Here is a 126,642-nt window from a genome sequence, read left to right on the forward strand (position 1 = left end):
TGTGATTACTGATTTGATTTCATTACTAGTAATTGGCTTGTTCAGATTTTCTGTTTTTTCCCAGTTTTGGAAGATTGCATGTTTCTATTTTCTAGGTTGCCCAACTTGTTAACATAAAATTATACATCAGTCTCATAATCTTTTGTATTTTGTTGTGTTGGTTGTTACTTCTCCTCTCATTTCTGATTTTACTTATTTGTGTCCTATCCCTTTTTTTCTTGGTCTGGCTAAAGATTTATCAATTTTGTTTGTCTTTCCAAAGAGCCAACTCTTGGTTTCATTGACCTAGTTTTTTATTCTTTATTTCATTTATTTCTGCTCTGATCCTTATTATTTCCCTCCTTGGTTTGTTTATTTGAGATTTTTCTTGTTTCATGAGGTAGGCCTGTATCACTATAAGTTTCCCTTTTACAACTGTTTCTCTGTATCCCAAATACTTTGGACTTTTTGTAAGTTTTTAAATTAATTACTTTTTAAAAATGCTTATTTATTTATTTCTTTGAGAGAGAGAATGCACAAACAAGGGAGGGGCAGAGAGAGAGGGAGACACAGAATCAGAAGCAGGCTCCAAGCTCTGAGGTGGAGTTTGAACTCATGAACAACGCACAGATCATGACCTGAGCCGAAGTTGGACGCTTAACCTACTGACCCACCCAGGCACCCCTGGACTGTTTTTATTTTTATTTGTCTCCATGTATCTTTTGATTTCCTCTTAGATTTCTTTGACCCATCTCCTGTTTAATAGCATGTTGTTTAGCCTTCATGTGTGTTTTTTTTTCATACCACTGTGGGCAGAAAAGTTGCATAATATGATTTCATAATGTGATTTCAAAATATGATTTCAATATTCTTCAATTTATTGATATTTGTTTTGTGGCCTAATGTGTGACCTATGATGGGGAATGTTCTATGTGCACTTCAGAAGAATGTGTATTATGTTGTTTTTGATGGAATGTTCTGTCTATATCTGTTAATTCCATCAGTTATAATGTGTCATTCAAAGACACTGTTTCCTTATTGATTTTCTGCCTGTATCATCTATTCATTGATGTAAGTAGGGTGTTAAAGTCCCCTACTATTATTATATTAATGTCAATTTCTTCCTTTATAGGTCTGTTAATAATTGCTTTATGCTCCAATATTGGGCGCATATTTACACCTATTATATTCCATTGTTGGATTAATTCCTTTATCATTATGTAATGCCCTTCCTTTGTCTCTTGCTACAGTCTTTGTTTTGAAGTCTACTTTGTGTGATGTAAGTAGTGCTACCCTGGCGTGGTTTTGTTATTGTTTGTTTTGTTTTTTTTTCCTATTTCTGCTTCTATTTACTTGGTATATCTTTTTCCATCCTTTTACTTTCAGTTTGTATGTGTCTTTAGGTCTGAAGTAAGTCTCTTGTAGGCATAAATGGGTCTTGTGTTTTAATGTATTCTGCCACTTATATCTTTTGACTGAAGCATTTGGACCACTTACATTTAAAATAATTATTCATAGGTATGTATTTATTGACATATTGTTATTTTCTGTTTTTTCTTTCTTTTCTATAGTCTTTTCCTTTCTTCTTTGCTTTCCTCCGTTGTAATTGATAACTTTCTATAGTGTTTTGTTTGGCTTTCTTTCACTTTACCTTTTGTGTACCTACTATAGGTTTTGGGTTTGTGGTTACAATGAGGTTCATATATGGGATCCTAAGTATACAGCAGTCTATATTAAGTTGATGGTCATTTAAGTTTGAACTTATTCTAAAAGAACTTTTTCCTCCCTCCTCCACATTTTATGTATATATGTTTTCATATTTTGCATCTTTTTGTTCATAATTTTCTTTTAATTATGGCCTTTTCTTTTCCACTTGAAGAATTCCCTCTAACATCTTATAAGACTTATTTAGTGGTGATGAATTCCTCTAACCTTTGTTTGTGAAACTTATCTTTCTTTCAATTCTGAATAAGCTTCCAGGTAGAAGGTTGTAGGTTTTTTTCCTTTCAGCAATTTGAATATATCATGCCACTGCCTTCTGGTCTGTAAAATTTCTGCTGAAAAATAAGCTGATAGCCTTATGGAATTTCCCTGTCTCTACATTTTTGCCTCTCTCTTCATGCTCTAAAAATTCTTGCTTTACCTTTAACCTTTGCTATTTTAACTATTATGTTTTGTGGTGTGGACCTCCTAGGGCTCATCTTGTTTGGAACTCTTTGTGCTTCCTGAACTGGATATCTATTTCCTTCCCTAGGTTAGGGAAGTTTTCAGCCATTATTTCTTTCAAATAAGTTTTCTGCCCCTTTCTCTCTCTCTTTTTTCCTTCTGGGACCCCAAAATGTAAATGTTCAGTTGATGTTGTCCAAAAGCTCCCTTAACCTAATCTCAGTTTTTAGACTTTTTTCTTTTTGCTGTTCAGCTTTGGTGCTTTCCATTACCCTGTCTTCCAAATTGATGTTCCACTCTTCTGCATCCACTAATCTGTTGATTCCCTTTAGTGTATTTTTCAATTATTGTATTCTTCAACCCTGGTTCTTATATTCTTTTTATCTCTTTGTTGAAGTTCTCACGTTGTTCTTACATTCTTTTCCAATCTTGTGAGCATCTTTAAAATCATTATTTTAAACTCTGAGCAGGCATATTGTTTATCCTTGTTTCATTTAGTTTTCTGGGGGAGGGGGGTTTGGGGTGCCTGGATGGCTCAGTCAGTAAAGCTTTCGACTTGGGCTCAGGTCATGATGTCACGGCTTGTGAGTTCAAGCCCTGTGTCAGGCTCTGTGCTTGTGCTGACAGCTCAGAGCCTGGAGCCTGCTTCAGATTCTGTGTCCCCTCTTGCTCTGCTCCTCCCCTGCTCATGCTCTCTCTCTCTCTCAAGAATAAATAAAACATTTTTTTTTTTAATTTTCTGTGGGAGGTTATCTTGTTCTTTCATTTGGAGCATATTCTCCTGTCTCCCCATATTGCTTGACTGTGTTTGTTTCTATGAAACATAGCTATTTCTCCTAAACTTGAAGGAATGGTCTTGTGTATGGTCATCCCCTGTGCATATTGTATGCCTGGTAACTTTGGCTGGCTGGATAGAGCTGTGACTGGCATAGGGGTCCCTGCATACTCTGCTGGCACTGCCCTGGTGGGATGGCCAGAGCTTAAGTGGGCATGGACTGGGGCGATTCTGGGGCTCTCTGCATAGGGAGTGCTCTTGTAGGACAGCTAAAGCTAAGGTGGGCATGGGATGGGGCACTCTCTGGGTTCTCTGTGTAGAAGACAGTCTGGCAGGATAGCTGAAGTGGGTGCAGCCCAGGTTTTCCCAGGGTTCTCCACACACAGGGCATCCTGGCAGGTCAGTTGGAGCCAAGGCGAGGCCCAGGACAGGAAGTTCTTGGCACGTACCACAGGGGTATCCTAGTGGGTTAGCTGAAACTGAGGGGGGCATAGAATGGAGGGTCCTGGGGCACTCCATACTCTGGGGGGGGGGGACCCTGGGAATATAGCTGAAGCTGAAGTGGGTGCCAGCCAGAGTGTGCTCAGCACAAGAGGATGCCCAGGCAGAGTGACTGGAGCCAAGGCCAGTGCCAATCAGGTGTGTAAGGGACTACTTGGGTGGCTGAAGCAGAGGTGAGCAAGGAAGTCCCAAAGTACTGTGCCAGAGATGCCCTAGGAGGCCACTTGGAGTCAAAGTGGTAAGTCTCTAGAGAGTTCTGGGGTAGCTTGTGCCTGTTGCACCTTGGTCTAGCAGCCAGAGCCATAGTGAGCACTTACTAGGGGTGTCCCAGTGTGTATCCTGCTGGTACACACATTGGTGGGACACCTGGGGCTGGTACAGGCTAGGGACTAGGAGCACATGAGGGAGTAGGCCAGCTCTGGCACCTAGATATTGCTTCTCCTCCATCCTATCAAGGTGAAAGGAGAAGATGAATCATGGTGCTCACCAGCCCCTCTGACCTGGAGAGTTCCAGTAGCAACCCTGGTATCTGGCAGGATTCTAGGGCTAGTTCTAGGACTAGTTCTACTCTAGTTGCTCTTTTAAACCATTGTTTTTTTTTTTTTTCTGCCCCCCCCCCCCCCCCCCGGCAGAAAACCTGCTCATAGTCCCTCAGTACTGTCCCTCCCCACCGCAGTGTGTGCCTGGGGGTGGAGGTGGGGGGTGGGGGGGAAGTTAGGTTCCCTTCATTACCGTGTCTCTTGCCATTCTCTAGGTGGTCTATCTTTTGTTGTGCAGAAGCTGTTTAGTCAGCCCTCAGTTCTTCAGGAGGAATTGGTTTACATATAGGTATAGATACGGTATGTGGAAGAGGGGAGTTCAGGGTCTTCCTATATAGCTATCTTGTACCAGAGTCCCAATTATACTTTTTCATTGATAAGTAGGAGTTATTTATATAATCTGGAAAGAATCTGTCAGACATATTATTGAAAACTTTGGAGGTTGCCCTCTGAATCTCCTACTAGTATGTTTAGATGATAAAAGTTCCTAATGTCGCCCAATCTTCCTGTATGGCTAATGTTGTGTGTCCTGTTTACCAAATCATTACTTACCAAGGATAGGAAAATATTCCATCTTCTAAGAAGCTTTATTTTTCGTATTTATGATTTTTGTGCATGATGTGATCAAGCTTTTTCCCTCTTGGGATGCTCATATTGATTCCATACACTTACTGAAAAGATCATCTTTTCCTTCCTGTACTACATTGACAATTATCATAGAGCTATCTAGTTTGTGTTTGAGTCTACTTCTGAACACTATTCCATTTTCTATTTGTCTATCCTTGTGCTAATATCACTAATTACAGTAGCTCTGTAACAAGTTTTGATACCTAGTGGTGTAGTCTTCTAACTTCACTATTGTGCTTTAAGATGGTCTTTGCTATTTTTGGCTATTTCCATGTAAGTTGTTAACCCTCCCACCTTATGTCCTCACCAAAATATTAGGATTTTGGTCGATTGCACTGAATCTACATCAATTTAACAAGAATATCTAAAAACTAGTGTTCAAACCAACGTGTATTATTACTCTATTCAGAGTTCAGAAATTTCTCAGTAATTGTTTTTCTGTGTAGAGCTCTTGCACATCTTTAGTCTGAGACTAATTCCTAGGTAGCTGATAGTTTTTAAAATATTATGTATTTCATTAAATATCTTAGGTGTGGCTTATACATAGGATTACCTTACATTTTACATTGACCTTACCTCTAGTAACACCACCAAAAACACTAATTAGAAAGTTTTGTCTACTTAGAAAATCCAAAAGGATCTTCCATCCCATTGACTGTGAATTAATTTTATTTCTCCACTCAATCCTTATACTGTTTTCTTGTATTTGACTATAGATTTCCCTATCAGCAGTGCCTGACATGCAACCCACAAATTTTAATATTTTCATAACAAAAAAACCCCCCTGCAAACAGAGGAACTTGAAAGGGACAATGTAGGGAATAAAGGGATAGAGCAACATTAAAAAAAAAAAAAAAAGCTAATAGAAGGACTGGAAGATAAGGAAATCCTTTGGAAACAAAAGCAAAGAAGTTAAACAAGACGATGAACATAGGAGGTCCAATACCTAAATATGAGAAATTCCAGAAAAAGAGGACAGAGAATGAGGAAGAGGAAAGTATTAAAGCAGCCAAACAGTAAAGGACTTAAACTTTCCAGAATGAAAGGATGTGAATAATTAGCACAATGGATGGGAAAAAGAAAAAAAAAAAAGACAAATCTTATCACCAGGAAATTCAGGATTTTCTTTTGATTTCTGGAGTTTTATAAGATCTTCAATAAAAAAGACTTGTGGGGCACCTGGTTGGCTCAGTTAAGCACCTGCTTCTTGGTTTCAGATCAGGTCATGATCTCACAATTAGTGAGATGGAGCCCCTCATTGGGATTCTCTCTCTCCACCCCTCCCCTGCTCATACACTCTCAAAATAAATATACTTAAAAAAAAGGACTACTTGCTAATGGATTGCAAATTCAAAGACTGTTCATCAATAATTTTGAACAAAAGAGTGAGGCAAATTCTGAGGGAAAACTGTTTTCAACCTAGCATTCTAGACCTAGCCAAACTATCAATGAAGGAACAGACATTTTCTTGTGAGATTCCAAAACTTTCCCTCTCAAGTGCCTTTTCAGAGAAAACCCCTGGAAGATGGGCTCAGCAAAATAAGGGACGGCCACAAAAAAAAATCAAGGACACAGATGACTGAACATAAGAGGAGCAAAGAGAAGCCCCAGGAGGACTACTATGAACACATTTAGTAACCAATTCAGACTGGAAGAGATGGAAAAGGGCCCCAAAAGATGTATCTATAGGAGGAAAAGAAAGCAGTTAATAAAGAGGTTTTATAATCTTGGGGACGATGTGTTAATTTCAGGAAGAACAAAAATTACACAGGTAAGAAGATATAACATACTAGTTGGTTAATCAGTGAATAAAAGTCCTTGAACACTGAATATAAACTTAATAAAAAGATTATATTAAGTAAACTAGTAATTACTATAAGAGGATGAAAGGAGGATGTAAAGGTAGCTCAAGGGGGAGTTAGAAGTACAAAATCCCCATCTTCCATAACAGCAAGTTTAATGAATAAAGTCAAATATATAGCAGAATATAGCCTTTAAATATAGCCTTTAAATATCCTTTAATATACCTTTAAAATGATGAAGGTAAATACTAGAAGAAACTGCTAGAAGGTTTACGAACTATTGGCAGATAACTCACTTGTCAAACCTCTTTTTTTCAATGTCTAAAGAAATTTCAGCCACAAATTATCTAATTAATTGCATTTAGGGAAAAAAAAGCTTTTTGGAAAATTATTCTAAAAGACTTTTAGAAAAGTTGAGAAAACTGTAGACAAAAAAAAAAACAAGAACATATATTCAGCCACAACTGCAAGTGTCAACATTTACAACTCAACACAAATCTCAAACATAAACTATAAACTTTAACAATGTTCAGTTATACTTAAAATTTTATGAATCTTAAATAAATTTAATTGCAAAATTAACCACAGAATACAGTATATTTTTACTGCACATGACCAACAGTAAATAATTACAATACTCAAATCTTAGTATAATGAAGTGCACAATAATCCCCTACCTTAAACTTTATAAATGTACTTTTCCTTTTATCAAATACAAGGTTCACATGAGACTAACAAAAATTAATAGTCTATTCAAGTGTCAAAGGACAAGGCTAAGCAGTCAATTGACCTTATTTAAAATGTTTATGAACCAGAACAATTTTCTTTGAGTTTCCTAAGACAAAGACTAGTAAGGAATATTTAAAGACTGAATAGAATCCAGTGGCAACAAAATTAAGGAGTTTGGGGAAAAAAACACCAATTAATAATACAGTTTACCTGCCAGATTGTAGGTCTCCTGTGCACAACAAGATCAGTAGGAACAACTTTCAAACATTAATACTGAATTTAGTACAGTTTTTTTAAATGTTTGGTTGTTTTTGAGAGAGTGCATGAGGGAGACACAGAATCTGTAGCAGGCTCTAGGCTCTGAGCTGTCAGCACAGAGCCCGCTGCGGGGCTCGAACCCACAAACCGTGAGATCACGACCTGAGCCGAGGTCGGACACTTAACCAACTGAGTCACCCAGGAGCCCCTGATTTAGTACAATTTTATACTCTAATTATAGAATTTAAATTAGATGCCTGATAATGTTTTGAAACTTTTTTTTTTTTAAACATTGGGACTTTAAAAGATTCCAAACAAATACTGTAGTGTCTTGGAAAACATTAACTGCAGAAATGCCCACAAGTAGAAAGGATACCTGATGGTATGGGAATTGAAATGATATGGCAATGTGAAGAGTTAAAAGGAATGATACCGTAAAATATGAAAAGGATGAGATCATCTTTAACACCTGAAGTAAAAATAAAGGGTGAGCTCATTGCTTTATGTATAACTAGGAATTGCTACCTTCAAAATATCTTTTGAATGCTTATTTTTAGACTGCCCATGTTTAACAAATACTCTGCTAGGTGCTACGTGTACACTGATGAATAAAACAAGGTTCTCTGCAAAGAAAAAAAACCTTGGTCTAGGAAGGACCCATTAATTCTTACAAATTTAATTAAATATGGCTTTGGGAACTAAAGAAAATTTTTTCCAAAAAGTTAACTTTGTAGTTAAGAATGCTTATGTACACAGTCAGAATTTCAGAGGCTCATATATACTTAGAAACTCTAAACTGCTATTTCAGTCGATGATACTTTGTCTTATCAACTACCTGTATATCTTTCCCAAAGTGCACTCTCACAAGCAAAGTTTGTTAAAACAATGCAACATTTCATATATTCTCGCATACCTAGTCTTAGTAAAATATACAACAAACTGCAATTTTTTAATCTGGATATCAAAGACAACGTAAGCCAATCATATTATACATCTGAAATAAACGTCCTAAATTTTATAACATCATCAGTGTGTCAGCAAATACAGGGGCGATGGAACCGTGACTGAATACGCGAGGCTGTTGCAGTTAATCTTCATCATCTCTTTGAAACGGTACTACTTGAATTTCTTTGGCTATCCTTTCTGCTAATGTTTTACTATTTGCAGCAATTATTCTTCGTGACATCAAGTCAAATGGCTCACCTAAAATCAAACCAAATATGGAAAATGGTTATATCTCCTACAAGAATTCCTGTAAAACTAGTACAGCAATATGTACTATGGTCAATCATAGTATTTTAATACTTTCAGTTTCCTTTACTCTGTCACAGAACCATAATGTTTAAGCTCTGGCAATGCATAAATGAGTTTTAAGAGTATTTTAATAAGTACCAGGTTTTTTTTGAGGGGGTTGTGGTGTCTGTCATACCAGTTTGAAAAATCTTTATAGTTTTTAGTCTTTATTTAAATTCCAGTTAACATCAGTGTAATATTAGTTTCATCTATTCCTTCTTTTGTGTGTTCTTTTTCAATTCTTTTTATTTCTCTTACTACCTCTTTAATGTTTGGGAACCTATGTGAAATTTGCCTCCAAAGCATTTCATACCACTCTTCTTCCATTCCCTTCTTCGTTGCCTTTCTCCCAGATCACTGGTGAATACTTCTGGGCCTGGTTCACTGTTCACTGTAAAAAACTTCATCAGTTCAAAGCAAGCAGTCAGCCTCTCTAGGCCCAAGGCACAAAGTGATGGTGGAGACAGTTCACTGTCAACTACCACCATGATCACCATTCAAAGAGCTCTTGGTACAATCCTCAGATTCAGTGACCTTCTCTACTTTTCTGATAGCTTCTCAAGAGTTCCTGGTACCTTTAAAAAGGCTTAGCCATCTATCATTATTAGTCCCACATTACAATTGGCTTTTTATCCTCCTTGCCTGTCAAAATTTGATAGCCTGATTTCGCAGAAAATCACATGGCTTGTTTTTGTTTTGCCTTCAACAGGTGAAGTGTAGTATATGTTAAACATTAAAAGAAAAAAGCTGTAACTAAAAGAAAGTCCAACAGAGAGAAAAATGCTTCAGTGTCCTATCATTTTACCTGTCACGTCCATTAGCACTCCACCAGCTTCGGTAACAATGATGCCAGCTCCTGCCATATCCCAGCAGTGAATTCCCATTTCATAATATGCATCTGCAACGCCAGTTGCCACAAGGCACATATTAATAGCTGCTGTTCCAACACCTCGGATCCTACCAAATAACATTTAAAAATAAGATTGAAAAAAAAAACTTTCAAACAGGTTCCTCCTTTAGTTTAAGGGTTGATTGAGAGAATTTGAGTGAATATGGAGAATGTTAAAAAAAAATTATTTCATGATTTGTTTCATCATTTGTTACGGTGATCAGTGATTATGATGAGCTCAGATGATTAGCATTTTTTAGCAATAAAGTATTAAGGTATGCACACTGCCTTTTTAGACATAATGCTGTTGTACACTTAATATACCATGGTAAAATAAACACATAATTTATATGCACCGGAAAAAAACAAGAAATTCATCTGACTGGCCTTTTTGCTGTGGTCTAGGACCAAACCTGCAATATCTCTGAGATATGCCTGCATTTATAATGGGAAACCTTCTTTATAATGGTCTACCACTATCAAGTGATATAATTTATTATCACCAATGGGACAAAAAGGTATCAAGTACCTCTTCCTATGATGCACTGAGAGACAACATTGCTTATCTGGCATTCCTGACAAAAATGTAACTCTAATCTTTTGTTTTCTCAAAAAAAATTTTTTTTAATGTTTATTTATTCTTGAGCGAGAGAGAGAGAGAGAGAGAGCACACAAGTGGGGAAGGAGCAGAGAGTGTCAGCACAAAGCCCAATGCAGGGCCTGAACCCACAAACTATGAGATCATGACCTGAGCCAAAGTCAGACGATCAACTGAGCCACCCAGATGTCCCTATGTAACTTTCATCTTGAGAAAGCCAGACAAACCCAAATCAAGGGACATACTACAAAATAACTGGCTTACATTTTTCAAAAATAGCAAGATCATAAAAGACAAAGACTAAGCAATAGTTCCAGATTAAAGACAATTGATGAGAAATGACAATTAAGTGCAATGTTTGATCCTAGATTGGATCTATTTTTCAAAATTTGCGTAAGGCCACTATATTAGGTAATATATCGCCATTAATTTCCTGATTTTTATAACTGTAGTTATGTTAGGGAGTATCCCCCTTATTAAAGGAACACACACTGAAATGTTTAAGAAAAAGGGTTCATCATGTCTGCAAGTAATTTTCAAATGGTTTTTCCTCAAATTCCTTTTGTAATTGTTTAAGTTTCTGAATATAAGGCAATGCTATCTGTTCACAGAAAAGGAACTAACAGGAGTTGGGGGAGAGCTGGAAGATGGCACACTAGGAGGATCCTGAGCTCAGCCTTCCCGACAGACACACCAAGCCAACAGCTACATTTGTGCAACGAACTGAACAAGGACCCAGAGTCTGGCAGAACAGAGCTTAATCATAGAGCAGACCAAAAGGGTAAAAGGGGCAGACATGCAGTTGGGAACCAAAGCCCTCCGGTGAGACTAACCACAAACAAACAGGAAGGTCACCACAAGCATGGAGAAGTGAGATGATCAGGCTCCGTGCCATGTACCCTAGGCATTGTGGAAACACACCGGGAAGACAAGTCCCTGTAACATTTGGCCCTGAAGATGAGTGGGGCTTAACTTCACAAGCTTTTAAAATCGGTGGGGTTTAACCCCAGGTACTTTTAAAATGAGCAGGCTTAGTTCTGGAAGAGCTGGAGGACAATAGGAAACAGTCTCTACCCTAAAACAACCCAAAATAAGTAACCCATAATAAATATCGCAGCCTAGACACAACATAGAAGCAGTAGCTTGAAAAGTGCCTGTGGTATATGTGGAAAGATAGATTTATTTACTATCACAAAACATGTGGTGCAATGACACATCTTCAGGAAACTTCTCCAAGAACAAAAGTGAAGGCAGGCACCACTTCCCTTCATCTCCCCCAGCTTAAATAGCCAGATACATGTGGGAACTTGTGCATTCTCCTTCTATTTTGCTAGAACCACCTGCCCCACCCCCACATTCACCTGCAGACCCACCCCATACAACTCCTCCCACAACTCGACAGGCATTCCCCAAATGCAGCTCCTGCCCCACCACATCCTGCAAGCAGCCTGGGCAGGGACCAAGTGACTCTCCCTTGGATAGAGGGGTAGATAACCCCACACACCAGCACACCCACAGTTCCAGCAGCCAAACCTTTTAGCTGACCACCCAGGAAGGGTGCCCTGCACCTGGTGAGCCTACAGCTACAGCAGACAAGACTGGGTATAGACATCTAGTATGGCTGCTCACCCCTTCCGAAGAAAGCCTCTCAGGGAGCCCCACAGGGAGAGTGTTCTGCCCTCTGGTGGGCCCACAGCTAGGGCAGAGTAGGTGCAGACACCTCCCACATACAAGCATGCAGTGACCAAACCCAGCACGGTGTGCCCACAGCACACATAATAGGTTATTGCGGCCAACTGGACTAAAGGCAAACGTGACTCAGCCACAACAGTAGGGTGTGCACAGCCCCCAGAGAAGATATCCCAGGAGTGCCTGGTTCTGGTGACCAAGGGGCATTGTGCTACATGGCACCACAAACTTCCTTTCGCAAGGCCACTTCTCTCAAGAGCAGGAAACAGACCTTCCTCATACACAGAAATAAACACAGAGAGTTAGTCCCGTCTCCTCATTTTGTCTATGTTCCAAATGAAAGGACAAGGAAAAAAAAAATCACAGCAAAAAGGCTAAATGAAATGGAGATAAACAATATGCCTGATAAAGAATACAAAGTAATGGCCATAAAGATACTCACTGGACTTGGGAGAAAAAAAAAGTAGAAGATCCCTGAGATCTTTAACAGAGAAAAAATATAAAAACGACCAATCAGAGATGAAGAACTCAATCCATGCTAGAGGGAATCAACGACAGAATGGAGGATGCACAAGAACAGACTGGTGATCTGGAAGACAGGGAAATGGAAAGCATTTCATTTCCCTCAACGATTTCATCAGGCATAATAACATAAGTTCTCTGAAGGAGAAGCAAGAAGGGGCAGAAAACTTATTTGAATAAATTACAGCTGAAAACTTCCATAACCTGAAAGAAACAGACATCCATATACAGGAGGCAGAGACCCTCCAACAAGATGAACCCAAGGAAGTCCACACCTCCCTACATCATTTTTGCCATGTTATTTAAAAAAAATTTTTTTAAAGTTTATTTTTGAGAGAGGGAGAGAGGGAGAATGAGTGAGGGAGGGGGAGAGAGGGAGACCCAGAATCTGAAACAGGCTCTAGGCTCTGAGCTGTCAGCACAGAGGCTGATGCGGGGCTCGAACTCACAAGCTGGGAGATCATGACCTGAGCCAAAGTTGGACATTCAACCAACTGAGTCAACTAGGTGCCCCTTGCCATGTTAATTATTAAAAGAATTTTAAAAGCAAGAGCAAAAAACAGTTGCATACAAGGGGAACTCCATAAGGCTACTGGCTGACTTTTTGGCAGAAACTTGCAGGCCAGAAGGTAGTGTCATGATACAGTCAAAGTGCTTACAGGAAAGTATCCAGAATATTCTACCCAGCAACAGAACTGTTTGGAACAGGAGAGATAAAGAGTTTCCTAGACAAACAGAAGTTAAAGGAGTTTATCACCACCAAACTTGACTTACACAAAATGTTGAAGGGAATCCTGACTGGAAAGAAAAGGCCATAATAAGAAAATTATGAAAGAAAAAATTTCACAGATAAATGCAAACATATAACAAAGGCAGGTAAATCACTTATAAAACCAGTATGGAGGTAAAAAAAAAAAAAAACATGAAAGTAGTAAAATATACAAAATGAGTCAAGGGATACACATAAATAAAATGACATAAAATATGACATTCGTGGGGTGCATGGGTGGCTCAGTCAGTTAAGTGTCTGACTTGATTTCAGCTCAGGCCATGACCTCACGGTTCGGGAGTTCGAGCCCCACACTGGGCTCTACACTGAGAGTGTAGGGCCTGCTTAAGATTCTCTCTCTCTCTCTGCCCCTCCCCTGCTCATGCTCTTGCTCTCTCTCTCTCTCTCTCTCTCTCAAAATGAATAAACTTTAAAAAAAATATTCATATATATATATATATGACATATATATATATATGACATATATATATATATGACATTCATAAAACAAGGGTGGGGAAGTAAATATTTAGTGCTTTTAGAATATGTTTAAACTTAAGCAATCATCAACTTTATATAAACTTCTACACCCGTAAGATTTTATATAGGAACCTAATGGCAACCACAAATCAAAAACCTATAATAAATAAGAAAACACAAAAAAAGAGGAAGGAATCCAAGCATAATACTAAAGGCCATCAAACCACAAGAGAGAGCAAGAAAGGAATAGAGAAGAACCAGAAAATAAGGCACAAAAAAACGGCAATAATTACATACCTATGGATAGTTACTTTTAATATAAAAGGACTAAATGTTACAATCAAAAGATACAGGGTAAATGAACAGATTTAAAAAAAAAAAAAAAAAAGACCTATCCATTTGCCGCCTGTAAGAGGCTCACTTTAGACCACTTAAAGAATGGAAAAAGGTTCCATGCAAACAGAAGTGGAAAAAAAGCCTGAGCAGCAATATTTATATCCCACAAAACAGACTTTAAAACAAAGACTGTAACAAAAGACAAAGAAGGGCATCATATAATGATAAAGGGAAAAATTTAAAAACAGGGTTAATAATTGTAAATATCTATGCACCCATCATTGGAACATCCAAATATATAAAGCAATTACTAACAGACCTAAATGGAGAAATTGACAGTAATACAATAATGGTAGGGGCCTTTAACACAACACTGACATCAATGTATATGCCATCCAGACAGAAAGTTAACGGGAAACAGTATCCTGAATGGCACATTGGACCAGTGGACCTAACATATATACGAAACATTTCATCTGAAAACAGAACACACGTTGTTTTCAAGTGCACATAGAACATTCTCCAGGACATATTAGACCATAAAACAAATGTCTATAAATTCAAGATTGAAATACTATCAAGCATCTTTTCTGGCTACAACAGTATGAAACTAGAAATCAATTACAAGAAAAAACCTGCAAAGAATACAAATACACAGAGACTAAACAATATGCTACTAAACAATCAATAGGTCAACCAAGAAATCAAAGAGGAAGTAAAAATACATGGAGATAAATGAGAAATACAACTGTACAAAATCTTTGGGATGCAGCAAAAATGAATTTTAAGAGGGAAATTTATAGCAATACAGGTCTAACTCAAGAAACAAAAATCTCAAACACCTTACAAACCCTTAAATTAAGAAATCTAGACAAAGAATATGGCCCAAAGCTAATAGAAGGAAATATTAAGACTAGAGCAGAAATAAAACAGAGACTAAAAATAACCATGGAAAAGTTCAATGACACCAAACTGGTTCTCCACAAAGGCAAAACCGATAAACCTTTAGCCAGATTCATCAACAAAAACAAAGGACTCAATCAGAAATGAAGGTGGATAAACAACTTATAGCACAGAAATACAACGGATTATAAGAATATTATGAAAAATCATATGCCAACAAACTGGGCAACCTAGATGAATAAATTCTTAGAAACCTATAAACTTCCATACCTAAATGAGGAAGAAATAGAAAATTTGAACACACCAGTAACTAGCAACGAAATTGAATCAGTAATCAAACTCCCAACAAACTAAAGTCTAGAACCAGATGCAGTCACAGGTGAATTGTACCAAATATTTAAAGAAGAGTCAATACTAAAAGAAAATACACACACACACACACACAAATACATATTCTTCTCAAAGTATTCTAAAGAACAGAAGGAGGAAAGCTCCCAAATTCATTCTGTGAGGCCAGCATTACTCTGATACCAAAACTAGACAAAGACATTATAAAAGAAGAACACTATAGGCGATTATCACTGATGAACATGCGAAAATCCTCAATATATTAGCAAACCACATTCAACAATACATTAAAATGATCATTCACCATGACCAAGTGGGATTCATTCCAAGGATGCAAAGATGGTTTAATATTTGCAAATCAATCAATGTGATACAGCACATCCACAAAATGAAAGATAAAAATCACATGATCATCCCAACAGATGCAGAAAAAGCACGTGACAATTTTCAACATCTGTTCATGTTAAAAATCTTCAGCGAAATCGGTTTACAGGGAACATACCTCAACATAATAAAGGCCATATATGAAAAGCCCACAGATAACATCATACTGTGGTGAAATACTGATGCCCTGCTTTTCTTCTTAAAAAATTTAATGTTTATTTTTGAGAGAGAAAGGAAGACAGAGCATGAGCAGAGGAGGGGCAGAGAGAGAGAGGGAGACATAGAATCTAAAGCAGGCTCCAGGATCCGAGCTGTCAACACAGAGCCCGACACAGGGCTTGAATCCACAAGCCGTGAGATCCTAACCTGAGCCAAATTTGGATGCTTAACTGACTAAGCCATCCAGGCACCCCTGAGAAAGCTTTTCTTCTGAGCACAGGAACAAGACCACTTTTCTTGAACATGCTACTAGGAGTCCTAGCTGCAGCATTCACATAAAAGGAACTCTCGTGCATTTGAATTGGCACAGCTACTGTGGAAAACAGTATGGGAGGTCCTCAAAAAAATTAAAATAGAAATAGCATACAACCCAGCAATTGCACTACTGGATGCACTACCTAAAGAAAATGAAAATGCTAATTCAAAAAGATGTATGTACCCTTATGTTTACTGCAGCATTATTTACAATAGCCAAGATACGGATGCAACCCAAGGGTCTTTCAACAGATGAATGGATAAAGAAGATGGGAAATAGAATAGACAGACATAATGGAATATTATTCAGCCATAAAAAAGAATGAGACTTGACATTTGTGATAATATGCATGGACCTAGAAGGTATTACACAAAGCAAAATAAGCTAGAGAAAGACAAATACCATATGATTTCAATATATGTGGAATCTAAAAAACAAAACAAAACAAATGAACAAAAATAGATTCTTAGATATAGAGAATAAAATAATGGTTGCCAGAGGGGAGGTGGGTGGAGGGATGGCTGAAATAGATAAAAGGGATTAAGAAAACAGGTTTACAGTTATGAAATAACTCACGGAAATGAAAAGTACAGCATAGGGAACAAAATCAATAATTTTGTATATTGTTTGGTGACAAATGGTGACTACACTTACCATGGTGAGCACTAAGATACAGAATTGATGAATCATTATGTTGTACACCTGAAGCTAATCTATTACCATACGTTTATACTTCAATTAAAAAAACAGAAAAATTTTAAAAAGAAACAGGAATTTATGACTTTATTTTGTATCTAAAATATGAAAAAAATAACATTGTACCTCAGTACATCCTTTGTACCAAAGCAATTTAAAAATGATTAAAATTTGATGTCAAAGGTTTTACTGCCTTTGTCTTACTATATATCAAGTTTAAGAAAGAACTAGTAACAAATGTTAAACGGATGTTTGCTTTCCAAATACGTAAAACCAAATTAACTTTAGTGGCTTTTGTTAGTTTATATGAAGAATGGCATATTTTCTCCCTTGTCCCATGGTACATGTGATGGTCCATAGCTCATGTCCTAGAAAGCAAATACCAAGATCCTTCATGAATAACCCATTGGTATTCTATTCAGATAGAATTGTAGGCTGGAGGAACAATAGCGATACATACTGGTAATGCTTCTGTCCATTTCTAATAAATATAATGGGCTCTCAGGCAAGGAGTCTTATAGTCAGAAAGAACATTATTTGCCAGACAAATATTACCAAAGAGTACTCAATTACCAAATAATTAAGGCTATGGTCTACATTGTACAAATGTGTTCTGAATCCTATCTTAGTCTGATGCTTCTATAGAATTGTGATACTGAAGATAGTTCTTCTTAGAGATTTGAGTTTGTGCCACTGCTTAAAACTATAATCTTGAAAAAGTTTCCTTTTCATGTTTTACTCTTCTTGTCATCAAAATGGGGATACCAACTTATTTTGAACCACTGTTTTAATAGTCATAATAAACTGATGTAAAGCACCTGGGAGAGTGCCGAGCATATAAAAGGACCTCATAGACTATATTTAAGATGAAATTATTCCCTAAACCATGATGCCAGAAAACACAGCAGTAAACAAACAGTGCATTTCACCTAAGTAAGTCTCCCAAAATTAAAGGAAACAGACCCATAATGATTTAACTTTGCCTCATAAATGTCATTTCCTAATTAGGAACCTATTAGACTGTTCCTACTTGTTTAAGGCATGCATTCAAATTATGACTCCCTTTAGTTTCGTGTGTGTGTGTGTGTGTGTGTGTAACCCTTCTGAATTCACATTGAAAAACTCAAGAATCAGCAAAATACAAAAGATCACAGAAAAAAAAAAATCAATAAATTAGCATTTCTCCTTGGTAATATTTTCCTGGCATATTTCTTTATAATTTTAAGAAAATCCAAAACTAAAAGGTCACACTGTTTACTTTTGACTTCAATGGAAACATAAAAGGTTAAAGTTGTAGAGTGCTTGCAGCTCCTTTATGAATAACATAACCATTTTATTTTCCCACAGTTAAAGTCCTTGCTTTAAAACAGCACATCGTAGCTGCAAGCTTTTTAAAAATCCTACTGCTCTTCCCTCAAGGACATCATTCTGGGAGGTTTTATAGCTTTTTTTTCTAAGTAGGCTCCATGCCCAACATGGGGCTTGAACTCGCAACCCCAAGATCAAGAATCACATGCTCTACAGACTGAGCCAGCCAGGCACCCCTAGGTCCTATACCTTCTTTTTTCTTTTTATTTTTTAACATTTATTTTTGAGACAGAAAGAGACAGAGCATGAATGGGGAAGGGTCAGAGAGCAAGGGAGACACAGAATCTGAAACAGGCTCCAGGCTCTGAGCTATCAGCACAGAGCCCGACGTGGGGCTCGAACTCATGGACTGTGAGATCATGACCTGAGCCGAAGTTGGACGCTTAACTGACTGAGCCACCCAGGCGCCCTGGTCCTATACCTTCTTGACAAACTCTTCTCTTCTATTTTATTACTATATAGATCACAGATTTACAGCCTAGAATTATACTTTGTACAATGGCCAAACTATACATGGAATGTCTTGACTCCTAAAAAGAAAAGTCTAATGTTGAAGAAAGAGAAATGGTCTGGAAGTCAGGGTTCTAGTCACATCTCCATCTACCTTATACCACATCTACCTTATCTCACATCTCTCTGAACCTTAGTCAACTCACCTACAAATAAGTCTGCATTTTCAGATGTTCTTTGGTCAGTTCTCAGAATGATATTTTCAGAAGGAAAAAGGTACAAACAATTGATAGTGAAATAAAATACAAAAATCTGTGGTTATTATTAAGTCTTTTTTTTCATGATAACAACTACAATAAAGGTCAGAGAAATGGTACTTAACATAGACATTAACTACATTAAATTTAGGAATCTCAAAACTCTAGCTTCTCTTTTAAGGACAAATGTATATAACTGTAAAATTTGCTTTGAATTTCTTCATTTACAAAACTTCCATTAAAGAAGTACTCCGGTTTGGGGAATAATAGTGGCATTCTGATTTCTATTTCTTAATGTTTATTATTTATTTTTGACAGAGAGAGCATGAGCAGGGGAGGGGCAGAGACGGAGGGTGGGGGGGGAGGGAACAGAGGATCCAAAATGGACTCCGCACTGACAGCAACGAGCCTGCTGCGAGGTTCAAACCCACAAACTGTGGGATCATGACCCGAGCTGAAGTCAGACACTCAACCAACTGAGCCACTCAGGTGCTCCTGGCATTCTGATTTTAAAACCCCATATTATCTTTCCACAAAAAGCAAAATAAAAATCAACAAGGACAAATAAAACCCACAGGATCAATTCCTTCAGCAGTTCTAGGATCCAGAAAACACAAATTTTCAAACTACCTGTAAGTAAAGGGAAAAACAAACAAACAAAAAAATCCTAACAGAGCATCGAAAGCTTGTAGATGCTAAGTTGGGGAGAGGAGGCAGAAAAGACTGTCGCAAGAAGGGAACAGAGGACCCAGAAGGAACACAGACAAAACTCCCTTAAACAGGAAGTGAGACAACAAATACAAATATGTTGAACACATATAAGGATTTGGTAATTCATAGCCCTACTATGGAAGGAGCTGGAAAATATGCAGACCCTAACGTGGCAGCCCCAGGGAAGCTAACTACCCTAAGAAAGAAAAAGTGAGACAACAAATAACAAAAATTCTGAAAACAGGTAAGAATTTGGTAATTCATAGTCCTGCAAGATTATGTATGTAAAGACTTCTCTTTACAGAGAAGGCACTAGAAAAAAAGTAGAACCTAACCGCACAGCTTCAAGGAAGCTGTACTTCTTGGGGAGAGTCCAATAAGACTGGTTATTCCATGTATATGTGCAATGTAAAAACAAAACAAAATATGGAGCATTTGGGTAGCTCAGTTGGTTAAGCATCTGGCTTCGGCTCAGGGCATGATCTTGCAGTTCTTGAGTTCAAACCCGGCATCAGGCTCTGTGCTGAAAGCTCAGAGCCTAGAGCCAGCTTCAGATTCTGTGTCTCCCTCTCTCTGCCCCTCCCCTGTGCTTGCGTGCGCGTGCTCTCTCTCCTTCTAAAATAAACATTAAAACAAAACAAAACAACAACCAAGCTTAGATACAGAAAACAGATTGGTGGGTACCAGGGGTTGAGAGTGAACAAGATGGATAAAGGGGGTCCAAAGGTATAAATTTCCAGTTATAAGATAATTCATGGGGATATAATATATTACATGGTAACTACAGTTAATAATTCTGTATCCCATATTCAATGTGCTTCAACAGAAAAATATGCAGCCAAGAATTCTTTATCCAGCAAGACTGTCATTCAAAATAGAAGGAGAGATAAAAAGTTTCCCAAACAAAAATTAAAGGAGTTTGTGACCACTAAACCAGCCCTGCAAGAAATTTTAAGGGGGACTCTCTGAAGGGAGAAAAGATGAAAATATATATATATAAATAAATACCAAAAGCAACAAAGATTATAAAGGACCAGAGACCACCACCAGAAACTCCAACTCTACAAGCATCATAATGGCAATAAATTCATATCTTTCAGTACTCACTCTAAACGTCAATGGACTCAATGCTCCAATCAAAAGACATAGGGTAACAGAATGGATAAGAAAACAAGATCCATCTATATGCTGTTTACAAGAGACTCACTTTAGACCTAAAGACACCTTCAGATTGAAAATAAGGGGATGGAGAACCAGCTATCATGCTAATTCTCAACACAAGAAAGTCAGAGTAGCCATACTTATATTAGACAATCTAGCCTTTAAAGACTGTATCAAGAGATGCAGAAGGGCATTATATCATAATCAAGGGGTCTATCCACCAAGAAGACCTAACAATTGTAAACATTTATGTGCCAAATGTGGGAGCACCCAAATATATAAATCAATCACAAACATAAAGAGACTCATCGATAGTAATACCATAATAGTAGGAGACTTCAACACCCCACTCACAACAATGGACAGATCATCTAATCAAAAAATCAACAAGGAAACAATGGCTTTGAATGACACACTGGACCAGATGCACTTAACAGATATATTCAGAACAGTTCATCATAAAGCAGCAGAATATACAGTCTTCTCCAGTGCACATGGAACGTTCTCCAAAATAGACCACATATAGGGACACAAATCAGCCCTAAGTAAGTACAAAAAGATTGAGATCATACCGTGCATATTTTTGGACCACAATGCTATGAAACTCAAAATCAACCACAAGAAAAAATTTGGAAAGATAACAAATACTTGGAGACTCAAGAACATCCTACTAAAGAATGAATGGGCCAACCAAGAAGTTAAAGAGGAAATTAAAAAGTATATGGAAGCCAATGAAAATGATAAACACCACAACCCAAAACCTCTGGGACGCAGCAAAGGGGATCATAAGAGGAAAGTATATAGCAATCTAGGCCTCCCTAAAGAAGGAAGAAAGATCACAGATATACAACGTAACCTTATGCCTTAAGGAGCTGGAAAAAGAACAGCAAATAAAACCCAAAAACAGCAGAAGACAGGAAATAATAAAGATTAGAGCAGAAATTAATGCTATCAAAACAAACAAACAAAAAAACACCAAAAACCAGATCAATGAAACCAAAAGCTGGTTCTCTGAAAGAATTAACAAAATTGATAAACCACTAGCCAGTTTGATCAAGAAGAAAAAGGAAAGGACCCAAATAAATAAAATCAAGAATGAAAGAGGAGAGAGCACAGCCAACACAGCAGAAATAAAAATAATAAGAGAATATTATGAGCAATTATATGCCAATAAAATGGGTAATCTGGAAGAAATGGACAAATTCCTAGAAACAAATACACTACCAAAACTGAAACAGGAAGAAATAGAAAATTTGAACAGACCCATAACCAGTAAGGAAATCAAATTAGCAATCAAAAATCTGCCAAAAAACAAGAGTCCAGGGCCAGATGGCTTTCAGGGAAATTCTACCAAACATTTAAGAAGAGTTAACACCTATTCTCTTGAAGGTGTTCCAAAAAAATAGAAATGGAAGGAAAACTTCCAAACTCTTTCTATGAAGCCAGCATTACCTTGATTCCAAAACCAGAAACCCCACTAAAAAGGAGAACTATAGACCAATTTCCCTGACGAAATGGATGCAAAAACCCTCAACAAGATATTATTAGCCAACTGGATCCAACAATACATTAAAAACATTATTCACCACGACCCAGCGGGATTTATACCTGGGATGCAGGGCTGGTTCAATATCCGCAAAACAATCAATGTGATCCATCACATCAATACAAGAAAGGACAAGAACCATATGATGCTCTCAATAGATGCAGAGAAAGCATTTGACAAAATACAGCATCCTTTCTTGATAAAAACCCTCAAGAAGGTAGGGATAGAAGGAGCATACCTCAAGATCATAAAAGCCATATATGAACGACCCAATGCTAATATCATCCTCAATGGGGAAAAACTGAGAGCTTTTCCCTTAAGGTCAGGAACAAGACAGAGATGTCCACTCTCTCCACTGTTATTCAACATAGTATTACAAGTCTTAGCCTCTGCAGTCAGACAACACAAAGAAATAAAAAGCATCCAAATCAGCCAGGAGGAGGTCAAACTTTCACTCTTCACAGACAACATGATACTCTATATGGAAAACCCAAAAGATTCCACACAAAAAACTGCTAGAACTGATTCATGAATTCAGCAAAGTTGCAGGATATAAAATCAACGCACAGAAAATGGTTGCAATCCTATACACCAACAATGAAGCGACAGAAAGAGAAATCAAGGAATTGATCCCATTTACTGTTGCACCAAAAACCATAAAATACCTAGGAATAAATCTAACCAAAGAGGTGAAAAATCTATACACTGAAAACTACAGAAAGCTTATGAAAGAAATTGAAGAAGACACAAAAAATAGAAAAAGATTCCATGCTTCTGGATAGGAAGAACAAATATTGTTAACATGTCAACACTACCCAAAGCAATCTACATATTCAACGCAATCCCTATCAAAATAACACCAGCATTCTTCACAGAGCTAGAACAAATAATCCTAAAATTTGTATGGAACCAGAAAGGACCCCGAATAGCCAAAGCAATCTTGAAAAAGAAAACCAAAGCAGGAGGCATCACAATCCCAGACTTCAAGCTATACTACACAGCTGTAATCATCAAGACAGTATGGTACTGGCACAAGAACAGACACTCAGATCAATAGAACAGAATAGAGAACCCAGAAATGGACCCACAAACATGTGGCCAACTAATCTTTGACAAAGCAGGAAAGAATATCCAATGGAATAAAGACAGTCTCTTCAGCAAGTGGTGCTGGGAAACTGGACAGCGACATGCAGAAGACTAAACCTGGACCACTTTCTTACACCATACACAAAAATAAACTCAAAATGGATGAAAGACCTCAATGTAAGACAGGAAGCCATCAAAATCCTCAAGGAAAGCAGGCAAAAACTTCTTTGATCTTGGCTACAGCAACTTCTTACTTAACACATCTCCGGAGGCAAGGGAAACAAAAGCAAAAATGAAGTACTGGGACCTCATCAAGATAAAAAGCTTCTGCACAGCGAAGGAAACAAACAGCAAAACTAAAGGGCAACCAACAGAATGGGAGAAGATATTTGCAAATGACATATCAGATAAAGGGTTAGTATCTAAAATCTATAAAGAACTTATCAAACTCAACACCCAAAAAACAAATAATCCAGTGAAGAAATGTTCAGGGGACATGAATAGACACTTCTCCAAAGAGGACATCCAGATGGCCAACCGACGCATGGAAAAAATGCTCAACATCACTCATCAACAAGGAAGTACAAATCAAAACCACAATGAGATAACACCTCACACCTGTCAGAATGGCTCACATTAACAACTCAGGCAACAACAGATGTTGGTAAGGATGCAGAGAAAGAGGATCTCTTTTGCATTGCTGGTGGGAATGCAAGCTGGTGCAGCCACTCTGGAAAACAGTATGGAGGTTCCTTAAAAAATTAAAACTAGAACTACCCTATGACCCAGCAATTAATTTTACTACTAGGCATTTATCCAAGGGATACAGGTGTGCTGTTTTGAAGAGACACATGCACCCCCATGTTTATAGCAGCACTATCAACAATAGCCAAAGTATGGAAAGAGCCCAAATGTCCATCGATGGATGAATGGATAAAGAAGTGGTGTATATATATACAATGGAATATCACTCGGCAATCAAAAAGAATGAAATCTTGCCATTTGCAACTACATGGATGGAGCTGGAGGGTATCATAATAAGCAAAATTAGTCAGAGAAAGACAAAAATCATATGACTTCACTCATATGAGGACTTTAAGAGACAAAACAGATGAACATAAGGGAAGGGAAACAAAAATAATAAAAAAACAGGGAGGGGAACAAAACATGAGAGACTCTTAAATGCAGAGAACAAACTGAGGGTTGCTGGAGGGGTTGTGGGAGGGGGGATGGGCTAACTGGGTAAGGTGCATTAAGGAATCTACTCCTGAAATCATTGTTGCACTATATGCTAACTAATTTGGATGTAAATTTAAAAAAATAAAATAATAAAACAAGTTATTAAATGTAAAAAAAAATAATTCTGTATCCCATATTTCAAAGTTGCTAAGAAAGTAGATCTTAAAAGTTCTCACTACAAGAAGAAAAAAACTCTATTATGTGATGATAGATATTCACTAGACTTATTGTGGTGGTGATCATTTCACAATATATCCAAATATGAAATCATTATACTGTATACCTGAAATTAAAATAATGTTATATGTCTGGGGTGCCTGAGTGGTTCAGTCAGTTTAGCATCTGACTTCCTCGGCTCAGGTCATGATGTCCTGGTTCATGGGTTGCAGCCCTCCGTCCGGCTCTGTGCTGACAGCTCAGAGCCTGGGGCCTGCTTCTGATTCTGTGTCTCCCTCTCTCTCCGCCCCTCCCCCACTCATGCTCTGTCTCTCTCTCTCTCTCTCTCAAAAAAAAAAGAAAAGAAAAGAAAGGAATGTTATATGTCAATTATAGCTCAAGAAAAATTTTAAGAAAAGTGCCACCCCTTTTAGACTAGGAAGTGAAGGAAAAGAATGAGTGAAAAATTAAGGATCCTACAGAAATAAAAGTGAAACATAGGCCAACCCCCAACCCTCACCACAACTTAATAGATTATCATAAAAGAAACTGCACAGAAGGGCAGAACTGGGAATAAAAAGTTCTGAAATCAGGAACCCTGATCACAAAATGAACAGAAATAGAAAAAAAGGAGACCACATCCATACAGAACTACTATAAAATATCAGACATTTGCTAATGAAAGTGTTTGGTTTTGGTTTTTGGTTTTTTTTGCCTGATAAAGTCTCCCCCAAAAAGTCCACAATGAGACTGAAAAAAACTGAAAATGAAATCAATCCAACCTGAATTAAATACCCTCAAACAAATGTTTGTAAATACGGGGGTGGGGGAGGGAGTTAAATCAGAAATTCAAAAAAACTGCTGTAGAAATGGGGTGGGAAAAGGAAGAAATAAAAGATGCATAAACCTCAGAAAAGAAGGTGGGGGAGGGGGGAGACAAAATTGTACCATGAATGAAAAGTAGATTACAAGGTACCCTTAGGAGAACAGATGCCAATAAAAACCTAATGAAGGGCAATGAGGAAAAGCAATAAAGGAAAGAAGTAAAAAGGGTCAGAGAGAAAGTGGTTGAAAAAAATGACACAAAGCAGGTTGAACATTACTACTAGTGTCCTGAAGAAATGAAAACAGAACAGAAAATGAAAATGAGAACTGAATTAGTATTTAAAACTATAATTCAGGGGTGCCTGGGTGGCTCAGTCGGTTGGGCGACCGACTTCGGCTCAGGGCATGATCTCACAGTTTGTGAGTTCAAGCTCCGCGACAGGCTCTGTGCTGACAGCTCAGGGCCTGGAGCCTACTTCGGATTCTGTGTCTCCCCCCTCTCTCTAACCCTCCCCTGCTCACGCTCTGTGTCTTTCTCTCAATAATAAATAAACATAAAAAAATTTTAAAACTGTAATTCAAAGATTTTCCTGAATAAAAAAAGACATGCGTGTACATGTTAAAGGAGAAAACTGCCAGAATGAGCAATTCCAAGATCATTGTACAATTAGAAAGATTAAAAAACAAAAAAGCAAAACAAAACAAAAAGAGCCTCCAAGTAAAACATGAATTAAAAAGCCAAAAAAATTAGAATGGCATCAGATTTCTCAAAAGCAACATACAAAGCAAGGCAACAGTAAAATAGCATTTTCAAGAAATTTAGTCCATACTTTGTTTCTTAAGGATATTACATCCAGCCAAGCTGTTCAAGTTTCAAAGCCACAGAAGAAGAGTTTGGAACGTGCCAGAACTCATGGAACTTTATGCACATGTGCCCTTCCCAAGGAACCCATAAAGGATGAGCTTCATACAATCTTAAGGTGACCGGGAAAACTTTATAAGATGCCTGTAGCAGTCCTTTTGTTAAGTCCAACAAAAAACTAAGACTAAAGGGTAGAATTGAGACTAAACTGTCATATTAGCAAATGAACAGGCCCGTTTTGTTAAAAGAAAAAAAATTAAATTCATTATAAAACAAAACTCCATTCCAGGCTGTATTCAAGAGACACACTTGAAACAATGATTCAAAGGGCTACAAATAAAAGTGGACCAACATGTACCAAGCAAATGGCAATAATAGTTAGGAGGCAGAGTTTTCATTTTTGATGTCAAAGTAGACTAAGTCCAAAAGGATGAAACAAAACAAAGGATACTGTAAGTAAAGTTAAAATGATACAAGAAGGTTTAACAGTTATGTATAGGCATCAAATAATACAGCTTCCACCTTATATAAGATAAAAGCTCTAAGAGTTGTAGGAGTGCCTGGGTGGCTCAGTGGGTTACATGTCCAACTCCTGATTTCAGCTCAGGTCATCTCATGGTCGTGAGACAGAGCCCTGCATTGGACTCCCCCTGAGTGTGGAGCCTGCTTCTCTCCCTCCTTCTATTCTCTCTATTCTCTCCCTCCCTCCCTCCCTCTCTCTCACCCTCCTCTGCTTGTGTTCTCTCAAAATAAATCAATAAACATTAAAAAAAAAAAACTTTATGAGTTCCAAGGAGAAATACTGAGAAACACACTAATAACAGAAGAATTTAACATATCACTCAGTATGAGACAGGTGAAGTAGAAAAATAAACGTAATAAGGTCAATCTTTAGGGTATATATCAAACATTATACCCTGATAATGGAGCATATACTTTAACTCAGTGCATATGGAACTGTAACAAACAATTATAGAATGCACAAAGAAAACATTAGTAAGTTCCATAGCAGATTTGTTACAATGTAACAAAACTATTAAAATTAAAAAATGAAATTTAAAGAAACTTTCTTTGTAGAAATTTAGGAATAGAACTCTTAAGTGAAAGAGGAAATACAAACAAATTACCGATTTTATGAAAATAATTAGAATGAAAACCCTGCGTATCAGAAACTACGGAACCATTTAAAACAGAGGTAAGACAGAAATTCATAGCCTAGATATTTATATTAATAAAAGTAAAAGAATAAAAGCAAACTCTCTACTTAAAAAGGAACCAAGAAAGGCACAAGGATGAAAATAATAAGGCAGAGAGGAGAAAAACTATAGATCATATTAATAAATCATAATCCTGGTTCTTTGATAAAACAAACAAAAAAAAACAAAACAAAAACAAAAACAAAAAGAGGGGTGCCTGGGTGGCTCAATTGGTTAAGCGTCTGACTTTGGCTCAGGTCATGATCTCGCTGTTCGTGGGTTCGAGCCCCGCATCAGGCTCTATGCTGACAGCTCAGAGCCTGGAGCCTACTTCGGATTCTGTGTCTCCCTCTTTCTCTGCTCCTCCCTCGCTTACGCACTTGCGATTGCTCTCTCTCAAAAATAAACATTAAAAAAAAAAAAAGACAAGCCACGTAAGTACTTTAATCAAGATTTACAAAAACAAAGCACAAATATAAAAAAGAAGTGACAAGGGAAGACAACCATTGATACAGAGAAACCAGAAATAAATTATAAGAGTCTACCTTGTATCCATTCATGCGAATAATTTGAAAACTGAGAGGAAGTGGGTAATTTCTTAGGTTGCGGAAACACTCCAGATTAAAGGTGGCTAACCAGACATAATAACTAAATGTAATGCCTGACCCCAGACTGAATCTTATATTCGTTAAAAAAAAAAAAAAAAAAAAAAAAGGCTACAAAGGACATTATATCAAGTGACAAAATTAAATACAGATGGTACATCAGATAAAAAATAAATTTATAAAGTCAATAATTGTACTGTGATCATAGAAGAAAATATCTCTCATCAATCTCAAGAAATAAACTGAAGTATTTAGGGGTAAAGAGTCATGATGTAAGTAATTGACCCTAAATTAGTTTGGGGGAAAAAACTGCATGTATGCATGCGCGCGCGCACACACACACGCGCGTGCACACACACACACAGAGGGAATGAAAAAATAAAGCAAATAGGGTAAAATGTTAACAACAGGTGAATCTGAGTAAAGGGATTTTTTTTTTAATTATTTCAGCAAATTTTGTCACATATGAAATTGTTCTCAAATAAAAAGGTTTTTTAGTTACATTACAAAATTAGAATTATGGTACTGACCCCAAGCCTATTAATAAAAAAATTTAACTTCTAAAAGAAAATTCGAAGTGCCTGCGTGGCTCAGTAGGTTAAGCGCCTGACTTTGGCTCAGGTCATGATCTCACAGTTCATGAGTTTGAGCCCCAAGTCGGGCTCTGTGCTGACAGCTCAGAGCCTGGAGCCTGCTTCGGATTCTGTGTATCCCTCTCTCTGCCCCACCCCCACTTGCTCGCACGCACGCTTTCTCTCTCTCCCCAAAATGAATAAATGTTAAAAAAAAAAAAAAAAAGTTTAAGGAAAATTCATTCTTTAAGATGTTAAATTCTCTGGAACTTCAGGGAATAAATGAAAAGAGCTTACCCATGAATGGGAATACACAAAAGCCTTTCCAGATTAGAAAGAATAATTCTTACAGTCTCTGGTGTTCTAGAAGAGCCAAACTCTGTCACCAAGAGTGATTTGGTAATATCTGAAAGAGAATGTTTTAAATAATCACTAGAGTTTAATAAGAATTCTGATAAAAAATGTGATACTTATAATTTAGAACAAAATAGGACATTTTTATCCCTCTTCCTGGTTGTATCAAATTTCTAAGCCTTGAAGTATTTAAAATTCTGATCAATTTATTATCCTCAAAGTGGTTGTTTTATAATCATCAAAAGAATCTGCTTCTTAGATCATCCCCCAAAAGTGTAGAATATAACCAATTTGCTTGCATGCATGGTATCTTTCGTGGGAAACAAGCAAATACCTTAAATATTTAAAAAGTAAAACTTGGGGAAATTTAAATATAGATTTGAAATAAAACGAAAGTTAAGTGGTGGCTGACCTCCATTTACTAACTTGACAGCTTATCCAATGCTTTCTGTGCCCTCTTTGAAACAACATGACTGAAGCTCATGACACACGCAACCCTCTTGGCTAACAGGCTCCCTCGTGTACCCTACGCGTCATCTCCTCCCACCAGTGGAGACGGACGCTTACCAGCTTGTTCCGAATGTGTTTACTGTTGTTTCCTCTAATACCACATAAGCTAATTAAAAACTATATTACTTTGATTCTAAGATGCGCTTTTTTCACGTTAACATCTTGAAAAATCAGGACGCGTCTTCCAATCTTTGGGGTCTTCGAGTTCAATAAACTAAACTGAACTAAAAGTGAACTAAATGAACTAAAAATCTGCTCTCAAATTAAGTGTCTGAGGAGAAAGATTACGCAGGTGGAGGGGGATTCTGAAGCGTCTAAGTTCTTGCTGCACCTGAAAGAACCACAGGTGCACGCTGGGAAGTGCTGGACACGGTTTATGGAAAAAAGGGGACACTCCCGCCTAATGAGCCGTCACATGAAAGACAAAGCGCCAGTCGTCAAGGTCATGAAAAATGTGTATGTGTCATGTCATTTTTAATGATTCCCAACTGTAACAGACTTTTATTCTCCCACATTTATGGTCTGACAACTGGCCCCAGTGGCATCAGATCAGAGGACTTTGACAAAGAATTTGAGATGCAGTGGCTGAAACAATGAGCCGTGAACTCCATGGCGGCGGGGAGCCCTTCTTATTTATCTTCCTATCCCAGCACTTAGCAAGCTGCTGGGGCTGAAGGGGTGTTTCTGGACTATACTTGAGATCCTTGCTCCTACTACCACATTCAAAACTGCAGTGGAAATTAAGAAGTAATAGGAAAGTATACACAATTTATGAATCTGTTAACAACTGAGTGAACTCTACATGTTCACTCAAAAAATTCAAAACACATGTATGTAATATCAATCACATCAAAAATCAGAGGATAAACCTACCTTCTTGTTGTGAAACCTGTAGTTTTTGACCATTACAAAAGGCTCCCTTTCCTTTCCTGCCGGTATACATCTTATCCTCCAGGCAACTGTATACAACTCCAAATTCCATCTGCAGAAGGAAAAAAGTTTCCTTTACCAAACCTGAGTCTTTTCCATCATCAAATGAGTACTTTTTCTAAGGCAGTGACAATAAAAAAAAAAAAAAAAAATCAGGTATGCTAAGAATGTGTTCAAATAACTACTGTGGGATACTTAATGCTAATTTCCAGCTTAAACAGAGGAAAGAGGTCATCAGACTTGAATCCTTGACTCTTGTCCCATCTATTTCTCAATTTAAGAGCACCCGCCTTGACCTCCTGCCCTCCTGCCTCAGATAAAGACAAGTATTTCCTACTTTCTAAGGTGAGTACTTCCTTCCGTATTATGATTCCTACCCTCTCTCAAGCTTCTCTGAAAAACTCTTTCATCAACTGATTCTTCTTCTCTCAGATTTCCATGCTGGTGTACTTTCACACTCAATTTCTAGCTCCCTTGCACAACTTTCAAAGTGTTATCTTCTCCTTTTCTCTTCACCGCTAAAGGGCAGTCTATACTTTGCTTCTCCTGTTCTTCTAGTAAGAAAAATTACAATTTGGCTTCTGCCCTAAACATGCACTCTCCTCAAACTTCTTGCAAAGAAATTACCCATGAACGCCTATTGACCAAATGCCTTCCCTGAAGAACTGCAGCCTGCTGACAATTATCCACACTTCTTCATTACTTAATCCAGCACCTCCAGGTTTCTGGCAGTACTCTTAGTCCTACTTCACTCACTAATCTATCTTGGGGTCAGTTTTTTTAAGGACCTTGTTCTGTGTCCAACCCTTAAAAGTGATGTGGCTCAGGATTTGCTCATTCTTCCATTTCTTCCATTTCCCTTTTAGCTCTCTATATTCTTGTAAGTTCGTTCTTTCCAGTCTATAAATTCAACTACCACTTTTAATTTTGGCCTATGCCACTTATAACCCCATTATGAGAGGTAGGAAGCCAGGTTTGAGTCAGTCTTGCAGCAGCCTCAGCCCGAGGTCAAAAATCACTCATTACCTGATCACACCTCATTCCTTCCCCGTGTGTCTCCCTCTGCAAATTTTATCTTGAAAGTACTTCTTGATTTTGGCATTTCCTCAGCCATCCTCACTGCCCCATCTTAGTTCAGAATCACCCTTTGCACCCCTCTGGTATGATCTCTACATTGCTAGAATTATCTGTCACTCTGTACTTTAAAACCTCTATTGGTTTCCTACCCAATAATAAAACAAAACCCAAATGTTCTGGCACAGACAGGCCACAGTGCCTCACAACAAAATCACAACTAACTCACCTCATCGATTCTGCCCCTGCCACTTTCAGTTTCATTCACGATGAGCATCTTGTTCCCCACACACATCATGCTCTTCTCCAAGCTGTTCCGATTCAAATGCTTTCCTCCTTTTCTTATCTGGCAAACTCCTAAGTTGCTAAGACCAAACTCACATGACTGACTTCTAAGACCCCTTCTGTTACGAAGGCCTCCCCAAACCACTCTAGGCATAACTGGATATACCCTCTTCATGTTCTCACAGCCTTTTTTCATAGTCCCAGCACATATTTATCTGTTTACACATCTAACTTTTGCACGAAGTGTGAGCTAGTTCAGTGGCAGGGACAGCACACAGCCCAGGGCTGATTATATGCTCAAGGCTCCTTTAGCTTCTTTTGGATGTTCTCACTAATTAACACACCTTGTGCCTAAGATGCGTTTTTATTTTCACAGATTTCTTGACTCTCTTGTATACATGCTGGTCAAATTTATTATCACAAGCTCCTTGAAGAAGATGTTAGTACACATCACTGTTTGATCAAATAGCCAAACAAGGAAACGTAATAGCTAGAGATTATATTCTACTGGGTTTTAGATGTAGCAAGTAACTGAGTTCCTGAACACACTCGGCATTTTCCAACCATGCTTTGGCCACTACCACTTTCTGGTCTTTCAAAGTCTCCCTTCACTGACACCTAGTAAGGCATTCCTAGCTCCAATCCTAACACTTCTGTTAAGCATTTAGATCACAACACCTCTCACATCTGACTCTATCACAATAGATCATGGTGATTAAACACTGAATTGTATTTCAGTTACTTGCGAGGTTTTTTTCAATTCTTGCTTCTCAGAAGACATTAAATTTTTATTCTTACTGGAAAAGGTATCATGCCAACTTTAAGAGTTCTGTAGTGTATTTTGAAATAATGCAGCTATGTAAATTGAATGTAGAGACAAACCTAAATTTATTACAAAGACACATTTACTCTTTCTCAGAAAATGAGAGCAAGGCATTTTACCAATCATACATTTAAACAGCATACCTTTTTATTTACAGTAAAGCCAATTGAAACAGCTACAAAAGGAAACCTTAAAAAAAACACATACACATATACATATTTATCAAGATAAGTATTACTTTCAATAAACATGTTCTTTCATAACATAATTGACTACATACTTTTTCATATAGTCTCATCCCTCCTCCCCCAGAACAGTGTGAATAGTATGTAATCTTTGTGTAAATAGTGAGGGGAGAGGTGTATACATACATACATATACATACATACAGGATGCTTCTATAGGCATGAAACATCTCTGAAAGAATTCCCAAGAATGTGGCAACAGTGGCCACCTCCAGAAACTGGTCCTGAGAAACTGGGGTCAGAAGTGGGAAGGACACCTTGCACTGCCTGCCATTTTAGATCTCTGGAATGTCATATGTCATGAATATAGTAACTATATAAAATAATTTTTCCAAAAATAAAAACAAATTCAAAAAAATTTTAATTGACCACGGTTAAAAAAAGTCTTTTTTGGTCATTTCTCCCACAGAGGACCTATAAACATAGGTATTAAATTGTACAGAATAAACTATCTTTAACACCAAATCTGGAGCTTCACTTCTGAAAAGTAAACTGTTAACCACAGTTATTGCTGTGGCTGCATGAGGGTTCTGAACACATAGGTTGTAATTTCTACTCCAGAATCAAGACGAAGAAAATATGAAAAAATGTGTTCAACTATTGAAAATAAAAAGTTTAAGGAATATTTGAGTTTTCACTGTAACAAAAATGGGATCGTAGCATATACCCTCTGTATTATAGTCTTCTATAGGTTATACCACAACATCTTTCCATGTTAACACTCCACATACAGATTTGAAATCTTAGCTTTACAGACTTTAACAATTCTGAATTAGTAAACATATGTATACCTACATGGCAACTTCAAATATAACATCTATGTAAGTCCACCAAACTAGACTACCCATTTTAACGGTCACTGGCAATACCCTCGGGCTCTCTTTCAGTGCTACTATACAGAGTTGCAGACTTACTTTGTGCCAGGCACTACACTAAGTTCAAAGTACTACTCACTGAATCTCAAGAACAAACAGTTCTATGAGGCAGGTTCCATTAATATGTCCATTTTATACATTAAACAACAACTGAAACTTAGGAAGATTAAATAGCTTGCCCAAGGTCACAAAGCCTATAAAAGAGCAAATGGGGGCACCTGGGTGGCTTAGTCAGTTAAGCATCCAACTCTTGATTTCAGCACAGGTCATGATCTCACAGTTTGTGGGATGGAGCTCTGCATTGGGCTCCATGCTGTCAGCTTGAGATTCTCTCCTTCCTCTCTCTCTGCCCCTCCCCCTGCTCATGCGTATACATGCACACACTCTCTCAAAATAAATAAACTTAAAAAAAAGGCATCTGGATTCAAACCCAAGGCTGTTGATCATGCAACCCATGCTCAATAGTTTTCTCTCCTGGATTGAACCCACTCTATATAGACAACATTTTATATGAACCCCACCCCCCCCATACTGATCCCACTAGCTCCTTAATCTCAAAGCAGCAATGTTACTTGCTTACATTTTACATGGCTCCAATAGTGAGAAAAAGAATGGTGAACAGGGCACTTCACTGCACAAGTCCATGACATGAATATTTTGTCACCTCTTCCATATCTGATGAAAATTCTGCATAATACATTTCACTCTACAAATTATACAATTCTCTAAAGCATCGAGGTCTGTGAACAGAATATTCTAAAGGTCCATTCAGTTAGTATACAAACGGTAATTACAGTATTAACATTTTAAAAACATACCTATGGACAAAATTAGTTGTTCCATCAATAGGGTCAATGATCCATGTAGGGCTGTCGGTTAAGACACTTTTTTCCCCAGCTGCCACAGATTCCTCACCAATGAAACTAAAACCAAGAATGAAAAATTCAAAATCTTTATACTGCTTTCAACAATTTTCAAACTTTTACATTTCCTTATATTCAGAGACGACTAGACTACATAACAAAAGTCCATGTACCACTTTTCTATTGTTGTTCCTTCTTCCTTCAGACCGGTAAAATGAGAAAACTTTATTTCTCCTGGAACAAAGTCATGTGAAAAGTAAAATTCAAAATTCTCAGATGGAATACCAGGAAAAACAAAGGTACACACATGTGTACGCACACACATTTCTCGCAGATGAGGACTTATTAAGGAAATGTGGTTTTAAAAATAAATCCACAAGTTCTCTTACGCTCTTCTAAGAGGAGAACCTAACCACCCCTCGCCCTGAGTGTGAATTTGAATTGAGTGACTCCCTTCTAACCAACGGAACAAAGCAGCAGTTATAATATGCAACTCTGAAGATTCATTCACCAAATGGTACTGTGGTTTCTATCTTATTTATTTTCTCCCTCTCTCGCCTTCCCTCTCTTGCTCCAGGGCAGGGGAGGCAGCCACCATGTTATAAGGTGCGCTATGGAGAGGCCCACAGGGCAAGGAACTAAGGAAAGCTGCTAGTAGACAACCCATGAGGAACTGAAGTCACCAACAATCACATAAGGAAACTTATCCTTTGGCCCTAGGTGAGTCTTGAAATGCCAGCAGCCCTGACCGACAGTTTCACTCTAACTTTATGAGACCCTGACCAGAAGCATGCAGCCAAGCTACTCCCATATTACCGACTCTAGCAAACTCAGATAATAAATGCTTGTCTAGAGCCCCAAAGTTTTTAGGGTAATTAATGCAGCAATAGGTAACATAGAGATCATTAAATAAGTCAATGAGAAAGCAAATTACCCACCAAAATTACTGTGTCTGCATGCCTTCCTTAAGCATGCTATGTAATAAATCCCAGGTGAATTTTGTAAATGGTGTCTGAGTTCATTGGCTTTTTTTTCCCTTTATTGATTATTTTATTTCCTTTATTCAATACTGAACTGTCCTATAATTATGGTTTTCTTTTATCCCTTTTCCACTTAGCTGTAAAACCTTTTTTATTGAGAGGAAGTATATTTAGCCACAGCTTAAAACATTTTTTCTTCTCAATGGCTAAAATACCAGGAATAGTCAATGGCATGAACAAGAAGGAGAGAATGACAATGTTAAAACTTTAAAGTGGTGGGGCGTCTGGGTGACTCATTCGGTTAAGCGTCCAACTTTGGCTTGGGCCATGATCTCACAGTTCATGAGTTTGAGCCCTGTGTCGGGCTCTGTGCTGACAGCTCAGAGCCTGGAGCCTTCTTCGGATTCTGTGTCTCCCTTGCTCTCTGCCCCTCCCCTGCTCACGCTCACTTGCGCACTCTCTTCCTCAAAAATAAAAAATTTTAAAGTGATGATGATGTTTCTACAATATGTCTGTGTGTAAGAGAGCCCTGATTTTGGTATTTTTCTCTCAAAATTGTTAGAGTTACCACCACTCTACAATGTAAAAAAGTTTGCAATATAGAGAATAAAACTCAACTTCTAAATCGTGCCTATGGCAGACATTTGTGACCTTAGCTTCCCAGCATCCAAACACTACTCCTACTATGTAGGAATCCAAATATCCCATTTGCTACTTCCTGGCAGCTTGAGTTTGGGCAAACAACCTGAGTTCAGCAAGATGTTCCTTCCCAGGATTTGTAATCTTAAGATAATGAGGCAAAGACATCCAAAGCTATAGCAGAGTCAACAATGAGGCTACTGGTGGCATGTGAAGCAATGGCTCCTGTGGCATCTCAGCTCTGTCTTCCTTCCTGGTTTCTGCCTAAGCCCTGATCTCAGGGTTTCTGAGCCACCCACCACCCTCCAAATAAATTGCTTTGCAGCTTAAGTCAACTAAAGTCAATTTCTATGTCTAGATTCAAAATTTTTGTCTAGTACATGGACTCTAACTACATTTTAATTTATCACGTGAGACTAAAATAAAAAAATACCTGTGAGATGGATACTTTTCCTTTATGGAAGAGAGAAGCATTTTTTCAATTTTTTGGTCAGTAGCTGTTACCAAATCAGCTGGAGAACTTTTGACCATGACATTCATTTCATTTTTTATAGCTTCACGAACCACCTGAAAAGATTTTTTTTGATAAGCAAATAGAAAATGCATGTCATTTTAAATTAAACTAAAAGGTGAAATATAGAAATGGTTTAAAACATTCAATCTAGTCTTAAATGATGTTCTTAAAAATGTCTTACCACAATGTACACAAAATAAACCTTTAGTGGTTAGGACCTAGGTAGAAAGTCATAAAATCATACATCCTATTTTAGAGTCACAATTGTCATCACAAAAAGTTTAGTGACATAAAATCAGAGTATTGACTCCGTTTAAAATGTTTAGTAAAATGAAAACAAGTGCAGATCAAGATACATGTTTTATTTCACACAACAACCACATGCTGTCCACATCCGACACACAACGGCCAACAAGATTTCCGTTCATACCTCTCCAGCCTGTCTTGCTAGGGTTACTGCATAGTCCATGCATTCCTGCCAAGGATCAGCCATCTTCTGAGCAGATTTAACAGGAGTCAGGACAAAGCAGTTAAAAATCCCTAAGTCTTAATTACAGAATAGTTAGTTCACAAAAACAACTCAGTTAGCAAAATACTTTCATTTTGGATTTGCCTTCTTCCGTATCTTAGAGTTCAATATTTCTCAAGATTCACTCGAGGTCCATTAAGAAATATTCTTAACCTCAATCTCTTACATTGTAGAATCATTTACATAACAAAAAAATACTCCATAAAAGTGTTTCCTAAAGTGCCCACAACATCACATTAAAAAAAAAAAACAAAAAAAAAAAAAAACAGGGGCACCTGGATGGCTCAGTCGGTTAGGCGTCCGACTTGGGCTCAGGTCTGATCTCATGGTTTGTGAGTTCGAGCCCCACATCGCGCTCTATGCTGACGGCTCAGAGCCTGGAGCCTGCTTTGGATTCTATGTCTCCCTCTGTCTCTGACCTTTCCCCACTGTGTGTCTCTCTCTCAAAAAAAAAAAACAAAAAAACAAAAAAAAACAAACAAACAAAAAAAAAACCCCAAAAAACATTAAAAATTAAAAAAAAAAAAACAATCAGGGGCACCTGGGTGGCTCAGCTGGTTGGGGGGCTCAGTCAGTTGAGTGTCCTGATTTCAGCTCAGGTCTTGATACTAGGATCATGCAATTAAGGCCCATGTCAGGCTCTGCACTGAGCGTGGAGCCTGCTTAAGATTCTCTCTCTCCCTCTCTGTCTCTCCCTCCCTCTCTCTCTCTCTCTCTCTCTCTCTCTCCCCCCCTCCCTCCCTCCCCTCCTCCTTCCCTTTACTCCTCTCCCTTGCTTGAGCTCTCTCTAAAAATAAAACTTAAAAAGCAAATTAAAAAACAACATTGGTTTGGGGGATGGAGAAAGAAGCACATTAAGTATTTTAAAAGATAGGTGCATGCTTGAGTGGAGAATAAAGTGAAAAAAGAACACTGGGAATACTGAAATTAGAGAAGCTTTGAAAGGAAGGCACAGAAGGTACATGTACTAATGAACGTCAGGCAGTTTGGGGTTTTACATATGAGGTTTTTTAATGAGGTTGTACAGATGAAGAACTTTAAGCTCAGAGATGATAATTTGTCCAAGGTTATATGGACAGATGACACAGAAGTTGAACTCAATTCTGATTTTAAAGTCCTCTGATCTTTCTATTACAAAATCTGTGGGAAGAAAATTCTGGGACTAAAAAAATAATGAAGAAATTTATTTCCCAGAAAAAGCCAACATATTTTTGTCTTCTGTCTAGTTTTCTACTGACTTCTCAAAAGAATACCAAAATAACTCACCACTGGCTTGACCACACTCTAAAATCGGTACCTGGGACAGTGAAGCTTTTCAAGGGGTCAGACTCAGAAAAATGTGTCATCATTTATAAAGCAACTCCAATTGTATCACCTTTATAATTGAGAATAACTGACACAGAGTTTCACCTGAAAGACTACTCACAATTCCCTACCATGGCATTCACAGTGTAGGAAAGAGAAGAAAGGGCAAAGGGCATATACAGTGAGCGGTTTCTGCTTGTAGTCGCTTTTTCTTCCTAAGAACTTTTTTTAATATAAAAGGGAAGCCACTTTTTGAGTTACACAAGTAACTGCTTAGAGTGTCTCAAGAACTGTTTTCAAACTTTTTCCCCCCCATTCTTACTCCTATTCCGCTCTTCCAGGCTTAACAGATCTAGATGTTCTCACAATGCATCTGCTTCCTTGTCAGAAACTACTCAAGCCACTCATATCTCTACCTTCTAACAGCATGGCTATAACTCCCACCAATCCTTTAATGCCCATTTCAAAAGCTACCCTTCCTTCTACGGATTCTCTATTCAGAATTCATTATTTAATCATTTGATAGCTACTTGCTGAATACCTATTATATGCTGTGTCATGGTGAGGAAAAACAGGCCCAGTTCATACTTACTCGCTAGCGGGCAGACATATATTTTTTTAAGTCCATTTATTTATTTAAAGAGAGAGAGAGAGAAAGAGCGCACGAGCAGGGGAGAGGCAGAGAGAGAAAGAAAGAGAATCCCAAGCAGGCTCCGCAATGTCAGCACAGAACCCGATGTGAGGCTCAAACCCATGAACCAGGTGATCATGACCTGAGCCACCCAGGTGCCCTTAAGTGTTATTAAAACCAAAACCAAACAAACAAACAAAACACCAGAAAAAAAAATAAAGGCTAAGGAGGAGAAATGCAATGAGAAGCATGGAACAGGAAAGCTTTAACCTGGCTTTCGGTATCAGATAAGGTTGCCCTGATGACTGATTAAACCAAGATCTAAAGGACAAATGAACAGGTATTAACTAATTGGGCTAGACTATGGGATGTAAGTGAAAAGTAAGTAAAAGGCTTAAATGTGACAGCCCAGAGCTCAAAGAAAGGCAGGAGAAATGAGATTGGGGTGATAGTAGGGATCATCCCAATCAGAGCCTTAGAGGTAACATTTGATTTGAGAGCCCTGAAGAATCATTTCACCTTGGCTACTGATGATAACAGATTGGAGGGTGGAGGTTAGAGTGGAGAGTGGATGCTAGGCAGACTGGATTGGAGATTTAGAATTAGAATGCAGTAGTCCAGAGAAGACCTGACAGTTGGCTTGAACTTGGGAGAATGGAGGGAGAGATATAGAGAGAGAAGTTGAGATAATCAAGAGATATTTGCTTTGAGAGGTAAAGTTGGGGACATTTAGCAATAATTTGGATATAGGTTAGGAAGAAGAGGAAGAGTTCAATGATGCCCAGATTTTCCACTTTAACAACTGAATGGATAATAGCGACATCTTTTGAAACAGAGAATAACAGAAAAGAGTCAATTTGGGAATTTGGGTAGGAGGTAGGGAGAACAAAAGTTTAATTAGTAGAGGGGGAGAGACTTTATGAAACCAAAAGGAGACATCACTGGGCAGTTGAACGTATGGATCCTGAACTCATAGAAGAGGTGTGGCCTACAGACATAAATACTATAGAAGTCACCTGAGTAGGCAACAACCGAGTCCTGAATCTCAATGACATTCCTTAGGAAAGAACATGCAGGGAGAAGCTGGGAAGATGCCTTGGCCCGGAAGAGCTCATAAAACTTGGTGTATCACACTTAGGGTACTCAGGAATATCTTCCATAGGTTTTGATTATTTGTGTTAAGTGCCTTATATTCCTAACCACTTTGAGCAGACTTCTCGACCGAAGAGAGAAGTATTTCATTCACTTTCATTTTCCTAAAGACAAACACACCTGAAACATTTTCAACTGTTTCTGTGGTCACAGCCTTCCTGACAGTGGGAACACAGCCACCTTCCTGTCACCAGTTCCTAGCAGCACGACTGCACAGGACAGGATCAGGGGGTTACACTGGGACTGCATGACCCTGGGAATATGCCAGGTCTCTGAGCTGCCTCGGAATCAGTAAAATTTAAAAGAACTTACTCGACATAAGCCGCCGCAAAGGTGCAGAGAGAGCCCGCGAGCGAAATCGTTACACGCTGTGGGGTCACTCCGCGGCGGGGGTTAAGGACAACACTGCAGAGATAAAGCGGCCCCAGCTGCGGCCTCTGTCCCTAGGCGCCAAACCCTGCACGACTGACCGCGCCCACCCACTCCCGCCCGCGGAGGGCCGCTCCGCAGCACCCAGGCTCGAAGCTCCGGCCAAGACCGCCTGAGAGCCGGTATGGGGTAGAAGGAACGCAGGACCTACCTTAAGTTGGAAGAGGTCAGACTCTATCACTAGACTACCGGCAGGATCCGTGGCTGTGTTCTTCCTGTGAGTGAAAAAATGTTCCGGACAGGAAGTCCCACCCCTGCGGCCCCGCCCACATAGGCGTGACTCCGTCTGGGACAGATCCGCCCTGATTGTGACGTTTGAGGCTCTAGCCCTGTCCTGACCGCTGGATCCAGAACTGCTTAGGCATTGGAGATTTGGCCTCTTTTTATTTTTTGTTCTAACCTCCTTTCTGCAGCCTGTGCTGTCTTCAGGAATTCAGGAAAACTTGAGAAATTAGGTTTCTGGTTCTTCGTTGACAGTTATGATAATCTTGCCAACTACATAGCAACTAGTGTTGATTTGTAACCAAATGAAATTTTCCAGGCATTTGCAGAAAATGTCACCAGAGTCCTGTTTATACCTCCTTTAAATGAGCATGGTCTCACTGATTTGGCAAAGCTGCTAAAAGTCAGTGTAAGCAACGTTAAGTCAGAAGATCAAATCTTACTTCTTATTCAAATAACACTTCAGGTTACCTACCTCAAACGAGCAGGAAGTCCAATCTTTTTCTAGGGGCCTCAGATGCTACTTCACGATTGTTCAAGTCAGTGTTGCTTCAGTGACTGTTGGTCTTCCAAACACCTAAAATTGGATAATCTTTTAGCGCGCATATCTGGTTTTGGCAGTGCTGGAAACTGGTCCCCCACACAATCCAAAAGATTTTTGTCCAGTGCTCTGAGTAGTTCAGATGGCTGCAGAGACCTCAGTACCTGGTACATTGCTCTCGGCTTCCCCAAAGGAACAGTTTTGAAACCTACAGCCCTATCTGCAGCCATTTTTCCAAGTCCCAAATCATCTGGCTATTCCATGGTGGTTGGGGGTCAGGCAGGTTCCAGTATCAGCAACATAATATGTCAGGACAAAATCTGCTTCTGATGTGCCTGCCAGGTCACCATTCCAGACTTCCCTAAATGCGAGTTCCCTCTTCAGGGTCTCTGATATCCTTTCCTACCAGCTGACTTCCATCCATGAGAGTCCTAATTCTACTAAACCTCAAAATGGAAAAGAGGTGAGACTCAATGCCCCTGATACTTTCCCAGACACCTGACTATACAAGGAGGGGGTTTGGGGAATGGCCTTTGCCCAGCCACAAGGTGCCAAGGTCACCCATGGGCAGGAGTAATAGTGCCCAATTACCCTATATTTGAAAAAAGAGGGACCAACTTGGTGATTCTTTTCCGAGCAATCTTGGGTATCTTGTTAACTCTACTTAAGTCTCTGGAGCTGACTTCTTTTTTTTTTTTTTTTTTTTTTTTAATTTTTTTTATTTTTGGGACAGAGAGAGACAGAGCATGAACGGGGGAGGGGCAGAGAGAGAGGGAGACACAGAATCGGAAACAGGCTCCAGGCTCCGAGCCATCAGCCCAGAGCCTGACGCGGGGCTCGAACTCATGGACCGCGAGATCATGACCTGGCTGAAGTCGGACGCTTAACTGACTGCGCCACCCAGGCGCCCGGAGCTGACTTCTTTTAAATAGCAACTCCTTTTACTGGGGGGAAAAATCAGATTCCACATACCAAGACTTTATTAGTTAATTATTTAGTGGACTTTGATTTTAAAATGATAAAGATTTACATACAGTGTACAGGTTCTCAGGGATGCAGTCTCCAGGATCTCTAACAAGCTTTTGTGTTTTGACATAACAGGTTGGAATTGCAGATAGAATTTTTATTCTTGGAACAATGTATCATAGAATCACCCCTTCCTGAGGGTTGGAAAGAAACTTTATAAAAAAAGCATCTTACCCCTCTATCTCTGGATCTTTTTGTCTAACCAATCAAGGCTATATAAAATGGTCTGAATCCAAGCAGTCAGACAGCATGCTCTATGCCCTTCATTTTTTTAAAAAAAAAGGTAACTTGAATAACTTCATCCCCATCCATATTAGATAAATTTTACCATGTAAAAATCTGTCTTCCAGGATACATCTGTAAGAGAAAATATATTCCAAATTCCATCCGTGTACATTCAGCTGCTTTTAAGGTTAAAGATCATTCAAGTATGTACAGAGTAATAATAATAGAGTCTACTATGGGCTAAGCATTGTTCTGAGGACCTTTGACTAATATTAACTCACTTAACCTTCACAACAATATCATTGTAGTGTCATTATCCCCACTTTGCACATGAATTTAGGCCTAGAGAGATTAAGTAACTTGACCAATGTCACCGAACTGGTGACAGAACTGGAACTGCAGACCCAGGCATTGTCTGGTTCCACAGTATATGATCTTGACATTTATAGATATTGCTCATTAATTAATTCAATGTTTAATGAGATCTCTATTCAAGGCATTGAGGTAAACATGGTAGGGAATTCAAAGAATAGCATTTGTCCCTGCTCTCAAGAAGCTCTTATTTTTGTTTTTGCCTTAACAGCATCTATGAGTGGTTAATTCCCACCAACCTGAATCTTCTTCACATTACCCCATCACCTTGCCTATGATGTTAGGTCCTAGAGTTTTAGGCCAGAACCACAGACTTAAGGAATTGAGCAAGACTTAAACCTCATTTGAATATGTTCATTTTATAGATTTGAAAAATGAAATGCAGAGAAGTGTCTTATTCGAGGTCACAATGCAATGATAAAGATTAATGACAAAGTCTAACTAGAAAGGCAATTTCTTGTCTCCCAATCAGTAACGTGTGTGCATAAAAATGTATGTAAGTTAAATTTATATAAGCTTAATTATAAACTTCCTAAGCAGAGATTTCTGTTTAAAGGGGTCAATAGTAAAATATTCCATGTAGGCAATTATCATTTTATAAAGTGAATAAATAACCATCTATCACTATGCCACACCAGGTCTTTTATAAATCTTGGTATTCATATACTGGGTTTGGTGAAATTAGAAAAAAAGAATTTGGGTTGTCGTATTAGCTGCCAAACTAAATAAAATTTCCCTAATACTATGGGTATGACAGTGAATATCACAGAGGAAAATGTTCAAAGTTTTAGGCTCCATACAGAGATACCAGATTAACATTTCAAACCAACAGCTATCTCAGGGTCAAAGTTTAAACCAGGATAAAAAAGCAGCAGCTAACACTGAACATGTACCATGTGCTGGTACTACTCTAAGTACATACGATCTCATTTAATTCTGTGAAATAAAATTTCCGAACATGAGAGATCCCATTTGGAAGCTCCATTTTCCTTTCTAACTAGTGAATTCGTGAACTGGGTCCAAAGTGGCAACTGTGTTATAGGTAGTTGCTAAAAAGAACTGGCATTAGGACCATAAAACTGTTGGTTTGAACTTCATGAAGACAGATTAGTTAACTAAAACATAGTAAGATTAGTTGCATTTGATAGCACCAATAAAAGTCAGAATAATCGAAAGCAGCTCAACTGGTGGGGACCAATTAAGTTTTGGGTTTTTTTCTCTTTATCAAAATCACATAAGCAACCCAATTCTTTCTCAGAATAAACTGTTGCTTTGCCCACATGAGTGGGACACTTTTCTGGTTGCTAACAGAATCTGTGTTCTCTGAATTGCAACTGTGAGACTCCAAAGAAAAGACCTTTATTCTTTCTTTAGTTTTGCCTCTTTTTCTTAGTTGACAATTCTCACAAAATTCGACAGAGTTCACATTACCACCTCCATTTTTTTAGGTGACGATACTGGACTATAGAAAGATTAACTTGCCTACTCCAGGGCTAGGAAATGTGAGGAGCAGGATTACAGAAATATTTCTCAATATGATGCCTGCATGATCTTTGGAGAGGAGTACAAATGAACTAGATGCTAAAAACTGCCACTGAAAATTGAGAAGTGTTATAAAACAAGCACACTATTCATTTGGGGCCTAGTCTGTACTTCAGCCCTTTATTTGAATAAGCATGCAGGAAATGTGCTAGACATGGGGAGTATCAAAATGAATACTGCTTACACTATCATGTTGTTTATATGTTGTGTTTGTAATTCTCATGTTCAAGAATTTACAGCAAAACAGAGTATGACAGGAATATAAACAGCTGTAAAACAAGACAAGTTGGCTAAATATGAAATATAAACAATTGTGAGGAAAATTTAGAGAAAATGTCACTTACAGGTTGCTAAGTGGGATTAGCAGAAGCTTCATGGAGAGGGTGACATTGGAGCCGGGTCTGTAGGAATAGTCAAAATCGAGGTAAAGAGGAGGTAGGCCTCCTTGTAGGTTGTAGGAATAGCATGAACACAGGCATATTCATGAGATACCAAGTCATCCAGTTTGAATGGAGCAAGGTTGTGTAAGAAGTGGGAGTGGAGATAAAACTGGAAAGAGAGAGTGAAGTCAGGGAGTATAATAAACACCTCACTAAGAAATACAAACTTTATTCAAAAGGCAAAGAAGCTTGTAGCAGGGAAGATACATGATCAAAGTTAGATTTTAAAATTAACCTGATAGCGATTGGAAAGTGGACAGAAGGACCAAAAGCGAGTTAAAGGTTTAGGGAAGCAACAACATAGGGCAGAACAAAAGTGATATTACTGGGAATGAAGAGATTGGTGAAAAGATATTATAGGAAACTTTTTGTAGGAAATAATTTGACTAAAAAGGAAAGAATGAAGGAAGAAAGGAGAAGAGGAAGAGATGACCCTGTGTTTTAGGGTAAATGGTAATGTCTTGAGTGGGAGATGTGCAAGACCAGGTAAGTACAGTTATGACAGCAGAGGTGCTACATTTAAGACGTACTGATTCTGATGAGCCAATGAGAGACCCAGATAGGAATTTACATATTCATTCACTGTGTGAGCATTTACTGTCCGCCTATTCTATGGAGATCCCTTCCCTAAATACTTGGGATAGATCACAATCACTACAGAAGGAATATTTTCTTATTGCTCATCCCCGTTTAAGAGACAATAAAGTGTCCTATTCAAATCCAGTTCTCTAAAACATTTCCAAACCAACATGTTTGAAAAATGGGCACCTTCCTCTGAATTTCTGTACATTAATGGTCTGTAGTGAACTGAAAACAGGCATCATTTTTTGATATTCTTTGAATCTCCCACAGTACCTCATTCAGAGTGGGAATTCAGTAATGCAGTTTGGCCAGGGGATTTCTTTTTCCTTTTATCTTCTATGATAAGAATACATCTTTTCTTAGCTTTGTAAAGCAGAAAGATCAGTAACATTTCACATCCAGAATACATGGCCACTATAAAAGGAGCCACAGAAGCTAAGTCGGCCTTGGACTGTGAAAAAGAATTGAATAATGGCAGAGCTAAGAAACTGGTATCCCACTTTCAATAGCAACAACTTTACAAACAAGAACAGGCCGCACAAAAATTTTAACAAAGTTGTACCCAAATAACAAACCCAAAGCAGGAACTAAGACATCCCATGAAAGCTCCTCTAGGTTATTTCTAGAAACATTCTGAAAGTCAAATAAATCCCTACAAACATTAAAATAAAACTCAGGTCTAATTATTCCCTCCAGGAAGTTTGCTTCTTCAGGTATGCTACACTTGAGGACTATTCCAACTGATGTTGGAATGATGAAAAGGAGTATGGATACAATTTTAGAAACAGCAACATGAAATGTACGTGATGTAACCCTAACAGCCTACTATATATATAAGAATTGGCAAGTATCATTATCAGGGCCAATAATGTTGAAGTTATCAAAATGGCAAAAAATGAGATCTCCATCTAGAAGCAGAACAAAGAAATAGACCCCACTCCTCCTGGGCATGTGTAGGTCATTACAAATCCAAAGCCTATGTTGTGCCTCTTATAACACCAAATTCTGTGTCCAAAGAAATCCATAAAATGGCCTAAGAAAAAAATTGTGTAACTGCCCCAATTTGCCAAGAATTACTGGCAAAAGAGTCTTTCATACTGTTTGAAACATCTGCAATTCAATATTGCAACCAAAAGCACGTGGATAGAATAAGCACTAGGGTATTTCAATCAATACGCATTAATGCCTTGAAGACCATCTTTGCTTTGTTTAGGCACTTTGACTTTAACATTACCTCTTGAATGAGTGTTTCTTGCCTACCTTCAGAATCCCATAGTTGAATGTTCAAATTTGTGTCTCCATCTTCACCTGTCATAAGGTTTTTGTCACAGTCACCACTTGAAGCAGTTTAAGATCATCTAATTGCAAAAAGAGATGGCTGGAGTCTGGCCGCTTAGCTCCTAACTTGATCTTCTGATGACCATTTCTTCATTCTTTGTGAAAAATAGTTTTTCAGTCTTTGCTCTATTCAGAACACTGAGAAAGGACTTCCTTGCCTTTCCCAGAGTCATAAACCACAAAAGCAGGACGAAGGCAGGGAAATAACAAGTTTGCTAATCATTCTGAAAGTTTAAATAAATCATATATGCAGCAAAACCGTTTTTTAAAAAAGCTACAGAACATTCTTTTCAAGTGATAGAACTTAGGTAACAATTGTTTTGCTGGATCAAAGTCCAGTAGCAGCATGACTATCAAGCTTTTCAAAATACAAAGGTATCTAGTGAGGGGCGCCTGGGTGGCTCAGTTGGTTAAGTGTATGACTTCAGCTCAGGTCATGAGCTCACGGTTTGTGGGTTTAAGCCCCACATTGGGCTCCTTGCTGACAGCTCAGAACCTGGAGCCTGCTTCAGATTGTCTCCCTCTCTCTGCCCCTCCCCTGCTCATGCTGTTTCTCAGAAATGAATAAACATTAAAAAAAAATTTAAACAAAGGTAAAAACAAAAAAAAACAAAGGTATCTAGTGAGTAACACAACCTGTTGAACTTGTAGTTATGAAAATGTAAAAGCCACAGCTTTAACAGATTGGATTTATCAAGCCGAAATCTAATCTCTTTCTTCCAGGCTTACTCAACTAAAAACCCTAAAAAGAAAGCTTGAGAAGGCTGTCTGATTTCAGGGTAGTTTAGAAATGAGAAGCTAGAGAGACTTTCTCTCTTCCCCACAGTCTTGTTCTCTTTAGGGGACTACTCATGCTGGAACCCCTGGTCCCTAGAGTCTGAGGATGCTGGTACCTGTGTCTCTTCCAGACTGGTCTGCTCCACTATCTGGGACCTGACCTAACTTACCACCAGTATCACTATTGACACAAGTCCCTCCATGCTGCTTTGTCTCTTCTCTAATCAAGGATAGGACCTCTTCTTCATTTTCCCCCTCAATCTCTACCAGCCTTACTTCCCCTTTTCTCAGCACTCATTGCTATTTTTCCTGGTATATTTAGCTTTAGTTCAATTTATGAGGCATGTGTTGATCACCTACTATGTGTAAGTAATTATAACAGATGCTAAGATATTTAGTCTGTGTTAAAACTTTCTGGTATTTGGGAATATATTTAAGGATTATTTCTACTTCTGGTCCTGTAGTTTCTGATAAAAGGGCCACTGGAACATAGCTATATTTACTGTCTGCTTACTCAATTGGCACCTGCTACAGAGTTTTGTATTATAGTTATAAGAATGTATATATCTCATCATATTCACCGCCACAATTATAATCAAATTCTTGTTTGTTAAAGTAGTTATTTGAGTGCCTACCAAACAAATGTGTCAGTAGTTGACAGAAGTCAGAAGTTATCTCCATTCCTTGCATGAAAGATGAAGAGAGAAAATGAATATTCTGAGTTTATTCCTTTATTTAATTATACCTAAAACCACTATATGTGTCCATGATAATTAAAATAGAAAAGGGACAAAGCCTTCCCCAACAAGGGACAAAAACAAATAGAAATTATTTCTATTCCTTCCATATGGTAGTACTTTGTTGAGTACTGATGGAATATATCAGTCAGACACATCACTTTAAATATATCTTTTTAAGTTTATTTTTGAGAGCGAGAGAGTGAGCGCGAGCAAGCATGAGCAGGGGAGGGGCAGAGAGAGAGGGAGACACAGAATCTGAAGCGGGCTCCAGGCTCTGGGCTGTCAGCACAGAGCCCAACATGGGGCTCGAATTCATGAATGGTGAGATGGTGACCTGAGCCAAAGTCGGACACTTAACTGACTGAGCCACGTAGGCGCCCCAATCAGACGCATCATTTTAAAAATAGTTATTTTTGGCATGTATTTTGCATTGATATAAAGACACTGTAATGAAGTTGTGCTACCTCACCTTTCCTCTCATTTGTAATACATTTACATAAATAAAGGTGAATCCTATTGCAAGAGGATCTTTATCAGAGAGATATGCCCCAAAGCAGTTAGGGGACACCAAGAAAACCATTTCCTCTTCCTAAGCCTGAGATTCCTCATCCAAAAACTTGGAGACCATCTCATTCACTCTTATAAGTTTCTATGATTCATGTACACACATCAAGTTACACATATTGACATACAGTTAAGGCTATACTTCCTGGCCTCATGATGCTAGGCTTAGCCATGTTACGTGTATCTTCTAAAAGTCAGCTCTTTCTTCCTCTGTCGTAAAAGTAGCAATATCCAAAATGCAGTCATTCCTTCCTTCAGCTTAGATCCTAGAGTAACGGTGATATGCAGGAGAGTCACAACCAATCAACAGCTGACATTAAAATAAATGAAATACACCTTTTTTGTCGTTACTAACCATAACCTAATAAAAGCTAAATACAAAAATTTGCTAATAATTGAATGTCAGTTCATAGCTTAAAACACAAAAACTCAAATTCAATTTAACTGAAGATTGATAATGGAAATGACAAAATGGAAATAAATTAAAAGGGAACTTTTAGGAATAAACATATGTGATATGTGTAGTAAAAGAAATGGACTTAACAGAGAATTTTCCTCATCATTTCTGGCTTGAATCCTTACATGACTAATCCAAATAGGAATCAACATTTTTTAAAAACTGTTCTTCATCATTAAGATATTCCAAGATAATATTTCCACCATTATACAAAGGGCAATCCTCCTTAGCGATCCAGGTTTCCAAAGTATGATCCAAGGGTAAGACTTCTCCTGAAGTAACGTGACATAACCTTAATTTCTGTTAAGGGAAATAAATCATACTGTAATAAACAAACATGCTGGTAAAAGAGTATCCTAAAACTTTTATGAAAAAATTATGACCAGTTGTTACCTTAGCTGTTAATTTATTATTGTCATTTTTAAGACTGCTTAAAGAAGCCGCAAAGTCTATGGCTTTTCCGATGCTCCATCGGTGGCAAAAGAACATTGGTTTGCTCTTCTCTTTGCTCCCCTTAGGTAAGAAAACCTGAAGGTAAACTCTTTCTTTCTGTAAAAATAAAAAGTTAAAATATAGATTATGTATATGACACAGGCATCTCTTTTTGTCTCATGACCTCTCTTCCTGTCTTCTCCTGGTTGGAGGACTACCCTCTAATGATACAACTTTTACTGGGAATACCAATCATAGTACCCATGAATCCACCTAAATGCATGGGCATAGGACTGAAGACCCTAGCTAGGGCGGTCTGTGCAAACGGAAGCATGTAATGTAAAACAGGCCAATCAAAGGCTTTTCCTGAGATTTTTTAAAAAAAATTTTAATGTTTATTTTTGAGAGACAGAGACAGAGCATGAGTAGGGAAGGGGCAGGCTCCAGGCTATGAGCTGTCAGCATAGAGCCCGATGTGGGGCTCAAACTCACAAACCGTGAGATCATGACCTGAGCTGAAGTCAGATGCTTAACCGACTGAGCCACCCAGGCACCCCTCCTGGGATTTTTTTATGTTCAAAAGCTAGAAGGAGGGAAGAGCAATCTGGTTGTTTGGTTTTTGTTTTTTTTTTTTTTAAGTCTTATTGAATTAAACCTGAAGTTACCTATCTATCCCCCTCCAAACCCTCTTAGCTGTTCCTGAACTGATGTGGAAAAGTTTCCTCAAATGGGAAAGGACTCCAATACAGAGAGAAAAGTCAAGGAAACAGATGGACTCTTTTCAAGAGGATGAGTCCTGGAATCCAGTCATCCCTTGAGATCAGATCAATGCATCACTCCCCATTATAGGATTAAAAAAAATTGTTTTCATTAAGTTATTGTTATCAAATTTCTGTCACTTGCAATTTAAAGTTTCCTGATACATAGTAACATTTCACCTGAAAGACCTTACTACATATTTAGTTGCAGCAGGGCTCTTAAGAACAAAAGGTCCAAACAATCAGTCAATAAAATAAGTACCATAACAAAACAGAACGATTCAGAGATTTGGAGACGGTTCCTCTAGTATTTTATGCCCTATATGCTTCCTTACATTGTATTTTCTTGCTAAGTTAACAAATGCAGGAGGAAAAATAAAGAGGAGCAAAGGTGTTTGGCCCCTGATCTTCCCCTATTCCTAACAATTGCTTTAACAAAGTGTAGCTTTACAGACCAATTCCTGCTACAATAAATATTTTGTTACAATTGGATTATCTCTTAATTATAGGGAAAATATCACAATTATGGTAAGAAATAATAGATTCAACACGATTTCCATCTAAACACAAAGGAATTTAGATTTGTTGAAAACCAGTGAAATGTGTCCTAACAGGTAACAAGTATTAAAAGAAAAAAATTATCAGAAATTCAAGCCTTGGGCCAATTCTATAACTTAATAGTTCCTGCTCCAAAGCAAGGTAACAAGAGCATAAATACAAAAGGAAAGAATGTAAAAGTTACAGCCTCACTGAAAGGAAGGAAGGTGGGCAGGAAGGCGCAAGCAAAATATGCTTGAGGATCAAAAACATAACAAATGCAAACAAGTGATAGGTAGGCTGAGCCACAGACTTTCAAGGTTCCAGAAGACAAAGTAGGAGCCAAGAGTTCAGCTTGTGGGTTAATGGGAAACCAGTGCTGCATGGAGGCGAAGTACCTGGCTCTGGCTCACTGCTTGGAAGGAGAAGCTAGTGAGGACTTGTGCTCCAGGAAAGAAAGTTGAAGAAGGTGCTGCTGAATGCTGACTACTGCTTACAGAAAGTAATATTTAGAAAGGCAGAGAAGCACGGATAAAACCTCTTGACAGCAAACAAAGCCAGCATCTTCCAAGTCAGTAAATGGATCCAAAATAATCTGAAAATCTCTGGAGGGCAAAAGCCCAAACTGCCAATCTGAAACCTGGATTGGAATGGAAGTCCTGAGTAAGGCCAGTGGAAGAAAATGCAAAATTGCTCCAAAGGAAGAGGTGAGTGACAACAGTGAGATACAGTTAAGAACCTCCTACTCAAGATGAACGTGCAGAATCTACAAATGGAAATTCAAAAGTTAACCTTACTATGGGCAGATGAGCTAACTGAATTCAAAAAGACATTATAAAAAGTTATTTTTATTTTTTTTATTTTTAAAAAGTTTATTTATTTGGTGGGGAGAGGGGCAGAGGAAGAGGGAGAGAGAGAAACCCAAACAGGCTATCAGCACAGAGCCCAAAGTGGGGCTTGATCTCACAACTATGAGATCAGGACCCGAGCCAAAATCAAGAGTTGGACGCTTAACCAACAGCCACCCAGGCACCCCTAAAAGTTTTTTAAATTATGAAATATCCATAAAAATGGAACAAGAAGGTATGAAACAAAAACAAATGAAGTAAGACAAGCTATGAAGATCCAATGAGAAATATAAAAATGTTTAAGTACAGTTTCTGAAATAAACTCAAACAGGAGAAATTTTGATAATCTTCAATAAAAAGGCTTAATTGACCTGAAGATGGATTTGAGGAAGTCCTCTAGAATGCCGCACAAATAGATACAAAGATAGAAATTATACATCCCAAAAATAGGTCTAACAAGATTTCAGAAGGAAGCAATCTTCAGAGAAAATGACTGTAATTTTCCAAAAGTGAAGAAATAAGTGGAATTAAAGATGTACCTCCAGGCCCAAGCTGGGTAATTAAAATAAATCCAGATGTAGAAACATTGCACTGAAATTGGAAAATACCAAACTCTTAAAAGCTACTAGAGAAAGACTGATTACTCATAAAGCAATAAGATTGACAGATGTTTCCCCAATAATAGACAACAGGGAACAATGAATAGTATATTAAGAGAGTTGAGAGAGTCTCTTAATGGACAATCCAGCTCAAGTGAGGGCAAAATAAGGGCGCTTTCAGACAAAAAAAGACTCAAAGAGTTCACCAATGAAGACTCTTAATGAAAGAACTACCAGTAGTTTAGCCAAAACAAAAGTGAGTCCTAAGGAAAGGAGAAATTCAAAAAAATATGTTGGCCAATTTAAATAGCTATAGTACTGACTTAAAAATCATGTGTGAACAAGGATGATGGGATAGGACATATTCAACTTGAGAAAGCATGTCAAACTCCTGTCTCATTCAAGAGGATACAATACCAAGTAACTTTAAATTCTGAGAGACAAATTGGTATTTAGTTATATATGTTAAAAATTAAAATTGTTAGCACATGTCTATTATCACATTATAAAACATTACAATGGAGACTCTAGATAATACAGTACAAAAAAGGGAACCAGCTAGTATAATTATTAAAAAAATTAAAACTACCCTTATGTTAATGGGGTGTGATTGTTCACCTGGAAATTGAAGGCAAAGAAAAGCATTTGGTAATGTGACTGAACATCTTTTTTCTCTATATTAGAAGTACCTAGATATAGAGGTTGGGGGAAACATTATGTTCACAACAAAACAAAACCCAGGAGATAATTAGGGATGAAAAGGAATAAGACTTAAATGAAAAACATAAAATGTTACAGAAGTCACTAAAACACGATTTTAATAAATGAAAAGGCATACAAGGTTATTAGACAGGAAGACAATGTTCTATAGCACAAACCCAAAGTGAATCCTTCAGGAATGATACTCAGTCAGGACTTGCTAATAGTCAGAACTTGTTGGGAGACTGAATTTTACTTTAACTTTACAGAAATCCCTAGATAATGTATTGAGGTTTTCCATCAGTTACTTATACCTAGTGAGCAGGGAGAGGCCAGAATCTCCACGATAAAGAGGAAGGTATCAAAAGGGTAAAAATCCTCTTGAGAATAGCCAAGGGGGCTTCTCATAAATGGCCAAATCTTTACCTCCTGTCGGCACCATTATTCACAGCTTACATCCTTGTGGGAACTGGGGGACACGGAAAGCCACATTTCTAAAGACCATACTGTGTTCTCATGCTATTTATAATGATTTCTCTCAGTTTCTCCATTTCTCCTTTAAAGAGCCTATGATCTTTAACGTTACTTGCTGGAGTCTGTCACTTAAAACCTTGTCCCATTAGGATAACCATAAAAATCCTAGGTTTGTTTTTTTTTTTTTTAAAGTATAATTAATACACAAGGTTATATTAGTTTTGGTGTAAAGCAGTCATTTAACAAGTTTATACAATTATGCTATGCTCACAAGTATAGCTACCATCTGTCCCTATACAATGCTATTACAATGTCATTGACTATATTCCTAATGCTATGTCTCTTATTCCCATGACTTCTTCATTCCGTAACTAAAAGCCTGTATGTCCCACTCCCCTTCACCTGATTTGCCCATCCCCCCATCTCAGAGAAAGTTTTAGTTTAAATAGAATAAGCATGAATAAATATGAAGAAAAAAACTGCTAAGAAAAAAATATAGGTGAACTTACATTATCATATATTAGAACATTCTATAGAGTTATTGCATCAAATCAATTTGGTACTGACCTGGGAGTAAAAAAAAATATGAGTGGAATAGAATAGGAAATCCAAAAATAGATCCAGTAAAAATAAATCTTAAACTTGTCATGAATTGGAATACCAACTATCATCTTCAAAAGGAAAAATGATTTAATAATTGGTGATGGCAAAGCTAGCTAAAAAACTGGAAGAAAATAAGATTGGGTCCTCAGCTCCTATTACATGCTACAAACAAATTCCAGATGGATTAAAGACAAATGCAAAATGCCAAAAAATAAAAATCCTAAAGAAACCAAAGTGGGGGGTGCGGGGAAGCAGAAAAAGGCACACCTTAGAAAAAATTAAAACACATGTCAACAAGATACATAAGTGAAATCAATATATTTGATATATTTTGAAAACATACCTATAATCAATCTGATTTGGAAAAAGAATATCTATTATATTCCAAGAGTTTCCATAAGAAGTTGTCCAAACAAAATAAAAAGACAGGAGTATGGGTTAACAGGCAACCAAAAAGAAAAATGATCAAAGGGTGATTGAAAGAACAACTACACATGGCTAACAAACATAATAAAAGATGCTCAAACTGAACATGCGAATTAAAGCAATTAGAAGGTATCTTTTTATAGCCATTAGACTGGAACACATTAAAACATATAACAGCTACTAGAAACCATGGGAGGAGGGGAAGCGCACCTCATATCTGGCCACAAGAGGCAGTATATTAAACTGGGTAAGATGGCAGGTTTATCACCCGAGTGATCTTAAATAACTTCAAATCATTCATGTGTGAAATGAGGATATATAATATACCAGGAGGTTGTATTAAGGGAGGTAAAAAAAATTTAAAGCCAAAAATCAATGGCTGGCATAGTGTAATCAGTCAATAAAGGCTATTATAACTATTGCCAGTAGAAATGTAAATTGTTGCAACTTCTTTATAAAGCAGCTTAGCAACATCTATGAAGATTTAAAATACACGTATCCTTTGACCCAACAAACACACTCCTGGGAATTTATCTCACAAAAAGAAGAAACCAGACCAAGACTACTTAGCACAGTAGACAAAACTGGAAACAAAGTGAATGTTCATCAATAGGAAAATGGCAAAGTAAGAATCTACAGACCTGTACATCCACACTATGGAATATTTATCTAGTTTTTAAAGAATGAGTTAGAGCTATACCAGCTCCCTTGAGAAAATTTCTGCTGGGCATTAATAAGGATATATACAGGTAATAATCTACCTAAAACCTGCTTTATTTTCACTTACAGCTATAATCACTATTTGACATGGCAGTATGTATTTAACAGTTAACTCACCACATTGGAATATAAATTCCATGTTGGCAAGGACTTCTATTTACTCTTGTATACCCAGGGCCTGATACATAGTAGGGGCTCAAAAAAAAAGTATTGACTAAATGAGATGATGCCATTTTTATAAAATAATGACCAAAAAACATTCTTTATGCGCTTGCATACATATACAAGTAAACATCCATTTATGTAAATTATACACAGGTATACACACACATATATGTATGCATCCATGTATATGTATAAATATATATGTGTATAAAGACACACATTAATGCAAGGGGAAAAGTTATAGCTACAGACATGTGTCATGCTCCATGATGAACTATTAAGTGCATCACGAATCTGTTTTCTGAGGCCAGCCTACTTGGTTTCGATTTGTAATTCACCACTTACTAGCTATGCTTAACCATTTTGTGCCTGAGTTTTCTTACCTGTTAGGGAGAGATAACAGTTCCTATCTCATAAGCATGTTGTGAGGATTAAATGTGTTAGAAGAGGGCCTAGAACAAAGTAAGTGCTATACAAGTTTTTACTATTATGCCTAAGGAATAAAATAATTGCAAAACAATTTGAGCAATATTATTGGATACTTTAGGGCAGCCCTTCTCAACCTTGTCACTATTGACATTTGGGAATGTCAGAAAACTTTTATTGTGGGCACTGTCCTATGTATAGTTAATCTCTGGCCTATGCCCGCTAGATTTCATAGCATCCCCATGCCCAGTTGTGATCAAAATCACCTTCAGTTGAAAACAACTGCTTTAGTGGGAGGGACATGGACACAGGAGCGTGTGTTTGGTTTTTCTCCTTACAGATCTGTTAAAAGTTACACTTGTAAAGGCATGTACTACATTTGCAATTTTAAAACCAACAAATGAAGTTTTCAAAAAAAAAAAAAAGGAAAATATTAAGAACAATCACTAACAAAAGAAGACTGTAATCAATGGTTTCTAAACCAGCAGAATAAAAGGGAATATAGAAAATGCAATCAACATGAAGGATGTGAGGAGAGAGAAATAAATCAAGGAAAAGGATAAGCAGAAAGCTTAAGATGGAAGAAGTATGTTCAAATGTATCAGTGATCACAATAAATACAAATGGATTCAACTCACCTATAAAAGAGATATTATCAACCTGGATTAAAAAAAGAAAGTCCAGCTATATGCTGCTTACAAAAGACACCCTAAAACAAAACACAGAAAAGTTGAATATAAAAGGGATTTTAAAAGGACGTAACAGTTAAGCATTCACTAAAAGAAAGCTAGTGAAACAGTATTATAATTCACAATAGGATTTAAGGTAAAATTCATAAAGATACAACGATGAAAAAATTTCATGTACCTGATAATATTATTTAGAAAAAACATTAGAATTACAAGAAAGAAATCTGACAAAATCAGTTGTAGCAGGAGATTTTAACACCCTCAGTCTCAGAAACCAATAGATCAAGCAGACCAAAAATTAGTACGCACACACGTACACAGACATGCATATCAATACATACAAATGGGAGGGGTGGCAGGAGAAAGACTGCAAATGACAAAGCAAAATGAGCAAAATGTAAGTAACTGGTACATTTGGATAAAGGATGTGGAAAAAATCATTGTACTACTTTTGTAACTTCTGTGTTTAAAACTGTATCAAGTTACCAAATAAAAAACCCACACTCAAACAAGTAGGTTGAAAATAAATTCACTGTCAAGGTCAGAAGATGGAAAAAGATCAGAAAATCCAACATAAAAGGAAATATAAAAATCAGAATTTAGTGACATTGAAAGCAGAAAACCAGTAGAAAGGTCAATCAAACCAAGATATGCTTCTTACAACTAAAATATAAACACACACACACACACACACACACACACACACACACACACACCTCTAACAAGACTGTTCAAGGAGAAAATAAAGTACAAATGAAACATATTAACAATGAAATGGAATGACTACTAAAGACACAATAGAGATCTTGGAACATAAGAGAAAAACTTGAACAATCAACTGGAAAATCTACATCAGGTAGTAAGTTTTAAGACCAATTAATGTTTACCAAAATTTCAGAAGAAGTGACTATCCAAATAAACCAAGAACTATTTAACACATTGAACCATATTCAAGATTCTCCCCTCAAAAATGGCAACAGATTCAAACGTTGTAACACCCTTTACCAACCCTTCAGGAACAAATAATCCCCATCCTCTACAAAGATTTCAAAGAATAGAAGAGAGAAAGCTACTCAACAAATTTTATGTGCATAGTCTCGCTACTAATAGCGCAAACAATAATATATTAGCTAATCAATTTAGCAGTGCCTTTTAAAAGAATTATATACCAGAGTCAAGTAGTTTGTTTTGGAAGATGTGGGTGATTTTACAGAAAAATAGATTAATGTAATTGAAAACATTCATAAGGAAAGAAAAGATACCTGATCATCCTACTAGAGGTAGAAAAAAAACTTACAGTAAGAATTTATACATATTCATGATATAAAGTCCTAGCAAACTAGGAACAGAAAGAAGTACTGCTCACCTGATAAAGGCTTCTACTGAAAATTTACAGCAAATGTAGTATTTACTGATGAAACTTTAAAATCATTTGCATTAAAGTCAGAGAAATGATGAAGAATCCTACTATCACTCACATTATTCAAGATGTTCTGGAGATCTCAGCCAATACACTAAGACAATAATAATGAGAAAGAGAAAAGAAAATTTGGCAAACACACACACACACACACACACACACACACAACCACAAAACTGTCATTTGCAGAAGATAAGGCTACACAGAAAACATCCCAGAAAATCTAACTATGGGTACTCCTAGGAAGATTATTTGCTGGATGGAAGAACAACATACAACAAACAACGAGCAATAATCAGTCATGAAAGTAAATTTTTTTAAAGTTATTTACAATGGGGGCGCCATTTAAGTTATTTACAATGGGTGGCTCAGTCGGTTAAGCGTCTGACTTCAGGTCATGATCTCAAAGTTCGTGAGTTTGAGCCTGGCATCGGCTCTGTGCTGACAGCTCAGCGCCTGGAGCCTGCTTCAGATTCTGTGTTTCCCTCTCCCTCTGCCCCTCCTGCACTCGCATGCTGTCTCTCTCAAAAATAAACATTTAGAAAAAAAATTTTTTAAGTTATTTACAATGGCAGCAAAAACAATTAGCAGACTAAGATATATAAATATATATGTAATATATATATATGCATTATAAAATGTTAAAGATCAAAAAAAAGACCTAAAGAAAAGTTGGAAAGATCAATCATAGACATAGATGGGAAGAATCAAAATTCTAAAGATGTCAACTGTCTCTAGTTTAAAATTTAGCATTAATTCCTATCAAAATTGCAATTTCAAAGAACGGGTCAAAGTGGTCGTAGGTTTTTGGTTTTGTTTTTTTTTTTTTTTTTTTTTTTTTTTACAAATGAATAAATTGCCAAGAATAGATGTGACTGAAAGAATAACATGGACAGACTTGTCCTTATTATAAAGCTATGATAATTAAGACAGTTTGATATTAATGCAAAGACAAACAGACCAAAGGAACTGAACTGAGATCCCTAAATTAGTCTTACATGTCTAGAACAATATGGTGTATGACAAAGGTATCATTATAAGGAGGAACTCATGATCTTATGACAACAGGAAATCCCTACTGGGGGAAAAATATCTCTATTTACAACTAAATTCGAAATGGAACAAAGAGTTAATTTTTTTTTTTTTTAATTTTTTTTTTTCAACGTTTTTTTATTTTTGGGACAGAGAGAGACAGAGCATGAACGGGGGAGGGACAGAGAGAGAGGGAGACACAGAATCAGAAACGTGCTCCAGGCTCTGAGCCATCAGCCCAGAGCCTGACGCGGGGCTCGAACTCACGGACCGCGAGATCGTGACCTGGCTGAAGTCGGATGCTTAACTGACTGCGCCACCCAGGCGCCCCGAGTTAATTTTTTTTTAACTTCTGAAAGAAAATATAAGAAAATCTCATTTCCAAACATACAAATTAAGGAAAACGATAAATTTGAGTACATTAACATTCTAAAGTCTGAACTACTAAAGAGATTAAAAGCAAAGTGAAAACAAGCCATAGACTGAGAAGATATGTGACATCCATTTACTCAAGAAAGCATCAGAATTCAGAATATATGAACAATCCTATAATTTTTAGCAGTACCAAAAAAAAAAACCCAACAGAAAAATTGTGCAAAGGATATGAATAATTTACACAGGTAAAATGGCCAATAAGTCAATGCAAAGTAGCTGAACCTTATTAGTCACAAAGGAAATTCAACTTTAAACTTCAGTAAATTTAGAAACAAGAAACACCAACTCTCAGACACTGTAGGAATGAGATAAATCAGTACAACAACTGACAACAGTCTAATAAAGCTGAAGATAAGCAAACTCCATGACCCAGCTTGTCTATTTCTAGGTATATTCCCTAAAGTAGCATTTTTCAATCTGATGGTCTCAATCCTTTAGGGGTTATAAAATCAACAGTCTTTAAAATAAAACAGAATAAAAAAACATCAGAGTATATAACACATAAGGCTAGTATGTAACATATAAGGCTACGTATTACTGATAATGTGTTAAGCTATGTATATAGGTATGTAGTATGTATGTACACAAGTACCTACTGGAATGTTCTATAAAATATAATGGATATTATGGAGTTTTAAAGGGACCACCCTAGAAAATCATTCCCACATATACACAAGGATGTTCACTGTTGTAACAGTTTATAATAGCAAAACATCTGAATCTTCATTAGGAAAATGGATAATTTGTGGCATATTCATACTATGGAATAATGTATACCTACTAAAATGAATGAACTAAATGTATCAGCATGGACAAATGTTAAAAATATGATGCCAAGTGAAAAAAAGAGTTGATCTGGTTCACTGTAACTTCTCAAAGTGAAAAAGTCAAAATTATTATCTACGCAGATATATACCATATACCAGTAACAATACATTTCAAGTTCAGATAAGTTGTTATTTGTTGGGTGGGAGGAGTCAAAAGGGGGCTATATTTGAAACATTTTTGTTTTTCAAAATCTGAGACCAACCTGTGGTAATGACTTATCTCCATCAGCATGCATCTTTAATTTCATCAGCGCTACCTTTGCAGCCGTTTCACTGTTTTTTGCACCTTTCCTTCGTTTACTTGCTGTCCCTCCTGTCTTAGAATCTAAGAAATAAGTATAAGCATATAAGCACATAGAATTTTTACATTAAAAATTTCCAGAGTTCTATTATTTGTTATAGTTTTGAAATATACACAAATAACACATAATAGTTATACAGAACCACATTTTTTTTGTTGGTATCATACATGACTATTATAAAAATATCATCAAGGTTGATCTAAGCAATCTCTACATGAAAAAACTCACTGTTATGTGCTTTCCTTTCCAATTTAAGCCTATTTAATCCAAAACAAATCACTAACATTCCTACAGAAAATTTTTTTTTATTGTTTATTTATTTTTGAGAGAGAGAGAGCATGAGTTGGGGAGGAGCAGAGCAGAGAGGGAGAGAGAGAGAGAGAGAGGGAGACACAGAATCTGAAGCAGACTCCAGGCTCTGAGCTGTCCGCACAGAGCCCGATGTAGGGATTGAACTCAGGAACTGTGAGATCGTGACCTGAGCTGAAGTCGGACACTTAACCGACTGAGCCACCCAGGTACCCCTGCAGAAAACTTTTAAGATTTGGTCATAGATTTTAATAAAGGTACTACCCTTAATACAGAATGAAAATTCTGAACATGTTGGCAGAGAGACTGGTTTAAGCAACAGATACATTCTTCCCAGCACCTCAGATTATCAGCAGCATTCACAGAACAGCTGATGAGACTTAATGATTAGTCTTTAGAGAAAGCAAACCACTGCGCTGGCCTTATGAATACCATTTCCAGCCATGATACTTGACCAGCTGATCTAAGTGGCCCAGTAAAAGAGAATATCGGGTAAGTACTTCCATAGAATTTCCAATCTTTCATTGGTCAGCATTCTAAGAAATATGGGCACATAAATGCCATCAAAATCTATACCAGGTTGCAACCATTGGGGCCATTAAAAACACCTTCCAGGGGTGCCTGGGTGGCTCCATTGGTTAAGCATCCAACTTTGGCTCAGGTCATGATCTCACAATTCATGAGTTCAAGCCCCATGTTGGACTCTGTGCTGACAGCTCAGAGCCCGGAGGCTGCTTCAGATTCTGGCTGTCTGTCGGTCTCTCTCTCTCTCTCTCTCTCTCTCTGCCTCTCCCCTGCTCACTCTCTTTCTCTCAAAAATTAACATTAAAAAAAAAAAACCCACCTTCCTTAAGTGGCAAGCTGACATAAGAAGCAGGACTCCATAACTAACAGATATACAGCAGTAAGGAAACAACCAAACTTTCTAGATACTTGCCAATAATGTCTTTAACAAGTTTCTGAGTGGCAGCCATACGAGGCTTAGGAATTTCCAGTCTTTCACATTCATGATCCGACTGATGACGGTGCCTATGAGCAACAGAAGAGTGACACTAGTTCACGTATTTGCAAGACTTAAACAGATACATAGAATTTGAATGGTCTGAGTGATCACCTCAGGCAAAAATTCTTCTCACAGTAAGGACATTTAACTGGCACAAGCTCTCTTTCAGCACAGTCCCTGAATGAGCATGGGTAAGATGTGGGCTTATCCGACTTCAGTCTCTCATTGATTATGGTCACCTGAAAATGGAAAAAGGAGGAAATGGCATTATAGAGTTCATATATAACACAAATCAACATCTATTTTGGAAGGCAACATATGTAACATTTTTGCTTAAACTTGTTAGAGCAACTTACATTCTCTCACCTAACAGATTATAATAAATGTTTGTGTGATAAATGATTACTGTGCTGACTGTTCTACATTTTCATAACTTTCTTACTATGGTGTATTTATCTTCTAAGTCAAGTTAAAATGACTATTCAGTTACTCTTCATAATTTTAGAGTTCTACTCTGTACCAGTCCTAAACAAAGATGCCCCCATAATAATATGCTTAGGTGACCATCTCATCAACCCTCAAAGAGCAAGTCATAACTACTTTCTATGCTGACTTTAGTTTAATACGTATATATATGAAAGAACACTTAAAATTATGTTTATGATACAGAAGATTAAAGACAGTTTCTGTAATGATACATTCTCTATTCTGCATGTATTATTGTATTACCAGCAAATATTACATCAGAAGAAGAGATGTTACAAGATTAAAAAATATATATATCCAGGTCAGGATAGTTTGAGTTTTAAATAACCATGTTTCTAGAGTTGAATGAACTTTTGCAGGCTCCGTGATGTCAACCCAGAGCCTCATGTAGAGCTGGATCTCATCAACCCTCTGATCAGGAGGTGAGCCAAAATCAAGAGTCAGACAGACGCTCAATCACCTGAGCCACCCGGGTGCCCCAAGATAATTTCTTAAAATCTACAACCAAAGGGCATTCGTCTATATAAATGGTAGTTATACCTTGTTGGAATTAATTTTAATATTTATTTTGACAGGAAGAGAGAGCACACAAGCACAAGAGGGGAAACGGAGGGAAGGGGGGGAGAGGGAGGGAAGAGGAAGGGGGAGGAGGAGGGGGGAGGGGGAAAGGACCAGCAGCAGCAGCAGCAGCAGCAGCAGCAGGGGACATGCAGAGGGAGAGAAAGAGAGAAAATCCCAAGCAGGGTCCTCCATGCTGTTAGGAGGAGATCATGAGATCATGACCTGAGCTGAAATCCAATCAGACACTTAACTGACTGAGCCACCTAGGTGCCCCTTGGGGTTAACTTCTTAACTACTTTTCCAAATTTGTTCTAATGGTCCACTGGTAAAACGATTTTCAATTCATTATTTAATTAATGAGATCTAATTGACATTGCACAAGAGACGTTCATAGAAATCAAATATTGTAAGAAAAAGGAAAGTACAAGGATTTACAAGCTGCATAAGAAACATTAATATGTTTACTATGACTATTTCTCTCCAACTAATCCTGCATAATACCAATATGCTAATTTTTATTTTCATCACATAAATCACCTCAACCTCAAAGGACCAGATTTGAACAGAAGTTCATTTAACTCGAATTTTCTATAATTGAGAGAACAGATATAAAAATCCTCAGTAAAGTGCTTGGTAATTGCTGGTCAGGAATAAATACTAACTGAAAAGTGTGGGTCAAATGCTTCTTTCTAAATGGAGTGAGCTCAGTTTAACTTTCTGCCTTTCTCGGACCAAAGGAGGTGGAGCCACTTATTATGAGTTGGAGAAAATTACATTTGGCATGCTGGGCTCAGCTTTCTCTTCAAGGCCTAACCTGGTGAAGCACTGTGTGATTGGTGGGAAAATCTGCCTAATTCTGAATCTCCTTTGCACCCTAGTAGGCTCTACACTAAGCTTCATTCAGTTTATCCTTTATGAGTAATAAAGAGGATACTTTGGCTTCTATTTAACAGCCCTTATTAATGTCTCAATTTGGTCAGAATTGGTGTGGGGATTTTTATCGGACTACAAGTTTGTTCTTGGTGATCTAAGGCCAATCGAGTCAGAACAATCTGCAACCACACAATCCTAACACCAGGATCCAGGGAAAATGAACAAAACAGTGAAGGTGAACTGGAAGGAGTATATGATGAGGCTGTTAATTCCACTGTATATTTATAAATATAGAGCCTAAAGCTGTAAGTGGGCTAAGTAAACATAACGGAAATATACGAGAATTCTAACGATTTGTCATTACTAAGGAGACCAATTTTTCTTTAAAACGAACTATGAAAAATAACAAAATGAAGTAAGAGCCTCTTTACATCATCAGTTTAGCATGCCAAATTTTAATCTGTGGTACACTGACTGGTTTTAAACTGAATCAAACTCAAAATCAAAGTACATAAACAGAAACAGGTTTTATTAAGAGAACTATTAACATACCTCACGACAGCTGTGTGACTCCCTGCTTCTGTGTTCAAGGCTTAAATAATTAAAAAAAAAAAAGTGTTTATTTAAATACAAACAATCAAATATAACTACAGTTAATTGGAGATATTTTAGTGGCTAGTATCCTTAAGATTAGTTACATGACATTAAAACTCTGCATATAATAAGCTGAAATGGCAAAAGGTAGAGTATCTAGAGTCTCAAAACCCAACTGTTGAATGTACACAAATACGATTCACCACTCTAACATACCTTTGAGTGCTCCAAGGTGTGTGCAAATAAAAGGAGTTAAAAGATTCTTTGTATTTCTCAAAGACCATCACAAATAAAATGTCAAAGAAGTGCTCTTGTTCTAAAGGACTTAAAAATATGCATTACTTTTATTTAATCCTAATAAATCTTTGAGTGATCTTCTGAAAATAATTCTTTCAGTGTTCTATTTAATCAATGAAATGCCTAAAATATCAAAGTTTAATTACAAAGAAAACACATTTTCCAAAAATCTTTGGTTAGGTTCCAGGTTTTACTTTGCATGTGATATGTGTACGAAGAACATGTGATAGCCAACTTAAGAGATGTATAGGTTGGGCTCTTCATTTGATTAACTAAGATGAAGAGTAGTAACAATACCTGGATTTTTTTTTCTACCGTATTCTTTGAATTGTGGATATGTTCTCCCCTTACGATTAAGACACAAATACAACTTTTACACACACAAAAAAAATCACACACATAAATCCATTTCTGAAAGTTTGAAGTTTAGCCACATATATCCACAAGTAATCAGAGCCTATGCCTAATCTTTTTTCTAATTATGAATATAAAATATCAATGGCTAAAGAACTATTTTAAATCATTCTGCTTTTCAGAAATAAATGTCTTATTACAAACACTAAAATTATTCCCAAATGCTGCATAAAGATTTAACTTACCAAAATACTCCTGAACAACCATCACAAACAAATGGGAGAAAATCTAAAATTGAGGGAAAATGTTATAATGTTATATGCACTGGTCAGTATCCAATTTTGATTTAGTTTCCTTAAAAAGATTTTTAGAAGTACTGAACTACATCTATTGGAGAACTTTCCTTTTTGACCAATATCCTAGTGTAACAAGTAGCTAAACAAAAGCTATCAAAACCTCAAGCACGGAGAGTAACTGGATTATCAGAAGATAAATGTTACTTGTAGTGTGCTAAATCAGAAAAAAAGTTCTGGGTTGTTATGGTTGACCAGATTTACTATGTGTTATTTCTGAGTACCTTATACTGCAGAAGTCCTGCATTTGAAGTGAAAATCCTGGGTTTCGATTATGATTCCACAGTTTATTAATCTAGCAACACTACAAACTGTTTAACAGTAGAGCTTTGTGGGAGGGGGTGGAAAGAAGAAGGCAGAGTAGGAGGATTCTGAGCTCACCTCCTCCCATCAGCAAACCAAGATAACAGCTACATCTGAAAACCACCTGAAGACAGCTAGAACAGACCTTCCACACTTAATCCTACCGAGAGAGGCCACACTAGAAGTGTAGGAGGGGTGCAGACAGTTAGGAACCAAACCTGTGTAAGACTTCCCATCAATGGAAGAGACACCACAAAACACGGAAAAGCTAGAGGATCAGAGCCCATACCGTGCACCCCAGTCACTGGGAACAGGAAGTCCCAGAACATCTGCCTTTGAAAACCAGGGAGGCTAAACTTGGCAAATTTCTAAAATCAGTGGGGCTTAACTCCAGGTACTTCAAAAATCTCCAAGAGCTGGAGGCAATAGTAAATTGAGTCCTGACCCTTAAAGAGCCAACATGATAAATAACTGCTGGAAACTAGCACAGAAGCAGCAGTTTGAAAAACACCTGGGGTATTCATGAAAGCAATTCATTTACTAATCTCAGAGTGTGCACTAGAGAGACAGGGATCTCCAGCAGACCTCTCCAAGAACAAAAGTGCTAGGAGGCACCATTTCTCTTCTCCTCTCCCAGGCCAGATAGCTGTACGCTTGGAGAAACGAGCACTAACTACCGACCACCTTGCCAGCACCCTGTGTCTGCCCATGTATTCACCTACGTTTCCACCACATCCAACCCGCTCACTTCAACAGACTCCCTCCAGAGTGGCTCCTCTCCTGTCACACTACAAGCAGTCCCAGCAGGGACCAGTGTCACTCCAAAGCGACTCCTGCCCTGCGGAGAGATGGAGATAATCCCACACACCAGTCTGCCCAAAGTTCCAGCAACTTTTAGCAGGCCACGCAGCAGGGAAAGCCCTGCTGTTCAGTGGGATCACAGAGGCTGATGGCAGACACCTAGTCTGATTGCTGGCCCACTCACCTACAGGCCCACCAGGGTCTCTCAACAATATAGGAACCAAATTCCACCCAGTAGCAGGCAAAGTAGGTCTTGCAGCCAACAGGGATGAAGGCAAAGGAGGCTCAGGCACAACAGTGTGCACACAGCCCATCCAGAAGACATCCCTGGAACAGATGGTTCTAGCAACCAGAGGGTACTGTGCTACAAGGCACCACAGGACCTCTTCTACAGAAGTACACTAACTTTCACCACCAAGACACATAGCAGATCTCCCAAATACAAACACGGAGAGTTACACAGTATGCAGAGGCAGGAATAGGTCCCAAATGAAAGAACAGGGCAAAGTCACAGAAAAGAGCTTAAAGAAACTGAGATAAGCACTATGCCCGAAAAAGCAAGTATAAGTCACAAAGATACTCAATGGACTTGAGAAAAGAATGGATGAAATCAGTGAGAACTTCAACACATAGACAGAAAATGTAAAACAGAACCAGTCAGAGATGAAGAATTCAATAACTGAAATAAACACACTAGAGAGAACAAGAGATTAGGAAAGGCAGAGGAACAGATCAGCAATCTAGAAGACAGGATAATGAAAAGCAACCAAGCTGGAGAAAAAGAAAAAACAATAAATGAGAATAGGATAAGGGAACTCAGCAACATCATCAAGCGTACTAAAAAGCACGTGATAGGGGCACCTGGGTGGCGCAGTCGGTTAAGCGTCCGACTTCAGCCAGGTCACGATCTCGCGGTCCGTGAGTTCGAGCCCCGCGTCGGGCTCTGGGCTGATGGCTCAGAGCCTGGAGCCTGTTTCCGATTCTGTGTCTCCCTCTCTCTCTGCCCCTCCCCCGTTCATGCTCTGTCTCTCTCTGTCCCAAAAATAAATAAACGTTGAAAAAAAAAAAATTTAAAAAAAAAAAAAGCACGTGATAGGGAGCCCAGAAGAAGAGAGAGAAGGGGGCAGAAAAATTACTTGAAGAAATAATAACAAACATACCCAAATCTGAGGAAGGAAACAGCCATCCATATCTAAGAAGTGAAGACAACCTATAACAAGATGTACTCAAGAAGGTTCATACCAATTATAATTAACATGGCAAAAAGACAATTTTAAAAGCAGCAAGAAAAAAAAAAAAAAAAAAAACCAGGCATATATATAAGGAAAACTCCATAAGGCTACCAGCAAAAACTTTTTAGGCCAGAAGGTAGTGGCATGATATATTCAAAGTACTAAAAGGAAAAAACCTGCAAACAAAAATACTCTACCCATCAAGGTTATCACTCGGTATAGAAGGAGAGATAAAGTTTCCCAGATAAGCGAAAGTTAAAGGAGTTCATCACCGCTAAACCAGCCCTACACAAGACGTTGAAGGGAATTCTGAGTGGAAAGAAAACACCTTAAGTAGAAGAAACTTACGAAAGGAAAATATTCCACAGGTAAAAGCAAACATATAATAAAGGTAGTAGATAAATCACTTATAAAACTAGCATGAAAATTAAAAGGCAGTAATTAAGGATATCCACAAAAATGAGTCCTAAAATTAGGTAAAACATGATATATACATAAAACATAGGTGGGGGGTGGAGAGTAAAAATTTAGTGCTTTTTAAAATGTTCAAGTTTAAGTAACCATCACATTAATATAAACTGCTGTATGCATAAGATGTTATATATGAACCTCACAGTAACCATAAATCAAAAACCTGTAAGACATACACAAATAATAAAGAGAAAGAAATCCAAGCATAACACTAAAGAAAGCCATCAGACCACAAGAGAAGAGAAAAAGGAACATGAGCACTACAAAAACAACCATGAAACAAGTAACAAAATGGCAATAACTACATACTTGTCAATAATTACTTTAAATGTAAATGGACTAAATGCTCCAATCAAAAGACATAGGGCAACTGAATGGATTAAAAAACGAGACCCATCTATATGCTACCTATAAGGGACTTACTTCAGACCTAAAGACACACAAACAGACTGAAAGTAAAGGGCTGAAAAAACCTAACATGCAAATGGAAGCCAAAAAAAGGCCAAGGCAACAAACACTGTAACAAGAGACAAAGCCTACTACATGAAGACAAAAAGTAACAATCCAACATGAAGATATAACAATTGTAAATATCTATGTACCCAACATAGAAGAACTCAAATACATAAAGCAATTACTAACAGACATAAAGGGAGAAACTGACAGCAATATAAAAATAGTGGGTACTTTAACAATCCACTTGCATCAATGGATAAATCATCCAAACAGAAAATCAATATGGAAACAGTGATTTTGAATGAAACATTAGACCAAATGGACCTAACAGACATATACAGGACATTCCATCCAAAAACAGAATACATTCTCTAAGACCACATATTAGGCCACAAAACTAGTCTTAATAAATTTAGGAAGACTGTCCAACTAGGATGGTATGAAATGAGAAATCCATTACAAGAAAAAGTCTGGAAAGACCGTAAATACTTGGAGGCTCAACAACATGCTATCAAATAATGAATCAACAGAGGAAATCAAAAATACATGAAGATAAATGAAAATGAAAACACAATGGTCTAAAATCTTACATGGTCAAATAACCTACAAAATAGGAGGCAAGAATATGCAATGGAAAAAGAGTCTCTTCAATAAATGGTGTTTGGAAAACTGAACATGTAAAAGAATGAAACTGAACAAATTTCTTACACCATACACAAAAATAAACTCAAAATGGATTAAAGACTTACATGTGAGACCTGAAAACATAAAACTCCTAGAAAACTTAGGTAAGGGTAACAAAAACAAACTTGGGACTACAGCTAATAAAAAGCTTTTGTGCACTGAAGGAAAACATTAACAAAAAGGCAATCTACTGAATGGGAGAAGATATTTGCAAATGATCTGACAAGGGGTGAATATCTCAAATATAAAAAAATAATAAATAAATAAATAACTTATACAGCTCAAAAACCAAAAAAAACCCACAAATAACTCCATTAAAAAAAAAATGAGCAGAGGACCTGAATATACCTTTTTCCAAAGAAGATATAGAAATGGCCAATAGAACTATGAAAAGATGTTTAAATCACTAATCCTCAAGAAAATGCAAATCAAAAGCACAATGAAATATCACCTTACACCTATCAGAACGGCTAAAATCAAACACACAAGAAATAAGTGTCTGCAAAGATGTGGAGAAAAGAGACCCTCATACACTGTTGGTAAGAATGTAAATTGGTTCAGTCACTGTGAAAAACAGTATGGAGGTTCCTGAAAAAGTTAAAAATAGAAATACCATATGATCCAATAATCTCACTACTCATTATTGACCCAAAGAAAATAAAAACAGTAATTCAAAAAGTTCTATGCATCCCTGTGTTTACTGCAGCAGTATTTACAATAGCCAAGATACGGAAGCAGCCCAAGTGTCCATCAATAGAGGAATGGATAAAGAGGTGGTATGTACACATACTATGGAATATTACTCAGCCGTAAAGAATGAGATCTTGCCATTTGTGACAACATAAATGAACCAGAAGAGTATCATAAATGAAATACCATATGATTTCACTTGTACGTGGAACCTAAAAAACAAAACAGAGAAACCAAAAACCTGACAACTACATAAAACAAACTGCTGGTTGCCAGAGGACAGGTGGGTGAGGAGATGGGCAAAATAGATAAAGGGGATTAAGAGGTACAAACTTCCAGGTATAAAGTAAGTCACAGAAATGAAAGGTACAGCATAGTGAATATAATCAATATTATAACAACATTGTATGGTGACAATGGTGACTACATTTATCATGGTAAGCACTGAGTAATACATATGGAATTGCTGAATCTATTACACACCTGAAACTAATAACATTGTATGTTAACTATGCCAATTAAAAAGTTATAGGGAAATAAAATGAACCATTTGTATTACTCAGTAAAATATTTTAAAAAAATAGGGCTTTGGATATATATTTGATATAGAATATAGTACTCTGTGTGTGTGTGTGTGTGTGTATGCACACAAAACCAAAGCTCTATTATCAGGTAGTATAGACATAAATAGATATTAGGTACAGGCATATCATGTCTTCTGTATGTACATGTTTATATGTGTGTACATATTTCTATACTGTATGTCACACGTACTTCACAGGTTAATTGCAAAAACCAAATGAGATAGATGTAAAAGATATGAATAGGAAGTAACTAATTAGTAATAACTGCAACAATTAACTTGTTTTGAATACACTGAACTCAGAAAAATCCTGTGGTGACTATGGGGAAATGTGTTCAAAGATACTTCAGAAATCCAATAGATAAATTGATACTGCCATATTTAGTCCTGAATTGTTTTTCCTTTCTGTTGAGGAACAACTAAGCTAGGAAATGAATTTTTGAAAAGCACACAAAAGTATCCACTCTCACTAGATACAATCACTCTCCAAATTATTGACTGTTTAAACTATTTTGACCTCATATTACAGTATACAGCCAAGTGAAGCTGCAAATGTCCAATCACATCACTTTTACAAAGTGAAGACAAAAGGCACCACACTTTACAGAAAGACTACAATTGCCCTGCAAAAGATCTCATCCTACAGGATACCTTATCCAAAACAGAAAGAAGAGATCCTATTATAATCCACAAGGATCCCTGGATAATTCAGTTTGTGGAACAAGAGACTGAACAAAGCTCTTCTTCTTATACCTCAGAAGTAGCCTAAGTGAATTGACACCACTGTTCTGAAGTACGACACTGTGAGCATGTTTCAGGCCAAGGAAGTATGTATTCATTTGTCAACAAGAAACTGAACCATAAAATACTGTTCAACTTTTATGCCTCTTTTAAATTGGAGAAATTGTACATGCTTGCACTTTTGGTGATGAACTAAAAATTAAATGCAAACCAAGAGGACCCAGAAGGAAGAGTTAAGATGAAGGTAATTTCCTGACACCATCCCTCTATCCAACAAAAGCTAAACAAAATTTAGGATACTCACATAATACCCTCTAAAAACCCCTCTCTGCTAGTCCAAAAGAGCTACACCCTGGTCTCATTTCATATATATTTATACTTTAAGAGCTATCAGAAGTTGGTATATACCATGGATTTGGTAATCAGGTATACAAGACATAAACATAATTTACAGTCAAAACCCAATTGGCTAAGGTTCTCTGTGAAAGATGTGCAAGGAAATAGGTTTCCTGAACGGCTGGCCATGACAGCTAGTGGTAAAAGATACACACAGAGTGCTGTAGGTAACAAGAACCTACCAGGGATTGTGCCCTTTTGCCCACTGACCACAACAGGTATCACGAATCAGTTGTTAACATTCCCATGAAATCTGGGCTAAATGTCAAGAGTACTCCATTCACCAGGTACCTACTACCAATAACCGAGGCTGCAGTGAGAGATGAAACCTGTTTGCCACCCAGGCAAACAGTGGCCAACAGTCATAGCACACATTTGGGAGTGAAACTTGGGTACCAAAGACTGAGCATTCTATACCGCTGTAATGCTTTGGGAACTTGCCTGCTCCAGATGCAGGCCATCCTAAGGCCTGTGCCATACTACCACTGACTATTACATTGGACTGTGTGTATATCACATCGTCTCTCAGTTCAGCATAGAGAGAACATCACCTTATTAATGCTCCAAACTGCAGATTATTCTGAAAGCTTTTCTATGGAAAAGATCGTGTTGTATACCCTCCTATGCAGTTCCAGCACCAAAACTGATGCTCAATAAATGTTGAGTCAGTGATATTCAAAGAATGACATAACTGAGTGAGCATGGTGATCATCCTAGTAGAAACCCGAGGAGGAGAGTCTGATCAAAGCTAAGGGCGTTCTCACTAGAAGCTGCGAAGACCAGGTTTAAAACGGATCTCGCTCAACTCCTTCATCTGACAGATGAGGAACAGATAAATAGTTTGGGAAAGAGAGGGGTCTTGCCCAAGGCCGCAGTGGCAGGACCAGAGGGGAACACAGGTCTCCACACTCCCAGACCTAAGTGTCAGAAAGGACTGGGAGCGACGCAACTTCTTGGCAAAGCGCACTCGAAACCCAAAATGAACACTGCAAGCCATGTTTCCAGAAATTGCATAGTTCCCTTCCAAAGAGACCGCCAGACTGCCAAAGGCTCAGGGGCAACAAAAATACCAACACATCTCACTGCCGACCCAGGAGGGACGTACCCGCCCTGCCTCCTCAGACTCGACCCCGGCCCACGACCTCCCCTCACCCACCGCCACTACCCGTGGAGGCTCAGCAGGGTACACATCTACCACGCCTAGAGTTAAGGACAGCTAGATCACCTCGCTGCCGGCAATGCTCCACCTGGCAGTGCTGTCCTATGTCCAATTCCGCCATAGCACAGCGCCGCAAGAGGCGGGGCTACGACTCACGCGCAGCGCCTGCTGGGAGGGTGGCGGACCTCGGGGCGGAGCCTGCAGGTGGGTTGGTGCATTCACCGGAAGCAGTCACCCTGTTGTGAGTGCCTGGAGTGACCAGTGTGTATGCACTCCAGGCGCCTAGGGAGGCGGCGCAAAGAGAGAGGAGTTGGTCTGTTTGTCTTTTTCCTAGGCAGACGTCTTCGAGCCCAGTCCTTATGGATATGCCCAATTGCTTTTCTAAAATATTGCATGCTGAAATTCCCTCTGTGCAGCAACTCAAATCGGGGCCGACCTCACAAGGACTGTCTTTTTAAAATTAATGTAACTCTGGAAACCAGCACTGTGGCAGGCACAAGTATTTGCAGTAATCAAGAGAAGGACGACACTGGTTATCCAATTCCGCATGCGTTCTACACCAGTGGATATAAAGTAAATGCCTCTTGCAAGGGAGTCATGAGGCTTTTTAAAGTTTTTTTCCCCCAATCTTTTTTTTTTTTTTTAAGTCTGTAGCTCTTGAGGTCCCAAGTGTGTAATAAACTGCACTGAGTCGCTCAGTTTAGAGAGTCCCATCTCCCAACTCCCTGAAGTAAGCTTGTGATTCCATTGGGGAAAAGGGGAGTTTCAGACTTGATGAGCCACTTTAAAAGGTACCAAGGAAGTAGAGGTTCTTCTAGGTGGGGTACAAATGGATACCATTCCACTGAGGTGACATCAGACACGACTCAGAGTAGGATGAGTGACAATCAAAAATGTACTCATGACAGGAACTAGAAAAGTATTCAATGCTTCGTATATAACTGGGTATATCCAAATCAATATTCATTAAGGATGGGGGAAGGGTGAGATTGGGAAACAATTATCATTACTTCAAGATTTGCTCTTGAATAAATCTGTTTAAGATCTCCATCTCAGATTTGCTTGTGTCTCTGGAAAAACTTCAGATTTTACAGCTGGAAGCAACCTAAGACATCAGTTATCCCAGTGTCTTTGTTTGTTTAAGATGGGGAAATGGATTTATAGCATTTAAGTGATTTGCCCAGGGGCGCCTAGGTGGCTCAGTTGATTAAGCATCCAACTCTGGATTTTTGCTCAAGGCATGATCTCAAGGTTTGTGGGATGGAGGCCTGAGTCAGGGTCTGGGCTGACAGCATGGCATCTGCATGGGATGCTCTTTCTCCACCCCTCCCCCTCTCTTTCTCTCTCTCTCCCCCCATTCCCCCACTCATGTGGCCTCTCTCCCAATATAAATAGCCATTTAAAAATAAATGAATGATTTGCCCAAATTAGTGGAAAAGCCAGGACTAAAATTCAAGTATCAATGACTTCTGGTATTCTTGAATCTAAGAATCAGCAACTTAACTTGATTTTGTATGTTTCTTTTAGCTGCTTGGGTCAATCAATAGCAGGTTTTCTAGAATTTTACTAGTGTTTAGAATGTTCTAGATAGGTGGCAAATATTTTATCAGTCAAACCAAAAAATTAAAATATTCTTACTTTTTCAGCTCACTTCCTCTGGAATTGTAGGGAGCATTAGATGATTAGACTAATCAAGATTGCAGTTGCTAGCTTTTTCATCTCTGTTCTCCTTTGTGGATTTCTCCTCTAGGTGCTACTTCAATATGTCAGTTTCCCTTAATTTTGTGTGTAGTCCATTTATCAGTTTACATCCTCATACAAGTGAGATTCTCCTGGTTCAAAATGACTCCCATAACCATATTCTCTATTCTGAGAACTTTTTCCCCAAGCTGAAAGTCTCTATTTCGATCTGTTGGCATATTCACTTGGTGTCATCTGTCATATAAAACTTGAGCCAAAATGGGATGCTTTCTTACCATATCATTCCCTCTCTAACAAAGGCAGTCTATCACATTAGAAACCTTGAGTTGGCTCTTTACCACTCCTTTCTTATTTCTCCCATGGAAGTCACCATTAAGCTCTATCAATTGTGCCTCAGAAGTGTTGCAAACCTGTACTCTTCAATTTCTCAGGTTGCTTCCTCTCAAATGACCCCCTTCCTTACCTAAGATACTCCAATGATTCTCCATTATTCACAAGATTTATTAACTTAATGAGGAATCTCCAGCCTCAGCAATAACTACTTCCCCTCAAGCGCCCCACTCTCCAATAATTTCCTAAATACATCTTCTGTCTCTTTCATAGGCTCATACTTTTACACATGCCTTTCCTTTTCCCTTGAATTTTCTCTATGCCAGGGTTTTCCAAACTTTGAAAATAAGAATCAGGTGGGGTGCTTGTTAGTAAACACCGTTGTCCATATCCCTCCCTGGGTCTAATTTGGAAGGTCTGGAATGGGTCCTGGGAAGCTAGATCTTTAACAAGTCCTCTCACATTCATTCTTGTTGGATCAGTTTAAAACACAGGTTTCTCTTTTACTCCACCTTCAGAATATTATTCGGTTATCCTTTCGACTGAGAAAGCTGAGTACATAGGCAAAATTCAGTCCTCCAGGATATCAGGCACATGCTGTGGTAGCAGCCACTACATACTCTCCTTACTAGCACTAACCAGGCAGTATTATAATTTACCTGATCCAAAAAACACTTTCAGTGGCTTCCAGTAGCTACAAAATAAAATCTGCACCCAAGTCAATTTAACAAACCCATTCTAGATTTGATACAACATTGAGTACGACACAATCTCTGACCTCAAGGAGCTCACAAAGTCTAGGAAGGAATATCCCAACCTCCCTTTCTTGTTATCGCTCAAAGACCTTTCTACAGGCTGTGCTTGCTGTAGCCTCAGACCCTTTCCAGGTGTTGTTCCTTTTACTAGGAATGCTCCTTACCCTCCACCTGGTTTCTGCTTTTTCTTTAGCAGTCACCTCAAATATCTTTTCCTTAGGAAACTCTTCTTTGTTCTCCCGACTAGGACAAGTCCTGCTGTTATTACATTCACTTTGTATCTTCTTCAGAGCATTTTTCCCAGACTTGATTTTGTATTTGTATGATTATTTGATTAATGTTGGTCTCCCCCTCCAAGCTGTAAGCTCCGTGAGGACAGGGGCCTGATTTTGTGGTTATATAGACATTCACTGTAGAATTCTGGTTAATCTGTCTTCATGTCTATGCACTCGTCTATAGATTTGTTATATCTCCGAAGAAATTTATCTTACATATTCTGTATCAAGTCTTTGAACACTAGAAGTTCAAACGTTAACAGTTATAACAACTAAACTCTCTGATTACTTTATTACATACCAGGCACTTAAATGGATCATTTTATCTTCACAAAAACACTTTTAAGATGGGGTGCCTGTGTGGCTCAGTTAGTTAAGCTTAAGTGCCTGACTCTGGATTTCAGCTCAGGTCATGATCTCTCACCATTCGTAGCCCCATGTTGGGCTCCCAGCTGACAGGACAGAGCCTCTTGGGATTCCCTCTCTCTGCCCTTCTTCCATGCATGCACACGCTCTTTCTCTCTCAAAATAAATAAACATTAAAAAAAATGCTTTAAGATCAATATTATTGCTCTCCTTTCATCGAATGGCCTAGAAGAATAATTCAACTCCTACCTCCTTGTCCCCAGTATCAGAAACTGCTCTCCCTCTTCATCGCCTGACTTAATTGTACTTACCACCTGTCTTCCTGGCGAACCTCATGAAGTAATCTCTTCGTCTGGAATTCCTTCTCCTTTCCCCAAATTTACCTAGCCATCTCCTCCTCATCTTTCAGCTCTCAAAAAAAGGCTTTTAGGACCTTTTCCCTGGTTTCCTATTGTTACTGTGACAAATTACCACTCATTTAGTAGCTTTAAACAACACAAAATTTTTTACCTTACTGTACTGGAGGTCAGAAGTCATAAAGCCCATGTGTTGGCATGGCTGTGTTCCTTCTGAAGGTTCAAAGGGAGAATCCAACTCCTTGTGTTTTTCACCTTCTAAAGACTACCTGTGTTCCTTGGCTCATGACAACCCCTTCCTCCGTCTTCAAGGACAGCAAAATGGCATCCTCAGATATCTCTTTTCCTGTCCTTCCACCAATCACCTTCTCTTGCTCTGACCCATCTGCCTTCCTCTTTTAAGAAGGCTTGTGGGTACATTGAGCCCACCTGATATTTCAGGATACTCTCCCTATCTCAAGAGCCTTAACTCAATCACACCTGTAAAATCCCTTTTGCCATATAAAGAAACAGTTCCAGGTTTCAGGGATTAGAATGTGGACAATTTGGGGGGATCATTATATTAACTACTCCAATATATGTTCTCATACTTCCCAGAACTGACACATGGTAAGGCCTCAAAAAATACCTATCTACTGAATCAGGGAATGAACAAATAAACATTGACAGACAGCCCCTCCAAGAGCATTCTTAATCTTAATCAGCATTAATAAAAATGGAATCTTCACAATAAGGAACATCAACATAATAGCTTGTTTCACTCTGCTTGACAGGTCAAAAAACACCTGGAATATTGTGCTCGGTTCTATACTTCAAGTGTGGAAGAGGTAGATTGGGGCAGGTTTAAAGGAAGGCAACAGGATGGTGGAGAATGAGAAACAGTATTATGTAAAAGAGCACTTATAACATTTGGGGCTTAATCAGCAGAATTGAAGAAAGGTGTGAAGTGAAGACCCCCCCCCCTTCAAGACCTACCATCACACCACTATTATGGCAGCCAGTGTGCACGTGTGTGGGTACAATGCATGTGTGCATTTTGGAAAGCAAGCCTTTTTAGCAACAGTTTGTTCCAGAAGGAGACTTTGTAACATTTTCATAAATAATTACTCTTTAGGAGGTAATTTAGTTGTCCTCATAAGCATACATAAAATTATTTTGAAATGACTTAAATTTTGTTTGGCACAAATTGGATACTCACATGTTATTAATTCACTGTATGTTTGTTTGTTTGTATATTCATGAAGCTTTATTTTCCTCCAAAACAAGTCCAAACTTCCAAGCCTGGCCCACCAGCAGGTCCCTTCAGGTCCCTTCAGACCCAGATGGGGAAGCATTTCTCTTTCTTTCTTTCTTTCTTTCTTTCTTTCTTTCTTTCTTTCTTTCTTTCTTTCTTTCTTTCTTTCTTTCTTTCTTTCTTTTTAATGTTTATTTTTGAAAGAGAGAGAAAGAGATGGATAGAGACAGAGGGAGAAAGACAGAGGGAGAGCATGAGAGCACAAGGGGCAGAGAGAGAAGGAGATACAGACTCTGAAGTAGGCTCCAGGCTCTGAGCAGTCAGCACAGAGCCTGACACAGGGCTTGAACTCACGAACTGTGAGATCATGACCTGAGCTGAAGTTGGACACTTAACAGACTGAGCCACCCAGGTGCCCTGGGAATCATTTCTTAATAGACACCCGTACCTCTCAGGCAGAGCTGGAAGGGAAGGGCCCCTCTATGTTGGCTTGCAGGGTGCTAACTATAAGATTTTTTTTTAAGTGTAATAGCAGCTACTATTAACTTTACTCCTTGAAATTCCCACCAACAAAAAAGGAAACAAATATTTTAAAATATGAATTAGTTTCTAGAGTATATTTTTAAAATATGAGAAGTGGTTACCTCCTTCTCAGACGCTAGATGCAACATCTGTCCAAAGTTTTTCCGTTGCCCTGATTAATATGGGCAGAAATTTTTTTGCATACTGGTCTCAGAGATTTGAAGCTTCAAAGTATACTTTCTCTTCTGTATCAGAATGATGATGACACAGATTAGTGCATGTAGAGAATGTGCTTCCCAATAGTTTCATATTTTATACCAGTGTTTGAATATTTTATCACTTATATTTCTTCATTCATTTATTCAGCAAATAATGATATAGAGCCTTTGATGTGCCAGGATCTGTTCTAGGAACTGGGAATACACTGGTAAACAAAACAAATAAAGATCCCTGCCCTCATGGGGAGCATTCTAGTGGGGAGAGGCGTGGAAAATAAACAGAATAACAAAATCAAAACAGCATATGATAGACAGTGGTAAGTGCTATGGAGAAAAGTAAAGCTGGGAAAGTGGATAGGAGTCCTGTAGGAGTAGGAGGGTGAGGATAGGAGTCCTGTAGGAGTAGGAGAGGCCTGCAATTTTAAATCGGGTGGATTGAGTAGGGGAGACTTAAATGGAGAGCTACAGAACGTGAAGGAGTGAACACCAATGTCTGGGCAGGTTTCTGGGCAGAAGAGCAGTGCCCAGGCTCTGAAGGGAGAGTGCGCCTGGTTAAAGTCCAGCCAGAGGGAGGAGGCCAGTGTGGCTGGAGGCCAGTGGAGGAGGATATGTGGACAGGGAGGTACTGGTGATGTGACGGTGGGGGTAGGTAGCACTCCCTGTAGGGACTTAAAGACATTTGCGAAGGGCTTGGCTTTTTACTGAAGGGAGATGGGAAGTCAGTTTGGGGTGGGGAAGTCTGACCCAGGCTCACTCTGGCTGCAATGTAGGGAAATAGCAGCAAGGTCAAGATGATCACAGGGAGGTGAGTTAGAAGTCTGTGATAGATAGCTGAGAGGTGAGAGTGGCTCGGAGCAGTGTTGGTGGTGGCGGGTGACCGGGTTTTTGTAGGAGTTAGAGCACATGGGGCTTGCAGATGGATTGCATGGAGGTGAGAGAAAGGGAGGTGTGAAGGATGACCAGGGTTTTTGATCTGAACAAACGGAAGGCTATAGGTATTGTTAATTAAGAAGAGAAGGAAACCATTTGTGTGTTCCTCGATGAAGCACAAAATCTCTTGTGATTGCACTCAGGTATAACCAAATTCTGGAGATAAAGGGAGGTGTAAGAATCACCTTTGGGTAGATTATGTAATAAGGGTGATCTTGAGGCAGAGGGCTGCGTCTCATTTTATATTCATTAAGTGGTTGGTATCGAAAACATTCTATAGCCAAATCTGATAACCCTTAGATTCTTTAACTTCTTTCTGATCAGGGATAGACAGAGATATGGGAAAACATGGGTAAAGAGCTATGCAGGCAAAACTCAACCACAGGCACCATATATCTTCATTATGAATTAGGGGAATAAAAGTTATTTTTGCAAAATTATTATTTTTTCATAAGGGCTAGTTTTGTACTCATTATTGTGATTATTATGTCCAATGAATATTTGGTTCTAAGAAACAAAAAGAACTGCTGATGAAAAGAATGTGTACATGCTTGTTGGGCTGCCTAATAAATAACTATTTGATGATGATTCTGCAGTATGTTTAAAGGGTAATTCTTCTTCTGTTGCTTTAGAGAATTCATTTGGCATTCTAAAAATGGATGTAATTTCAAGCAGTGGCCAAAATGTATCAATTAGCCTGACATGTAGGTCTTTTTAACAGATCTATAAATTTCCAATTTCCTTTGCCATCTTAACCATGGTAAATCATCCTGAACAAGATCATTCTTTTGAACAACAGCCTCCTTATTAACTGAGATCAATTGAGATTAGAAAATGAAAAATACACTAGATGCTGAGAACTCTTTATGAAACCACATTTGTAGGGTGAGGATTGAATGAAGATAAATGGGTTATTTTCAGCTCCCACATCATTGATTTAAAAATTTATTCTCTATATCCCACTGCTGGATTAAACACTAATATATATTTGGACGGTTTACTTGCTTGCAAGAATTATCTTTTCCCCATTGAGGTTCTGTATTAATGGAAGGGAATGCTTTTTAATTTCAGTGTATCTTGCTTTGCATACCACATACATTTCTACACATTAAATTGCATAAAATTGATTTTTTTAATTGAATGATAAATTAATGACTAAGTCCTTTGTTTTAATTTCTGATTGATTTTCGTTTGCTCTTTGCATAAAATACAAGATGCTTAGCACATCATGTGGACCCTTAAGTGATCTGCTTTCTGCCTACCTTTAAAGGTAATCCCCAGCTACCCTGGTCTTCTTTCAAATCCTACTATTTTACATTCAAGATTTTTGCACATATTGTCTAAAATTTTAGTTCTTTAACACTGCCTGCTTTATTTTTCCTGCGTAACACAAATAGTACATTACTTACTTACTCAATTGCCTATCTTCCCCTAACTAGAAAGTAGGCTGCAAAAAATACATGGATTTTCATCTTTCTTTCTTCACTGCTGAATCTCTAGCATCTAGAATTGTGTTGGGTATATAGTATGCACTCAGAAAAAGATGATGAATGAATGAATGATTCCTTATCCTGGTATACCAATTTCCCTTCTCTAAACCTAGGTAACTTGTATTCATCATCCTAATTCCAGCTTAAATATCACCTTTTCAGGCTACCTTTTTTTGACCCTCCTAAGACAAGATCAGCTTTCTCTATTATTTGTTCTTACAATTCTCTATATTTCTAAGTTCTCCATAGAACTTCCTAGGATTTTAGCTTATAAACTCTACTTTTTGTGAGATAATTTGCTTAACTCCTGTCTTCTCCCCTAAACTGTAAAATATCTCCTTTTCTTGTTTTTTAAAAAAAATTTAAATGTTTATTTATTTTTGAGAGAGAGGGAGAGAGACAGCACGTGCACGTGAGTGGGTGAGGGGCACACAGAGAGAGGGAGACACAGAATCCAAAGCAGGCTCCCGGCTCTGAGCTGTCGGCACAGAGCCGGACATGGGGAGAACCCACGAACCATGAGATGTTGACCTGAGCCAAAGTTGGACACTTAACCAACTGAGCCACCAAGTGTGCTTCTATCTTGTTCTTAATGGTCTCTCCGACATCTAGCATAATGCCTGGGACAAAGGGATGCTCTATAAATATCTGTTAAATGAAACATGGATGGAAGAATGATTAAGCAATACCTCATTATAACTTTCAGTCCTCTGTTCCACTTGTTGAATGCTCTCCCAACAAAAACTAGTTGTTAGTGAACCACAAAGGAATGTTTTGCTATACCGGAACAGATCTTATTTAAATATACCCCTCAATGAATTCATTAATGCTTGTAGGATCCCTTAAAGTTAATGCATCATACCAGCCTCTTCACCCCCCACTTTATTTAATTAAATAAATATTTAATGTGTTTCTCCTCTAGACCAAATCATACAGAGGGAAAGAAGGTCATGTAAATAATGCGAAGACCATAAGCTTTAAAATATAAAGCTCTCGTACCCTCTAACTGCCTGTGTGAGCTTGGCAAAGTTACCAGTTAAGCTTTTGGTTCTCTATCTGTCAAATAGAAATAGCAATACGTATTTTGTGTGGTTTATGTAGTGGTTATTAATGATGCATGTAGTATGCATGTCACATAGTAGGTGCTCAAAAGATAGCAGTTGTTACTACTATCACTAGAAGGTAAGCTCCTAGAGGGCAGATTACACTTGCATTTCTAGTATCTTACATACCGAATACTCTTAATAAAGATTGGTTAAACTGACCAACAATGGGAACTGTGGCAGAATATATGCTCCTTCTCAACTCTCATCGGGCTTAGAGTCTAAGCAAGAAAGTAAGTTCCAAGACATATTCATGAAATATTTACATAATAATGAAATATAATACTTCCTATAGCTTATAGTTCATATGAAATTATAGTAACATATGTGTTACAACCATAAGTGCTTTGCATGGCCAGGCAGGAAAAGATAAGGGGTGGCTGGCTGGAGTTACTGGAAAATGATATGTTCACATGTTGGTGTGTGTGAGATCTGTACGAGTGAGCCTCCTGTGAAAATGTATTTCTTTGTCAAAATTTGATGCTGGCTACACCAATGTTGGATAAAATGGATTAACCTGCCGCTTCTGTGTTACTATAATGGCGGGCAAAATTGGGTTATTGATCCTGGGTATCAAGGTGTCTTTGTTATAGTAATGGATGCTTTTTTTCCCCTGCTTTAACAATCAGTGGTTAGCTAACATCACAAATAGGTTCTGATGATGTTGGGTAATGTGTCTCAAATAGGGGTGTATTACATGGGAGTATATACTAGCTCTTAAAAACTAGAGGGGCGCCTGGGTGGCTCAGTCGGTTAAGCAGCCGACTTCGGCTCAGGTCATGATCTCGCGGCCCGTGAGTTCGAGCCCCGCGTCGGGCTCTGTGCTGACAGCTCAGAGCCTGGAGCCTGTTTCGGATTCTGTGTCTCCCTCTCTCTGCCCCTCCCCCGTTCATGCTCTGTCTCTCTCTGTCTCAAAAATAAATAAACGTTAAAAAAAATTAAAAAAAAAAAACTAGAACAGAGACTCCATTCCATATTCCACTTCTTTGCAGCATGCTCAGCACAGGTGTTCAATTGTATGGCATCATCCATAATCAATACCTACTGCTGTCCTTTCATCTCACCACTCTCTGCTTATAGCTCTAATGAATGGGACTGAGATCGGTGAGCATGAACAGAAGAGCGTTTCTTTTCTCTAGGACCCTCTCTCCTTTTTGTTACTTGGGTGTCTTCATAAAGATGTTTGACTTAGATCCAAACACAATGGAACTCCATTAAAGGTTTTGATATGCCAGCATCCACACTGAAAGCTTCAGATGCCTGATTACAGAATTGAATGAAACAAACACACTGTGTCCTGACCTTAGATAGGAAAAGAGATGAATACCACCTTTCAGCCACTTCAAGCCATGTGAGGATGATCCAGAACCGACCCATGCCAACCGGCATCCAGGCACATATCAACCTGGCCAGAGTCTACATCTGCAGGGGAAAGCCCAGTCAGCCTCGTGGCTTCTAGAAGAAGCCGCTTGGCCACACACCTGCCTCCGAGTGGCAGAAAAACGTCCTGGAAGCCCGTGCCTCTGCACCCTCACACCCACACGGTATACACTTGGACGAACACATCTGAATAGTCAGAGATCTGAATACAGAAACACTGTGCTCACAGCAGTCACAAACAAAAACACATGCGTGGAATAAAGTACTTTTCAAAAATCTGGGTCGGTAAAGCGCTCTTATCACACACTTCGAGGCCCCGCGGGAGTCCCCTGGAAAAGGGCTTTTCTCGGAGCCATTCACAAACGAGGCAGTCCTTCCCCCCGAGGTGTGTCCTCAGCGTGGATCAAACGGCAACTTTGTTGCAGTCTGGGCAATCTTTTCAACTCTTTGCTCTGCTCTTCCTTAACTCCCAGACGGCCGGGCGGCGCCGGACCGGACAGCCACGTCCTACTCCAGTGGCCTCCCCGCCCTAACCGCGCGGAGGGGCGGGGCCCAGCCGGCTGCCAGGAAATGCCCAGGAGTGTGTGTCACCTGCCCCCGACGGCTTGTTGACTCCTTGGGAGCGCTGCCTTTCAGTTTCTGGGCCCCCGAGACCAGAGGACGATCTCGCTCACCTGTTCCCCGGGCGCGGCCCCGGGCGCTCCCGAGACTCTCCCGGGACCCCTCGCCCCTCAGATCCACAGCCATGAGCAAGTTGGGCAAATTCTTTAAAGGGGGAGGCTCTTCTAAGAGCCGAGCTGCTCCCAGCCCCCAGGAGGCCCTGGCCCGACTTCGGGAGACAGAGGAGATGCTGAGCAAGAAACAAGAGTACCTGGAAAATCGAATCCAGAGAGAACTCGCCCTGGCCAAGAAGCACGGCACGCAGAATAAGCGAGGTAGGCTTGGGATCTGGCCGCAGACGTGAGCTGTCCCCCTTCTGTCCCCAGCCCTTTCCTTGGGGGGAAATCTGCCCACAGCACCTGTATCCCAGGAGGCCAGATTTGCTCCCACAGCCTTTCTAGGAACTGGTATTGACCCCCCCAGGGCCAAAACTGGAGTGAGCTGAGCCAGGCATAATCCTAGATAGCAAAATGTTAGATAGTTCCAATCAAGATGAACAGTATTTTAATGCAATATTTTAAAAGTTCAGAATTAATGCAAAAACCTCATGATGAACAAAATATCAAAAATTTTAAATAAAGACAATTGGTATTGTTGATTTCTTTTTCTTTTTGCCTCTGGCTCTTATGTCGTCCTATAAAGCACTTTTTTATTTAACATTCTTTTTTTAGAAATGTAATGTTTTGTCCACCATGAATTTTTTGTATTGATTTTGATTTTTAAAAACATTGCATTAAAATATTATTTATCTTGATTACTAACTTTTGGTACCCTTTAAATTTTACTCCTGTTCTGACTTACCCTAGTCCAGCCCTGCAGACTTCAAATATCAGGTTTTCTGCTGTGTGTTTATAAATATCAAATCATACATTTTAAGTTGCATGGAAATCTCTAGTGGAGTATTTTCTGGTATGTTCTGGTTTACCTGGCTCCTCAGCCATTGAAAAGTTTAGTTGGCTGCTGTGCAGTTGAGACATTACTTTAAAAAAAAAAAAAGCAGGGAATTAAATATTATATTTCTTATTACTGGTTTTTACCACACAAGGGACTTTGAACCAGTAATGATTCTTGGTGCTCCTGTCACACCTTGAACCCTTGTTATTGTCCAGAGTTAATTGGTTTCTTCAGTGTACTGCTCTCTTTATAGAGAATAGACCTAAACAGCACATATATAAAAGCCCAGGGAGAAGCTGAAGTGATTTGGTGTGGTAACACTAGAAATGGAAGTGGTCTTGTAATGGCCACCTCAGAAACAGAAGCGGTAATACAGAACTGTGTCCACCACCTAACCCTGAACTTGTATCCGCAAGTCAGGCTTCTTTAGTCATAACAAAGCCTTGGGAAGATTTACTTAGCCCTGAATGATGCTGCCATTGTTTAATGCAGGAAAGGAATAATGTCTTCTGGAGTTGACCTTGAAAAACTCTGCTGCTTCCCATAAAAATGTGCCTGATACATTTGTGTCCACTTATTACCAACGATAAAACGGCCAAGTTTCATTTTTCTCTGCTACTGCATATAACTTTCGTCTACATTATAGCCTGTTTTAGAGTTAAATGCTGGTTTCTATTTTTACTTTATGTCTGAAAATACTTTGGGAAGCTATTAAATGGCAATTTCTAAAGAGAATACCATGCCATTATGGCTTGCTAAAAAGTCATTGGTAGTTCTGTTTCTCTGCTCTTCCTCTTCAGTTTGATGTGCACTCTGAAATTTGCATAACGTCTGTCAAGGGATGTCTTTCTGTCTGTCATCCTTTTGGGTCTGTATATCGCTTTATCTACAGTGGTTGCTCAGTAAATACTGGTTTAAAAAATCTTAAAAATCGAACATCTGTTCTTAAGAAGTGGTGAAAATGTAGGTTTTGCTTTCAGAAGATAAAAAATGTAAGATAATATAGGTTTTATTGATTTTTTTTCAGAAATGGTCTCCAATTGGTAATGCACTAAAGTGCGTTACAGGTTGACTATATAAAGACCCACCCCCAAAATTAAAGACAACATTAATTAAGAGCATCAATCTAACTTTCTTAAATCAGAAAAGTTACAGATGCAAGTATTATGTGCAAATAATCAATTGGGGTTTGAAAATTCACTTATTCTTTGTCATTTATCCTTGGAAACTTCACTGGTGTTAGCCCACACCTGATTTTATAGTGATTCTGAGAGTAGAAACAGGGGAGTTAGCATGAGTTCTTCTGTACTCTAAACTATGGAAAGAATTCACGGGCCTCTGCATCAGAAACCCTGTCAATATCAGCATCTTCCTAATAAACCAGATAGCTTCATATACACAATAGTTTGTTTTCCATTAGCTACCAAGAAATATTTTCACACACATAGTGTAATCAGGCCCAATATAATTAGTACAAAATGGACCTTGTGCTATACAAGGCTGTATATAATACAGGGCCGTATATTGTGGTATAAGAGCTGTAGTTTACATTATAACCTGAGTGATATAATGTATGTGCAGTAAAGTTTTACTTCTAGACATGGCTGGTCAGCTAGCATTGTATCAGAAAGAACCACACTCCTAGCGACTACAAATTCTTCAGTAATCTATTTCTCTACAACAGAAGCTTTGCCAGCATTCTGATGTCAAAAGTGGGTTTTATGGGTAAAATGAATAACTTTTAAATTAGCGCAATGAATGTTAGAAATGAGATCTCATTGGGGAAATTATAGATATCCTAAATATGTGGATTGAATAAAATAGTTTGAGACACTTCCTTGCTTCCCATTGTAAGAACAGGTGATAAGAATCTACTAGAGATATAACTAACTTAGAATGCTACCTGAGGCTTGATCTCAGATCAGTGCCATGTCAAGTCCTTGGATCATGTGTTGGGGCGCCTGGGTGGCTCAGTCGGTTAAGCGTCCGGCTTCGGCTCAGGTCATGATCTCACAGTCCGTGGGTTCCAGCCCCGCGTCGGGCTCTGTGCTGACAGCTCAGAGCCTGGAGCCTGCTTCACATTCTGTGTCTCCCTCTCTCTCTGCCCCTCCCCTGCTCATGCTCTGCCTCTCTCTGTCTCAAAAATAAAAATAAATAAATAAATAAAAAACATAAAAAAAAAAAAGTCCTTGGATCACGTGTATTTCTGCCTGAGCGCACCTCCCACAGGGCACAGCACCTTACTAGGGGATGTTACTGCCTTCAGGGAGCCTTTCATACAAGGTATATTGGAGGCCCTGAAGAGACATACACTTGGGACTTCATTGAACTCATGGAATCCTGAGTTTTTGCCTGCTTGCGGTGTACGTTTGTTTATGCAGCATTTAGTCTGAAACTTGCTCTCACTGTATCTTATGCCAAGGTTGTGCAGGCATAGCTAATTCTTCTCACCTCAAACTTCTTTGGTAGTTACCATAATCTACCAAAAAGAACCTGAATGTGCACCACCAAGTTGTTTTCGCAACACCCATGATATTCAAGGCCCTGTTGATCTTTAAGATTAACACTTGGAGCAAGATTTATAATTTGGTTGAAATTTTAGGTCTGAGGGGTGCTTGGGTGGCTCAGATGGTTAAGCATCCAACCCTTTATTTCGACTCAGGTCATGCTCTCACAGTTTGTGAGTTTGAGCCCCACATCAGGCTCTGTGCTATGTCAGTACAGAGCCTGCTTGGAATCCTTTCTACCTCTCTCTCTGCCCCTATCCCTCTCATTCTCTCTCTCCCCCCACCCCTCTCTCAAAATAAATAAATAAACTTAAAAAAATAAAAATAAAAATAAATTTTAGGAGGTCTGAGATTACTTGATGTAGCTTATGTAGATTACCCCTGCTTCATAGCTGGTAATCTCCTTTACGGAAAAGCAAACTTTTTACATACCACTAACTTTTATTCTTTTTTATTTTCTTTCTTTAAAGTTTATTTATGTATTTTGAGAGAGAGAGAGAGAGAGAGAGCGCGTGAGAGCTTGAGCAGGGGAGGGGCAGAGCGAGAGGGAGAGAGAGAATCCCAAGCAGTCTCCATGCTATCAGCACAGAGCCCCACTTAGGGCTGGATCCCACCAACCAAAAGATCAAGAGTTGTACGCTCACCCAGCTGAGACACCCAGGTGCCTCAGTTTTTCTGTTTTGAGCCCTATCATCTGGAGCAGTTTTTATTTATTTATTTTTATGAAATTTATTGTCAGATTGGTTTCCGTACAAAACCCAGTGCTCAACCCCAAAGATGCCCTCTTCAGTGCCCATCACCTACCCTCCCCTCCCTCCCACCCCCCATCAACCCTCAGTTTGTTCTCAGTTTTTAAGAGTCTCTTTTGCTTTGGCTTTCTCCCACTCTAACCTCTTTTTTTTTTTTTTTTTTTTTCTTTTTTCTTTTTCTTTTTTCCTTCCCCTCCCCCATGGGTTTCTGTTAAGTTTCTCAGGATCCGCATAAGAGTGAACACATATGGTATCTGTCTTTCTCTGTATGGCTTATTTCACTTAGCATCACACTCTCCAGTTGGAGCAGTTTTTAATGTTAAGTCACCCTGATGACCAGGTCCCACACCCATAGATTCTGATATAATTGAATAGAGTGGGGCTCAGTCATCAATATTTTTAAAAGTGCCTGGCTTAAGGATGAGTAACTTAAATCTATAGTAATGTTAATGAGTTAGAAATACAAGGTCCTTTCGTCTTGAATGCTTCCTGTTTTCACATGATGGCATCTATGACACTGATAGTATTTGTGTGCCTCACTGGGATAACCAGGGGCTAACAGCTTGGGGACTCTTGACGCCCCAGGCTATGGCCTCTGTAGCTGAAGGAATCCGTATCTCAGCATACTGCAACCGCCTTCCTGCCACACTGGTCTGGTGGAACACTTTAGGGGTCGATATTCTTTTTTTTTTTTTTTTTTTAACGTTTATTTATTTTTTTTATTTTGGGAGGTACAGAGAGAGAGAATCCCAAGCAGGCTCTGTGCTGTCAGCATAGAGCCTGATGCAGGGCTCCATCCCATGAGGGGTCACTACTCTAACCTCCCTTATGAGGTCTCTTAGAAAATAATATTCCTAAGAGATGGCCATAGTTATAATGTGCTTAAATGTAAGGTCATGATCCAGTTTTTACACATTTGATAGAGAGTAACTTAGTGTCTTAGTTAGGAGTTCGGCTTCAAAGCAGACAAACCTGGGTTTGATTCCTAGCTCTGCCTTGCCACTTAGACACTGTGTGACCTTACACCATTTACGAGGCCTGTCTATCGATGGCAAGGATAAGATTGATGTTCACGGTTGTGAGGATAAATGACATTATTGTGTAAAGTCCTTAATTCAATGCTCTATAAGTATCAGTCATTGTGATAACAGTAGCATTTTTTTTTTTAAGCTGAAATTGGCTTCCTGCTAAGTTCTACTTACTGCCTCAAATTTTGTCTTCTGGAATAACTTCGAATAAATCTACTCCATCTGCCATGTGAAGACCTTTCATGTATTTGAGGACATTAGCCATTTCTCTGTGTCTCCTGTTCCTCAACTTCACCTTCCTCAGTCACTTCCTCAGTCACCCCTTACTGGGCTGAGGTTTGCTAACCAGGGCCGGGTCTACGGTGACCTTGAGAGTGAGTGCCCCCTTAAATTTGTACCCTAAGTGCCTCTCATTCCTCTCCCCCCAGCCTGGCTCTGTTGCTCACCTTGTCCCAAGCTGAGCAGGAACTTCAAATATATAATTATGTGGAGAGATACGGATCCAGTCTAGGATTATCCCCAGGCCTCAGGCTGTGGGAAGTGGGCAGATAGAGATGAAAGGTGGAGACTAGGAAGGAGCAAATTTGGCCACAATCCCTCCTCAGTATCATTACACATGATTCCAGGGAAACTTGGCTCTGAGGCCATTCTACCTCTTCATCGGGTATCTGTTTGGTGAATGAGACCCTAGGGCAGAGAGTCTTTTATTTGAGTGAGCCAGCGCACTTTGAAGCCTGTACTGTTTTTTGCCAAGGATGAATTTGCTTCCAGAGTCATGACTGAGACTTGGTCTTCCTTGGAGTTGGGGTGCATGCACGATCCCACTGGTTTGGCCCAGTGTATGAACCTCCTGGGGCTCTTGAGTTTGCTTTTTATTATATAGTTGTCATGGAGCTGAATTCTGCAATCTCAGACACGAGGGACCAGAAGGACTTCTGTATGAAAAGAATCACATCTGCGTCAGCTGTGTGTCAGCTTTTTTTGCCAAAGTAGTGAGGGCAAGAGCATGCATGGCTCACGTAATACGAGACTGATACAGAATGCAGGGCCCTGATGGATGGGAGCTCCCTTGGGAGATATTACTTACCTTGTGACCTCCTTTCTTAAGAGAGTTTCTTAAAATGTGGCCCTCAGATCAACTATGTGAGGATTCTTTGAGGATGTTTGTTAAAATGTAGACTCACAAGGACCCCCTCAAAATTCACATTTAGTACGTCGAGTGTAGTGTCCAGAAAGCTGAACTTTGAACAGATAACTCAATGATTCTGATGCCGACTACAGCTTGGGAACATAGGACGTGTTTATTGTTCGATGAGCTGCTAAGCTGGAAGCCTCTATTCTCTACTCTGTTTTCTTCCCTCACCATTCCTCCTGTTTCTTCCTTCCTCCTCCATCACTGTGAGACCCAGACGAGAAATTTCTCCCCACCTCCCTCCTGTTGACTGCTGAAGAAACATTTCCAAAGCTTTGACAGATCCTCGCCATCTGAATTCGTTTTCTTTAGGGAAGTGCATACTACTCCATAATCCTTTTGAAGGGTCTCAGAGTTCTCTAATATTCAAATTACAACCAAGCATCATCATAAAGTGTTCTGCATTCCTCTGATTATTTGATATTTTGTACCATACCCTGTGTATTCTGGCACCAGAGAAAAGAAAGAGTTTTATTCCTGGGGCATTCAGCACCCACATGGGGGTCAGGTCTTCTTCTCCAGTCACTGCTCTTCTCTCTTCTGGCAAACATAGATCAATGGAAATGTGACCCTTCCTCCATTTTCACCCCCAGTTTCTCTCCCACCTCAGGAGCTCCTCCTGGGCTTTCATTCCATGGTGGAGGAAACTAAAACATCTGAACCAGCCCTGGGAACCTATTCACTGAAGCTGTGGTGTTAAAACTTCTCACTTTCGTACTACCTGCCTTCCCCCCTCTGAGCCCTGGCAGGGATCCTAGTGGACCTACACCCTTATTCACACACTTAGGTACTGAGTGGCAGAATGCCCTGGGCTTTTTATCTCCTTTGTTCTGTTAATACTGCCTCAGTTTGCATATGCTTTTTCACAGGTAGATCAGTTGCTTCTCCCCAGTGGATTCGGAGTTAAAAGTCCTAGCCAGATTTACCCTTTCCCCATTTAAATCAATGTGTTAAGCTTGCATTCAGTATTTTACATTTATTTGTTACATATCATCTTATTTTCAATTAAGTCTTAAAATTCTAATTTTATTGTCTTATATGTGAGCTATTTCTTTTAGTTGAACTGGTTGCAAATTTGATCAGTAGGCTTTTTTTTTTTTTTTTCCTCCCTGACAAAGACTTTGTTAAAATATATTGAATAAGACAGAACCCAAGGACAGAGCCCCATGGCATGTCTCTAAAGATTTCATTCCAGGATACCTCTGCATTACAGTAACAATGTTTCATCTAAGATTGGGCTAAGGCATGATTACCAATTTGACAGATCAACGCTCAATGAATTCGGTTATTTATCTAGCTATAAATATACCTGATCTACATTTTTAGCCCATATCATCTTTTTTCTCCATTTTTTTCTCTTTCTCCTAAGAATGCTTCACTATACCTTGTGGGTTCTATTCCCAAAACCAAACTATATGCATATACCCTGCTTCACAAATGCCCATTTATGAACTGATAGCTTCATCAGATTTACCTGGAGAGCTTTTTAAAATGCCACATCAGGAGATTCTGTTTCAAGAAATCTGGGATAAGTTTAGGATTGTGATATTCAAGGCTTTCTGGTTGATTTTGATGTGCATAATGTTAGAAGGCTAGTGGGTGGTCTATGGTTTTTCCTTGAGTCAGCATCTAGTCACCCAAAGAAAACAAGCCAATTGAGATTACTTTGGTATTTTTCATCTTTGGGAGCTCATATTGGCTTCTAGTTATCATTGTCTTCTTTCCTAATCTCTCAGAAACTGGAGTGTAGGGTGTTTCTCTTCTAGAATCATTCTTTCAAGGATCCATGGCACAGATGTTGACAGTTTGGTGATGTCAACATCACCAGTTTGAAGCTACTTCTCGTAGGGTAATTGGTACCATTTCTTGTGTTATGTAACGACATCTATTTTTCCCCCTTTGTGAACTTGGAGCAGCATTATATATTATGGAATAGTCATTTTTATTATTATTCTCCAGGCACAGAGCCTGTTTGGATTCTCTCTCTCTCTCTCTCTCTCTCTCTCTCGTTCTGCCCTTCCCCCACTGTCAGGTATGCATTCTCTCTCTCTCAAAATAAATAACTAAATAAATAATATTAAAAATAATAAAATAAATAAAAACTTAAAAAAATAAAATTGAATGTTAGCCATCTGGCTTAAATGAAATAAAATTTATACTTTTATGTTTGTCTTTCATATAAATTTAGAGGAATATAATTATGCAACCAAATACTGAACACTTTTGATATTTCATTCTCTATTTAAACATGAATTTCTGTTGAATCTCTTTGATTATTTCATGTAGTGCGATATGCTACATATCTGTTACAGGTGTGTCTTATTTGCTTTAGCAGTTACATTGTTCAAAAGGCCTTTCTCAGTGAGCAGTGCTAATTCCATGACCAATTTCTTTTAATTTGAAGGTCTTTTGTTTTTAAAATTTTTAAGTGTTTATTCGTTTTTGAGAGAGAGAAAGAGACAGAGTGTGAGCAGGGGAGGGGCAGAGAGAGGCAGACACAGAATCCGAAGCAGGCTCCAGGCTCTGAGCTGTCAGCAGGGGGCTTGAACTAACAAACCACGAGATCGTGACCTGAGTCGAAGGCAGCTGCTTAACTGACTGAGCCACCCAGGCGTGCCCACCACGACCATTTGTTGCCATATATTTAGTACATGTAAGTGAAAGTGAATATAGCCTTGGAGTTCGAACAAAGATATTATCCTAATTAAAATTTATACTTTGCTCACCGCAGCAAGAAAAAATGCTATTATTATGTTAAACCAATTTATACATATTAAAGATCACATATGTAAGAGCCTTTGGTTTATCTTTTTGTAAGCAATTTGAAAAATTGTATTTATGTAAACTATCTTCCTTTGTTGAGCATCGTTCTCCCACTTACACTTGAAAAGTTAAAGAATAGTGCAGCTCATCACAATTGCAAGGTAAACCTATTCATAAAGAATTTCAAATAGAAATAGTGATCTTAAGGATAGGAGCTATATGTTTTTCAAGATGTGTTGATCTTAGGATCCCAAGGGAATAATCATAGAATCCTAGACAGTGAGAGCTGAAAGGCACTATACAGATATAGTTTGTTGGTCCTCAGGAGCACCTGCAAATCACGGACACAGTAGTAGGAAATACTGGCACATCATGTGAGCAAGGAATATGCTACAAGTAAACTATGTTATACATATACATACACACATATTCATACACAAATACATACATGTAAATATAAACACCTGTGCACACATGTACACATGTATATACAGATATATGCACATCTGTATACATATATACATATATACACATGCAATATAGAATTTCATCTATCGGTACATGTGCTTATCCTGTAGAATTAATCATAATCAGCTATTTCTGAGTTTTTCTGTTTAATATTTGCTGGTTTCCTATTCATACTGTTTTCCCTACATTCTAGGCAATAGCAAGCTCATAGAGGTTACCAGTGTGTGAGGTTACTAATAATACTAGTGGCAGGTAGAAAACTCATCCACTCAATTAGTTATATATTCTGCCTGGTCAAACAGTAACTGGGTTTTTACAAGGAATATCAAGTACATTTTAATTACTACATTGGTATGTTGTTCCAATAGCAGGTTAATTCGACTTGCTTGGCAGTTGACCTCTGAAGCAATTAATTATAAGAAATAAGAATTTCAGTGGATATTCAAAATGAGTCTTCTGCAAGCATTTCTTCCTTTTTTTGGCAACTCAAGGCTGATAGCACTTTTTGGACATGACCTTTCACTCTCAGATTTAAGAATCTCTTGTGTAACGTCCTGGCGGTAAGAACAGCTTCATCTAAAAGCTGTGAGCTTTTTAGAAAGAGGAGAGTAGCATCATTTCTGTTGGAAAATAACTTTAATATCCTTTGCCCATTTCCTATCTTTCTGGAGATGGAAGAGGGCACTAATTATCCACTTTCTAATCTTTTATACTTTATAATATTAATCACCATTTCTCTTTTTTTTTTTTATATATAAAATTCATTCCAACATTACTGGCTTGCTTACAGCAGTATCCCACTTCCAAGTGTCCTTTCGTCAGCTTATGTCCTGATGACATTTACTATTGGTGAGACCTCTGAAAATATGGAGGTTGCTTATAAGACCCAGCCAATGTGGCAAGCCGGTGTGATTTGCTCTATTTTGGGGTTTATAGATTCTGGCTTCTAATATATCTCTGCCAGAAACTTCACATGGTTTAGTAGGAGATTTGCATCAGGAAGAAGGTTGGGGGCTAGGAGGAATCCTTTGTGTGACACTTTATCATTCATGTGCCTTTCTGACTAGTGTGGGTGATTATAAGTGTAGACTGTTACCCTGGCTTCATCTGCATCGCCTCCTTTCTGATGTCTGACCTCACCCTCCAGGGAGAGTGTGTACATTTCTCTGCGCATCCACTGTACCTTGTACATGTCTCTTGTCATTCTCCCTCTATGTCTCCTCTGCTACTTGAAATGTAACTTACACATGTTAGTATCTGTGGTCACAATTTCTGTAAGATAGTGGGTGTTTAATAAATGCTTGTTCACTGATGAATAGCTGTTTGAATGCCCACTTCATATCTGCTCTGAGATTATAGCCTCATTTCTTTTCCCTGCAGTGTGGTAGATCTACAGTATATACTTGTGGAGCGGCTGAAATGAGTGGACAAAGAATATTTTTTTTAAACTGAAGAAGGCCAGGGAAATTCATAATGGGGCGGTACTGGCCAAACGAACCTTGGAATTTTCTAGTATTCTCCCAGCTACTTTCTATCTAACTTGTGACTTTGAACAGAAACATTTTGCTTTTATTCCGTTTGTACTTATCAGGATGCTTATTCAGACTGTGTTTTTCAAGAACTAAAACAAGGTGACATAAATAGAAAGTATTATTTAATTAATGAAATGATTTGTATGTAAGAACAGGGCTTACTTTGGGGCGCCTGGGTGGCGCAGTCGGTTAAGCGTCCGACTTCAGCCAGGTCACGATCTCGCGGTCCGTGAGTTCGAGCCCCGCGTCGGGCTCTGGGCTGATGGCTCAGAGCCTGGAGCCTGTTTCCGATTCTGTGTCTCCCTCTCTCTCTGCCCCTCCCCCGTTCATGCTCTGTCTCTCTCTGTCCCAAAAATAAATAAACGTTAAAAAAAAAAAAAAAAAAAGAACAGGGCTTACTTTAAAGTTTCTCAAATAAAACAACATGATTATGATACTTCCTAGTTAAAAGCAAAAGAGGACATGACCAATTATGTGTGACATGTATCTTTTTTTTCTTTCCAAGATTTTATTTACATTCAAGTTAGTTAACATATAGTGTGGTATTGGTTGCAGGAGTAGAGTTTAGTGATTCATCACTTACATACAACACCCAGTGCTCATCACAACAAGTGCCCTCCTTAATGCCCATCACCCATTCAGCCTATTCCCCCACCCACCCCACCCCCCAGCAATCCGGTTTGTTCTCTATATTTAAGAGTCTCTTATGGTTTGCTTCCATCTCTGTTATTTTATTTTTCCTTCCCTTCCCCTTTGTTCATATACTTTGTTTCTTAAATTCCATATATGAGTGAAATCATATGATATTTGTCTTCCTCTGATGGAGCCTTTCTCTGATTTGTCTTTCTCTGAGTGCATTGCAACACTCCGCATTGTTGCAAATGGCAAGATTTCATTCTTTTTGATTGCTGAGCAATATTCCATTGTATATATATTCCACATCCTCTTTATCCATTCATCAGTTGATGGATATTTGGGCTTTTCCCATAGTTTGGCTAGTGTCGATAGCACTGCGGTAAACATTGGGGTGTGTGCCCTCTGACACACGCACTATTAGCACAGTTGCTGGTTCTATCTTTAACTTTTGGAGGAACCTCCACAGTGTTCTCCAGAGTGGCCGCACCAGTTTGCATTCCTACCAGCAGTGTAAGAAGGTTCCCCTTTCTCTACATCCTCGCCAACACCTGTTGTTTCCTGAGTTATTAATTTTAGGTAGCCATTCTGACAGGTGTGAGGCGGTATTTCTTTGTGGTTTTGATTTCTATTTCCCTGATGATGAGTGATGCTGAGCAGTTTTTCATGTGTCTGTTAGCCATTTTGTATGTTTTCTTTGGAGAAGTGTCTGATCATGTCTTCTGCCCATTTCTTAACTGGATTATTTATTTTTTGGGTGTTGCGTTTGATAAGTTCTTAATAGATTTTGGATATTAGCCTTTCATCTGATAGGACATGTGTATCTTCAGCACTCTCTGGGATTTCTCTTCCAAGCCCCGTCTTTTAGGCCTTCTCTAAAGACCATCCATTCCTGGTAGAGAGAAGAGCTGTCATAATGCAGCTTCATATTTCACAAACAGTTTTGTCTATAGTCACTGGATATGATGGTTTCTATAACGTTCTTCCTTTTTTGCAAACTAGTGGATTAGCGATGCACACATTTGTGCACTCCGAATGAGTGAAGAACAGACTGACCTTTACAACCACAATGCCCTGTACATTATACGAACAATGAAACTGTAACTTTTTTCTGTTTTTAGTTGCTTTTCATAGATGACTGGAAGCCTTCCTCCTCTGGCAAAGTAGTAGTTGAGTAAAGTTGCTTAAGGCTAGTGGAATTTTGGTTCAAGTGAGCAATTCTTAAATTTCAGCCGCAGTCTTGAATGGGCTGTAGTAACTCTTGATGTGTCTCCTAGCAGCAGAATATACATGTCACGGTTCTGTATCTCCATTGCTGAAGGAATGTCACTGTTAAGTGAAGAGACAAAACTCCTGGCTGTCTCTCCACTGCAAAGGAATATAGTAGATCCCTTTGTTTTAGAAAGAATGTTATACAGGTTTCACCAGCTGCTTAAAAGCACATACAGGAGTTGGAAGATTGAATTGCACCTTCTATACCGGTTAAATTACATGGCTCTAAAAACGTCCTTCTTTGCCAAATCAGGAGCAGAGTTTAATTTGCAGTATTTGTTCCATGTCTTTAAAAATATGCAGCTGTTTTTTCCCCCAAATCATGTGTTAGAAAACAAAATCAAAGCCTGTCTAACTCATGGTGGGTCTGAGGCATCATCATTTCCTGTGCAAGCTCACGGGGAGACTCCTCACATACACTTCTTGGCTTTTGGAACATAAGCCTCTTGTCTTAGTGTTTGGGAGAAGCGTACTGTGCCAGGCAGAAGTCACAGCAAGTGTCAGGCGTCCTGGGGCCAGATCCAGCCATGCAGAAATCACTGGGTTTGCTCACACAAGGTGTTTGGAAAAATGTGAATCAGCTTTTAAATTTGGAGGATTTTGCATGCAAATCCAGATTTCTTGCTTCTTTTGAGTTTGTGGAAGGCCGGGCATGGTCACGGTGGACTGGAGCTCAGCAGTGTGGCTTCCAGTAAGGTTTATGCTCTGCTGGTCACCAGAGTCCCTGCTTCTTGCTGTTGACTCCCTGATGCAGGGGCCAGGGTCCACTGCCATTTATTATCGCTCTTGTACTATTTCTTATCATATAGACTAATATTCCTCTATCTTTTTCTCTCTCACAGGTGAGAAAACAAAAAAGGCCTTTCTCCCTAACCTCTCTCTGCTTCACTTAACTTTCATTACCTGCTTGGGTCCCTCTGAGATTAGAACACTGGTGTAGGCCAATCTGTAGTGTGTGGTATGGGAATTAAAGTATAGGTTGAGATCTGAACTCTTAGTGAATTTTCAAATTTTTTCCCGAGTATTTTGAAGGTCAGAAGCCATATGTTAACATAGGCATTTAAAATTGTGTCCAAGCCAGAACTCATTATTATTAACAACAACCATTTGCAAAGTTGGGCATTATACCATGTGGCTCCCACCATATGGTTCTGACAATCCTGTGAAGGAGATGACGATTATGAAGCTCCCTTGTATTTAGTAATCACTCATGATGTGTCAGGCACTGCACTAAATACTCTGTATATGTTATTTCATTTAATCCTTCACCACTGAATGAATTATATCTTCATTTTCCAATAAGCAACTTATGTTGCACATAGGTCACATTGGTATGGATAGATGGAGCCTAGGTTTGAAAGTAGGCAACTTGACTCCAGTGCACAATGTTCTATTGTCATCTACATATTATTGTTGTTACTATTATTATTACCCAAGTAGGGAACATCACTTAAGAGTTAAGTCACACACCAAGGTTATTATGCACAGTTATTAATTGGTAGAGTAGTATTAAAATGTAACTCTAGTGACTCCAAAGTCTCATCCTTTATATCAAATTGCATTTTTTTTATTTTCAGAAAGTATTCTAAAATTAATTCTAACTAGGAAACACAGTGCATTTTTTAATAGAGAACTTTAAATTTTTTCTTAAAAAAAAAAAAAAAAGGAAAATGCTTTTGGGCCGATGGATACCATTTATATTCCAAATAAGTATAGACACTGAACCAGCCCAACAAGATAGGGAGGAGACATACTTGGAACATTCCATTTCTGGGTATGTTGGGTGGAGATGTGTATTTGAAGTTTAGCTTCCTAAGATTTTCTGATATTTCTAAGATTTTTAAATGTATTCTAGTATTATGTTCTGGTTATGGTGAGTTATGGCAAAAAAGCCAGGGAACTTCTTGCTCACTGGTCTCAGAAATAAGATACACAATTGCATAAATTAATGAATGTTATATATTGCTATTAGTAATGATAATATGTAATTTCTAAGTGTCTACCTTGCATAGGCACTATATGAGGTGTTTTCCATAAATTATCCCTAATTCTTAAGACAATCACCTAGCATCATGGGGATTATATCCCCATTTGCAGAACAGCAAACTGAAGCTCAAAGAAAGCAAGTGTGTTACCCAGATGTATGTATCTATGGAAGAAGAAGTCACACTCTGGCCTTGAAGGCCATACTTTTTCTATTATGCCATGCTGTCATTATACCGTGTGCACAAAATTGTCAAGTTTATTTATTTAATATTCATTCATTTTATCTACTGTAAAGTAGGTCAATAATAGTACCTACTCTTGGAGTTTTTGTGAGTTAATGGCATAATTCACACAAAGCACTTAGCAGCAGTTTGGCATGTAACAAATACTCAGTTAGTTTTTGTTATGTATTTTATTGGCCATGGGCCAGGAACTGGGCCAGGTACTGGGGAAAGAGGAGAATAGGATGCTACATCTTTCTTCAAAGGGCTTATGACTGGTGTAATGGAAGTGGGGTAGAAAAGGTTTTACAAATAGTTATAATGCAGTGTGATAAATGTAGAAGTAGAAATGGATCCACACGCAGTGTTAGTACAGAGCACCAACTGGTAATTCTCCCCATGTTGGGGGGAAAATTTTCACACAGCTCTGGTCATTAATGTGATGAGCCTCTGTACAGGGTGATATTGTGTAATATCATAGAAAGGTCTGTATGCCAGGTAATTTTTTAAAAATTGTTTTAGTTCTTTCCTAAAGGACAGGTTAAACAAATAAAAACTCTTTCATGAATGACGTGTAAGCGCTGTTCAGCAGGGACTTGAATTGTGATGTTGCACCTGGAGAGGGAAGCAGAGCAGAGCCTGATAACCCTGGACCTCCACGGTGGGCAGGGAGGCGTGGGGGAAGAAAATTACCACTTACCAGGGAAATATAGAACAATGTTCCACACCTAAAATAAAGCCTTTCTTTGTCAAGCCTGTCTACTTGCTCCCTCCCGTGGAAGGAAACCTGCCTGATGGCATACCACACCCACTTCTTTTGCAGAGCTTTGGGGAGCCTTGCCTTTCAAGAGAGAGGCCTCATGGGAAAACACACTTATGTAACTCCAAGAGGCCCAGCTATTTATACTAACTATTCTAGTCTTTCATTTATAAATATGAGCTTTTAACACAGACTCAGAAGAAATTCAGTGAAAGATAATTGCAAGAAAGAGAAGGGTTAAGATAAGCAAAGCAAACAACCAAACTCAAGAGAAAAGAGATGATGTAGGAAATAAGATATGTTAACACAAAACTTGTTTTGGTATCTTCAGGGAGATTCAAGAGGCTATTGAATTATAAGGCAAGAATGGGCTGCTATAAAAATGAGTAGCTACAAGAAAAACATTCTTACAAGTTAAAAAGCATAACTAAGAATAAATAAACAAAAGGGTAAAATGTAGAATAAATCTAGCTGAAGACCAATTGGTAATCCAGAATATAAAGTTAAGTAATTCTCCTAGAACATAGAACAAAAAGAGATAAACTAATAGATTGAAGGATAGAGCCAAGGAATCCCACATCCATCATATAGAGATTTCAAAAGAGAGAAAACAGAGAATGGTTTGGTGAAAGAAGTATTAAAAAAAAATTTAAAGCATATAGTTTCCCCAACTGAAGGAAGACTTAATTCTTCAGAATAAAAAAAACCCCACTGAATGCTTAGTTGGGAGAAGCAAAAAATAAAAGGCACACACCTAGGCTGGTGAAATTTCATAACTCTAAGGTATGAAAGTAAATCTTAAACATTTCCAAAGAGGAAATAAGCTAACAAATTTTCTACAAAGGGATACAAATAATATTGTCATCTAACTTTTCAAATATTGATTACCTAATGACAATGGAATAGTCAGAATTTTTGAAATATTTTGAACTGAGAGTTCTATAAAAAATCCAAACTATTATTCAAGTTTGAAACAAAATGAAGACGGTTTCAAGCCTATAGGTATTTAGAGAATTCATATCTATGCACCTTTCTGGAAAAAAAAACCTTTAAGATTTATTCTAGTAAAGTACAAATACTCCATGAAAGGATGATGTAGGATACAAGAGGCAATAGTAAGGAATTAAACCAGCAAATTCTATAGTTTATTGTAAACTGTTGAAATTGTGTCTGTCAAACTTAATGCAATTGTTAAGAATTAAGTTTCCTTCAAAATTGAAAGGATAGTAAAACAACCAGTAATCATCTGTAACTAATAAAACTGAAGATTATTTCAATCAAACATTGGAAGGTCTGGGGTGAGCAATGAATCTTATTTGGGAACAATAAATTATAAATTTTGATTAATTTTCAACATAGAAAACTTAATTGTATGTGTATAGTTTAATTTTTTAAAATTTTTAAAATTTTATTTATTTTTGAGAGAGAGAGAGAGAGAGAGAGAGAGAATATGAGTGGGGGAGGGGCAGAGAGAGGGGGAGACAGAGGATCTGAAGCAGGCTCCAAGCTGTCAGCACAGAGACAGATGTGGGGCTTGAACCCATGAACCTCGAGATCATGACCTGAGTTGAAGTCAAACACTCAATCGACTGAGCCACCGAGGTGCCCTGTATGTGTATATTTTAAATATAAGAGCATACTTAGGAGAATACATTTAGTATATATAATGGTCTAACAAATTAAAGGGGGGAAATGAAAAAAAAACTGATCAATATACATAAAGAAAAGACAGCAAAAAGTAAACAAAAATATAACAGAAAACACAAAAAAGATGATAATAGAAAGACCATATTAGATACCAGTTATCACAATAAATAAACATGAGTTAAAATCTTATATTAAAAGAGACTATATGAATGGTTGAAAACAGTCACACAAACTACGTATCCAAGTATATGCTATTTGAAATAGGTATACCAAAAAAGAGCAAATAGAAAACAATTATGAAATATAGGTCCCCATAAAATTATTACAGGCAAATTGTAACAAAAGGAAAGCTGAAACATTAATATAAAGCAAAATGGAATTTAGAGCAAAGAGGTTTAAATGGGACAGACAGTAATATTTTACACTGATAGCCAGTAAAATCTAGCAAACTATAATGACTATGAGTCTTTGTGTACCAAACAAAAAGCATAGAGTAAGCAAACTAAATCTGTTGGGATTACAAGAATGAATTGACAAAAACAGAGTTAGAAGAGAGCCTTCTCTTAAAAATCTCTGTGGCAATAACTTACATGCTTCGCTCTGAAACCATAAAGCTACTTGAGTTCTTTTGTCAGTTCCATTTAATTATCTTTATATTAACATCCTTCTGCTTCTCTTTTCCTGCACGTTCCCTAAATGGCTTATCAAAGCTCATATTTTAGGGTCTTCTTTTGGGGAGGGTGCCATAGTCAAAACTTAATTAAGTTTTGTGATTTTGTGATTTTCAAATGAAGTGGGTATTTTGTTTAAGAGCTGATGGGAGGGTGTTTGGATATTTTTCTGAAGGCAACATTTCTTTCTCTCACCAGCTTGCTACTAATTCTTGAATATGACTCTAGCAGTGTTGATTTCATGGGTGCTCATGGTTAGATGTACCCTTGCTGACAGCTCATAATTATTTTAGACCAAGACATGAAGCTCATCAACCTAGGTTTGGGTTCCAGCTGCCACTCACCATCTACCTTCAAGAAAGTTCACATAACTTCTCTGGATCTCAATTAGTTTGTCTTTAAAATAAGGAAATCAGGCTAGAATAGACAGTTATTAAGATTCTTTTCTTCCTCTAAAGTTTTGTTTTTCTACTGCATGATTTTTATTCATTTTTTTCCATACTAGCAAAATACTTTTATTATTTTATAATGATAAAAGAAGGAAAGTAAAAATTTCTTTTTGGTGTATACCAGAGTTAAGGGAAGTAGAAGAATAAGGGAATTAATAGGATTTTTATGTACTTTGATGACAATAAAAAGCTAACAATTCCAACTGTTTGCCATGAAACTTATCATAGCTCCCCAAAACATATAAAGGATCATACTTTCAAAATCTATAAAAGATATTTTTATCCATCTTTTCCCTAAAACTCTATACTGATAGAAACACTGCTGTGATATATTTTATGAAATATGAAAACTGACTTTTCATCCTCTTACACTTGCCAAATCTTTGGAAGAAAAGAATAACAAGATGTTTGATGAGTAGTAGTTGTTGCAGGTGATTGAAAGGGCAGATGTTAGTGTTTCTCAGCTTTATTTGGCACCCTCATTGTCTGTAGGGATTGACAATGCTGAGTCTATGGTTGGTGTTGGGCAGATGTCTCTTGAGTTTGTGGCTTGGGCTTTCTGCTGATAAACGTGGCTTCTCCCTTATTTAGCTGCATTACAGGCACTAAAGAGAAAGAAGAGGTTTGAGAAGCAGCTCACTCAGATTGATGGCACACTTTCCACCATTGAGTTCCAGAGAGAAGCCCTGGAAAACTCACACACCAACACCGAGGTGTTAAGAAACATGGGCTTTGCGGCAAAAGCGATGAAAGCAGTTCATGAAAACATGTGAGTGAATTTGGTCTCCCTCCAAGTCATAAATTCCCTCAATGTTGGGAAGAGCCTTTGGAATTATGTGATGATTTTGGCAGGAATGGAGTTACTCATTTCAGGCTTTTTGACATGTTGGAATGGAACGCCCCCTTGGAGAAAGATTAGAAGTTAGAGTAGGAAAAAAAAAAAAAAGACCATGAAAAAATGAAGACGTTCACTTTGCTCTTAATGTTTCCCAGTTGCCTCAATATCGTCTGACACTCCACATGTAAATGCTTTCACACAGCAGTTGTTTGTTTTTTTTTTTTGTTTATTTATTTATTTTGAAAGAGACAGAAAGTGTGTGAGGGAGGGAGAGGCAGAAAGAGAGGGAGACAGAATTCTAAGCAGGCTCCACGCACAGAGCCCGATGGGGGGCTTGGACCCACCAAACCTTAAGATCATGACTTGAGCCAAAACCAAGAGTCAGACGCTTAACCAACTGAGCCACCCAGGCACCCCCATGCTGTTGTTTTAAAAAGGCCTAAATGTCAACACCTGTGAGAGTGTTAGAATTACTGAACAGTGGTTGTCAAACCCAGAAAACTACGAAAGAGAACACAGATGGCCAGGATCCTTGAAGAAGGGTAGGGATTGAGCCTTTTTGTTTTTAACCACATTCTCCAGGTGATTCTGATACTAACCAGTGTTTGAGAAATATTGACCTAGAATAATAGCTTTGAGCATGAATTTGAGGTTAGATTTGCTGACCTCAGTTTCATTGCCAACTGTCCTTGAGTAAATTACTTTGCTTCTCCCTGATTCAATTTCTTTAGCTGTAAATTGGAGATCATAATAGTACTTACCTCATGTAGTTATTGTGAGATTCAATGAGATACTAGATACAATGCACTTAGCATAGTTTCTGGCACAAAGTAAGCACTCAGTACTAATATTCATAGTGGTAGTGGGGCTGGTGATAATTTGCTTTATATTCATGCTGGGAAATCAGTGACTGAGACCTGATTCTTTCCTGAGATTAGATATGACAGTGAGGTCTAGGTCAAAGATGTATAAGAGCAAAAATGCCTGAAGGATGTAGAGAAGTGTCTGTGGATGGGAAAAATGGGAGAGGGGGAGGCTGGGGTCAGTGAAGACATCTTTGCTAACATTTTCTTGCCTTGATAATTCATTGATAATCAGCTGTCATTTTGATAGCTTCAGAAAGATCACTAGAGTCACTGTCAGAGTCAAAAATCTATCATTGCTGTAAAGCTGGGTGCTAAACTGTAGTACAGAATCACGGCCTCTCTCTCCAGGTAGCTGAGCAGCAGTATGCCACTGTATTCCTTTGGAGTAAAGTTCAACCTCAGGCCCAAACTTCAGTTGTGCCTTTCTCATACTCCTTTTTATAAATAGGCTCACTGTATATTTGTTATAATGATAATAATTGGAAATGAGGGGTGATAGGAGGATGCTAAAAGAAAACTTTTTAATGTAAAAATACTTGTCTTCCCATATGTAGAGTCTGGAAAACTTGCACAATATTTATTCCACTGGGAGTCAAAATTTCAGTGTTTAGTTTGCTTAATAATGAGGTAAATTGTCACTTCTCTGGTATTCAATCAGTTTGCCCTAGTTTCAGAGTTGGAGGAATGATTCAGAGACAGAATGGTAGTGAAGCAGTTCAGATCCTGGCCTTCAGACACTGCCTGCTTAGGCTGGTGGTTAGAGGCCAGTGGGGTTCAGGTGCCGGAAGCTGTCTTCAAAGCAGCTGTCCATTGTGGGCCTGTGGCTACCTGGGTTCCTGTGCTGAGGTTGAGGATTCTTCTGAGAGCTTCGGAGGCCTCATCCTGCTCTCATTAGTATTCTCCCTGGGCATCAGCAGCCATGGGAAAGCTCTCAGGGAGTCAGGATCTCAGAGCTACTAAGCATTCTAGAAGATCTCTAGTTCCAGAGTTTAGCTTCTCTAAAAGGCTGCTGTCGGATAGTTACTGGTGAGAGTTGCCACAGCTTATCTTGGTCATGGTGGTCCTTGGTGGTCCATGGGACCATTTCCTGCTGAACTGATACATGGCAGCATATATTAAATTCTACATATGTTCTACCAGACAAAATTTCAAAATGCATCGACAAATGTTGTTATAGTCTCTAGTGAGTCCCAAATGTAATGGCCATTTATCAAATATTTAAAATATATGCGTGTATGCAGGTTTATTAATTTTCACGAAATGCAAGTTGTTTTTAAAGTTGATAAATGCTATCACCAGAAATTTTTATTATCTTACTGAAATAACTAAGAGTTCACATTAAATTGCCTCATTTTTCATATGGGATTATAGCTGAATTCATTTTACTATTATTTTTATTTTAGAGAGAGAGAGAGTGTGTGTGTATAAGTGGGGGAGAGGGGCAGAGAGAGAGAGAGAGAGAGAGAGAGAGAGAACCTTAAGCAGCCTCCACACTCAGTGTGGGCCCAATGCGGGGCTTGATCTCACAAACCTGGGATCACGACCTGAGCCAAAATCAAGAGTCGGATGCTCAACTGACTGAGCCACCCAGGTGCCTCCGAATTCATAATTTTAAAGTAAAATTCTGAAATATTTAGAGGTGCCTGGGTGACTTATTTGGTTAAACATCTGACTCTTGATTTCAGCTCAGATCATAATCTTATGGCTCGTGCGTTTGAGGCCCACATCGGCCTCTGCCCTGACAGCAGAGAGCCTGCTTGGGATTCCCTCTCTTCCTCTCTCTCTCTGCCCTTCCCTGGCTCGCATCTTCTCTCTCTCTCTCTCTCTCTCTCTCTCTCTCAAAATAAACAAACATTTGAAAGAAAAGGAAATATTTCAACAACATATTATTTCCCAGGGATCTGAACAAAATAGATGATTTGATGCAAGAAATCACAGAGCAGCAGGATATTGCCCAAGAAATCTCAGAAGCCTTTTCTCAACGGGCTGGATTTGGTGATGACTTTGATGAGGTAGGTAACACAGTGTAAAGAATGGAGTATTGTGGGTACTAAAAAGGATAGCTTCCTCTCATATATAGCAGGTGGGTTTTCATAAATATTTTCTTAAACATCACTAAAGAATAAGTGATATTTGTTAGTGATGTGCTTTTCACAAGGGGGGAATGAAAGTGTTGGTAGCTCCGATTTAAAAGAAAGATTAATATAGTCTAGCAAACCACCCCCTAATTAAGTTTTCAGCTATTAAGGAAAGGCAGTATGTGATTATGTAAAGTTAGTGACTTTTAATGGTTGAAGCCTAAATGGCACCATTACAAGGAATCAAGTGCTCGCACATCTGGGCAAAGCAAAGCAGACTGTGTCGCTCTGCAAGGAACAGACGTATCATGCTCTGTAGTTGTTAAATTAGAGGTTAGTCTGCCTCTGTTTATTACTCAGGCCATGAAACAAAATAAGTGTGGAGTGGCATTATTAACACACACATTCCATTTAGATTAATCAGTCCAATAATAGAGACTATAATTATAATGGTGGTGTCTGCACTGTGAATTTCAATTGTTCTACTCAAAGCACACGTAAGTAGGACTAGTATATGTTTTGAAATGTTTCCAGTTGTCTGATTAGTATGAGAAAGAATCTGACTTCCTGACTTTCTACTAAGTAAGATGTGGTTCCATGGAGGCCTAGGAAATGAGAACTGAGTGTTATCAACTTTTAAAAATAGTGTAGACCACCCTATGTGGAATTTATGAAACAAAACAAACAAAATAAAAAAAGAGACCAAAAAAGTCAGGCTCTTAAATATAGAAAACAAACTGGTGGTTGCCATAGGGGAGGTAGATGAGAGGATGCGTGAAACAGTGATGGGGATTGAAGAGTACTCTTATCATGGTGAGCACTGGGTAATGTATAGAATTGTTGAATCACTATATTGTACACCTGATATTAATATAATACTGTGGGTTAATTATACTGGAGTTAAAATAAAAAATATGTCTCCCCCCACCAAAATGGTGTAGATGAGTTGTTAGAAACTTCGGCTTTCAGGCCAAATCGTTCCCATAGTCTTTTTGTATGGCACGTGAGCTAAGGATATCACATGTTTGAAGGACTGCAGAAAATAACAGTAGTAACAATAGAAACAAAGAAGACTATGCAACAGAGACTGTATGTGGCCAGCAAACCTAAAATACTGCTATCTGGCCCGTTAAAGAAAGGTTGCCTACCCCTGGTTAGCCCAATAAGCACCTATTGAGTGCATTATGATATGGTGGAAAGGACTCTGGGCTCATAAGGACATCTGGGTTCTGCCATTTGTTACTAAACTTTGTGTAAGCCCCTTCACTTTTCTGACCCTTAGTTTTTTCATCTATAAAATGAAAATTACTGGATTGCTAGTTTATCTCCGAAGTTTCTTAATTCTAAAATTATTTTATCAGTGGATGAGTGTTTGGTATTCAAAGGCTGTAAACGATGGAGGAGATGATTATTCTGTCATCATACTTATTAAAGAAAATATCAATATCTTCTTTGTACTGTTGATAGCTCTCAAGCGCTATTGACAATTCTGGGCACACCTTCAATGTGGAATAGTGTGTTCTGCCATTACTATGTTTACTATATTTGTTCCTAATTGTTTTGTGAGCAAAAATAGGCCTCAGAGTATTCAATCTGTAAGCCCTTTATTCATATAGCTTGTGGGAAACCAGAAAGCTCACAAGTACACTGACCATACTATTTCACATGGCCTGTTGACATACACTTTCATGATTTATTTCCTTTTCATGAGGTAGATTTACCAGTGGTTAATCATTAGGCTTGCTGCATATCTGATATACATTGACTTGGTCAAATGTTGTGGTTGGCTTAAGTACCTCCTATCTTGGCCCGTAGTATTGTTACTCTCATTTTAATACGAGATGGTGATTTATTTATGTATCTTTCTCCCACATTCAATAATGAACTTCTTAAATGTAGGCACTGTTGATTCAACTTTGCATCCCCAGCATTGAGTTCAATACCTGACCATGAGTGAGCTGTCAATAAATTTGTTCAATGATGAATGAATGAATAAATGAAGACTCTCTTTGGTCAAATAAACATGAGTGTCTTAGGTCATTTCTGATGGTGACAACCTCAGAATTCAAATGATGACAAATTTAGTTTTGACTCTCAAGCTCTCTGAGTGGGGATTGGACTCTACCTGAGTATTCATGGAGCCTGTTACATCTGAACTACCATAGTCATATCTGCTATAAGGTGACATATGCTGTTAAAGTCTCAAACTAGTCTTGCCTCTCTAAGCTTCTTAGGACAGAGAATAGTTTAGGATTAAGCCAGATTCTCTGAGACTATAGCTAAAAGAAAGAAGTACAGTGTACCTACCTTGAGGGGCAGTTTTCTTTACCCAAACACACAGCATGATTTATATTGGCTTTGGTAATTTAACAAAGACACCATAGTATCTTTGATTCTTTTTACTTTCTGTACATTATGGCTCTGCTATACCTGTTGTTATGTTTTCAAAAGCATTAGCCCAGATGAAAGTACTTATTTGCTCCAATTAAAGTTTTACAGATTCTTACTTTTTTACAATAGGAAAGATACAGTGGAAAAAATGACAGGCAAGGTGCAAATTTCCTAGAAACTGTGGAAGTTATAAATTCAGTTAACACAAATTACTTGAATAACTGTTTACTGAAGTATTATAAGATTAACTACAACAAATTTGCACAAACCAAAATATTCATTTTTTAATCATTGCTCAGTGTTGCAAAAAAAGACTTAGTCTTAAAATAAATATTCCGTTTCACTGGGTTCTCACATATCAATTGGGTAGCAGATGTTCTTATTATTGTGTTTGAGGAAGCCCACTTCTTGAAACGTTAACTTCATAATTCTTTCTTTCTCCTATGTTCAGGATGAGTTGATGGCAGAACTTGAAGAACTGGAGCAGGAAGAATTAAATAAGAAGATGACAAATATCCACCTTCCAAATGTGCCTTCTTCCTCCCTCCCTGCACAGCCGGCTAGAATGCCGAGTCGAACGTCAGGCATGTCTTCTGCTGCACATCGATCCCGAGCAGGTCTGTTGCACACCTCAACTACCTACAGTCAGATACTTGCCTAAAATAATTACCCAGGTCCATCCCTTTTAACACTTACTTTTTACTTCATAGATGTATAACTTTTAATACCTGTATTCATACCTGTTTTCTCTGGTGAAAGTGGGAATGTCGCCGCTTACTAATTTTTATCTATTTTATGTTCCAGCATCTTCCAGGAGGGCAGAAGAAGAGGACGATGATATCAAACAATTGGCAGCTTGGGCTACTTAAATTACAGTGGAATTTGTTGACATCTAAATTAATGAACTGTACATTAGACACACAAAAAACATGTTTTTGCAATGTTTAGAAGTTAACAAAGACCTTGTTTTATATTTACACTGGATGAGTAATTGTCTTTTAAGGCTTGTAGGTAAAAGTTGCAAAGAATCGCATGTAGACATAGAATGAGGGATGGGAAGAGGCTTCCTGGTAGCATCTCAGAGGATCTTTCCATGCTGATGGGAGGGGGCATTCTATCTTGTTCACTCCTGTATTTCTAGTCCTGGCACATACTTGGTGCCCTCTATACACTTGTTGAAAGAAAACGGAATTCTATGTATGCGTAAAAATGTGTAACAGTTTATAGGCCATGTAAGAGTGATGCGTTGAGGATAATAGCTAGAGAAAGTATCTTTCTTTTCTACATGAAACAAGTTTGCTATGTGTGTCCATGTTAGAACGTATCTACCCCATGGTAAATGCAAATACACCATGCCTCTTGTGGGAGAGACTTCACGTAGAGAAGTCTTATGTGAGTCTATACATAGTTTCACTTCAGTTTCACAGTTTAAATCTTAAAAGAGCTTTAATTGACATTTATTATGCCAATTAAGCTTGGAATGGAGCAATGGATGCATTTCCCAAAATGTTTGAAAGCACTAACAGCTTACACTGCTGAGCGAGAATCTCCGGGGTGTAATTTAGCCACTTAGGAAGCCACGTTAACACTCCCAGGCCATTATGACGCTGTTGTGGCTTCTGCGTGCGAAATGTGTGAATGTTCATTCTTTCCTATTTTGTGCTCTCTTGTATGTTTATTTACAATTTATGGCACATTCCTTGTATATACATAAACATAAAGGCAATTAAAAGTATATCATGAATAAAATTTTGGCTATAATTATTTTTAAATGAAAATAAATTACAAAATGATGGATTGCCCATAATATGTCATGGGCCATAAAATGACAAATGTCATTATATAAAATGTTCTAGTATTCCCTCTATTTGCTAGGGTACATAGTGGAATTTGAAGAACACTAAACCTGGAGGTAAGAGTCCTGGATTCTAGCCTCTGCTCTGCCATTAATGTAGTATGACCAGGCATGTCATAAACTCTGAACCTTTGTTTCCTCATTGGGAACTCGAAGGGTTGGACTTAATCTCTAATGGGTCTGTCTTGCCACAGGCCTTTTGCAATGCTGTTCCTCTTAGCAGTCTTCCCACCATCCACACACACAGATACCAAATCTTACTTTTTCCTTAAATCTTAGTTAAAACGTTCTTTGTTTTGGGAAACTTTTCCTGATTGCAAAGACTAAATCAAGTCTCCTTGTTATATGCTTTCATAGGACTCTACTCTCTCTCTAATCACCTACCAGGATTTATATTTCTTGAATTATTACTTAATTATTATTGTTCTTCTCTACTGGGCTGGATAACCATGAAGGCATGGACCGTACGTCTTCCAGTTCCATAGTGTATCCCCAGGACTCTGCACAGTTCCTTACATACAGAAATGTTTGATAAATATTTACTAAATGAATGACTATGAATTTTTTTTAAAAAGTCTATTTATTTTGAGAGAGCAGGGGCAGAGAGAGAGAGAGAGAGAGAGAGAGAGAGAATCCCAGGCAGGTTCCACACTGTCAGCACAGAGCCTGATGCAGGGCTTGAACTCATTAATTATGAGATCATGACTTTAGCCGAAACCAAGAGTTGGACACTTCACCAACTGAGCCACCCAGGTGCCCTGACTTTTGTACTTTTTACATCTTTTGGGTCATGATAGAATAACAGGAACTGGATTTACCTTCCATGCTCAAACAACTAGAAAACTGGGCAAAATATGCACAATAGTAGTTTACAGGGCTTGAACAACAGGCAGCACTGGACTGTGATTCTTGAGAGGGAAACAAAGGAAGTGAGTACTTCCAGTGCCCCCACTCACTGCCTTCACAGGGATGGGGAACCCAAACATAGTCTGGTACCTTACTGGGTAGAGGAAATGCATGGAGAAGATTCTGGCGTGTTTATGCACACACACACAGAATTTAATAAAATATGGTCTTGTCATCAAGTATACTTCTTGCCATGAGTTCTATCCCAAGCTCCAGTCAAGTAGAAGTTAGAGGTTTCTTTTGGTTTCCCTGCCATCTCTTCAATATCAACATCTTTGTCTTAAAGCCTATTTTGTTTGATATTGGTATAGCCACTCCAGCTCTCTTTTGGTTACTATTTACATGGAATATCTTTTTCCATCCTTTTATTCTCAGTCTATATCTGTGCTTGAATCTAAAGTGAGTCTTTTAGGGGCTTCTGGGTGGCACAATTGGTTAAGCGCCTGACTCCTGAATTTGACTCAGGTCATGATCTCACAGTCATGGGATTAAGCTCCACACTGGACTCCACACTGAGCATGGAGCTTGCTTGGGATTCATTCTCTCTCTCTCTCTCTCTCTCTCTCTCTCTCTCTCTCGGTCCTTCCCTGGTTCGTGCTCTCTCTAATAAGTAAACATTAAAAAAAATAAAATAAAATTAGTCTTTTGTAAACAGCATGTAATTGGATATTGCTTTTAAGAATCCATTTACAAATCTCTGCCTTTTAATTAAAGAGTTTAATCATTTCCTTTGGTACTTTAGAAATTGTTTTAGCTTTTTGAACATATTTATAATAGCCAATGTAAAGTCTTTGTCTAGTAAGTTTAACATATGAGCTTTTTTAAAGAACAGTTTCTATTCAATAGTATTGTGGGGTTTTTCCCCCCGTGTGTGGATCATACTTTTTTGGTTCCTTTTGTGTCTCATATTTTTTTTTGAAAACAGGACATTTTGAATATTATATATTTGAATAGTATAACCCACTTTTAGTGTTTGTTGTTGTTGATTCTTATACCTGTTTGTTTAGTTACTTTATTGAACTAATTTTATGAAATCTGTATTATTTTTGTGTGCCCCCTGAAGTCTCTATTCCATTAGTGGTCAGCTAATAATTGGAAACAGATTTCCTTAAGCACCTGGAACCAAAATATATTGTATAGACCAAAATATTCAGCCTAAAGTAGTATGTAATGCTCTGTACCTTTTATGAATCCATAACAATCTACATGATTTCTTAATATTTCTGTAAGACTTATTTCCTTGAATGTGACATATGCATAGTCTGCACCACATGGAAAATAAGGCTTATATTTCATTTCTGCAATGCCCAGTCCATTCGTTCATTTGTTCTTCTTTCATTCACCAGACCACTTGATAGATATCGTGAATTTAAACAAGACACAGATCCTGTTCTTACGTAGGTCCCAGTCTAGCAGTGTGACCTTGGGAAAGTTTCTTAATCTTTCTGAGGTTGAAATTCTTTAATTCTTTAATGATATAATTGGAATACTATCATTAATCTCATTGGGTTGTCATGAGAATTAAATGGGAATATGTTTGTAAAGCTAGTGCAGTACTTGGTGCAAAGTTAATGCTTAATAAATGCTTTCTTCATGCTCTTGTCAATTTTCAGAGCAACTGAGGTACCATAAATAACAATTATCACCATCTGTCATATGCTATTTATATGCCAACCAAGTGCAAAGGGTCTTATTTAATATTTCATTTAGTTTATAAAACATGGTTATGAAATAGGTATTATAGTAGGTATTAACATAAGTAGCCATTAATAGTAAAATTGAAAGTGGCTCAAAGACATTAAGCAACTTCGTGAGGCCACACACAGTTGCTAAATTAAGATTAAGAATTTGAATGCAGGAGGGCACCTCGGTGGCTCAGTCAGTTAAGTGTCCGACTTGGGCTCAGGTCATGATCTCATGGTACGAGAGTTTGAGCTGCGCTTTGGGCTCTGTGCAGACAGCTCAGAGCCTGGAGCCTACTTCATACTCTTTGTCTCCTCTTTTTCCACCCCTCCCCTGCTCATGCTCTGTCTCTCAAAAATAAACAAACATGAAATAAATTTAAAAAATTTTTTGGGTGCAGGTTTCCTTTAGTTTAATACCTATCTCCTTAACCTCTTTCCTACATCTCTGCTGATAGTAGTGCTTTCCTCACAAGATGACACAGGCATAAAATCTTTACGGAATTAGTTCCAGGCCAGTAGAACTGAAGAAAGGACCATTTCTTGCCTTCCTTGGCTGTAGAGGGCAGCAAAGAGCCAGACTGAAAGGGGGGAGCACTTCATAATATAACATTAGACTCTTCTCTACTGGTATTTCTCCTAAAAGGTTATTTTAATTTAGACAATAAAAAAAAAAATCACAGAGGTCTAAAACTGTGTAATGACTAGGAAAGTGAGCCAGATAGCTTTCTGAAATTTTATTTATCTATCTAATCTATTTACTTTTCTGATAGTTTTTAAAAAAATAACATTCCTCTTTTTTGCAGAGAAAGAAAGCAAACCTCAGCCAGAAAAAGATAAGCCAATAATAGTTCAAATACTTGTAAAGAGTGCTCCCCCAAGTCCCTATTTGAAACGTTAGCCCTTCTGTAGCTTAGCTCTTAGTCAAGATTGAAGAGTTCAAGATCCTATCTTAAAACTAAAATTTAAAGGAATTTGAGCTGTCTTTACTCTGGTCTCTTTCCTGAAAATGTTGGCAGGATCTAGAGCATTCTGCCATAACCAAAGAGTTCTGATGGCTGCAGTGCTTGAAGTCATCCACTGTAGATTTTAAAGTGCAGGGAAGCTAAATGTATGACATGGACACTGCCTGTAGACCCAGGATGACTTTTTAAGCCCACTTGCTTTTAGTAATCTCTACACTCAACATGGGGCTCGAACTCATGACCCTGAGATCAAGAGTTGCATGCTCTTCCGACTGAGAAGTAGACTTCATGGCAGTAGACTAGATTGTGAAGTTATTGAGGGCAAGAACTACAAACAGATGACCCACACTAACCAACCCTGCCCCCCAGAGTCAGATGAAAAATTGAACTGATGGGGCGCCTGGGTGGCGCAGTCGGTTAAGCGTCCGACTTCAGCCAGGTCACGATCTCGCGGTCCGTGAGTTCGAGCCCCGCGTCAGGCTCGGGGCTGATGGCTCGGAGCCTGGAGCCTGTTTCTGATTCTGTGTCTCCCTCTCTCTCTGCACCTCCCCCGTTCATGCTCTGTCTCTCTCTGTCCCAAAAATAAATAAAAACATTGAAAAAAAAAATTAAAAAAATAAAAAAAAGAAAAATTGAACTGACAAATATTTATTGAGTACCTACGCTTAGTACCAGGGATATAAAGGTAAGTATCACAGGAGGTGGTATGGCCTAGTGGGTTCAGAGCACAGCTGCTGATTGTCTATCTGTGTGACTGGTACCAGCCAGGTTCCCCGGGAGGCTGACTCTGAGATGGAGAGTAAACTACAAGAGGTTAATTTGGGAATGCTTGTGGCATCAACACCCAAGGAAAGAAGGGAGAGAAAGAAGGAATGAGTAGAAGTTGAGCTGCAGTGCAGTCTCAAAGGAGGCCTTCGCTGACCCCATGAGACAATCTGAAGTGATGCCCGAGTGGAGGCGATCCCCCATGGGGATCGATAAATGCGGTTGCCTTGAAAAGACTGCATAGTCTTGGGTGAGCAGTGCCATAGACAACTCCTTAAGCAATGAGGGAGTAAGTCCTTTCCTAAAGGGGGATTTGGAAGGTACACTGCACCTTCCACACAGTGACCTTAGATAATTTCTTTTTAACTTTGTTGACCCTCATTTTCTTCATTTGTAAAACAAGTATTTAAGAAATATCTTTATGGAGCCAATATGAAGATTAAATACAACAGTACATGTAACATCCACGTCATGCCTGGCCGCACATGGTAAGAAGTCACAAAGTTTCCCCATTATTATCTTGTTCACAATTTTTCCAATATAATGATTATTCTGTAGGGCATTAGGTTTTCAAAAATGGATAACAACTGTTCCTGTCCTCAAGAAGTCTAGCTGGGGAGGGTCAGCACATGAAAAGACAGTGCAATGCAATGTGATAAGTGTTTCAGTGTTGCATGGATGCCTTAGGACATCCTGTTCTGGCCTTCTGGACAACCTGTTCCCTGAGTTGAGTACTGAGTACTTCTCTGAGGAGGCAGTGAGCAGTATAGCTAAGGCAGGAAGGTAGGAAAGGGTAAGCTGGCATCTAGGATGGCTGGAGCATTGGGTGTAAGATAGTGAGGCTGCTAGGAACCAAATGATGAAGGTTGTAAGTACCCTTGTGTAGGACTTTGGATTTATGCTGAAAGTATTGGGGAGCAATGGAGGATTCTTATATGTCTATCAATTTTCATATTACAAAGTTTAATCTATCAAAATAACAGAGAACAGACTGGAGAAGGACAAAGCGTACACGGGGACATCTACTGAGAGGCTGGCATGAGCTGAGGGCATGGTGATGGGGTTTTGATGTGGAGGGAAATCAAAGGGGACAAAGGAATCATTGATACTCCCTGATTGCTTGTTTGAGTGACTTGGCACAGAGTTGTGCCATTTTCTATGAGATAAGGGATATCAGGAGCAGGAGCAGATGTGGGGTGTGGATTGGGGAAGAAAGGATCATCTTGGCTTTGGACATCAAGGTTGAGGTGTTGAGAGCCACTTCGTCATTATAGTGCAGTAGAACAAAGGATAATGTGTAGAAGAATCAGAGTTTGGAGTAAAAAAATTGCAGCTGTGGAGAGAAGTGGGAGGCTAACTTCCAGTTAGTGGAAATTCAACTGAAGAAGGAGTGGGATAAATAGGAGAAAATCTAGGAGGTTTTCTGGCTTCTGTGATATGTTTTGACAGTATGGAAAAATATCCAATTTCTATCCAGTCAAGCAGCAACTTTCCATCTTTTAATTATTTGAATAAAACCACTTCTCTCAGATTGTCAAACTCCTCAAAAGGAAGATATGGAGTAAGAGAAAAAATTCATTTTTTCAAAATTAGATGGCAAAAAATCAGACATGCCACTTTTAGAAAACTAGCTGAAGTAAAAAAAAAAAAAAGAAAGAAAGAACAAGAAAAAGGTTTTGTGAAGGAATAAAGAGAATGTGAGAAAATGAAAAGGGTAATGTAGAGAGTAGTTCTGGTACAGAACTATTGAGAACTTAAAGAAATAGGAACCTTTCAGTGTTGTATAGCTGGTATACCAGGGATAAATAGGTAAAATAATAGAAATGAATAAATTAAAAAGTTTATTGAAATTCAAAAACAGTTGATAATGCCTTTTTCGAATTTCAGATATAAAAATGGGAAAGGCGAGGGTTAATTTCATGTTCCTATTTTATGAAGTTAAACAAACACTCATGAAAGAATTCTGCGGTAAATGTGGAGGGAAATGGAATACACTCCTCTTTATGCTAGTTGACATCTAATGGGATGAATACCCTCATTCGGGTAGTACACTTTCTTAGATGACATAGTCAGTTGAGATAAAGCTTCGAACGTATCTACTTTAGGTCTGACAAATCGGTAAAACAGCAGCCAAATACCAAGACCGTTGGTATTTTCAATTAGTTGCCTTCCTGACATCTCCCCTGGAAGTTTTTTCCTCTACGGGAATATTATCAAGTGCTACTTCACATTCTTCCCACTAGGCGACACTCTAAGCTCATGGGAAAGGCAAAGACGAGGCGCCTGCTGAAATCTGCCGCAGGCTGCTCCGTTTGTGGGAAATTGATAGCAGTTTGGATTTTATTAATTGAAACTTTAGAATTGAAAATGGTTTCTTATAAATGAGACAACAGGATAGGCCATATGGTTTAACTGAAAGTAAGCAGTCTTTGGAATCCCTGCTCTTGCCTCCTTTCACACTCCAGTGCGTCTTGCGGACCAGTAAGGCAAAGATTGCCAGGGATAATATTGGGGTTGCAGTGATGCCTGGGGTGGCCCTCAGGAGATGCTTTGGTCTACTCAAGGAATTTAGAGGACCCAACAACCTTGCTCAGCCATATGCACAACAGAGGTAACTTGTCTAACAAGCAGCCTCAGAGGGAAGTGTTTTCACTGCTCACTGGCAGAAAGGAAGACTGCATGATTGTAGCAGTGACTGAGGGGGCTCACATTTCCATTGATTTGAAGAAGCAGGTCTCTCTTTACTTATGAGGTTCCAGGCATTGGAATGGGCAGCGATTTTTGACGACTTTTGGGAGGTTGTTATAATGCATGCAGCTACACTCATGCCAGAAGTCGTTCATCGTGGCTGTTGGTTTTAAAGTGTGATTCGTGAGCCTTCTTCCCTAACCTCCTTTGTCAACCTAAGCCCAAGAGGTACAGCTGGAACCTGGGATCAGGGATAAAAATTGAGAACTCTTCCTTCACTGGCTGTGGAGAAGAAAAATTCACAGACAATGGCTATGATCCATCATTCATGGAGGCTTTGTGGATGTAACCAAACACAGGAAAGAGAAGCACTAGACTGGGAGCCAAAGAGGCTTGTTTTCCATGATGCCCCAACACTTGCTCGGTGTATTCATATAATCTTTCTGGTTTGAGGTTTTGTCTGCAAAATGAGAGGTTTGGAGCAGACGACTTGATGAGCTCACAGGCATAGACATTCTAGGATTTGTATCTAGGTAAGTAGAGGCAGTCTACAAACTGCCACCCAACAACCACTGCAGGAGAGCTTTCCTAATCCCAGTTGCTTCTGTGGGCATGGCAGACTTTCTATGAAGGGGATTTGTGTCTGAGGCTCTTCGGACCAGCTAATTTCTAAAGTACTTCTAGTTAGAATAGATAGATCCCCTGGGTCCATATTACTTGTGAGTAGTTTATAAAGTATTAATTGCCTGGGGGCTAAGAGTTCCAAATACCTTATTTTGAAATGTTATATCCAAAGTTGGTCACAATGCATTCCTGTGCAACAAATACATTGAGCCCTTGATGTGTATATGTCAGCACTATGACATAGACAGTCAAGGGCTGCTTAGGGTCTATGTGGTGGGTGGACTTAAAGTACAACCCAAAGTACTGAGTACTCTGCTAGAGGAATGCACCAGATGCTGTGGGTCTAAATTCCTGGGCACCCCAGGAGGAATGTCACATAAAGAGCTGGGTTATGAGAGCCTAGTTCATTGCAGCATGTCGAGCACATGCCCTACCACGCAGTGGATGGCTGACAATGTTTGCTGATTAATGCCTGAATGTATACACATTACAAAGTGTCGGGTAATTGAGTGCAATGCCTGAAATGTTTCTGAGCACCTGACACATGCTTACGCGTGTACTCCTCTCAGCATATCAGATCGGTGAACACTATCATTATCTCCCTTTTAAATGAGCACCAAGGCTCAGAGAGGCAAAGTAATTCTCCCACTTGGTAAGAAGCAGAACCAAAACTAAAACTTAAGTCTGTTCAATTTTAAAGTATATTCTTAAATAGCACTGGAGAAAATTATGAAATGTTTTATAGATGTGGAATGCTCAGAAAAGCAAAACCCAACAGATTTTTAAAAAATATTTTGAGGAAGGCATTGTAAATATATATCCAGGTAAGCTACATCAACTCTTAGTGAGGCATTCATGTATTATCTAGCTTAAAAATGAAAGATGTTTCTAAATGTATTTCTCTTCCAGCACATACGGTAAAAGTCTTATTTTGAACATAAAGTTGCTTGCATATTATAAAACCAATTTCTCTGAGACCCAATTAAATAAATCATTGACTGAGTATTTGAGGGGTAGATGTCTGCAACATACCGGATAATGGAGCTTCCAGACTGCCTGGCTGCTTTCCTGCGGTCCGGCTTCATCCACCACACTCCTCTGGTCACCTTTCTTCACCTTCAGGGGCTTGAGTCCATGTGCTGCTGTCGCTTCATCTTCTTTTACCAGGTAAACTTTAATTAATCCGAATGTGGGCCAACTCTCATTTCTTCCTCTGTCTTCTAATTCCTGTCCAGTTACCACAGGAAAATCATTATACTGTTTTAAGCAAAAACACAGACCTTATTTTGATTCATAAGCATAAGATGAGAGGTGATGATTGACAGCCTAATGTCAAACGAAAAAATCCAGTGCCAGCCACCTTCTTACGAGCTCGTTTGTGGCGGGTCAGGACTTGGCCCACTGCATGCAAGAAGACACTTAAAAAAAATAGAATTGTCAGGTATTTCGGAATGGCAAGGAATTTCTTCATGTGGCATTAGTTAGGCCTTCAGGGCTTGCCATGGTCCCACTCCAGCCTAGCGGCACAGAAGGCCAGGAGGAAGCCAGTGCTTTCTCTGCTCTTGTGACCTGGTGCACTTAATCGTCCCATGTGTGTGCATGAACTACCACATGGGAGACTGGCCTTCCTGAGGAACTGGGGAGGCTTGGGGGGGGGGCGATCTCCCCGCTCACTTATATCCTAATGGCATACATCTTTTGCACTGCTTTTTGGCCTGTTTAGTTGAGGTGGTCAGAGCTGACATTTTTTAGCACACTTCAAAACTGCATCATCTCTTTGTGTTTGGCCCGGCTCACTTTGAAATCTCTGACTATATTCTTTACAAAAGTCTCCACTTACATCACTGGTTAAATTGCTTCCCTCAAGCCCTGTGTCCAGGTAAATATCTGTTACTATGTTGTTTCATTACAAGCTCAAAACCATTTTGTCCTATTGCAAACATTATACAAATTTCTAGTGTATTATAGATTAAAAAGGAATTTTTTAATGTTTTACTTTTAAAAGTTTACTTTTTTTTAAGACAGAGAGAATCCCAGCAGGCCCCACACTTATGTCAGCACAGAGCCTGACAAGGGGCTTGAACCCACAAACCGTGAGATCATGATACGAGCTGAAACCAAGAGTTATACTCTTAATTGAATGAGCCACCCAGGCGCTCCGGATTAAAAAGGAATTTTAAGTTTAGTTTGATAAACCACCATTTATTTGATGCACCACTTGGAAATATAGTTAGAACAAAAACCATTTGTAAATTGGATAAAGCCCATTCAAGTCCTTGAGATTTAAAATAAAGGGTAGATGATGGAATAACGTGGTTAATGAATTCAGTCTGTCCAAAGTCATTTTTTAAAAATGTTTGTTTATTTTTGAGACAGCATGAGTGGGGGAGGGGTAGAGAGGAGGACAGAGGATCTGAAGCAGGCTCTGCACTGACAGCAGCAAGCCTGATGTGGGGCTCGAACACAAACTGTGAGATCATGATCTGAGCCAAAGTTGTATGATCAACCGAGTTACCAAGGCTCCTCCAAAGTCCATTTTTTTTTAAGTTTATATTTATAGAGAGACCAAGACAGAGCATGCACGGGCATGGGAGCAGTGCAGGGCAGAGAGAGAATCCCAAGCAGGCTTCAGGCTGTAAGCACAGAGCCTGATGTGGGGCGTGATCCCGTGAACTGCGAGATCATGACCTGAGTCGAAATCAAGAGTCAGACACTTAACTGACTGATCCACCTAGATGCCCCTCAAAGTCACTTTTTAATAAAAGATTTCCACTGTATTTTAGGTTAACAGATAGATTTCTGAATGGCCAAGGATGTGGTATTTAGGTCAGGAGACTGGATGTCAGATTCTGCTCATTTATGAATGTCTACTATGTGATAGACTGGGCTTAGCATTTTCATACTCCATTTAGGCCACAAAAATATTGTAGTTTGGAAGGCATTATCTTCCTCTTACAGGAGACAGAGAGGTTGAGGAATTTGCAGTGAGTCAAACAGAGAGCAGATGGTGGGGCAATACACATAGTAGTTATTGTTAGCTTAAAAATAATTTTGGGGCACCTGGGTGGCTTGGTCAGCTAAGCGTCTGATTTTAGCTAAGGTCATGATGTCACAGTTCCTGGGCTTGAGCCCCGCATTGAACTCTGTGCTGACAGCTCAGAGCCTAGAGCTTGCTTCAGATTCTGTGTGTGTGTGTCTCTCTCTCAGTCCCTCCCCAACTCACAGTCTGTCTCTCTCTTTTGAAAATAAACATTAAAAAAAAAAATTAAAAAAATAAAAATAATTTTAAAAGTTAAAGTAATATATGCTTGTGGTAGAAAATTGACAGATTCGTGAAAATAAAATTCCTTGATAATTCCATCAAGTAGACAACCATGGCTATTATTTTACTGTATTTATTCTTTCTGTATACAAATGCATAAATGCATGACTTTCCACTTATAAAAGTGAGATAATACTGTTTTATAAGTTGCTTTCTGCAATTAGTAGTACATCATAAATATCCTCAAGTCTTGTTTGCAACATCACACTTTATTGAATACAAGAGAGTCCACTTCTTAATACACCATTTAATAAATCTCCTTGACACTAGAAACTTTGGTTGAAGTATCTGCGATAAATGTGATGTACATCCTTCGAGTAAATCTTTACACATCACATATGTAGCCACATCAGCTCCAGAAATATTCTTAAACCAGTTCTCATTCCCACCACCAATGCAGGGAGCCTGGGTGGCTCAGTTGGTTGAGTGTCCAACTTTGGCTCAGGTCATGATCTTACCGTTGTGAGTTCGAGCCCCCTGTTGGGCTCTGTGTTGACAGCTCAGAGCCTGGAGCCTGCTTGGGATTCTGTGTCCCCCTCTTTCTCTGTTCCTTCCCTGCTCACAGTCTATCTCTCAAAAATAAATAAACATGAAAAGTTATTTTAAAAAAAGTATATATTGCAACTATATTTCTTTGATTACTAGTGGAATAAAACTTTTCCATTCTTTGTCTACCTGCATTTCTTCTTTTTCTTAAACTTTGCTTTAAATGTGAAATATTGAAATAAATGAAAAAAGACCACCTTTGTGATATTGTGCTATTATTGTATCTCCTCAAAGGAAAAAGAAAAACATGATCTTCTCCAATAACAAATTACTTCTGGAATGAAAAACAAATTAACTGAGACACCTGGGCCCATCAGACATATTTCCATGATGCTTGTCACCATAGTACACACGGGGTCATGCATTACTGGAGTTCCTAACACAGGAGTTCCTAATAGGTTTTAGACCATTGAATTATGGGCAAGGGATATGAAGAACAAGAGATATAATACATCTTAATTAATCTGACTTGAGTTCTATAAAGCAGACCCCTCCCCTCATTTTTGGATGATTGTATGCACCTGCCTGCTGGAGATCTCCACCTGGGATTGCCTACAGTATTTCAAATCCAGCATGTCCCAAACTGAATGTACCCCCTGCCTCCCTAAAGCTTCTCACTGTTCTTTTCCTCAGTTAGTAGCATATCAATCTACCCAGAGATTATCAATCTACAAGACTTACTTTTCCTTCAAATACCTCTATTTTCTCTAATATTTCTGTAATTTAGGCCTTTATCTTAATCATTCAATAAATATTTTTGAGTACCTACTATGTGCCAGATCTTCTCTTAAGCTCGGTGGTGGTGGAGGAGAGCAAGGATGAGAGGGAGAAAAAGACAACGCCTTGCCTTTTAGGGGAAGCACGGAGGAGGTAGGCAGGTGAAACAGACAATAAAAAAGTAAATAAGAAATCTAAGATGGAGGTGATTGTTTTGGGTACTATTTCAGGTTGCCTATGGAGGTAACGTGTAACCTGTGATTTAAGACAAGAGCCTGATAGGATTCTGGGAGTAACAATCTAGAGAGGAGATACAGCCAGGTTAGAAGGCAGAAGACTCAAGGAAACGAAAGGGGGCCATGCGGGCTGGCATCAGGCAGAGTAACTGGCAGAGTGAAATCATGTTTGTAGGCCATATAGATATCTGAATGTTACAATGTTGGGGGCGCCTAGGTGGCTCAGTCGGTTGAGCGGCCGACTTCGCTCAGGTCATGATCTCGCGGTCCGTGAGTTCGAGCCCCGCATCGGGCTCTGTGCTGACGGCTCAGAGCCTGAAGCCTGTTTTGGATTCTGTGTCTCCCTCTCTTTGACCCTCCCCCATTCATGCTGTCTCTCTGTCTCAAAAATAAATAAAATTAAAAAAAATAAAAAATAAAAAAAAGAATGTTACAATGTTGAACATAATGGGAAACCTCTGAAACTTTTTAAGTGAGAACAAACATGCAGTGATTTGTGTCTCTCAAAAAGAAAACCATGGCTGCCTTGGGAGACTGGATTGTAGGGGTGAAGGTGGAAGCAGGGAGATCCTTGTGATCTGGACCAGGGTGACTGGCAGTGAAGATAAAGAGAATTGGACAGATTCAAAGTATAGGGTAACTCATCCCCTTGCCCTCCACCCCAACTCTAGAATTCATAATTGATCTGCCAAAGTTCTGCATCTTCTGTATAAAATGCGCTCACTGACATCCAGGACACCCTGAATGCTTGTGGCTAGTTGGTTCCTTCTTAGAACATCTGCACACTCCTGTTTCCTCCCAAGAGAATTGTGTGATTACCAAGCATCAATTTGCTTCCAAATTTGTATATAACAGCTGTATTTAAAATTAAATGTAAATAAGGTTATTAATATTATATGAAACAATGAAATATGACAATGATCATTTCTAGGGAAAACTAGGTCAGATGATTTGGAAAGACTTCGTAACAGTATAGGCAAGATAGCAATACAGGACTGCAAACAAAATGGTAAAAATGTGCTTTCTGTCATAGATTCCTTCATACACATCTCATGCCTTCACTCTACAGAAACTAAAGCTAGGTATCAGAAAATGCATCAGGGCTTAGCTAGAGGGAAAACCAAAGTGCTCATTAGTAAAAGCATACCAAAGAAAGGCTTTGCACCTCTATTTAAACATTGGCAATGAATATACGTGCATCAAGTTAAAATATGTTTAAGGTATGTAGTGTGGTTTGTGTGTCCCTTTTTGACCTATCACATCAGGTAAGTAAGTGGCTTCGACTTTGGAGGTAGAATTAACGTGCTGGATGGAAAAAGGAATTATGGATAATAATGATCCCTGCCACTTGCACAGCCTGAAGTGGACTCCCTCTTCTGCCTGGCATGCCCTTCTATTCTACTTTTAAGAAGCAGCTAAAGCTATATACTTCTACACTGGCCAATACTTGTCCTCCTTTCCAGCCCTCTCGTCCCTGTAATTCATCACAACTGCAATGTCTATCACCACACTTACCACAATGCCGTACAGCATACAGATCAGCCTGTATAAAAAACTGTATCAGTGAACTACTTGAAGGGATCATGTGCTTCTCAACAATTTTTATAACCCAGAGCTAACACACAGTAGGTGCTCAATGTTTGTCCAATGGACAAATGAAGGAATACACTATGTACTTTAACCTTTTGAACCGCAAAATACCTCTGTAACCATAGAATGATGTTACATCTGTCCTATACTGTTAGGGACTGAATGTCTGTGTCCCCCTCAAATTCCTATGTTGAAGCTCTAACCCCCGAGTGTGGCTGTATTTGGAAATGGGGCCTCCAAGGAAGTGATGAAGGTTAAATGAGACAGGGGTAGTGTCCTGATCCAACAGGACTGATGTCCTAATGAGACACCAGAAAGCGCCCTCAGCAGACACCACCCACTCCGCTGGCAACTTGAGAACACAAATTCCTGTTTCAGCCATCCAGTCTGCAGTTATTTTGTTCTAGCAGTCTGAGAAGACTAGTCCACATGTGTAGAACAACAGGCTGCCTTCTCTTTCGTATTTGGTTTGCCTAAAGGAGCCTCAGAAGTAAGCGATCTTTGGTATGTCTAATAGATGGTTCTCTCCCTTTCAGGTTTCAAGAAAAAAAATTTACTCCTTTAATCTTTTTTCTTTACTAACAAAATATACAGTATCTTCACAGGAAGAAAAGCCTTTTTGTTTGATAAGCTTTTTATCCTCTGTGGTTAAACCTACAGCTCAAATTAAAAAAATAGGTTTTATCATGGTACAACAAAAAACAATTTTTAGTGGTTTAACAAGTGGCTACACTCTCTGTGATTCCCTTACCCTTCACTCACAGGCCACACTGTATTTGCAAGATGGTTTTCATAGCACCTCCAGACATTCCTTGAGATCAAAACAAGGGGGGGGGGAAGTGGGGGAGGAGAGGCTGTATCAGCAGCATGCTTACCTTCTTACAGGAAAAGCAAGTGATTTCCAGAAGTGGATTGCCAGCATACTTCTATCCATCTCACTGCCCATAATTGGGTCAGAAGTTCAAACCTAGTTGCAAGGGGAGCTGA

The 126,642-nt window shown here is 38.6% G+C and overlaps 3 protein-coding genes and 1 long non-coding RNA gene across 12 annotated transcripts; 1 reads left to right on the forward strand and 3 right to left on the reverse strand.

Moving 5' to 3' along the window:
- Positions 1-7,514: 7,514 nt before the first annotated feature.
- Positions 7,515-42,401, reverse strand: IMPA1 (inositol monophosphatase 1). 9 transcript variants are annotated; one of them, XM_047074078.1, is made up of 11 exons: positions 41,628-42,401; positions 41,082-41,145; positions 40,814-40,906; positions 37,315-37,380; positions 36,804-36,937; positions 34,707-34,811; positions 32,912-32,957; positions 30,530-30,638; positions 29,090-29,198; positions 9,475-9,626; positions 7,515-8,579 (listed from the first exon to the last, which is right to left on the reverse strand). In XM_047074078.1, exons 4-11 carry the CDS (start codon positions 37,375-37,377, stop codon positions 8,464-8,466), a joined length of 834 nt encoding a protein of 277 aa, XP_046930034.1. In that variant the 5' UTR covers positions 37,378-37,380; positions 40,814-40,906; positions 41,082-41,145; positions 41,628-42,401; the 3' UTR covers positions 7,515-8,463. The 9 variants fall into 9 exon arrangements, with proteins under 9 accessions (XP_046930034.1, XP_046930028.1, XP_046930032.1 ...); XM_047074072.1 differs by having other exon boundaries at positions 37,315-37,430; positions 41,628-42,400; XM_047074076.1 differs by lacking the exon at positions 40,814-40,906.
- Positions 42,402-42,655: 254 nt separating this feature from the next.
- On the reverse strand, positions 42,656-47,646 carry LOC124507741 (uncharacterized). Its single transcript, XR_006961117.1, has 2 exons — positions 47,141-47,646; positions 42,656-43,076 (listed from the first exon to the last, which is right to left on the reverse strand). It is a non-coding gene; the product is annotated as an uncharacterized LOC124507741 (long non-coding RNA).
- Positions 47,647-49,074: 1,428 nt separating this feature from the next.
- ZFAND1 (zinc finger AN1-type containing 1) lies at positions 49,075-73,621 on the reverse strand. The gene is made up of 8 exons (XM_047074082.1): positions 73,561-73,621; positions 65,871-65,913; positions 64,933-64,972; positions 62,572-62,699; positions 62,395-62,486; positions 61,050-61,171; positions 50,150-50,305; positions 49,075-50,056 (listed from the first exon to the last, which is right to left on the reverse strand). The coding sequence occupies exons 1-8, from the start codon at positions 73,613-73,615 to the stop codon at positions 49,886-49,888; spliced, it is 807 nt and encodes a 268-aa protein (XP_046930038.1). The 5' UTR covers positions 73,616-73,621; the 3' UTR covers positions 49,075-49,885.
- Positions 73,622-84,871: 11,250 nt separating this feature from the next.
- On the forward strand, positions 84,872-110,649 carry CHMP4C (charged multivesicular body protein 4C). Its single transcript, XM_047073780.1, has 5 exons — positions 84,872-85,089; positions 104,178-104,355; positions 107,188-107,302; positions 110,211-110,376; positions 110,564-110,649. The coding sequence occupies exons 1-5, from the start codon at positions 84,900-84,902 to the stop codon at positions 110,626-110,628; spliced, it is 714 nt and encodes a 237-aa protein (XP_046929736.1). The 5' UTR covers positions 84,872-84,899; the 3' UTR covers positions 110,629-110,649.
- The last annotated feature ends 15,993 nt before the right edge of the window (positions 110,650-126,642 follow it).

Source organism: Lynx rufus, unplaced genomic scaffold, assembly GCF_022079265.1.
Source record: "Lynx rufus isolate CCGP_SWC_20201006 ecotype Redwood Valley unplaced genomic scaffold, mLynRuf1.p SCAF_12, whole genome shotgun sequence".
Taxonomy (NCBI): domain Eukaryota; kingdom Metazoa; phylum Chordata; class Mammalia; order Carnivora; family Felidae; genus Lynx; species Lynx rufus.

What these genes read in the sequence shown, in the direction of transcription:
- IMPA1 (XM_047074072.1), bottom strand. An exon ending in GAAAAGTATCCATCTCACAG is followed by an intron (nt 34,812 to 36,803) that starts GTATTTTTTTAT and finishes TCTTGGTTTTAG; the next exon opens with TTTCATTGGTGAGGAATCTG. An exon ending in GCTTTACTGTAAATAAAAAG is followed by an intron (nt 30,639 to 32,911) that starts GTATGCTGTTTA and finishes TTCCTTCTGCAG; the next exon opens with ATGGAATTTGGAGTTGTATA.
- ZFAND1 (XM_047074082.1), bottom strand. Translation starts at nt 73,615, where the DNA reads ATGGCGGAATTGGACATAGGACAGCACTGCCAGGTGGAGCATTGCCGG. An exon ending in GGAGCATTGCCGGCAGCGAG is followed by an intron (nt 65,914 to 73,560) that starts GTGATCTAGCTG and finishes CCTCAATTTTAG; the next exon opens with ATTTTCTCCCATTTGTTTGT. An exon ending in GAGATAAGTCATTACCACAG is followed by an intron (nt 50,306 to 61,049) that starts GTTGGTCTCAGA and finishes TTATTTTTACAG; the next exon opens with AAAGAAAGAGTTTACCTTCA.
- CHMP4C (XM_047073780.1), top strand. Translation starts at nt 84,900, where the DNA reads ATGAGCAAGTTGGGCAAATTCTTTAAAGGGGGAGGCTCTTCTAAGAGC. An exon ending in CGGCACGCAGAATAAGCGAG is followed by an intron (nt 85,090 to 104,177) that starts GTAGGCTTGGGA and finishes TCCCTTATTTAG; the next exon opens with CTGCATTACAGGCACTAAAG. An exon ending in TGCACATCGATCCCGAGCAG is followed by an intron (nt 110,377 to 110,563) that starts GTCTGTTGCACA and finishes TTTATGTTCCAG; the next exon opens with CATCTTCCAGGAGGGCAGAA.